Genomic DNA, 144,179 nt, shown 5'->3' with positions numbered 1-144,179 from the left:
TATAAAGTCAGGAAACAACCAGTGCTGGAGAGGATGTGGAGAAATAGGAATGCTTTTACACTGTTGGTGGGACTGTAACTAGTTCAACCATTGTGGAAGACAGTGTGGTGATTCCTCAAGGATCTAGAACTAGAAATACCATTTGACCCAACTATCCCATTACTGGGCATATACCCAAAGGATTATAAATCATGCTATTGTAAAGACACATGCACATGTATGTTTATTGTTGCACTGTTCACAATGGTAAAGACATCGAGCCAATCCAAATGTCCACTAATGATAGACTGGATTAAGAAAATGTGGCACATATACACCATGGAATACTATGCAGTCATAAAAAGGGATGAGTTCACATCCTTTGTAGGGACATGGATGAAGCTGGAAACCATCATTCTAAGCAAACTATCACAAGGACAGAAAACCAAACACATGTTCTCACTCATAGGTGTGAACTGAATAATGAGATCACTTGGACACAGGAAGGGGAACATCACACACCTGGGCCTGTCATGGGGTGAGATGAGTGAGGAGGAATAGCATTAGGAGATATGCCTAATGTAAATGTCGAGTTAACGGGTGCAGCACACCAACATGGCACATGTATACATATGTAACAAACCTGCACATTGTGCACACGTACCCTAGAACTTAAAGTATAATTTTAAAATAGGAAAAAAAAAAAAAAAGAATAGCTATCCCTGATCACTTTTGGTATCCATTTGCATGACATGCTTTTTCCACCCCTTTACTTTAAGTTTATGTGAGTCCCTATGTGTTAGGTGGGTCTCTGAAGGCAGCAGATAATTGGTCAGTTTTTATATGTTCTGCAGTTCTGTATCTCTTAAGTGGAGCATTTAGGCTATTTACATTTAATGTAGTATTGAGGTGTGAGGTATCATTGCACTCATTGTGCTATTTGTTGCCTGTGTATTTTGATTTTTTTGTTTTTGCTTTTCAACTTGTATTTTTGTTTTATAGATCCTGTGTGATTTATGCTTTAAAGAGGTTCTGTTTTGATATGTTTCCAGGATTTGTTTCAAGATTTAGAGCTCCTTTTAGCAGTTCTTATAGTAGTTGCCTGGCAGTGGTGAATTCTCTCAGAATTTGTCTGTCTGAAAAAGGCTATATCTTTCCTTCACGTATGATGATTAGTTTTACTGGATACAAAATTCTTGACTGATAACTGTTTTGCTTGAGGAGGCTGCAGGTAGGGCCCCAACCCCTTCTAGCTTGTAGGGTTTCTGCTGAGAAATCTGCTGTTAATCTGATAGGTTTTCCTCTATAGCTTACCTGGTGTTTCTGTCTCACAGCACTTAAGATTCTTTTCTTCATCTTAACTGGATAACCTAATGATTATGTGTCTGTGGATGATCTTTTGGCGATGAATTTCTCAGGTGTTTTTGTGCCTATTGTATTTGGATGTCTAGGTCTCTAGCAAGGCTGGAGAAGTTTTCCTCGATTATTTCCCCAATGTATTTTCCAAGGTTTTAGAATTCTCTTCGTCCTCAGGAACACCGAATATTCTTAGGTTTGATCGTTTAACATAGTCTCAGACTTACTGGAGGTTTTGTTCATATTTCCTTATTCTTTTTTCTGTCTTTGTTGGATTGGGTTATTTCAAAGACCTTGTCTTCGAGCTCTGACTTTCTTTCTTCTACTTGTTCAGTTTTCTCGATGAGACTTTCCAAAGCATTTTGCATGTCTGTGTGTACAATGTTTCCTGAATTTTTTGTTTTTCCTTTAAGCTATCTATTTCATTGAATATTTCTCCCTTCACTTCTTGTATTGTTTTTTAGATTTCCTTGCATTGGGCTTCACCTTTCTTTGGTGCCTCCCTGACTAGCTTAATAACAACCTCCTGAGTTCTTAGGTAAAGTAGGGATTTCTTCTTGTCTTGGATCCATTGCTGGTGAACTAGTGTGATTTTTTGGGAGTGTTAAAGAGCCTTGTTTTGTCATATGACCAGAGTTGGTTTTCTGGTTCCTTCTCATTTGGGTAGGCCCTCTCAGGGGAAGGTCTAGGGCTGAGGGCTGTTGTTCAGATTCTTTTGTCCCATGGGATGTTCCCTTGATGTAGTACTCTCCCCATTTTCCCACTGATGTGGCTTACTGCAAGCCAAACTGCAGTGATTGTTGTCTCTCTTGTGAGTCTAGCCACCCAACAAGTATACCTGGCTCTGGGCTGGTACTGTGGGTTTTCTGCACAGAATCCTGTGATGTGAACTGTCTATGGGTCTCTCAGTTGTAGATATCAGTGCCTGTTCTGGTGAAGGTGGCGGGGGAGTGCAATGGACTTCTTAGCTTTGGTGATTTAATGCTCTGTTTTGTGTTGATTGACCTCCTGCTTGGAAGTGGTGCTTTCCAGAGAACATCAGCTGTGGTAGTATGGAGAAGAACTGGTAATGTGTGGGGCCCTAGAACTCCCAAGATTATATGCCTCTTATCTTCAGCTACCAATATGGGTAGGGAAGGACCATCAGGTGGGGGCAGGGGTAGTCCTGTTTGAGTTAAGACTCTCCCTGGATGGGTCTTTCTGTGGCTGCTGTCGGGGATGGGGATGAGGTTCCTAGATCAATGGAGCTGTGTGCCTAGGAGGATTATGGTTGCCTCTGCTGAGTCATGCAGGTTGTCAGAGAAGTGAGGGAAAGCTGGCAGTCACAGGCCTCCCCAGCTCCCACGCAAACCAAAGGGCCGGTCTCACTCCCATCGGCCCCGCCTGACCCCCAAAGTCTGTTTCTAGGCAGTGAATGAGCCAGGCTTGAGAACTTTCCCCAGGCTACCCAGCTCCCAGTGGCAAAATAAAAAGGCTTATTTCTTCCCCTGCCTGTGGTGTCTACACACGAGATTCATATCCTCCCCCAAGTTCTGGCCAGGAAGCTTCTCACCCCATTCAAATTGCTACAAAGTTCAGCTGGAGATTTCCTTCTCCCTGTAGTGTTTTCTGCCCCTGCTTCTCTGGTCACTCTCCTGATGGATCCCTGTGGTCCCAGGCAGGAATGGCCTGCTTAAGGATCCAGGGAGCTCTCAAGGCCTTTCTGCTGCTTCCTCTACCCTTGTAATTCACTCAACTCTCTAAATTGACTCAGCTCCAGGTAAGATCAGAAACTTCTCCCACATGCAGACCTTCAGTTTCTCCAGTAAGGGTGTGTGTTCAGGAGAGGAGGCTCTCCCTTTCCCACTTCCAATGTTGGGGCACACAGTATTTGGGGTGTCTCCCAGGTCCTGCAGGAGCAGTCTGCTTCCTTCAGAGTGTCTGTGGATCCTCTTGGGATTGCTGGTTTGTTCTTGCAGTTGATCAGAAGCTGAAATTCACAACGCAAGCCTCCACAGGCTGCTCTGTCCGCCTAAGTCAGAGACTGTAATCCAGTCCTACCTCCTGTCCACCATGATGATTAAGAAGAGAATTTTAAAAGCAGCAACAGAAAATTGTCAAATCATATATAAGGGAATTCCCTTTAGACTATCAAGACTATTTGCATATTTATCAGCAGGCACCTTTCAGGCCAAGAAAGAATGGAATGATATACATATATTTTTTAAATTTTAATTTATATTTTTAAATATACTTTAAGTTCTAGGGTACATGTGCTCAACGTGCAAGTTTGATACGTAGGTATAACTGTGCCATGTTGGCTTGCTGCACCCATCAACTCATCATTTACATAGGTATTTCTCCTAATGCTATCCCTCCCTGAGCCCCCCACCCCTCAATAGGCCCCATTGTGTGATGTTCCCTGCCCTGTGTCCAAGTGGTCTCATTGTTCAATTCCCACCTATGAGTGAGAACATGTGGTGTTTGGTTTTCTATCCTTGTGATAGTTTGCTCAGAATGATGGTTTCCAGCTTCATCTATGTCCCTACAAAGGACATGATCTCATCTTTTCTATGGCTGCATAGTATTCTATGGTGCCTATGTGCACATTTTCTTGATCCAGTCTATCATTGATTGACATTTGGGTTGGTTCCAAGTCTTTGCTATTGTGAATAGTGCTACAATAAACAAACTTATGCATATGTCTTTATAGTAGCATGATCCTTTGGGTATATATCCAGTAATGGGATTTATGGGTCAAATGGTATTTGTAGTTCTAGATCCTTGATGGATTGACACACTGTCTTCTACAATGGTTGAACTAATTTACCCTCCCAGCAACAGTGTGAAAGCATTCCTATTTCTCCACATCCTCTCCAGGATCTGTTGTTTCTTGACTTTTTAATAATTGCCATGGCATGAGATTTTAGCTCATTGTGGTTTTGATTGCATTTCTCTGATGGCCAGTGATGATGAGCATTTTTTCATGTGTCTGTTGGCTGCATGGATGTCTTCTTTTGAGAAGTGTCTGTTCATATCCTTTGCCCACTTTTTGATGGGGTTGTGATTTTTTATTGTAAATATTTTTGAGTTATTTGTAGAGTTTGGGTATTAACCCTTTGTTGGATGGATAGATTGCAAAAATTTTCTCCCATTCTGTAGGTTTACTGTTCACTCTGATGGTAGTTTCTTTTGTTGTACAGAAGCTCTTTAGTTTAATTAGATCCCATTTGTCTATTTTGGCTTTTGTTGCAATTGCTCTTGGTGTTTTAGTCACGAGGTCCTTGCCCAGGCCTACGTCCTGAATGGTATTGTGTAGGTTTTCTTCTAGGGTTTTTATGGTTTTATGTCTAACATTTAAGTCGTTAATCCATCTGGAATTGAGTTTTGTATAAGGTGTTAAGGCAGGGATCCAGTTTCATCTTTCTACATATGGCTAGCCAGTTTTCCCAGCACCATGAATTAAATAGGGAATCCTTTCCCCATTTCTTGTTTTTGTCAGGTTTGTTAAAGACCTGATGGTTGTAGATGTGTGGCATTATTTCTGAGGCTTCTGTTCTGTTCCATTAGTCTATATATTGTTTTGGAACCAGTACCATACTGTTTTAGTTACTGTAGCCTTGTAGTATAGTTTGAAATCAGGTAGCATGATGCCTCCAGCTTTGTTCTTTTTGCTTAGGATTGTTTTGGCAATGTGGGCCTTTTTTGGTTCCATATGAACTTTAAAGTATTTTTTCCAATTCTGTGAAGAAAGTCATTGGTAGCTTGATGGGGATGGCATTGAAAATCTATAAATTACCTTGGGCAGACAGCCATTTTCATGATATTGATTCTTCTTATCCATGAGCATGGAATGTTCTTCCATTTGTTTGTGTCCTCTTTTATTTTGTTGAGCAGTGGTGTGTAGTTCTAGAAGAGGTCCTTCACATCCCTTGTAAGTTGGATTCCTAGGTATTTTATTTTCTTTGTAGCAGTTATGAATGGGAGTTCACTCATATTTGACATGCTGTCTGTTATTGGTGTATAGGAATGCTGTGATTTTTGCACATTGATTTTGTATTCTGAGACTTTGCTGAAAGTGCTTACCAACTAAAGCAGATTTTGGGCTGAGATGATGGGGTTTTCTAAATATACAATCATGTCATCTGCAAACAGGGACAATTTGACTTCTTCTTTTCCTAATTGAATACCCTTTATTTCTTTCTCCTGCCTGATTGCCCTGACCAGGCCTTCCAACACTATGTTGAGTAGGAGTGGTAAGAGAGGGCATCCCTGTCTTGTGCCAGTTTTCAAAGGGAATGCTTCCAGCTTTTGCTCATTCAGTATGATATTGGCTGTGGGTTTGTCATAAATAGCTCTTATTATTTTGTGATACATTCCATCAATACCTAGTTTATCAAGAACTTTTAGCATGAAATGGTGTTGAATTTTGTTGAAGGCCTTTTCTGCATCTATTGAGATAATCATGTGGTTTTTATCTTTGGTTCTGTTTATGTGATGGGCTATGTTTTTTGATTTGCATATGTTAAACCACTCTTGCATCCAAAGTATGAAGCTGACTTGATTGTGGTGGATAAGCTTTTTGATGTGCTGCTGGATTTGGTTTGCCAGTATTTCACTGAGGATTTTTGAATTGATGTTCATCAGGATATTGGTCTAAAATTCTCTTTTTTTGTTGTGTCTCTGCCAGACTTTGTTATCAGGATGATGTTGGCCTCATAAAATGAGTTAGGGAGGATTCCCTCTTTTTCTATTCATTGGAATAGTTTCAAAAGGAATCATACCAGCTCCTCTTTGTACCTCTGGTAGGATTTGGCTGTGAATCCATCTAGTCCTGGCCTTTTTTTGGTTGGTAGGCTGTTAATTTTGTCTCAATTTCAGAGCCTGCTATTGGTCTATTCAAAGATTCAACTTCTTCCTGGTTTAGTCTTGGGATGGTGTATGTATCCAGGAATTTAAGAGTGGGATGATATATTAAATATGCTGAAAGAAAAAAGTATTCCAACCAAGAAGACTTACCTTGTAGAATTAAGTTTCATACAAAAACTACTTTCATCCTTCCCTCCAACAATTTATGTTGTTCATATCCTGAGATTTTTATATTGTGCATTACTTAACAATATATATATTTTTCATAGACTTTTAAACTTCATTGTAGACATATGTATGATTTACACACCACCATTACAATATTGAAGTATTCTGGGTTTGGCTATGAGATTTATACATTCATGAAGTTGGTTTTTTGAAAAAATAAACAAATTGAAATACCCTTAGTTAGTCTGGTTAAGAGAAAAGAGAGAAGACAAACAAAATTAAAAATGAAAGTGAAGACAAGAAATGCCTCAGAAATAAAATGGACAGATAGGGCTCTTGTAAGAAATTATATGCCAATCAATTAGATAACCTAGAGAAAACAGATAAATTCATAGAGAAAGGCAACCCACCAAGACTGAGTCAGGAAGAAACAGAAAGCCTGAACAGACGAATAATAAGTAATAAGATAGAAGAAGTAATTTAAAAAACTCCCAAAAACAACAACATAACTCAGGTCCAGATGAATTCACAGCTGAATGTTAGCAAATATTCAAAGAATTAATACTGGTACTTCTGAAACTCTTTCAAAAAATTGAGCTAACACATTTTATGAAGCCAGCCTCACTTTGATACCTAAGCAAGACAAAAACATCACAAGGAAAGGAAACTGTAGGCCAGTGACTCTGATGAATATTCACGCAAAATTTCTTAAGAAAATATTAGCAAACCATATCTAACAGCATATCAAAAAGATTATATATCACGACCTAGTGGGATTTATACCCAGCAAGCTAGGCTGGTTGAACATATGCAAATTAATTAATATGATACATCACATATGTATCACATCACAATGATATCATAATATGATACATCACATATCATAATATGATATCATTAATAGAATGATAGTAACAAACCATATGATTATCTCATTGACATAGAAAAAGCACTTGACAAAGTCCAACATCCTTTCTTGATTTAAAAACTCTCTCAACAGTGTGGGCATAGAAAAAGTTTTCCAACATAATAAAGGCCATTTATTTTAAAAACTACAGGTAACATTATAATCAATTGGAGACAACAAAGTTTTCCACTAAGATTTGGCACAAGGCAAGGATGTCCACTCTTGCCACTTCTATTCAACATAGTGCTGGAAGTACCAGCAAGAGCAATTAGACTAAAAAGAGGAACAAAATATGTACAAACACAAAAGAAAGAAGTAAAATTATTTCTATTTACAGATGACATAATTCTATGTGTTAATCACCCCCCCCACACACACACAGATTACACAACAAATGTCTGTTAGAAATAATAAATGAGTTCATTGAAGTTTCAGGATATGAAACCAACATATAAAAATCAGTAGCTATGGATTAGACTAGAAAAATCAGTGGTATTTTTCCACACAAATAGTGACCTAACTGATAAATAAATCAAGAAATCATTTCTGGCTGGGTGTGGTGGCTCATGCACGTAATCCCAGCACTTTGGAAGGCCAAGGCGGTTGGATCACTTGAGGTCAGGAGCTCAAGACCAGCCTGGTCAACATGGTGAAACCCCATCTATACTAAAATACAAAAAACTCAGCCGGGTGTGGTGGTGTGTGCCTGTAGTCCCAGCTAATTAAGAGACTGAGACAAAAGAATCCCTTGAATTCAGGAGGTGGAGGTTTCAGTGAGCTGGCATCATGCCACTGCAGCAGTCTAGTATGGACTACAGAGGAAGACCTCATCTCAAAAAAAAAAAAAAAAAAAAAGGAAAAGAAAAAGAAAGCATTCCCATTTATAATAGCACAAAAATACGTAGAAATACATTTATCCAAGGAGGTGAAAGATCTGTATACTAAAACTTATAAAACATTGATGAAGTAAATTGAAAGAGGCACAAATAAATGGAAAGATATCTTACGTTCACAGATTAGAAGAATTAATACTGTTCAAATGTTTATACCAGCCAAAATAATCTACAAATTTAATGTAATTCTTACCAAAACTGCAATATTTTTCAAGGAAATAGGCAAAAAAAATCCCCAAATTTGTGTGGAACTACAAAAAACCCTGAATAGCCAAAGCAATTTTGAGAAAGAAAAATAAAAGTCAGAGGCATCACACTTACTGATTTATAATTATATTACAAAGCTATATTAACCAAAACAGTATGGCTCTGGCATAAAAGCAGACACATAGACCAGTAAAATAGAGTAGAGAGCTCAGAAATCAATCCAACCACTGATGGTCAACCACTTTTTATCAAGGGCATGCAAGAGGACATGATAGAGAAAGGAGAGTCTTTGATAAATGGTGCTAGGAAAACTAAATTTCCACATACAAAAGAATGAAATTAGACTTTTATCTTGCACCATATACAAAAATCAATTCAAAATGGCAAAATCCTCAAATATAAAGTCAGAAACTATAGAATTCCTGAAAGAGAATATAGGGAAAAAGCTCCTGGACATCGGCCTTGGCAATAATATTTTAAATGTCACACCAAAAGCTTAGGCCGTAAAGGCACAAATAAATAAATGGGACTACATAAAACCAAACAGTTTTTGCACAACAAAGGAAACAATCAACAAAATGAAATGGAAGTCTATAGCTTGACACAAATTATTTGAAAACTATATGTCTGTTATGGGGTTAAAATCGAAAATTTATGAAGGGCTCATATAACTGAAGAGTGGAAAAACAAATAACTTTATTTAAAAATGAGCAAAAGACTTGAATAGATATTTCCCCAAAGGAGACATACTAATGGAACAACAGGTATATGAAAATGTGTTCAACATTATTAATAATCAGGGAAATGCAAATCAAAACCACCATAAGATACCATCTCACATCCATTAGGATGGCTACTGTCAAAAAGTTAGAAGTTAAATGTTGGTGAGGGGGTGGAGGCAGAGAAATTTGCTACATTGTTGATGGGAATAGACATTATATTGGTACAGGCATTATGGAAAACAGTATGGAAGTTTCTGAAAAAATAAAAAGTAGAACTGCCATATGGTCCATCAATTCCTCTTCCAAGCTATACCAAAAGGAAGATATCTGCAGTCCCATGTTCATTTCAGCATTATTCATAATAGCCAAGATATAGAAACAACCAAACTGTCTGTTGATAGATGAACAAATAGAGAAACCGTGGTGCAAATACATACTGAAATATTATTCAGCCTTAATAAAGAATGAAATTTTCCATTTTCTACAACATGGATGAGCTTGGAGGAAATTATGCCAAGTGAAATAAGCCAGGCACAGAAAAAGAATATTGCATAATTTCACTTATATGTGGAATCTAAAAAAAAGTCAAATATACAGAAACAGAGAACAAAACAGTGGTTACCAGGAGCTGGGGAGTAGGAGGAGGAAATGAGACACAGATCAGAAGATACAAAGCAGCAAATATGTAGTATAAACAAGTTTAGATATCTAATGTACAATATGGGAATTATAAGTAATAAAATTTTACTGTATGTGAGATTTATGCTAATTGGGTAGATTGTAGCTGCTCTTGTCACAGAAACAAAGAAATTGATAACTGAGATGATGTATATGTTATTTTCATCACTATAGTAACCATTTTACTATCTATATGTGTCCCGTATATCATGTTATATACCATAAATATACATAATAAAATTTATTTTTAAAAAAGCAAAATAACAACAATAAAAAGAAATATATACCAAATACCAGGCCACTAAGATTTTAGAAGTTTTACAATTTTAGTTCTTATAGTTAGTTCCATGCTCTATTTCAAGAAGCAGGTATATGGTATGAGGAAAGAATCAAGGTTCCTTATTTTGCATGTAGATAATAAATTGTTCTAGCACTATATATAAAAAAGACTACTCTTCCTCCGTGAAATTGCTTTGTACCTTTGCTGGAAATCAGTTGACAATATATGTGTGGATATTTTACTGTGTTCTTTATTCTGTTTCACTGATCTATTTGTCTATTTTGACATAAATAGCACACCATCTTAATTATTGTACTTTTAGAATGCCTTAAAATCAGATGCTGCAAGTTTATCAACTCTTATTATTTTCAAAACTAGGCTGTACTCATGCCTTTGAATTTCCATGCATATTTTAGAATAAGCATATCAATTTCTTAAAAAGTTGCTGAAATTTTGAAATTGTAGTTGTGCCAAATCTATAAATCAGACAGCAATCCTATTCCTAGCTATATATCCATAAAAAGAGGTATGCTTATGTGTACAGGGACACATCTGCAGGAATGTTCATGTCAGTATTATCTATGATAATCTCCAATTGGAAACAAAGCAAATTTCTAACAATATTAAAATAGATAGATATATTATATAGAGAAATGGAAATGAACAAACTACAAGTACATGCATTAACATGAATTAATCTCTCAAATTATGTTAAAGTAAAAAAGCAAGTTACAAGTAATACATCCAGTATAAATCTGTGTATAAAAATTTAAAAACAGGCAAAATAAACTATCATTTTAAGGATGCCTATATATCCTATATAATGGTAAAAAAAAAAAAAAAAAAGCCTACAAATCAGGATTATGGCTATCCCTAGGAGGAGCAGAATCTGAATCAGTGTTTTCCTTCTATGGTACTGGCAATTAGCTACAGAATATTTTACAGTTATTTTTAAGATATATATTATATATCTCATATATATATACACATACATATAATACACATATATGTGTGTTCATGTGCATTATATATATTGTTTATGTATGATACCTTTAACCAAAAAAACGAAAATAGTTGTTACTGCAAATTTGTATGCAAGGATTGGTGTTTTTGACCTGTGGGTTTCATTGTAAGGTAGATTGATTGGGCTATTTATTTTGAAACTCCAACTCTCATCACCTGTGAGACTTTCTCTTGGTCTGATCAATTTATTCAGAGAGGAATCCTTAACCTGGTTGACAGTGCTCTCAGAAATAAATGAAAGAAGTGAGCTAAGATGTTTCACTATTTCATATAGAATGTTTCATTTAATTCTCCTCAACTGAGCCTACTCTTCCCAATTCCAGAGTCTTTCTGGTTGAACTTCTCTGGAGCATAAAGCCTCAGTCTTGTGCATGTCTGGGGAGGAATACTCTCTGGGTATTATATTAGTCCATTTTCACACTGCTAATAAACATACCTGAGACTGGCAATTTACAAAAAAAAAGAGGGTTAATGGACTTACAGTTCCATGTGGCTGGAAAGGCCTCACAATCATGGTGGAAGGTGAAAGACATGTCTCACAGGTGGCAGACAAGAGGAAAGAGCTTGCGCGGGGAAACTCCTGTTTTTAAAACCATCAGATCTCATGAGACTTATTCACTATCAGAACAGCACAGGAAAGACCCGCTCCCATGATTCAATCACCTCCCACCAGGTTCCTCCCATGACACCTGAGAATTGTGGGAGTTACAATTCAAGATGAGATTTGAGTGGGAACACAGCCAAACCATATTGGGTATACATCATGTGGGAAGGAAATATGGTATTTCCTTGCATAGACTTTTACCCACTCTCTTTTCGGCCCAGTCATATCCCCACTCTCAGAGGTAGCTCATTCCCTCAGTTCCAAGACTTTCTGGAGTTCTGTGGAACCAGTTGGCTTGCTTCTATATTTTCACCACTGCTGGTTTACCTTTTATTTTTCTCAATCTGTTGAACCAATTTCTAGTTGGCTCACTGCTTTCCAGCTTACATTATTTTATTTGCTGCCATCTCTTCTCTTTTCTTCATCCTTGTGTTTTATCTCAACATATAAATACACAAAAACACATACTCAGTAGTCATATCTTGGTTTCTAATCCTTTTCTCCAATAAAATGAACCAGGAAATAGCTGGTTCTAGAGCTAGTTATGGATGATACAAGATGATCCTGGAGCATCTTGTAGTGTCAAAATGCAAAAAAGTGTTAAAAGGATAAAAACACAGAAGATATTAAAAGAACAGAGGCAGTAAGCTAAAGAGCTCCTGCTGGCCAAAGGTGGAACAATTTGAGCTGCAAAATAAATAATAAAGGTGTGGTCCAATATAAAAAGTATTAGATAAATATACATAAGAACAAATTGATATAAATATATGACTGGATAAACAAATAGGGGAGAAGGGATAAATCTCCCTTACAAAATAATTCTAAAGAATATATGTAGATACTCCCTGACCTGGGAAGTGGAGCTTAATTCTTCTCCCCTTGAGTGTGGGCTGGACTTATTGACTTCTTTCCAAAGGATAGAATTTGGAAAGGAAAAAATAATAACTTTACTGTATCTTTCAGACATTACCTTAACCAAGTGATCAAAGTTAACATCAACAGGGATATGTCATGTTGATATCATGTAGCCCTGTAATATGATTTGGCTCTGTGTCCCTACCCAAATCTCATCTTGTAGCTCCCACAATTCCCACATGTGTGGGAGGGACCTGGTGGAAGATGACTGAATCATGGGGAAGGATCTTTCCTGTGCTGTTCTTGTGATAGTGAATGGGTCTCACAAGATCCGATAGTTTTAAAAAAGGGAGTTTCCCTGCACAAGTTCTTTCTTTGCCTGCTGCCATCCACATAATATGTGATTTGCTCCTTCTTGCCTTCCACTATGATTGTGATGCCTCCCCACTCACGTGGAACTGTAAGTCCAATAAATCTCTTTATTTTGTAAATTACCTTGTCTTTATCAGCAACTTGAAAACAGACTAATACACTCTGATTTGATGCAATGTGAAGGACACTTCTGTGATGTTGTTTCCCAAATCTCATAATTTCAATTTAATTATGAGAAAACCTCAGACAAATCTAAATTGGAGGATGTTTTACAAACTGCCTGCTATGGTCTGAATGTTTGCATCCCCCCAAAATTAATATTATTGAAACATAATCTCTACCTCTTAATAATATTAAGAGGTAGGGCCTTTGGGAGGTGATCAGGTCTTAAGGGCAGAGTCCTCATGAATGAGATTAGTGTTCTTGTAAATGAGGCTCAAGGGAACTTGTTCACTCCTTCTACCAAGTGAGATGCCATCTAAGGGAAAGTAGACTCTCATCAGGCACCAAATCTGCTGGTGCCTTGATCCTGGGCTTCCTAGCCTCAAGAACTTTATTGTTTATAAATTACACAGTCTAAGGCATTTTGTTATAGCAGCTCAAATTGACTAAGACACTGCCTGACCAGCATTCTTCAAAATTATCAGGGTCATGAAAAAAAGAAAAAAACTGAGAAATTGTCAAAGATTAGAAGAGACTAAGGAGAACTGACCACTAAATTCAATGTAGTATCCTGAATTAAATCCTGCAACATTAGTGAGAAAATTGGTGAAATACAAAGAGCGTCTGTTATCTTAATAATAAATGTTAATGTCTGTTTTGACAAATGTACCAAGGTCATGTAAGATGTTGACTTTAAGGGAAACTGGAATCTCTCTGTATTGTTTGTAACTTCTCTTTTGTAGATTTAAAATTAAGAAGTTTATTGAAAAAAATCCCTATTAGTGAAGTTCCAAGAAGAAACTATGTTCTTCCAGGTTTTACCAGAAGTTCATAATCCTGGAGAAGTCCTACTTCTGCTTCAAGGCTCAGTTGGATGGTGATGTCCTTGGGAAGCCTCCTGTAACTTCTCCAGACACAGGGTTTTCACAGAACCTGGTACTTACCTCCTGATACGGTTTGGCTGTGTCCCCACCCAAATCTCATCTTGAATTATAGCTCCCATAATTCCAAAGTGTTGTGGGAGGGACCTGGTGGGAGACAACTAAAAGATGGGGGAGGTCCCCCCATACGGTTCTTGTGGTAGTGAATAAGTCTCATGGGATCTGATGGTTTTATAAGGGGAAACTCCTTTCACTTAGTTCTCATTCTCTCTCTTGCCTGCTGCCATGTAAGATGTGCCTTTCACCTTCCACCATAATTGTGAGACCTCCCCAGCCACGTTGAACTGTGAGTCCATTAATCCTCTTTTTCTTTATAATTTACCCAGTCTTAGGTAAATTATATGTCTTTATGAGTGGTGTGAAGACAAACTAATACATCTCCTTTTAATTGCACTACTCACAGAGTCTCCCCAGTGGACTGGGCAATCTCAAAGGCAGGAGCCAGAATCTGTTTTTATTTTTTGTCCAGTATCTGGCAAAATGCTTCTGGCAAAATGCTTACCCACATTCAATAAATATGTGTGTGTTTGAGCCAAGTTGGTTATGGAGTACGGCACAGCCATTTCAATGTAAAAAACAAAGTGAATAAAAGCCACCAATTACTACTTTAAATAAATCTAGTTTTCATTGGAAATTATTCCTTTCTGATAACTATTTGCTTCAAAGTACCCTGGAGTTTTTGGAAGTAAAATATAGTCGAAGACCATTGCTTCAAATCACAGGGAAGTATGGCAACTATATACTGTGATGAAAAGCAAAGGTTTAATTAGCCTTGTGCTAGTGACGTTTTTCTAAATAGTAAACTAAGCACTGTGAGAACCTTCCCACTCTTAATTATTAGGGAAATTATGCCTTGTAAAAGTAAACCCTACCCAGATGATGTTTAATGGGCCAGACAGGCAGGAAATATTTAACATTTGTAGCCTCCTGGTATCGTGTTTTTCTTTTATTTTTGTTGGTTTCTTTCCCATTAAATGATCAGAAAATTACTGTGACTTTATTCCCATAGGCTGAAAATTAGCCTGCTAAGCTTCAGCCTTAATCAGATTCTGATGACTAAGAATTAATCTATTTTAGCAGAAGCATGTCTAACGGAAATCAGTATAGCACTTCTCTGCCACAGCAGAGCAGTGGCTGCTGTCTCCAGTGATTGATATGCAGTAGCCAAATGTAGAAATCATTCAGGTCTAAACCCCTTTGTTCTCTGGCCAATATTGATTAAATTTTGTTTTTTCAGAGTACATCTGTTCACATGCACAGCTCTCACAATGTTAAAAAAACTTTCATTTTGAAGGCTTAAAAAGAAGTGTTTTAAGATAGTATTTAAACCTCTCTGGCATAACTGCATGTGGCTGTGATCTCCCATCCCTGACATTGTGATTCAGGGTTATTGCAACTATTTCAAAAGATGACAGAAAGTTGTTACAATGTTCAAATTCAAAGTTAAAAAATATAAACATATTAGTTTATATGTTAGTATGTCACAAGAGAAGGTTGCAAAGATAAAACAGTGTGATATAGAATTGTAACTCCAAAGAAACTATACATAGAGAATTTATTCAAAATTAATTCAGCATTTATTTATTGACCACTTACTATTGCCAAGTGGACCCATATGTGGTAGTGGTCCCATAGGATTACAATGGAGCTGAAAAATTCCTATTTCCTAGTGATATTGTAGCTGTAGTAAAGTCATAGCACAGCACATTACTCATGTGTTTGTGGCGATGCTGGTGTACTGTGCTGCCAGCCATATAAAAGTAGAGCACCTATAGTTATGTACAGTACATATTTGATATAGTAATAAATGGCTATGTTATTGGTTTATATATTTACTATACTATACTTTTTATCATCATTTTAGAGTGTATTCATTTTTTTAAAAAAGTGAACTGTAAACAGTCTCAGGCAGGTCCTTCAGGAAGTATTCCAGAAGAAGGCATTTTCACAGGAGATGACAGCTCCATGTATGTTATTGCTCCTGAAGATCTTCTAGTGGGACAAGATGTGGAGGTAGAAGACGGTGACAGTGATGATCCTACCCTGTGTAGGTCAAAGCTGATGTGTCCCTTTGTGTTTTTGTTTTTAACAAAAAAAGTTTAAAAAGTAAAATAATTAAAAAAATAGAAAAAAGCTTATAGAATAAGGAAGTAAAAAACAAAAATATCTTTGTACAGCTGTATGTGTTTGTGTTTTAAGCTAACTATTAATACAAGAGTTAAAAAGTTAAAAACAAGTAAAAGTTTATAAGGCTAGTTTATAAGGTAAAAAACGTTAGAGTAATCTAAAGTTAATTTATTATTAAGGAAAGAAAAATTTAAAAATAAATTTAGTGTAGCCCAAATGTATTGTGTTTGTGTCCAGTTATGTTCTGGGCCTTCACATTCACTCAGCACTCCCTCACTGACTTACCCAGAGCAACTTCCAGTTCTGCAAGCTCCATTCATGGTAAGTGTTCCGTATAAGTGCACCATTTTTTTCTTTTATATTATATTTTTACTGTACCTTTTTATGTTTAGATATGTTTAAATATACAAATACTTACCATTGTGTTAGAATTAGCGATAGCATTCAGTACAGCACATGCAGTAGATTTTTAGCCTCGGAGCAGTCTAGACATACAGACTAGATTGTAGTGTACTTTATTGTCTAGCTTTGTGTATGTACAATCTATGATGTTTACATAACGAAATCTTCTAATGTAGTTTCAGAACCTATACTTGTCTTTAAGTGACACATGACCATGTAAGTCAAGGGTAAACAGACATTGTAGAGTTAGTCAAAGTAGAAATTGATCTAGATGGTAGGATTTGAGTGTTCTGCTACTTTAAAATATCATGTCAATCTAGGTTTGTCATAGTCTAATTTCCCAAGGTTAGTAATCTTCTTTATAAATACGAATACTCCAGAGAGCTTTATAAACTGCTTCTTTCAATAACTTCTCCCTCTGGTCACTTGCCTCACCTGCATGCACCTTCTGCTCAGCCAAGCTAGCCTCATAATTCCACAGTCTGTGCTCTGGAGTCATTTTTTTTCTGTCTCCATATCCTTCCGTTTCATCCTACCTTTTAATAAAGGTCCATATCCAATACTACCTCCTCTGTAAAGCTTGCCCTGGTATCATTCTTGGTATCACTCTTATTGTTTGTATCATTTCTTTGATAACCAATGTTTTGCCTATATCATGGCAAGTAAGCAATTAATATTAATTGTTGTGGTGTGTGTGTGCGTGTGAGTGTGTGTCTGGAAAATCCTAATATATAGTATATTTCTAGGAATTTCTCCACTTTTCTTTAGGTTATCTAATCTGGTGGTGTACAATTATTCATTATAGCCCCTTAAGATCATTTGTGCAATTATCTCCTCTGTCATTTATGATTTTATTTATTTGAGTCTTCTCTCTTTTTCTTCTTAGTCTAGCTAAGGATTTGCTGATTTTGCTATCTTTTCAAAAAACCAATGTGTAATTTTTTTCAATTTTTAGAATTTTTCTCTATTTTCTATTTCATTTATTTCTGATCTGACATTATTTCTTTCCTTCTGTTAATTTTAGGTTTAGCTTCGTGTTCTTTTTCTAGTTCCCTGAGGTCAAAGTTAGGTCATTTATTTGACATCTATTTTCTTTTTCAATGTAGGTATTTATCATTATAAATTTTCCTTCATAGTACTACTTTGGCTGCATTCTGTAATTTTTGGTACGTTGTGTCATCATTTTTATTTGTCTTGAGTTATTTCATAATTTTCTTTTGAGTTATTGTTTGACCCAAGAGTTGTTTAAGAGTGTGTTTATTAATTTCCATATATTTGTGAATTTTCCCATTTTTTAATTACTGATTTTGGTTTCACTCCATTGTTATTGCAAATATACTTGGAATAATTTTGATCTTCTTAAAGTTGTTGAGACTTGTTTTGTGATCTGGCATGTGATGAGCCTGGAGAATGTGCGTTTAAGAAAAGTGAGTATTCTGCTGCTGTTTAGTGGAATGTACTGTATATGCTTGTTGGGTCCACTTGGTCTATAGTATAGTTCAGTTCTTTCAGTTCTGCTATTTCCTTATTAATTTCCAGTCTGAATGGTTTATCCATTATAAATAGTTGGGCATTGAAGCTTCCTACTATTATTATATTGCTGTCTATTTCTCCCTTCATATATACCATTTTTGGCTTTATATATTAGGTGTTTTGATGTTGTGTGCATACATATTTATAACTGTTCTATCTTCCTTTTGAATTGATTTTTATTAAGTAATGCTGTACTTTGTCTCTTGTGACATTGTTTAACCAACAGTCCATTTTGTCTGATAGAAATGTAGTCACTCCCACTTTCTTTTAGCTACCAATTGTTTGGAATACTGGGGAGTTTCCTTTATTTACATTTAAAGTAATTATTGATTTGTAAGCCATTTTGTTAATTTTTTTGTGTTTTTTGTACTTCTCTTGTTCCTCTCTTCTTCTCTTAGTTCCTTTCTTTGTGTTTTGATGAATTTTTTAAAATAGTAGTGTGCTTTGGTTCTTTTCTCTTTATCATTGATGTATCTACTACTTTTTTTGCGGTTACCATGGGACTTTTAGCAAACATTTTATAGTTGTGACTGTCGATTTTAAGCTGATAACTTAATATCAATCTCATACAGAAACTATACTTCTTCCTCCCTGTTATATAATTCATGTTAGATTTTACTTTTTTCTATATGGTGTTCTACTAAAAATTTTCTGTGGTTATAGTTATTACACTTACTTTTGTTTTTGTAATTTAAATACTAGTGTTAAACATGACTTACATGCCACCATTACAGCATTGCGATATTCTGTGTTTGCCTTTATATTTACCTTTAAGAGTAAGATTTGTACTTTCATATGTTTCTGTGTTGCTGTTTAGCATATTTTTATTCTAACTTGAAGTGTTTCCTCTAGTACTTATTGTAAGGCATGTCTAGTCATGATGGATTCCTATAGTTTTTGTTTGAGAATGTCTTTATATCTCCCTCATTTCTAAAGGATATATTTGCTGGGTAAAGTATTCTTAATTAGCAGTTTATTCTTTTAGTATTCTGAATATCAGCTTACCCTCTCCTAGCTTGCAAGGTTTCTGTTGTGGAATTCACTTATAGCCTTAGGAAGCTTCCCTTGTGTGTGATAAGTTGATTTTCTCTTTCTACTTTCAAAATTATCTCTCTCTCTCTTATTTTTCACTTTTGACAATTTAATTACAGTATGTCTCACTGTAAACCTTTTTTGGGTTCCACCTTTTTAGGTGTCTTTAGGCTTCCTGAATTTGAATGTCCATTTTCTGTCTTTAGATTTGGGCCATTTTAAAAGCATTATTTCCTTAAATACACATTCTGTCACATTCTTTCTCTCTTCTCCTTTTTGGATTTTCATAATGTATACATTAGTTTGGTTGATAGTGTCCCATAAGACTTGTAGGCTTACTTCACTCTTTTTTCTTTTGATTTCTCTAACTGGATAATTTCAAATAACCTGTCTTTGATTTTGTTGATTCTTTCTTCTGCTTTATTGAGTCTGCTATTGAGATTCTCTATTGAGTTTTTCAGTTCAGTCATTGTAATCTTTATCCTCAAGATTTCAATTTCTTTCTTTTTTGCTGTTTGTATTTCTTAATGAACTCATTTTGTTCATGTCTTGCTTTCCTGATTTCATTGAATTGTCTACCTATGTTATCTCGTGGTTCATTGAGCTTCTCTAAAATGATTATTTTGAATTCTCTGTCAAGAAGTTTATGGCTCTACATTGATTTAGGGTTGGTTACCAGAGCTTCATTAGTTTCCTTTGGTGATATTATGATAGCCTGAATCTTTGTGATCCTTATAGCATTATGTTTGTGTTTGTGCATTTGAAGGAGCATTCACTTCTTCCAGAATTCATTGACTTGTTCAGATCTTTTACTGAAGTGTCCCCAGATGGACAGGACTACCTCTGAACTGTGGTCAAGTGGGGATAAAGTTGGGTCATGGGTTGCTTCTTGTATCTGCAGTTGGGTCTACTGTCAGCAGGCCTGTTACTAGGAGCATAGATGAATATGGTTCTTGCCAGTCCCCTTCCCAGAAAAGCCTTCCTCTGAGGCCACAAATAAGCAGAGCTGAAGCCACTTCCACAGGGGAATGAATTTGAATGCCCATTTTTTCTCTTTAGATTTGGGCCGTTTTAAACCATTATTTCTTTAAATACACTTTCTGTCATAGTCTGTCTCTTCTCATTTTTGGATTTTCACAATACATACATTAGTTTGATTGATGGTGTCCCATAAGACTTGTAGACTTACTTCACTCTTTTTTCTTTTCATTCCTCTAACTAGATCTGTTTTCAGATCTGTAGTAGGAACTTAACGATAGACCCACTACTGGAGTACAGGCCTGCTTTCTTAAAGCACCTTTTCTCAGTCTTGGGTTCATTGGGGTGTTACAAGCTCCTACCTGTGTCCACAAACTCCTGCATAGGTACTTTTGTCTGTGGATAGTTGCCAAATTATTATTTATATGGAGAACAAGGGCTGGGATGTTTTATTCTGCCATCTTGCTAACATCACTGCTCAGGAAATTTCCTCATGTTTTAAAATTATAGCAATTAAGTTCAAGATCTTATTTATAGTCTACAGTGAATTTTGGTCTGTGTTACATTAACAGAAGTTCACGATTATTTGTAATGGAAACTGCCTCAGAATGTGTTTCTTTTAATATTTTAGAAATAATGTATTTGTTTGGGGATCTGTAATACTTGCATGCTCAGTGAAAATAATGTGGTAAATTAACCACTCTTTAATTTTACAAATATTATACCAACATGATCTGAGATACCACATCAAACCACAGAGAAAGGCCTGCAAAGGCATGATACACATATAGAATATCTAAACTGAGAGAAAATTCCCTTTCCACACTGTTGACCCACTTCTCTTCATATCTGTAGAAAACATGGAGAAATATTATCACAATCCCAGGAGAGAAGAGTCCTGCTTATCCCCCTGTCTCACATCTGCTTGTGATCTCTTAGTTGAGTGCATTTTTTCCATCTTTATAACTTACATGTAGAAAAAATTAAGGTAAAATTAGAGAAGTATTCAAATCCATTAATTTTACTAATTGGAGCTATTAACATTGTGGGTTGCTAATGTTTTTCTCCTTCTGATTCTAGAATCCAGGTTATTCAGGAATAAAGATTGTGGGTGTGGATGTGTGTGTGTGTGTGCGCGCATGTGTGCATGTGTGTGCGCACACATGTGCATTCAGAAAGTAGACACCTTATTGTGAAAGAAAAAGCAAGATGGTCAGCAAGGCACTGTTCCTATTTTCAGAGTTAGGAAACTTCTGTGATTAGATAGAGCCTTTAAACCTTAACTCAGAAGTTAGAACTTCACTGTCCCCTTCTACTTCTTCCCCCAAGAGTGGCTGAGAGAAGTCTTTATCCCCTCTTGAACAACTTTCAAGGAGCCCAGGGATGCCTTGCACATGGTGGACACTTGATAAATATTTGCTAAACAAGTGAATTGTTATATGTATATATAACCAGTTCACTCTTTCCATGTCTCTTCTTACTCATAGGAGGTTTTAAGAATAGGCTCTGTTTCAGAATTATCCAATCAGACCAATTACACATATTTATGATTGGATGCTAAGATTAATTGTTATAAATTCCAATCTTACTGCTTCCTAGAATAGCTTGTCATAAGATCAGAGCGATCATCATGAAGCTGTGATTCAATCCAAACAGCGTGGAGTCAGAGTCTGGCCCTTACTCAATAATCCATGAGGGATATCTACAAAAAACAGGATAAGGAAGCTGAGATAGGCAAGGGGAGGTGTAGTGTTTTAGTAACAGGGTCAGAGAAGGCTTCTTTGTTGGGGAGCAAATGAGTAGAGACCCAAATGAAGTGTGACCTCTGCTGCCTTCTCACACAGTATGCACTATAAAGTCATTAACCTATTATCAGGCTCCATTTTATCTGTTATCTTTCAATTAGACGGCTCTCCTATCTCCCTCAAGATCCTATTCTGGCAAAAAAAAAAACATAGCTCCAGGCGTGGGTACCTGTGGTTTAACCTACTTTCATGTTCTGTCTTCTTACTGATTTGAGTTTGTTGTTCCCTCCCTCAGTCATGGAGGTAGTCATGCTGACCTGTAGACTAGCTCCACAGCACCCTCAGCAGGGATATTAGGAAATAGGTAAGTGAATTTAAAGTATGATCCCAAAAGACTCACATGAGTGTAATGATTACAAGAAAATGTACAAAATGTTTTCTTGATCAAGGTCATTGATAGATGACATAGGAAGAAGGCAAAGTCACATTTCAATGACTTCATGTTTCTGTCCAAAGGCAGCTTGGACCATGTTGATTCCATACATCTTGTGTGGAATGGCATCCTCACTATGGGACTCTGACTGCCCATCCAGAGTTAGAGGCAAGATAAATAGGACAGAAATAAACTGGGTAGCTCAAACAGGCAACAGTTTCCCAAGAAAAAAGTTATTTAAAAACTAAGATGATCAGATTTTAAACTAGCTTGGGTCTAAAGCGGAAGGGAATGTCTATATAGAGCTCCACAGAGGCATGTTATTTCTTTTCTGAAGTGGGCAATTTTCAGATTAGCTAGGACAAGACAAGTAAGCTAATATATTTCAATAGTTCTAACCAATAAATATTTGTTTAGCACCTGCTGTGTTAGGAGACCTTTTATTAGTGAGGGGCTCGCAATCTAGTGAGAGAAGATAAATCTGATGGCAAAATGCAGGAAGAGCTATTACCTTATCTCTTTTCTAGCTTAGGAGTCTGGGAAAACTTCCCAGCTTTGCTTATTATTCCAAACAGCAAGCACAAGTTCCAGGTTTCTTAGCCCACAAGTCTGCTAGTATACATGACATCTAAATGTAGATCTTGAAATTTTCGTGGTCTATTTCTAAGCCTGTTGCCATTATTAGAGGCTCCCTCTGCCCACCTCCTCAAACACTTTCCCAACAAAAACTTCCTCCCCCAATCAAAGCCAAACTACCATACCCTCTCTTTGATTGTAAAATCTCTAGTGAGAAATGAGATTTACTGTTAGTTAAGCTTCTTCTCAACCTATATTCAGGGACTCTACTAATCAATTACCTTTGTTCTACTAGATAATTTTCTTTAAGTTTCCTCTGTAATTTCCAGAACTAGAGGTGCTTAAAAGTGACCAAGTTGTTGGCTCTCTTTGTATCTCCAAACTTAAAGGAGAGTGCTGTATTTGCTTTCCCAAGCAAGTTGACAATTGACATCTTCATGATATTGATTCCGCTAAGAGGAAGATGGTATACCTTTCCAAGTATTCATCCCAGACCATGGTTTCTGACTTGTAGGGTTTCCTTCCAAGCATCAATGATTATGTGTGGCAAGACAATAGGGATATCTACATGATTTATTACTCATATTTTCCAACATTGAAGTCAGTTTGGGAAGCAACAACTTGGCAGGACTCATAAGATCTGTTTCCCTCCCTTTGATGCAGAAGTTCTAGGTAACTCTTATACTTGTCATACCCTCTAACTTTATGATATCATTCTTGTTCTCCATGGCAAACCACCCCCTAAATCCTGCCTAGATCTCACTTACCTCAAAATGGAAGGAACAGATATTTCTGACTCTGTCTCTGATAAATGTTTATTTCGTTTGCATGTGGTTTTCTCATTATGGGGCTATTACAATAAGGAGTTGGTACCAGGGCTGGGGTGACTAAGGGTTGAGTTTGTTTAGTGTGACTTTCACAGATCCTTAACTCGGCTTGGTCTGTTCTTAACTATTGTTATTAAAGTACATGAATGATTCTAGATCCTGCCTGCCTTGTTTTATCTATTTTCCCGAAGTTCTGACTGGTTGGCACAGTGCCTCCTGGTTTTGTTTATTCAACTCTTTCTATTTATACTGTCTGGTGTTAAATTACAATTTCTATCATATAGCTGTCCCCCCTGACATCTTCCCACAAATTGCTGGCCATCTGTGATTCACTCTAGTACATACTCTATGTTGTTACACCCAAATGTAATTGAATTAACAATCTGAGCAAATGCCATATTTTAATATAGCCAAACATAATTACAGTAATAATTTAAGGCTATTCCCTTGAAATTTTTAAATAACGAAACTTATAACATATTCAAATAATTTGATTCTGTTAATAGGTGCATAGTGTAGTAGAAAAAGCCCTACTCAAGGAGTCAGTCAGGCTTGTATTTGACTTTTACCTCTGGCAGTTATTATCTGTTGCTCTGGAAATTTAGGTATATTTCTTAAATGTTTTTGAGCCTTGGTAATATCTTCTGTAATGGAGAAGAATAACAGATACTTTGTGCATTGGAACTGAATGGGAAATATACATGAGAGCACCTTAGTGCCTGACATTGCAGCTAGTATATATAGGCATTTGGGTGCATGGATATTGGCATCACCCTAGGCTTTGATTCCTGGAAGTGCTATTCAATTGTTATGTGACCTTGAGAAAGCTATTTATCTTCTTTATTTCTCAAGTTTTCCTGTCTTATAGGGCTGTTCTATGGATTAATATGATGAAAGTAAAGTGCTTAGCACAATATCTAGCAAATTAGTAAATGTTCAATAAATGTTTGCTCTGTTAATATAAGCTATTTCATAATTATTACTAATAGTTATGCAAGAAGTGAAATTACATATAAATTTGACAAAGGGAAGCTTCTCTCTGTAAAATAAAAAGTAAAAATCCTTTGAAACAAAAACAGTAGACACTGCATTATATAACTATTAAAAAAATAGGCTCAATTAAACAGCCTAATCCATGATCATAAGCCATTGTATAAAGAACTTTCAACAAATCTTAGAAAAATCAGCACTGAAAGAGAATGATTGGAGTTTGTTTACTTTCAGTCTTGCATTAAGATGAAACTAGAGACTTGTACGTAGATGATGTTCAAATAATATTTGTAAAAGGGATTCTTTTGTATAGCATGGGAATATTTGAAAGAGTTTTAAAGGAATTTTTCAAAATATATCTTTATTTATCATGGGGTGCATGTATCAGGATATGATGCTTTTCTTGGCAAAAAAAAAAAAAAAATCCAAACACGTTATCATTCCATAAATGACCTATGGAAAGACTAATAATGACTTTACTTCAAGTGAGATACCATGGTATACAGATAATGTTTTTACAAAATTATCTGAATATAGATAACTTTTTTCCTTTTTGGGAGCATATTATTTTCTGGGAACATTATTTTTCCATGTTTGAACACTAGTGAGATGAATAGATGCTATGTAAAAAACAATCTCAAAACTCTGCTTTATGTAGTCTGAAAACAGGGAAAACCTTTAAAAGACCTCATTATCTCAGCATTCTGTTCATGAAAAAATCACTGTAAAGATTGATACATCTGCTAGTTTTATAAATATTACTTGTTGGTTGCACTTATAGAGAACAAATGTGTCTTGTAGTAGCATACTGATATCTCTATTCAATACCTTTTGTCTTCCTGACTCTAGCCCTAGGGAGAAATGCTCCTATCCAGGAGTTTCTGGTAAGTATTGAACAACCTACTCTCAGGAAAATAAAACATCCCTGGTCTGTAGTGTATGATTTTTTTCTGTTGTGTAAATATTTCCACCATCTGGAGTTGGACAAAAGACACACACAGTCAACTCCAGCAAGCTGGAACTGGCCCGTTACTACTCGTATTCCCTACCAAACATGTGAGTCTTGTGGGGCTGACATTTGCAGTACTTGAGACAGAATGGCAGACACAAGAAAGAGACGTGACCAATGCTGTGCCCAATCCCTTTGCCTCAGGTATTGGTCCAAAGGTGGACATGTGACCCAGTTTGGATTAAGAGCTTTATAAAAAGTTTAATATTTGAAAGCTGAAAGAATTTCCTTCCTTGCACTTGAATAATGAGCCGTGATATCACAACTTCAGAGCTTCTTGGGCCTTTTTATCCATGCATGTTGTAGAAGAGAAGGAGGCCCTGCAGAGTGGAAGACATGAGAGATGGATGGAGAGAGACAAAGGGAAGGCCGAGGGGAGAGAGAGAGCAAGTGAGCACCTTTTAAATATCTTTTACAGCTACATGAGCCAAAATTTCCATTAGTTGCTTAAGTTAACTTGAATTCAGTTTCTCTGACTTGCACTTAGTACATATATGCCATACTCAAACAACAGATGAATAGTAGAATGATGACTTAGAAGAATCATGATTTATATTTGAAGATTTTTATAGCAATTACCATGAATTTTATTTAAGATATTAAAAGGTTTTTTTTTTTTTTTTTTTTCGGAAAGGAGTCTTGCTCTGTCACCCAGGCTGGAGTGCAGTGGTGCAATCTTGGCTCACTGCAATCTCCACCTCCCGGGTTCAAGTGATTCTCCTGCCTCAGCCTCCTGAGTAGCTGGGACTACAGGTGCGTACTGCCATACCTGGCTAATTTTTTGTATTTTTAGTAGAGACGGGGTTTCACCATGTCAGCCAGGATGGTCTCAGTCTCCTGACTTTGTGATCTGCCTGCCTCAGTCTCCCAAAGTGCTGGGCCACCACGGCCGGCCAAAAGTTTTTTTTCAATGCGTATGGATTGACTAAGATCACATGCTTTCTATGGCTTTTGAAGCCCCATTGTCCTATTGTCCCTTAAAAGTTGGTGATTTAGTGGACCAAATGGCTCTCACTCTGTCTTCATCTTTCTATATATAAATGGATTTTTCATCAAAATAAAGATATGCATGTATAAAATCTTTGCAAAACATAATCTCAGGCCCCAATCTGAGTTTGAGACATACTGATTTAGAGCAATAATGGATAGCAATAATAACTACATTTTATTTCAAAAGGCAAAGACAAAAACAGCCCCCCTTCCTACTACTGTACATAGTATCTTAAGACCCATCTGTTCCCAAGGCTGCTCAGATAGCTGTCTGCTTTGCATGGTGCTTGCTATGGTTTGAATGTGTCACCCAAAGTTCATGTGATGGAAACTTAATTTCCCAATACAATAGTATTGAGAGGTGGGACCTTACTGTAAGAGGCTCTGCATTCATGAATGAATTAATATCATTATCTTTGGAGTGGGTTTGTTATCCTGAGAGTGGGTTTCTTATCAAAAGTGAATTTGACCTCCTCTTGCTCTCTCAAACTCTCTTGCTCTTCCACCTCTCACCATGGGATGGCAACACTAAGGCTCTCTCCAGATGGGGACCTCTGGATCTTGGACTCCTCAGCCTCTAGAATAATCATAAATAAGTCTCTGTGTTTTATAAATTACCCAGTCTCAGGTATTCTGTTATAGTAGCCCAAAATAGACTTAGTGCCAGAATCAGTTAGATTTATTATACAATTAGTTAGATTTATCATTCTAAAAGTTTTCATGAATGCCTTGTGTATATTTTTGTTTATGAAAGAAGCTGCCACAAGGGTCTAGTTATTGAGCCGCTGTCGCCTCATGGTTCAGAGCATTGGCTGGGTTTGCATCTGCATTTTGGCTCAGCATTGCCTGACTATGTGATCTTGGGAAAGTATTTAACTTTATAAAAATAATTGTCTCATGTCAAATGGCAATATTTGCATTTTAGAGTGTTTTGCATCTGCCCTACAAGCCATGATAGCAATTTCTTCTGAAATTTTCCTTCCTCTAACCTGTCATCCACTTGGCTACCCTGGAAATTGCCAAGGTGGTTAAAAAAAAAAAAAAGAGTGAGTTTTCCACTCTCCAGCCTACCCAATGACCGGTACTGGGGCTTTCCCTTTCCTACCACTGCTGTCTGTGGTGGGTCAAATGTCCCATGCTCTGTTTGGGGGCATTTATGAGTGTCCTGCCTAATGATAATGACAGTGCCCATGGAGGTTCTGCTAAGTCTTGAAGCACAGACAGATACTAATATGCTGGACAGTTCACTGCTGAGGTGGAGGCCACTGATGGTGGCAGCTATTATCCGCCCAACAATGACAACAGCCACTGAATGGTTTTTCTGCCAAAGTGAGGATGGTTTATTGTCCTAGCTTCCACTCTGCTCCCTAGTGCTGGCCACTTAGTGATGATTGGCCATATTTTCATGGTAACTCTTCCCTTTTATCCCTAACTCCCCTGTGATGTTTTAGGTTCGAGGATTCTGCCCTCTTCTGAGGTTTTGGCCCCTTCATTTCCTTTCTTCTCTCTCAGCCCAGGTAACGTTCAACAATTTTCCTTCTAGGTATAAGAGTTGAGGTTATTGCCTTCCCTTTTTAAATTTTAAATTTTTGTTATGCAATCTCTTTGTCCCACTCCCTTCAGGGATTTTCTTTTGAGTCTCAAGAGACTAGTTAGAAAACATTAGAAACAACAACAACAAACCCAACCAACCAACCAGCCAAATAACCAACAACTAAACCAAACCAACAATGTAAATGTATTTTTCTTCTCACTTCTCTTGTAGAAAAATGGTAATGCTTCTGTGTTCCTCAGACTTATTGGAGAAAAGGTAAGAGTGCGTGAAAGAAAGTACAATCAGAAAGACTGACACTTCAAGATCTTCTTTCCTTAATGTAACAGAATCCATTCATGAACACTGTTGGTCTGGTGTTGGATGTCTGAGTTAACTTTGGCCAACTGTGGTTCTTTTCCAGGAATATTAGAATTGCAACTCATAAAGCATAGCCTTTCGATAGGTGTTAAAAATTTAAGATGTAAAACTTGAGAGTTATTAATGGTCTTGTTTCCTGTCATATACACAGAGAACCAAGGAAATTCAACTACAGACAAAGAAAGAAGAATAAGGGAGACTTGAAAAGAAGAAGAGAGGTGACAGACACAGTAAGGAACTTCATAGCATTTCTTCTAGAACCTGGTGCTAGTGGTTTCTGGATTTTAACTACATTCTTATTACTGGGTTTTGTGAATTGCATTTCTGTCACTTGTGACACAGTGTCCTACAACAAATATACCCACTTCACAGGGTTTCTGTAAAGTTTAGGGACAATAAGACCTTTCAGTCTCTTAGTATAATGTCTGGCACTTAATAAGCATACAGAATGTTGCTGTTATTATCGCAGTTTGCTTTATGATATTTGACTTGTAGTTACTAAGATTTCCTACACTATTCATGTTTGTCCAAGATAAAATTATTTACTCATTTACCATCTGTTTTGTCCACTTTACAGTTAAGGAATCATGCCTATTCTTTACCACCATTACATGCTCTTAGACACCATTACTTAGCGCAGTGTCTCACACATAGTAGGCATTATGATGATTTGTTCAGTGAATGCATTTGGGATATAATGTGATAATAATTGTTTAATTTCAGTGACTTCAGAACAAACAAACAAAAATATCACTCCTAACTATTGCCATATATATTGAAGTTAAAACCGACAAGTAGTGAAAAAATTTAATTTTTTCTTGAAAATGCTTGATAAAACTTCTATTGAATAAAGGGTTCTTTGGTTTTGTATTAATTCTGAAAACTGAGCTACTCTTGCAGGTTTGAAATGCCTTTAATAAAATGCCACATATAAGGCGATCACATTCTGAAATTACATTAACTACCGGAGAAAGAGCAGCTGTACTTGAAATTAGTGTGTTTGGGGCAAAGGTGCAGAATATCATCATTTTACAAAATTTGCTACCTGTCTTTTACTATGCATTCTGTCTTTATATTTTTTAATATAGAGATTTTAAAAGGTAGTTCAAAAATGCCCGCTTTGTTGTATGATTTATGATAGGGAAATGAGCATTTTTCTGGGAAAGCATGTTAATATTAACTTTTACTATTGGAGGGAAATGTTGACTTAACAAAGGTGCTTTCCTAATGACTTACCTGGCTTGACATTCTTTTGTGATTTAGTACTATGAAAGTTACACATTACTAATCAATAAGTTTTGTAGCTTTCTCTGCTTCTCCAGTGTGGGCACAAAATATCTCTGAAGTGACTTCAAACTTGGCCTTTTTCACTTCCTTTAAAACAATTCCTCTCAACTATTATTCTTTCCACTAAAGCTTTGTTTGTCTCTCTTTTGGAAAAAAGATTATCAGGCTGTTACCTAATAAAAGTCTTCAAGAATAAATTGTACAACTGTAAGGAAAAAATCATGTTTGACCTTATCTGAAAACAGATGGAGAAGATCCATAGTTTAAATCATAGAATGGAAGAAAGAGAACTGGCTTTGAAGAAATCAAAGTTTGTTTTGTGCTGTTTTTGTTTGTCATGGATGCTTTAAGAAGTCACTGAAAGCTAGGACTCCTCTCTCTAGAGGAAACTATAAATCAATACACACAAATTCTTCATGACATTTCAGAGAGTTCACAACATGCTGAAAATCTTCTACGAATTCTGTTAAGAACACTTGCTCTCAAGAAAAACATGCGAAGAGTAAAGATTATTTAACAGTAACTCAGTTGCTTTCCATGAAAATCTGTTTAAATGGTCTTTGTTGTTTTACTTCTGAACTGACTTAATATCAGTTTGCTGAAATACTGAGATACTGAGGGCAGTTTCTGCTTTAAGTCTTTAGAAGATATGTTTTCTGTGAAATGCATGTGCATTCATATTACAAATCCTGAAACTGAGGGAAGCATCTGCTCTGTCTGAAATAGTTCTTACTATAATAGAACATGTTTCATAATTTGGGGTGGGGAGAATTGAATTACAAAGAGTTGGCTATATAGGATTAGATGAAAAATTCAGTTTAAGTTCATTAATCATAAGTAAATATACTGAAATGCTCTAAGCATTGTCCTCTAACATCATAAATAAAATTGAGATGACTTACTCTTTATGTAAAACAGTAAGTTAAGAACAAAAAATTGCCTGGGGAAATGTATTACAATTTCTGTCTTAAACATCTCAAAAGTCAAAAGTCTTCTGCTGGTGGCAGTTAGTTCATACATAGTTTGCCAGAGTGTTTAATCCACAGGATCATTTCAGCCCATCTAACACTATTTGTTTTTAAAAATATGAATAGATACCATAATAGATAATGGCTTTTTGATGCTTTCCTTCACTAGAGTAAGGTTAAAGCAAAAATGTATTTTTTATATATTTCCATAAGATACCTCTAGCATGGATACTGGTAATAACTAGTATTCTCTGGTGTTACAACATATCATTTCTGCTGAAGTCACTTCCCTATCTCTGTGTATTATCATAGAATTTCAAAATACTCTGTTTCTGTGGACTTTACAGAAGTATAAACAGTTTTTGTTTTTTTTTTAATTAGAACAGTTTTAGGAAATACACTGAAACTTGCCTGAAGTATTCCTTTGAAATATTATTTCTTATTTTCTTAGAAGGTAGATACGGTGACTTTATGGAGAATTTAAGACTGGCATCCTGAAAAATGTGACCAATGAGTGCTATGTTGATGTCAAGCAGCAATAACTCAGATGCTTATGAATATTTGTATGTCCATCCCAGCCTCCCAGTGGTTTTGGATAAAATTTCTGCATATGATATTAATGGTGACTGATTCTTCAGTATATTTCAATGATCACTCTATGCTGAAATTTAACTGTGGGTTACAGGAAAACAATGAAAATATTTTTTTCACAGTAAAGACTCTCTTATCACTGTTATGGACAACTGGGACTCAGTCTTGCTGGAACCCTCTGAAAAGCCATGTGAATTGCCACTCAGAATTGTCTCTTGTAGAGACCAAGGGGGAGAAGATTTGAAGAATTAGCTACTGACTTCTATTCCCTATTAATGAAGACTCATTCCATGGCTGTTAATCTTTTGAGGTCCAGGTTATATATGCATATGTGAACCATGCCAAGATGCCAGTAATGTACCAGGGAATATGGCACAGCTGAAGTAAGGAGTTACAAGTTTATACCTCTGTAAAGTCCATTGTAGCATCAATGACTAAAGTAAAAATTAGGCAGAGAGGATATAAAGCAGGCACAAGAAATATTCAATCCCATGACAAACATTGCCTCCCACCTACCCAATCCCACCAGTAGTATTATTGTTATTAAGATCACCAATATCTTAATATATAGAAATGGCTTATTGAGAAATTTTCACAAATGTTTATAATGTTCTATGCAGAAACAGTGTAATATCACATTTACTCCTAACTTATGGAGCTCAGCACATAATTTTATTATTTTAAGTTATGTTAGGGGATTGTATATGACCTATATAATCAGAAATGTTATTTTAACTATCAAATCTGCTCATACACTCATGTTAGCAAACATTTATTGAGTTCTCACTTAGTACTAGAGCTATGTAAAGTGCGCAGAAACTCTTTGGAGTTTAAAAACAGCCTTAGAAACAAGAAATGATCTGGTCTTTACTTCTGAGGAGCTCAGATAAAACCTATGAGATTTATTGATTGTGAGCAATAGAAATCTGCTGTAACTTAAGGAAAATGTAATTTATGGGAATAACATAAGAGAATCATAGGCTTGAGAACTAGTATAGAAAGAGGCAGCAATCAAGGAATCTCCAGACAGTAGAAAGGGAAACATGGCCTAGTCTCATAGCAAGAGCTATCAGGTCAGCAGCCGCCAGTGAGATGGATGATGGATCTCCAACTGTTTCTTTTCTCTTTTTATAACTCAATCAAGATTCAAAGTCCCGGAAGAGAGGGCACAACTTCCCAAGCTTGGATTTGTTTCTGACTGGCCACATGGGAGAGGAGGCTAGCTTCCTTTGATTTTTTTTTTTTTTTTTAATAGAAGATGGTCTCTCCCACCCAAGACTATCCACAGCAAAGAAGAAGCAGTTGTGTATTAGTCAGGGTTCTCTAGGACAGAACTAACCGGATAGAGGAATGTATGAAAAGGAGTTTATATATGGAGAGTTGACTCACACAATCACAAGGCGAAGTCCCACGATAGACCATCTGCGAGCTTAGGAGCAAGGAAGCCAGTAGTGGCTCAGTGTGAGTCTCAAAACCTTAAACGTAGGGAAGCTGACAGTGCAGTCTTCAGTCTGTGGCCGAAGCCCTGAGAGCCCCTGAAAAACCACTGGTGTAAGTCCAAGAGTCCAAAGGCCGAAGAACCTGGAATCTGATGTTCAAGGGCAGGAAGCTTCCAGCATGGGAGAAAGATAAAGGCTGGAAGACTCAGTCAGCTCATTTCACCTTCTTCCATCTGCTTTTTCTAGCCAGGCTGGCAGCTGATTGAATGGTGCCCACCCAGATTGAGGGTGGGTCTGCCTCTCCCAGTTCACTGACTTAAATATTAATCTCCTCTGGCAACACCTTCATAGGTACACCCAGGGACAATACCTTGCATCCTTCAATCCAATCAAGTTGACACTTAATATTAACCATCACAAGTCCATCCCTGGTCATCTTGAACCCATACACATCTTCTGAAATTTTAATCTCCAAATAAAGACAGTAATAAAGTCATAATTACACGTAACATAATACAGCTATCTGTACAACCAGAAGCACACTAATCCTGAACCTAAATGCTATTACACCAAGTTAACAACACCTGAATGCTGATATGAAGTTAACAAATCTTACGTCACATGATAAAGGAAAAAGAAAGGAAATAAAATGAAGAATTTGCTTAGTACAACTGTATACATGCACAAACATATTCTTAACAAAATAGGGAGAAAATATTCATGATAATTACAATCCTTATTTCTGCAACTGGTCACATGATTGTAGCTGGTATTGATAACTACTTTTTTCTACTACCCATTCTGCATTCCCTATGCCTTCAGCAAGCACTTTGGCTGGTTATGGTTTTTTACCTGGTGTAGTGACCCAAACCTTCATTCCTGAAGGGTCTGGGCCATTTGTAGTCTTGCCTGAATTGGGTCATTGTAGTTTCCCATTGACCTTAATCACAGAGCATGGTAATACTAAGAGATGTCATCAGGGACCTTCTAGGATGTGTTCTACACATACTCTTCCTTACCTCCATTGTAAAGTAGTAGACTGATTTTATCATGATAGTCTGGGTCAATTACCCCAGAAAACACTGTACTTTTCTTCTTAGCCTGTTGACTCAGAGGTAGGAGGAGCCCAAAGTGACCAGGTGGCAATCTTAATTTCCACTTTAACAGAATCATTGTTGTTTCTCCTGGTGACAGCATTCCTCCCTCTGGAACTAAGACCTCTAGGCCAGCAGAACGTAATGCTGTGGGAAGAGGAAGCAAAAATTTTGCTAGTGGATCACTAGGGGTGATGATGAGTGGAACCACTTCCACTTCCACCCCTTGATTCCTTGACCCATGAATCCTGGCTATGGGAGAAACAGTACAATATATTGGATGCTGATTCAGAGCATGCACAGCCCTTTGGGGAACTTTTCCCCAGCCCTGCAAAGTATTGTCACCTAGTTGGCATTTTAATTGTGACTTTAAAAGGCCATTCCACCGTTTTGTCAATCCAGTTGCTTCAGGATGATGGGGAACATAGTAAGACCACTGAATTCCATGAGCATAAGCCCACTGCTGCACTTCGTTAGCTGTGAAGGGTCAGAGGCAATACCATAACATGTGTGGAATACCATAACAGTGGGTAAGGCATTCCACGAGTCCACGGATGGTAGTATTTGGCAGAAACACTGTGTGCAGGATAGGAAAACCCATACCCAGAGTAAGTATCTATTTCAGTGAGGACAAACCACTGCCCTTTCCATGATGGAAGAGGTCCAGTATAATTAATCTGCCACCAAGTAGCTGGCTGATCACCCCAAGGAATTGTGCCTTAATAAGGGCTCAGCGCTTGTCTCTGCTGCTGGCAAATTGGGCACTCAGCAGTGGCTGTAGCCAGGTCAGCCTTGGTGAGTGGAAGTCCATGTTGTTGAGCCCATGGATAACCTCCATCTCCGCCACCATGGCTACTTTGTAGATGGGCCCACTGGGCAATGACAGGGATGGCTGGGGAAAGAGGCTGAATGGTGTCCACAGAATGAGTAGTCATCCTATCCATTTGATTATTAAAATCCTCCTCTCTTCAGGTCACCCTTTGGTGAGCACTCACAAGAGATACAAATATCTTCACAGCTTTTGACCACTCAGAGAGGTTCATCCACATTCTTCTTCCCCAATTTCTTTGTCACCAATTTTCTAATCATGCTTCTTCCAAGTCCCTGGCCATCCAGCTAAACCATTAGCTACAGTCCATGAATCAGTGTATAATTGCACATCTGGTCACCTCTCCTTCCAAGCAAAATGCACAACCAAGTCCACTGCTCAAAGTTCTGCCTACTGGGAAGATTTCCCTTCATGGCTGCTCTTCAGGGATATCCTAAGGGGCTGTAGTGCTGCAGCTGTCCACTTTCCAGTGGTGCCTGTATGGCATGCAGAACCATGTGTAAACCAGGCCTTAGTCTTCTCTTTCTCTGTCAACTGATTATAGGGAAACTCCCCATGAAGCCATTGGTGCATGCTCAGGGAGAGAAGATAGGCAGACAGACTTGGGGATCATGGGCATTTGAGCAACTTCCTCCCGTAACTTACTTGTGCCTTCAGGACCTGCTTGAGCCTGATCATGTATACACCACTTCAATTTGATGATGAAATACTGCTGTGCACATCCAACTTTATGGCTGAATGGGTCAGAAAGCACCCAATTCATGATAGGAAACTGAGGTCACCTGGTAACTTGGTGACCCATAGCCAAATGTTCAGTTTCTACCAAGACCCAATAACAGGCCAAGAGCTGTCTCTCAAAAGGGGGGTAGTTATCTGCAGGAAATGGCAGGGCTTTGCTCCAAGATCCTAGAGGCCTCTGCTGTTATTCACCTATGGGGGCCTGCCAAAGGCTCCAAACAACACACCTATCTGCCACTGACACCCCAAGCACCATTGGTTCTGCTGGGTCATATGGCCCAAGTGGCAGAGCAGCTTGCACAGCAGCCTGGATCTATTGTAGAGCCTTCTCCTGTTCTGGACTCCACTCAAAACTGGCAGTCTTTCAGGTCACTTGATAAATGGGCTAGAATAACACACCCAAATTAAGAATGTGTTGCTTCCAAAATCCAAATAGGCTCAGGAGGCATTGTGCCTCTTTCTTGGTTGTAGGAGGGGACAAATGCAACAACTTATCCTTCACCTTAGAAGAAATATCTTGACAGGTCCCACACCACTGGACCTCTAGAAATTTCACTGAGGTAGGTTTCTGATTTTCAGTCCAATTATTTCCCATCCCCTGGCATACAAATGTCTCATCATCTTTGCAAACAAGATTATGATACAAAGCTGGACAGTTGATATACACCTGAGGTAGGACAGTGAAAGTATATTGCTGACCTTGCCAGCTGAAGACAAATGGCTTCTGGTGGGCCATACGGACAGGAATGAAGAAAAAGCCATTTGCTAAATCAATGGCTGCATACCAGGTACCAGGAAATGTGTTAATGTGCTCAAGCAATGCAATCACATCTGGTACAGTAGCTGCAATTGGAGTCACCACTTGGTTAAGTCCACTGTCATTCTCTAAGATCCATCTGTCTTCTGCACAGGCCAAATAAGAGAGTTGAATGGGGATGTGGTGAGAATCATCACCCCTTCATCTTTCAAGTTCTTGATTATGGCACTAATCTCCACAATCCATCTAGGGATATAATATTCTTTTGGAATTACTATTTTCCTAGGTAGAAGCAGCTCTAATGGCTTCCATTTGGCCTTTCCCACCATAGTAGCCCTCTCCCTACCAGTCAGGGAGCCAATATGGGGATTCTGCCAGCTGCTAAGTGTGTCTATGTCAATTATGCATTCTAGCAGTGGGGAAACGACCACAGAATGAGTCCAGGGACCCACTGGACCCACTGTAAGTCAGACCTGAGCTAGAATTCCATTAATTACCTGACCTCCATAAGCCCCTACTCTAACTGGAGGACCACAATGATGTTTTGGGTCCTCTGGAATCAATGTCATGTCAGAGCCAGTGTCCAGTAATCCCCTAAAGTGTGATCATTTCCCTTTACTCAGTGAACAATTACCCCGGTAAAAGGCTGGAGGTCTCGTTGGGGAAGGATGGGAGAATGATTCACAGTGTAAATTGTTGGTAGTATAGTGGGGTCCTTCCTCAAGGGGATCCGGCTTCCCCTTCATTCAAGGGGTTCTGGGTCTGTAAACTGGTTCAAGTCTGGAAATTGATTGAGAGGTCATGATTCTCTATTTTTAGAATTCAAATTAGTCTTTTGTCAACTTGACCTGGAAGTTTTCTGCTTTATACTAGTTAAGTGAGAATTCAATAGGCTTCCTATCAATTGCACCATGATTAATTAGCCAATGCCAGAGCTCTACACAAGTCACACTAGTCTGATTGCTGCTTTGCCTCTGCTGTCCATTATGATAACTATGCCTACCTTGCCTTTGACAACTGAGTGTCACCACTTGGCCCCATCCACCTCAGGATCCAAGTTTTCCCATTGCATTTAAATTCTCTAATTGAGTGACTGTGGCTCCCATTGTAAGATCTGACATACAGAAAAGAGCCATCACAGAGCTCTTTAAGGATGCAGGTGCTGCTCCCACAAATCTATTTCTCAAGGTATTGGTGAAGGGTATGTCTTCCAGACCCTCTCAGCTGAGATGAGTAGGTCTCAAGTGACTAATCCATTCTAGTATTCCAATCTCCCTAAGACTTTGGATCCCTTCCTCTACAATAAACCAAAGGAGAACAGGCATTTCCAGCTCACTCACAGTGGGCCATCTTTTAATCCATGTTTCAGCTAACCAAGCAAATAAACTATTAGAACCATTTTGAACTCCCCAAGCTGCAACATAAATGCAGAATCCCTCCTTAGTGGGGCAATATCAATAAATTCAGCCCGATCCAACTTTATGTTCCCTATGTCATTATCCCACACACTTCATACCCATTCCCATACCTGTTCTTCAGATTTCTCCAGATAAATTAGAAAACTCAAGGAATTATTTTGGAGTGTAGTGCACTTCCTTGTGGGTCACACTCTGAACCTCACTTATAGGGACCTGCTGGGACTTGAGTCTAGTTACAGGTCTCAATGCAAACAGGGGTGTTGGGGGTGGGTCTTGAGGAGAATCAGCATTGTCTTGCCTGGCAACTGCTTCAGAGGAGGCCATCACTGTTGCCTCCGGCAGTGTAGGGTTAATCTCCTCAGACAAAGGTGAAAAGGCTGATGGCAGCATGGGTTGGGTAGGGGATGTTGAGACCTTTGAGGGTGAGGAGCCTGTTTCCTCTGGTAAAAATAGTTCATCAGAATTTACAAGCTCAGTATCCCCAGCTTCATCAGGGTCCGCCCACATGTCCTTGTTCCAAGTTGCAGGATCCCATACTTTCCCAATCAATTTCCTCCCTTTAAAAGTAGACACCTGGCAAGACTGAGCATGCACCTTTCCTGTTGCAGGTCACCCACTTGCATGATAAGGGCATGTGTCTAATTATCTGCAATTTCAGTCTTTTGTCTATGGGAGAGCAGACTCTCACTCAGAGCAATCTTAGAAGATTTGAGGCTCAGTATGTGCTTCTGGAGCTGGGAGTTAGAATCCCTGAGCTCAACCTTTTCTTTCATCACTTTTATCAGCGAACTTAGGAGCAACCAACCAACTTCATTATATTCCTTGGTTCTCCATATATGGTCAAAAGTGTTATGTATAGAGTCACTAAATTCCTTGCCTCTCAAGAGTGGTGAATCGGGAGTATCAGATGCATTTATTAAGCATAACTCTCTAAACAGTTCATGCCAAGGGCTATCAGTGTTCTCCATACTATTAGAAATAGAGTCCTTAGCATTTTTGGATCTAATTAGCTTAAGCAGCCAACTCTAGACCAATTAAAGAAATCCAGTCTTAAAATTCTGTTCCTCTAGAACCACTCCTGGTACCAAAATCTGTATTAGTCGGGGTTTTCTAGAGGGACAGAACTATTATAAAAGGATATGTGTATATATGAAAGGGAGTTTAATAAGGAGAACTGATTCACACGATTACAAGGCAAAGTCCCGCGGTAGGCCGTCTGCAAGCTGAGGAGCAAGGATGCCAGTAGGGGTTAGTCCAAGTCCCAAAACATCAAAAGTAGGGAAGCTGACAGTGCAGCCTTCAATCTGTAGTCAAATCTTTGAGAGTCCCTGACAAACCACTGCTGTAAGTCGAAGAGTCCAAAGCCAGAAGAAACTGGAGTCTGATGTTCAAGGGCCGGAAGCATCCAGCATGGGAGAAAAGTGAAAGCTGGAAGACTCAGAAAGTCAGCTCATTCCACCTTCTTCTACCTAGCAGCTGATTGAATGGTGCCCACCCAGACTGAGGGTGAATCTGTGTCTCCCAGTCCACTGACTCAAATGTTAACTTACTCTGGCAACACCCTCACAGACACAACCACAAACAATATTTTTCATCCTTCAATCCAATCAAGTTGACACTTAATATTAACCATCACAAGTGGCAAGTTAGATTTGTCTTCTATTTGCTCCTGAGAGCTAACTGTTAAAATTTTAAAAGTCCTATAAGCTGGTTGTTGTGTAAAGATATTATTTGAAATTTATATTAATTTGCAAATATATAAATTATAATAAAGGTAATAAATACTCAGAGCTTTCACTTCCCAAGTTATTTTACTATTATTTATGTTCTTGAGGTTATTTGCAGTTTTATGGCTGAATAGTGGAAATGCGACACATCGATGTGTTACTGTGCATCTCTTCCCTGTTCTATGTCAGTACTCAGTGACATCATGTTGGTACTTTGAAATCAGCCAAGGTGCGTGCTTTGTACTATAGAAATTTACAAGCACTGCAAAGTATAGCTTGGCTTATTGCTTTGTGGATGGCCTAGACTTGAGAAAGTGATGGAGAAATGTAAATCATGCAAGTTAAACTTAAAAGTATATTATATTTGTAGCCATTACATTGTGACTAGCACAAAAAGTGAGGAAATATTCTTCCAGTGTTAAAATACTATTATCAGATTCAGCAAGGAATCTGTTTGTGTGATGAACAAAAAGTTCTGATATAGGTCTTTGTTGTTTCACTTTGCCTTACTCATTAACATAAATGAGAATATCAACCTGCCTTTGAGTCAGAACTACACCCCTTCATCACCTACAACTCTAGTTTGCAGCAATTTAGCAAAATCAACAAAAACATCCTGTGAGAATTAATTGGTTGCACAGAATTTAAAATGAAAGTTAGATATTTTATTATTATTTATAAATGATCTGTTATATGTTCTTGATATGAGTACATGTACAATAAAATAATACACACACACACACACACACATACATGGAGAATCAGTTGTTGAACATATATCAGCATGAGTATGAGTAATTCCCTCTCAAAAAAAATTAGGTTGCTGAGCAGCCAAAATCAAAAACAAATTATGTCTTCCAAGATAGGTATATAAACAAGCAATTGCAAGATAACACATGTAGTATTTATGGGGCAATAAAGTTCAACAAACAAAAAAGAAAACAATGCAGCATAGAGAAAAGAATGAAAGGAGAGAAATGGGTCAATTTAGGGTAAGTCAAAGTTAGAGGGAGGTACATTGTTGATCCTTGTTTCAACTATTAAATAGAAGGCTAGATTACATCCTTTAAAATTTGGGAGTGAGGCAAGGAAGGGGGATTGTAGAAAGTGGCCAATGTTTGGAAGACATATTAAGGGATATTTTAGAAGGTGCTGTCTTATTCCCTATGATGTCCAGATAATACTTTATACAAAGTGACTTCAGTAAATGTTTAGCCACTGAATGTGGAAATCCACCATTATGTTATATAGTGATTCTGGCTCTGCTATTTACTAGCAGAGTGACATTGGGGAAATTAATCTCTCTGTCCTTCAGTGTTCTCATGTGTAAAACAGAGGTCATGATATTAGACAATTTATTGTATATCCTTGAGAATTAAAAATGTTTGATATATATACAGTCCTTAGAATTGGCAGCAGTTAGCAGATTATTATTATATTATTTTTGAGATGGAGCCTCGCTCTGTCGCCCAGGTTGGAGTGTGGTGGCACAATCTCGGCTCACTGCATTCTCCACCTCCTGGGTTCACACCATTCTCCTGCCTCAGCCTCCTGAGTAGCTGGGACTACAGATGCCCGCCACCATGCCCAGCTAATTTTTTGTATTTTTAGTAGAGACAGGGTTTCACCATGTTAGCCAGGATGGTCTCAATCTCCTGACCTCGTGATCTCCCCGCCTCGGCCTCCCAAAGTGCTGGGATTACAGGCGTGAGTCACCGCACCTGGCCAGATTGTTATATAATTATTTTGGGTCCATGTTTTTTCTTTAATTTTTTGATTCCTTTCTTAATAGCAGGTTGTTGGTGATTACTTCCTGTGTTTGCATTGTGTCTGTATCTTATAATACTACTCATCTCCATCTATCTTTCTGGTGAAGAATTGAAACATGGCCCTGATGACAACCAGATCACAATATTCTCTCCCATCACAACGCTGTGTTCTTAGCATTCACATAAACAATGCGAAGAACAAGGCATAGACAAGACTGTTACCTGACCAGAGAAATGACTACATACCCCCTTCTTCTGACATGAATGATTGCTGCTTCTTTACCAGTGGCAACTCTAGATTTGCTTTATTCTTCTTACCTCTTAGACAAAGTGTTGAGGTTCCCAATCACTGTCTTTTTCCTGCTTCTTGAAAGCTCCCAATTCAGAACTGGTTCTTGTTTCCTTACTTAACTCGTTAGAATCATCCAACATAAGCTCAACTCCCGTGAGAAGCCTTTTTTTAACCCTCTCCTCCTTACTGACATGCTCCTATGTTTCTATGGAGTGCTGTCTCCCTTTCTGCAGCAAGCTAAATAACCTTCACCTTTTATATTTATTTATTTAATTTACTTATTTTACAAGTGTGCCCCTGTTAGTCTTTGGTCTACTTCAACAGTAGTCATGTAATCAGTCATTGGCCAGAAAGATTGAAAACCAAGAATGATTTGTTAAAAATTGTGTGTTAAAGTAAGAACGAATATGATTTTTAGTGAGTTGCTAAGGGAAGCAGTACATTGCCTGGGGTTTGAAGAATGAAAGTTCTCCTGCATTATATTTGAGCTCAAGCTGAGTTCTGGAGAATTGAGCTGACACATATATGGGATTTTATTGTTGGTTTCTTTATTTAGAAGAAGAATCTCAACCTTCAGAAACTGTGGATATAAAGTACAAAGAACCTTTGTTTCTGAATCTATTTTTGAGTAAGTTGCTGATATTATGCTTCATCATCCCTGAATACTTGAATGTGCATTTCCTACAAAAAAGGACATAACCGCAATACAACATTTACAATCAGGAAATTAACACTGATACCTTACTACCATCTCATCCTCAGCTCACGTGTAAATAACATCTTTTGTATCTAAAGAATGCAGTTCAAAATCACAGCTTGCATTTACTTGTCATGTGTGTAGTCTCCTTCAATAGGGAACAGTTACTTCTTCAGTTTCTTCTTAACTAACACTCTGACACTTGAAGATTACAGGTCAATTGTTTTTTTTTTTTTTTTTTTTTTTTGAGACGGAGTCTGGCTCTGCCGCCCAGGCTGGAGTGCAGTGGCCGGATCTCAGCTCACTGCAAGCTCCGCCTCCCGGGTTCACGCCATTCTCCTGCCTCAGCCTCCCGAGTAGCTGGGACTACAGGCGCCCGCCACCTCGCCCGGCTAATATTTTTTTGTATTTTTTAGTAGAGACGGGGTTTCACCGTGTTAGCCAGGATAGTCTCGATCTCCTGACCTTGTGATCCGCCCGTCTCGGCCTCCCAAAGTGCTGGGATTACAGGCTTGAGCCACCGCGCCCGGCCACAGGTCAATTGTTTTAGAGACTATCGCTTTGTTTGGATTTGTCTAACATTTCCTTATCTTTAGGTTCAGGTTATGCATATTTACCATAAATATTTTTAAAATGATACTGTGTTCTGTTTGTATTTTATCAGGTGCACCTGATAAAATACATGTTGTCTTATCACTGGTGTTTAATCACTCGAATGAGGTGGCATCTGCCAAGATTGTTCACTGTGAGGTGACTCTTTTTCCCTTTGCACTTAATAAGCATTTTTTTTCAGGGGCAAGTATTTTGAGACTATGTATAATCCTCTTTCTCAACATAGTTTCAATCTGTTTGTTTGCTTATATAATATGGACTCATGATTTCCTATTTTATTTGATACATTATTGTCTGCCACTTTGTATTCATTTTGACTTCCAAATTATCCCTGATTTGCCCATTGGAAGCCCCTTCAAACCTGACCCTTTTTTTTTTTTTTAAATAAGTCTCTATGATTCTTTGAGCACTTCTTCACTTTTAGACACCATAAGTTGTTCTAGGCTCACACTGTAGTTTTTCTTCCCCAGCCTGGAATCAGCTATTTCTTCACAAAATCCCTAGCTCTCAATGGATAAAGGTCTTTAGAAGTCAAGATCAAGGTGCTAGTTGTGCTTCCTGCCTTTGATTTTATCTCATGCCCTCTCCTTATATACACACATGCACACACCTCTATTTATTTCTATATCTAATATATATTTTGAAAGACCCGAGTTTACACTAATGCCTCCAATGCCAAACAAAACCATAAAGTTCTGTATTTATAGTTCATTCATTAGAAACCTGCACACATTACCCTTAATGTACTTAGTTATGGAGTAAGGAATTAATTACCATTGTATCCAGAGTTGCTTCCTTCTGGTGGGTTCACGGTCTCACTGACTTCCAGAATGAAGCTCCAGACCTTCATGGTGAGTGTTACAGCTCTTAAAGATGGCATGGACCCAAAGAGTGAGCAGTAGAAAGGTTTATTGTGAAGAGTGAAAGAACAAACCTTCCACAGTGTGGAATGGGATGCCAGTGGGTTGCCACTGCTGGCTAGGGTGACTAGCTTTTATTCCCTTATTTGTCCTCTCCTATGTTCTGTTTTTGTCTTATGGGAGTGCCGTTTTTTTCAGTTCTCCCTGTGATTGGCTACTTTTAGCATCCTGCTGATTGGTGCACTTTACAGAATGCTGATTGGTCCATTTTACAGAGCACTGATTGGTGCATTTTACAGAGCGCTGATTGGTATATCTTACAATCCTTTTGCTAGCTACAGAGTGCTGATTGGTGCGTTTTACAGTCCTCTTGTAAAGACAGAAAAGTTCTCCAAGTCCCCATTGACCCAGGAAGTCCAGCTAGCTTCACCTCTCACCCTTACTACTTCTTCCCTCACAGGGATATCCTCCTCACTCCATTCAGGTTTTACATCCTCATTGCAGGCTACTGCCACATCATCGCACCCATGCAGGCACTCTCTTTACTCCCATTGGGCTCTTACACCCCACATTTGGCCACTATCCCAGAAAGAAACCCTCCTCACCACAACTGGGCTTGACACTCTACATTCCCCATACCCAGACATCCTCCTTACCTGGACACCCAGTTCCTTTTCTCATGCCATCCTTCCTACACAGACACCCTCCTCATGCTGCTTGGGCTTTGACACCCTGTGTTGGGCTCGCCCCTTCAGAGGTGTCTTCCTTATCCTGCTTGGTTTTGAGATCCTGCACCTGGGCTATGCCTCTATGGATGTGCTTAGGCTCCAACGCCTGCTGCTAGGCTGCCTGCTCACATGGATGCTCTCCTCATCCTACTGAATCACTGGCAGGCCACCCTGGTCTGCCTCCCTTGGTGGACACTCTCATTACCCTGAGCTTGCTCTCAATTCTCACTCTTGACCACTGTGGCTCTCCCATGCTGAGGTGGACACATGCTCAGCTACACCTGATTGGCTAGGACTGAAGTGTCCAGGAAAGGAAGTGAAGAAAAGAAGAAGAGAGCTGTTGTTTTATTTTAAATGAGGAGCTCCTAACTTTTGTCTTTTATCGTCTGTGTGTTTCAATAAGTCTGGCACTTTTGTTTCTCTTTGGCAGAATTGTATGGACCTAGCATTTTAAGTCACAGAAAGCTACCTGGATTTTTTTTTTTTTTTTTTTTTAACAAATCCACCATTGGTTTTCCCTTGTCCAGATTAGATTTAATGCAAGGCTTTCCCAGTTAGGTCCAAACCTAATTTTGTTGCCTCTGCCAGGTAACTTAGCAATTCACCTCCTATGAACTCTTGGCCCTAAACAAATATGTCATGCCCTTTCCCACATTTATGCATACCTTTTTCTTCCTGGAATGCCCTTATGCGATTTTCTATTTGGAAACCTCTGAGTCATTATTTAAAATTCAGATCAAGTGTCACTTCTCAGTGAAACCTTTTTCAACTCCCTCAGGGTGAGTAGGTTCTTTCTGCCTCTTAAGAGAGTGTTTAGAGCACATGCTATTTAACTTCTATCATCGACTGTGTAAAATTAGGCAAATTGCTTACCTTTTCTGAGTTACAGTTTCCTTATCTGTTAAGTGGAGATAATAATAGATAATAATCAATAATAATCAATGAAGTTGTCCTTAAGGTGAATTGCAAATAATCAACATGCTAATAAGTGCTATTTTTATGTTTATCTGATTATGTTAAAACTGTGTGCTCTAGGCTGACGTGATGGCTTATGCTTGGAAGGCTGAGGCTGGCAGATAACTTGAGATCAGGTGTTGGAGACCAGCCTGGGTAACATAGCAAGACCTCATCTCTTAAAAAGAAAGAAAGAAAGAAAAAGGCTGGGCACAGTGGCTTACGCCTGCAATCATAGCACTTTGGGAGGCCAAGGTGGGTGCATCGCCTGAAGTCAGGAGATCGAGACCAGGCTGGTCAACATGGTGAAATCCTGTCTCTACTAAAAATACAAAAATTAGTAGGGCCTGGTGGTGGGCACCTGTGATCCCAGTTACTCAGGAGGCTGAGGCAAGAGAATCACTTGATCCTGGGAGGTGGAGGTTGCAGTGAGCTGAGATTGTGCCACTGCACTCCAGCCTGAGAGACAGAGTGAGACTGTCTCCAAAAAAAATTGTTCTTAGATATAGTTCCAGAAGTTAATTCAACATCCACAATATGTGATGAACATTTTCTGAAGCAAATTATTCATTCTGTAAATATTTTTAAGTACATACCATGTACCAGGCACATGTTGCGCAATATTATGACCAAAATAGAGATGCTCTTTGATCTCATGGAATTCATAGTCTAGTGAGAAATAATGAATTTAGCAAAGAATTACTCAAGTGAATAAATAAATATATGCAAATTGTGATACATCTTAAGAAGGATAATAATTGTAAGATCAGTGTGGTATCATAGAAAGAAATTTGGATTTTGTCCCTGGCACAGAGTTTCCAAAACTCTTAGAATTTCATGATTGATAATCGTAGGAGCATCTTTTTTTCCAATGAGGCAACTCTTAGTGGGCCCCTAAGATAGTTTCAGGAAAAATACAGGGGGCCAGAAAGACCAAGCTTTGTCTAGAAGCTTGGAAATTTCAGCCCCACTTCTCAACCTTCAGGGAGTACAGAAAGGTTGGACTCTGACCCAATCACCAATGGTTGATGATTTAATCCATTATGTGTATGTAATGAAACCTCCTTAAATAAAACATAAACAATGGGATTTGGAGAGCTTCCAGGCTGATGAACATGCTGAGGTCCCTGGAGGGTGGTGTGCTCAGATGGGGCATGGAAACTTTGTTTTCTCCCCCATACCTTGCCCTGTGCATCTCTCCCATTGGTCTGTTCCTGAGTTTTATCCTTCATAATAAACTGGAAATAGTAAGTAAAGTGCTTTCCTGAGTTCTATGAGTTGTAGCCAGTGATCAGTCCTAAAAACGGGGGTTGTAGGAATCCCTAACTTTGTGGCTATGTTGGGTGGTCTGGGGACTTCATACTGGGACTCGGCCTCTGAAGTAAAGGCAGTCTTGTGGGATTGAGCTCTTAAACCTGTGGAATCTGGTGCTAACTCTGGGTGGCGTCAGAATTCAATTGAATTGAATTGTAGGAGACTCAGATGGTTTCAGGAGGAAAAACAACCCCTCATTTTGGTGTCAGAAGTGTTATGAGTAATCATATGTTTATCACGTCATTATTCGCAATAACACAGTCTTGGAATCAGCCTAAGGGTCTATCAACAGATGATTGGATAAAGAAAATGGAATATATATGCTCCACGGGATACTACTCAGCCACGAAAAAGAATGAAATAATGTCTTTTGCAGCAACACGGATGGAACTAATTATTAAGTGAAATGATGCAGAAACAAAAAGTCAAAGACCACATGTTGTCACTTAAAAGTGGAACTAAACAATGGGTACATATGTACACACCAAGTGAAATAATAGACATTGGAGGTGCCCATAAATGGGAGAGTGGGAGGGGTGTGAGAGATGAAATTCTACCTATTGGGTAGGATGTACACTATTTGGGTATTGGGTACACTAAAAGTCCAGACTTCACCACTACACAATATACCCATGTGACACAACTGCACTTGTGCCCTAAATTTATTTTTAAAAATCAAAACAAAACAAAAACAACAACAAAAAATGTAAAGAAAGAATTGCTTGCCAAAAATTTTCAAAAAGTGTTGTGAGTGAAAACAGCTCCATCAGGAAGCAAATGAAGGAGTTGCTAATTTAGATAGGAAGGAGAAAAAGTATTTCTGAAAAATTGATATTTGCCTGAGATCTTAAAGGCTGAGCAGAAATTAAACAAGTGAGGTGTGCGTGGAAGAGGAATAGTATGTGTGAATGAATGGGGCAAGAAAGAACTTGGTTCCATTAAGTCGGGTTTTGGATACAATTAATGATAATATGAGGGATGTGTTATGAAATGAGATTTAAGTGGCAATCTGGGGCCGTGTTCTGCCCACCTTGAAAGACTTTGTGGATTATAAAACCTGCAGTGGAAAGCAATTAGATGTTTTAGTCAGAGCTGTGACCTGACTTTAGTTTTTCCTACAAAATATTCAGGCTACTCTGGGAAGAACATATAGCGGGGGTACAATTGAGTGGCTATCACGATCCCAGGGAGATGTAAACCATGTGTTGGCATTGGAGTAGAGAGAGGGCACAGAGACTGAAAGTGCATTTGGGAGACCAATAGACAAGTCTGGTGATGATTGGGATGCAGCTGGCAGGTGTGGGGGAGTTGTTCAGGATGAGCAAGGCTCAGACATGAATAGGAGAAGGGACAAAAGCAGAGGGACAGTTCACTAAGACAGTAGTAACTGGAGGAGGAGAAGTTTTCCAAGAGAAGATAAAGAGTTCCGTTTTGGACACATTAAGTCCATTTGAGATGACTGCAGGAAGGCCAAGTGGAAATGTCAAGTGTGTGCTTGATTATATGAGTCTGGAGTCCAGAAGAAGAATCTGAGCTCAACACGTACATTTAGGAGTTGTCAACATAGAGATAAAAACATCTATTCCCTCTCTCTCTGTGCTACCATTATTGACAAAACCTTTCATCTTATTTACTATAATCTTTCTGAATAATTGTCATCCTAACTATATGTATAGATGACTTGCATTTGCAGAAAGGTAGTGGCCATCTCTGAAGAGTAACACTGTTAGCTTTGCTGTAACATGATATATGTGTTCCTCAGAATGGAAGTGCTATGGAAAATTGCACAATAAAAACCACCAGGCTTTTACGGGAAAAATTAGGCAAAACCCTCAAAACGTCATTGTGACATATTTTTTAAAAAAGACAGAAACCTAATAAAAATAGTAGCACAGTCTTACACATGTTAAATGGTCAAGACATACACAAGTACTACAATAAATATGGTACTTTATCTTGAAAAGGACATAAAGTTTGCTTGTGGAAGGGGACATTGAAGGATTGTGACTTGTGAGTTATTGTTAAATGGCAGAACCATTTTCTGAAGAATGGAAAGTTGTAATACCAGATACGGATAACTGTAGATCCTTGTGCTTGAGTCAGCCAGCATCAGTTGTATACAATTCACAGCCTTGAATGCTGGGATATGTTTTCCTGCCTTTGAGAGGTAGGTTTTTTTAGGCGTACAATGATAATAACACTCCACTCTTCAAAATAGAGAATTTGATCTAATGTGTAGCCTTCAACTGCCTTCTGTATCACTGCTAAGAATTTTTTTTTTTTTTTTTGGCTATCTAATTTGTTCTTACAGCTCCATCCAACAGCTGAAGGCTTTGGAAGTTTTTGCCATGTTTGAAGCCACTGTTATCACTGAAACAAAACAAAACAAAACAAAAACCATTTCTGCAAGATTTGGTAATTTCTATTTAGGGTAATTGAATATAGATAGTGCTATCTCTGTGATTATGGAAAAGATTGTTTCCAATTTTCTTACCATTTGGTCTTCAGTCCATATACTTTACAATCTTTCTATTTTTTTTATTCTTCTTTAGGCCTTGCTCTTATTGACTTCCAGCACCTAAATTGTCCTGTCCATAGAATTTTCTTTTATTTCCCAGCCTTACTGCTAGTGCAGCAGTCTGAAATAGACCAGTTAGGTTGCAGCCTGGCAGCAGGAGGGGTGTCCACCACTGCTGAGGCTTGACTAGGTAAACAAGGTGGCTGGGAAGCTCAAACTGAGTGGAGCCTACTGCAGCTCAGCAAGTCCTGCTGCCTCTATAGACTCCACCTCTGTAGGCAGGGCATAGCTGAAGAAAAGCCAGCAGAAACTTCTGCAGACTTAAACCTCCCTGCCTGACAGCTCTGAAGAGCATAGTGGCTCTCCCAGCATGGCGTTTGAGATCTGAGAATGGACAGACTGTCTCCTCAAATGGATTTCTGACCCCCATGTAGCCTAACTGGGAGACACCTCCCAGCAGGGAACCAACAGACACCCCATAAAGGCAGGTGCCCCTCTGGGACAAAGCTTTCACTGGAAGGATCAGGAAGCAATATTTGCTGTTCTGCAATATTTGCAGTTCTGCAGCCTCTGCTGGTGGCACCTGGGCAAATGGACTGGAGTGGACCTCCAGCAAACTCCAACAGACCTGCAGTTGAGGGACCTGACTGTGAGAAGGAAAACTAACAAACAGAAAAGAATAGCATCAACATCAACAAAAAGGACACCCACAATAAAACCCCATCTGTAGGTCACTAACATCAAAGACCAAAGGTAGATAAAACCACAAAGATGGGATAGAAACAAGAGCAGAAAAGCTGAAAATTCTAAAAACCAGAGCACCTCTTCTGCTCCAAGTGATCACAGCTCCTTGCCAGCAATGGAACAAAGCTGGATGAAGAATAATGTTGAAGAGTAGACAGAAGTAGGCTTCAGAAGGTCGGTAATAATAAACTTCTCTGAGCTAAAGGAGCATGTTCTAACCCATCAGAAGGAAGCTAAAAGCCTTGAAAAAGGTTAGATGAATGGCTAACTAGAATAAAAAGTATAGAGAAGACCTTAAATGACTTAATGGAGCTCAAAACCATGGAACAAGAACTTCGTGACACATGCACAAGCTTCCATAGCTGATTCAATCAAGTGGAAGAAAGGATATCAGTGATTGAAGATCAAATTAATGAAATAAAGCAAGAAGACAAATGTAGAGAAAAAAGAGTAAAAAGAACCTAACAAAGTCTCCAAGAAATATGGGACTATGTGAAAAGACCAAATCTACATTTGATTTGTCTACCTGAAAGTGATGGGGAGATGGAACCAAGTTGGAAAACACTCTTCAGGATATGATCCAGGAGAGCTTCCATAACCTAGGAAGGTAGGCCAACATTCAAATTCAGGAAATACAGAGAACACCACAGCAATATTCCTTGAGAAGAGCAACCCCAAGACACGGAATTGTCAGATGCACCAAAGTTGAAATGAAGGAAAAAATGTTAAGGGGATCCAGAGAGAAAGGTGAGGTTACTGACAAAGGAAAACCCATCAGACTAATAGCAGATCCCTTGCAAGAAGCCCTACAAGCCAGAAGAGAGTGGGAACTAACATTTGACATTCTTAAAGAAACTAATTTTCAACCCGGAATCTCATATCCAACCAAACTAAGCTTCATAAGTGAAGGAGAAATAAAATCCCTTACAGACAAGCAAATGCTGAGAGATTTTGTCACCACCAGGCCTGCCTTACAAGAGCTCCTGAAGGAAGCACTAAACATGGAAAGAAACAACCGGTACCAGCCATTGCAAAAACATGTCAAATTCTAAAGACCATCAAAGCTATGAAGAAACTGCATTGCTTAATGTGCAAAATAACCAGCTAACATCGTAATGAAGGGATCAAATTCACACATAACAATATTAATCTTAAATGTAAATGGGCTAAATGCCCTAAGTAAAAGACACAGACTGGCAAGTTAGATAAAGGGTCAAGATCCCTCAGTGTGCTGTATTTAGGAGACCCATCTCACATGCAGAGACACACATAGGATCAAAAGAAAGGGATGGAGGAAGATCTACCAAGCAGATGGAAAGAAAAAACAATGAAAACAAAGAAGGGCCAGGCACGGTGGCTCACGCCTGTAATCCCAGCACTTTGGGAGGCCGAGGTGGGTGGATCATGAGGTCAGGAGATAGAGACCATCCTGGCTAACACAGTGAAACCCCGTCTCTATTAAAAATACAAAAAATTAGCCAGGGGTGGTGGTGGGCGCCTGTAGTCCCAAATACTCGGGAGGCTGAGCCAGGAGAATGGTGTGAATCCAGGAGGCAGAGCTTGCAGTGAGCTGAGACCATGCCACTGCACTCCAGCCTGGGCAACAGAGCGAGACGCTGTCTCAAAAAAAAGAAAAAGAAAAAGAAAAAGAAAACAAAAGCAGTAGTGGTTGCAATGCTAGTCTCTGATGAAACAGACTTTAAACCAACAAAGATCAAAAGAGACAAAGGACACCATGACATAATGGTAAAGGGATCAATTAAACAAGAAGAGCTAACTATACTAAATACATATGCACCTATTACAGGAGCACCCAGATTGATAAAGCAAGTCCTTAGAGACCTACAAAGAGACTTAGACTCCCAAATAATAATAATGGGAGAATTTAACACCCCACTATCAATATTGGACAATCATTGAGAGAGAAGGCTAACAAGGATATTCAGGACTTGAACTCAGTTCTGAACCAAGCAGAACTAATAGACATTTACAGAACTCTCCACCCCAAATCATCAGAACATACATTCTTCTGAGTACCACATCACACTAATTCTAAAATTGACCACATAATTGGAAGTAAGGCACTCCTCAGCAAATGTAAAAGAACAGAAATCACAGCAAACTGTCTCTCAGACCACAGTGCAATCAAATTAGAACTCAGGATTAAGAAACTCACTCAAAACCACACAACTACATGGAAACTGAACAACCTACTCCTGAATGACTACTGGTACATAACGAAATGAAGGCAGAAATAAAGATGTTCTTTGAAACCAGTGAGAACAAAGACACAATGTGCCAGAATCTCGGGGACACAATTAAAGCAGTATGTGCTAAATGCCCACGAGAGAAAGCACAAAAGATCTAAAATTGACACTCTAACATCACAATTAAAAGAACTAGAGAAGCAAGAAAAAACAAATTCAAAAGCTAGAAGAAGGCAAGAAATAACTAAAATCAGAACAGTACTGAAGGAGATAGAGACACAAAAAACCCTCCAAAAAATCAATGAATCCAGGAGCTGGTTTTTTCAAAAGCTCAACACACTTGATAGACCACTAGCAAGACTAATGAAGAAGAAATGAGAAAAGAATCAAATAGGTGCAATAACAAATGATAAAGGTGATATCACTACTGAACCCACAGAAATACAAACTACCATTAGAGAATACTACAAACATCTCTACGCACATAAACTAGGAAATATAGAAGAAATTGATAAATTCCTGGACACATACACCCTCCCAAGACTAAATCAGAAAGAAGGTGAATCTCTGAATAGACAAGTAACAGGCTCTGAAATTGAGGCAATAATTAATAACCTACCAACCAAGAAAAGTCCAGGATCAGATGGATTCATAGCTGAATTCTACCAGAGGTACAAAGAGGAACTGGTACCATTCCTTCTGAAACTATTCCAAACAATACAAAAAGAGGGAATCCTCCCTAACTCATTTTATGAGGCCAGCATCATCCTGATACCAAAGCCTGTCAGAGAAACAACAAAAAGAGAGAATTTTAGACCAATATCCCTGATGAACATCCATGCAAAATCCTCAATAAAATACCGGCAAACCGAATCCAACAGCACATCAGAAAGCTTATCCACCATGATCAGGTGGGCTTCATCCCTGGGATTCAAGGCTTGTTCAACAAATGTAAATCAATAAACGTAATCCATCACATAAACAGGTCAATGACAAAAACCAAATGATTACCTCAATAGATGCAGAAAAAGCCTTCAACAAAATTCAAGAGCCCTTCATGCTAAAAACGCACAATAAACTAGGTATTGATGGAACGTATCTCATAATAATGAGAGCTATTTATGACAAATCCACAGCCAATGTCATACTGAATGGGCAAAACTGGAAGCATACCCTTTGAAAACCGGCACAAGACAAGGACACCCTCTCTCATCCCTCCTATTCAACATAGTGTTGGAAGTTCTGCCCAGGTCAATCAGGCAAGAGAAAGCAATAAAGGATATTCAATTAGGAAAAGAGGAAGCCACACTGTTTCTGTTTGTAGATGACATGATTGTACATTTAGAAAACCCCATTGTCTCAGACCAGAATCTCCTTAAGCTGATAAGCAACTTCAGCAAATCTCAGGATACAAAATCAACGTGCAAAAAATCATAAACATTCCTATACACCAATAACAGACAAACAGAGAGTCAAATCATGAGTGAATTCCCATTCACAATTGCTACAAAGACAATAAAATACCTAGGAATCCAACTTACAAAGGATGTGAAGGACTTCTTCAAGGAGAACTACAAACCACTGCTCAACAAAATAAGAGAGGACACAAACAAATGGAAGTACATTCAATGCTCATGGATAAGAAGAATCAATATCTTGAAAATGGCCATACTGCCAAGGTAATTTATATATTCAATGCCATCCCCATCAAGCTACCAACGACTTTCTTCACAGAATTGGAAAAAACTACTTTAAAGTTCATATGGAACCAAAAAAGAGCCCACATTGCCAAGACAATCCTAAGGAAAAAGAACAAACCTGGATACATCAGGCTACCTGACTTCAAACTATACTACAAAACAGCATGGTACTGGTTCGAAAACAGAGATATAGACCAATGGAACAGAACAGAGCCCTTATAATAACACCATGCATCTACAACCTTCTGATCTTTGATAAACCTGAAAAAAACAAGAAATGGGGAAAGGATATCCCATTTAATAAATGATGCTGGGAAAACTGGCTAGCCATATGTAGAAAGCTAAAACTGGATTCCTTCCTTACAACATATACAGAAATTAATTCAAGATGGATTAGAGACTTAAATGTTAGACCTACAACCATAAAAATCCTAGAAGAAAACCTAGGCAATACCATTCAGGACATAGGAATGGGCATGGATTTCATGACTAAAACACCGAAAGCAATGGCAACAAAAGTCAAAATAATAAATGGGATCAAATTAAACTAAAGAGCTTTTGCATGGCAAAAGAAACTACCATCAGAGTGAACAGGCAAATTAGAGAATGGGAAAAAATTTTTGAAATCTACCCATCTGACAAAGGGCTAATATCCAGAATCTACAAGGCACTTAAACAAATTTACAAGAAAAAAAAAAAATTCCATCAAAAAGTGGGCAAAGGTTATGAACAGATGCTTCTCAAAAGAAGACATCTATGCCACTACCAGGCACATGAAAAAATGCTCATCATCACTGGTCATCTGAGAAATACAAATCAAAACCACAATGAGATACCATCTCATACCAGTTAGAATGGTGATCATTAAAAAGTCAGGAAACAACAGATGTTAGAGAGGATGTGGAGAAATAGGAATGCTTTTACATGGTTGGTGGGAGTGTAAATTAGTTCAACCATTGTGGAAAACAGTGTGGTGATTCCACAAGGATCTAGAACTAGAAATACCATTGACCCAGTGATTCCATTACTGGTTATATAACCAAAGGATTATAAATCCTACTACTATAAAGACACATGCACACATATGTTTATTGTGGCACTATTCACAATAGCAATGGCTTGGTACCAACCCAAATGTCCATCAATGATAGACTGGATTAAGAAAATGGGGCACATATACATCATGAAATACTATGTAGCCATAAAAAGGATGAGTTAATGTCCTTTGCAGGGACATGGATGAAGCTGGAAACCATCGTTCTGAGCAAAGTATCACAAGGACAGAGAGCCAAACACCACATGTTCTCACTCATAGGTGGAAATTATATAATGAGTACATTTGGACACAGGGCAGAGAACATCACACACCATGGCCTGTCTTGGGGTGTGAAGCTGGGGGAGGGATAGCATTAGGGGAAATACCTAATATAAATGACTAGTTGATAGGTACAGCAAACCAACATGGCACATCTAGACCCATGTAACAAACCTGCACATTGTGCACATGTACCCTAGAACTTAAAGTATAATTAAAAAAAAAAAAAAAAGAATGCATGAGTACTTGCTATTTGTGCATGTGCAACTTAGGATGTGTGTATTTTTTTTTTCTGCTTTTTGTTGTTGTCATTGTTGTTGTTGTTTTTGTTGTTGTGGAGATGGAGTTTTGCTCTGTTGCCTAGGCTGGAATGCAGTGGCATAATCTCAGCTCACTGCAACCTCCACCTCTTGGGTTCAAGCAGTTCTTCTGCCTCAGCCACCGAAGTAGCTGGGACTACAGGCACACACCACCATGCCCAGTTAATTTTTGTATTTTTAGTAGAGATGGAGTTTCACCATATTTGCCAGGTTGGTCTCAAACTCCTGACTTCATGATCCATCTGCCTCTGCCTCCCAAAGTGCTGGGATTACAGGCATGAGCCACCAAACCCGACCTTTCTCTGCTTTTGTAAGGTTAGACTTTGGAATTAAAAGAGGATGTCTGAGATGACAGTGACAGAATTTGCTCCTTTACAGAGATAATTGAAAATCCTTCTTTTCCTCTCTCTTTCTAATGCTTTGCATTTCTTGACACCTGATGTAGAATTGATAAGAAGTTAAAAGAGTCTTTTCCATTTTTTTGACTAGAGCAAAATGAAGCCATAAAAATATCTACCAACCCTGGGAAGCTCTTGCATAAATGACTGGTATTTATTGCTTATGTAAAATGTTTTTGATTATGAATATGCTGCTATGTGATCTTCTGAATAAAGATAATTTTGTATTGTGAAAAAAAAAAGAACCTCAGAGCTCGAAGACAAAGATTTTGAATTAACCCAATCTGTTAATATTGAATTTGTTCATTTTCATGCTGCTGATAAAGACATACCCAAGACTGGATAATTTACAAAGAAAAAGAGGTTTAATGGACTCACAGTTCTGCACGGTTGGGGAGGCCTCACAATCATGGCAGAAAGTGAAAGTCACATCTTACATGGTGACAGACAAGAGTCAATGAGAGCCACGTGAAAAGGGAAACCCCTTATAAAGTCATCAGATCTCATGAGACTTATTCACTACCAGAACAGTATGAGGGAAACTGCCCCCATAATTCAGTTATCTTCCACTGGGTCCCTCCCACAACAAGTGGGGATTAAGGGAACTACAATTCAATGAGATTTAGGTGGGGACACAGCCTAACTGTAATATTCCACCCTTTGCCCTCACGAATCTCTTGTCCTCACATTTCAAAACCAATCATGCATTCTCAACTTTCCTCCAAGGTATTAACTCATTTCAGCATTAACCCAAAAGTCCCCAGTCTAAAGTTTCATCTGGGACAAGTCAAATCCCTTCTGCCTATGAGCCTGTAAAATCAAAAGCAAGTTAGTTACTTCCTATATACAGTAAGTGTACAGGTATTGGGTAAATACACCCACTCCAAATGGGAGAATTTGACCAAAACAAAGTGGCTACAGATCCCATGCAAGTTTGAAATCCAGCAGGGGCACTCAAATCTTTTTTTTTTTTTTTTTTTTTTTGTCAGAGTCTCATTCTGTAGCCCTGGCTGGAGTGCTGTGGTGCAATCTCAGATCACTGCAACCTACGCTCCCTGGGTCCCAGTTTAAGCAATTCTCCTGACTCAGGCACCAGAGTAGCTGGGATTACAGGTGCACCACCACACCCAGCTAATTTTTGTATTTTTAATAGTGATGGGATTTCACCACATTGGTCAGGCTGGTCTGGAACTCCTGACATTTTAATCCACTCTCCTCGACCTCCCAAAGTGCTGGGATTACAGGCATGAGCCACCATGCTCAGCCAAGGGCAGTCAAATCTTAAAGCTCCACAATGATCTTCTTTGACCCCATGTCTCACATCTGGTTCATGCTGATGCAAGAAATGGGTTTCTGTGGTCTTGGGCAGTTCTGACACTGTGGCTTTGCAGGGCATAGCCTCTCTCCTGGCATTGAGTGTCTGTGGCTTTTCCAGTCACACAATGCAAGCTGTCAGTGTATGTACTATTCTGGGGTCTGGAAGGCAGTGGTGCTCTTCTCAGAGCTCCACCAGGCGTTGTCCCAATGGGTACTCTGTGTGGAGTCATCAACCCCACATTTCCCTTCCACACTGCCCTAGCAATGGTTGTCCATGAGGGCCCTGCCCCTTCAGCAAACTTCTGCCTGGACATCCAGGCATTTCCATACATCCTCTAAATTTTAGGCCAAGGTTCCCAAACCTCAATTATTGACTTCTGTGCACCTGCAGGTTCAACACCGCATGGAAGCTGCCAAGGCTAAGGGTTTCCACCTTCCAATGCCACAGCCTGAGTTGTACCTTGCCCCTTTAAGCCACAACTGGAGTTGCTAGGACAAAGGGCACCAAGTCCCTGGGCTGCACACAGTAGGGGGGCCTGGGCCTGGCCCATGAAACCATTTTTCCCTCCAAGGCCTCTGGGCCTGAGATGGGAGGGGATGCCACAAAGATCTCTGATATCCTGGAGACATTTTTTCCATCGTCTTGGTGATTAACATTTGGCTGCTGTTACTTACACAAATATATGCAGTAGGCTTGAATTTCTCCCCAGAAAATGGGTTTTTCTTTTCTATTGCATCATTAGGCTGCAAATTTTTCCAAACTTCTATGCTGTGCTTCCTTTTGAACACTTTGTCACTTAGAAATTTCTTCTACCAGATACCCTAAATCATCTCCTTCAAGTTCAAAGTTTCACAAATCCCTAGGGCAGGGGCCAAATGTCACCAGTCTTTGCTAAAACATAGCAAGAGTCACCTTTACTTCCATTCCCAACAAGGTCCTCATCTTCATCTGAGTCCAGCTCAGCCTGGATTTTATTGTCGATGTCATTATCAGCATTTTGGTCAAAGTCATTCAACAAGTCTCTAGGAAGTTCCAAACTTTCCAACATTTTCCTATCTTCTTTTGAGCCCTCCAAACTGTTTCAACTTCTGCCTGTTACCCAGCTCCAAAGTCACTTCCACATTTTTTAGTATCTTTACAGCAGTACCATACTTTACCAGTATCAATTTAACATATTAGTCCATCTTTCTGCTGCTGATAAAGACATCCCCAAGACTGGGTAATTTACAAAGAAGAAGAGTTTTAATGGAATCACAGTTCTACATGGCAGTGGAGGCCTCACAATCATGGTGGAATGTGAAAGTCACATCTTACATACTGACAGACAAGAAAGAATGAGCACCAAGTGAAAAGGGAAACCCCTTATAAAATCATCAAATCTTGTGAACCTTATTCACTACCATGAGAACAGTATGGGATAAACTGTTCCCATAATTAAATTACCTCTCACCAGCTTCCTCCCACAACATGTGGGGATTAATGGAACTACAGTTCAAGATGAGATTTGGGTGGAGACACAGCCAAACTATATCAAAGACAAAGAAAAAAAGAAAAAAAAAAAAGAACAAAGCCTCTAAGAAGTTTGGGACTATGATAAACATCTAAACCTAAGAATCACTGGTGTTTCCAAGGAATAAGAGAAATCTAAAAGTGTGGAGAAAACATATTTGAGGGAATAATCAAGGAAAACTTCCGTGGCCTTGCTAGAGATCTAGACATCCAAATACAAGAAGCTCAAGGAACACTTGGGAAAATTATTGCAAAAAGATCACCACCTAGGCACATAGTCATCAGGTTATCTAATGTCAAGACGAAGGAAACAATCTTAAGAGCTGTGAGGCAAAAGCATCAGGTAACCTAGAAAGGAAAATCTGTCAGATTAATAGCAGATTTCTCAGGTGAAACCGTACAAACTAGAAAACATTGGGGTTCTATTTTTAGCCTCCTTAAGCAAAACAATTATCAGCCAAGAATTTCGTATCCAGTGAAACTTAGCTTCATAAATGAAGGAGAGATAGTCTTTCCCAGATAAACAAATGCTGAAAGAATTCACCACAACCAAGCCAGCACTAAAAAAACTGCTAAAAGGACCTCTAAATCTCAAAACAAATCCTAAAATACACCAAAATAGAACCTCCTTAAAGCATCTCACAAGACCTATATAACAAGAACACAATGAAAAACCCCAAGGTATTCAGGCAACAAATAGCACAATGAATAGAATAGTATCTCACATCTCAATACTAACATTGAATGTAAATGGCCTAAACACTCCACTTAAAAGACACACATGGCAGAATGGATAAGAATTTACTAACCAAATTTCTGCTGTCTTCGGGAGACTTACCTAACACATAAAGAATCACATAAACATAAGGGGGTAGAAAAAGATACTCCATGCAAACAGACACTAAAAGCAAGCAGGAGTAATTATTTTTATATCAGACAATAAATAAAGTAATAGCAGTTAAAAAAGACAAAGAGGGACATTATATAATAATAAAAGGACTAGTCTAACAGGAAAATATCACAATTGTAAATGTATGTGCACCTAACACTGGAACTCTCAAATTATAAAATAATTACTACCAGACCTAAGAAACAAGATAGATGGCAATATAATAATAGGGGGGCACTTTAACACTCCAGTGACATCATTAGATAGGTCATCAAGACAGAAAGTCAACAAGAACAGACTTAATTTATACAGTACAACAAATGGACTTAACAGATATTTACTGAACATTCTACCCAACAACTGCAGAATATACATTCATCAGCACATGGAACATTCTCCAAGATAGATCATATGATAGGTCACAAAACAAATCTCAGTAAATTTAAGAAAAAGGAAATTATATCAAGCACTTTCTCAGACCACAGTAGAATAAAATTGGAAATCAACTCTAAAAAGGAACCCTCAAAACCACGCAAATTTACAAAAATTAAATAATCTTCTCCTGAATGATCGTTGGGTTAACAATTAAATCAAGATGGAAATTAAAAAATTATTTGAACTGAACAACAATAGTGGCACAACTTATCAAAACCTCTGGGATACAGCTGATGCAGTGCTAAGAGTAAAGTTCATAGCATCAAATGCCTACATCAAAACGTCTGAAAGGGCACAAACAGACAATGTACAATCACACCTCATGGAACTGGAGAAACAAGAACAATAGAATAATCAAGATCCAAAACCAGCAGAAGAAAATAACTAGGATCAAGGCAGAACTAAATGACATTGAAACAAGCAAACCAAAACAATACAAAAGATAAATGAAACAAAAACCTGTTTATTTGAAAAAATAAATAAAATTAATAGACCATTAGTGAGTTTAACCAAAAAAGAAAAGAGGAGATCCAAATAAGCTCAATTAGAAACAAAATGAGAGATACTACAACTAATACCACAGAAATACAAATGATTATTCAAGGCTACTATGAGCACCTTTACATGCATAAACCAGAAAATCTAGAGCAAACGGATAAATTCCTGGAAATATAAAACCCTCCTAGATTAAACCAGGAAGATATAGACTCTGAACAGTCAAATAATAAACCACAAGATTGAAACAGTGATAAAAACACAGCCAAGAGGCTGAGCATGGTGGTTCACACCTGTAATCCCAGCACTTTGGGAGGCTATGGTGGGTAAATCACTTGAGGTCAGGAGTTTGAGACCTGCCTGGCCAACTTGGCGAAACCTCATCTCTACTAAAAACACAAAAGTTAGCTAGGTGTGGTGGCATGAACCTGTAGTCTCATCTACTCAGGAGACTGAGGCAGGAGAATCACTTGAACCTAAGAAGCAAAGATTACAATGAACTGAGATGGTGCCACTGCACTCCAGCCTGGGTGACAGAGTAAGACTCTGCCTAAAAATAAATAAATAAATAAATACATACATACATACATAAACAAAGCCAACAACAAAAAAAAGTCTAGGACCAGGCGGATTCACAGCTGAATTATATCGGACATTCAAATAAGAATTGGTACCAATCCTATTGACACTATTCCAAAAGATAGAGAGAGAGAGTGGGGGCATCTTCCCTAAATCATTCTATGAGGCCAGTATCACCCTAATACCAAAACCAGGAAAGGACATAACCAAAAAAGAAAACTACAAACCAATATCCCTGATGAACATAGATGTCAAAATCCTTAATAAAATACTAGCAAACTGAATTTGTAATCAATCACATATCAAAAAGATAATCCACCATGATCAAGTGGATTTTAAACCAGGAATGCAGCAATGGTTTAACATACACAAGTCAATAAATGTGATACACCACAAAAACAGAATTAAAAACAATAATTACATGATCATCTCAATAGACACAGAAAAAGCATTAGACAAAATCCAGCATTGCTTTATAATTAAAATCCTTGGCAAAATAGGTATAGAAGGGGAAACATTAAGGTAATAAAAGCCATCTATGACAAACCCACAGCCAACATTATACTGAATGGGGAAAAGTTGAAAGCATTGCCCCTAGGAACTGGAACAAGACAAGGATGCCCACTCTCACCACTCTTCTTCAACATGGTGCTAGAAGTGCTAGCCAGAGCAATCAGACAAGAGAAAGAAATAAAGGGCAGCCAAGCCAGTAAAGAGGAAGACAAACTGTCACTGTTTGTTGATGACATGATCATTTACCTAGAAAACCCTAAAGACTCATCCAGAGATCTCCTAGAACTGGTAAATGGATTCAGCAAAGTTTCAGGATACAAAGTTAGTGTACATAAATCAGTAGCCCTGCTAAACACCAAAAGTGACTAAGCTGAGAATCAAATAAAAAACTTAACCTTTTTCACAGTAGCTGGAAAAAAAAAAGAAAGAAAAAAAACCTTAGGAACATACCTAACCAAGGATATGAAAGACCTCTACAAGGAAAACTACAAAACACTGCTGAAAGAAATCATAAATGACACAAGCAAATGGAAACACATTCAATGCTCATGGATGGGTAGAATCTGTATTGTTAAAATGACCATACTGCCAAAAACAATCTACAAATTCAATGCAATTCCAGCATTGTACTGAATGGGGAAAAGTTGAAAGCATTGCCCCCTAAGAACTGGAACAAGACAAGGATGCCCACTCTCACCATTTCTCTTCAACATGGTGCTAGAAGTGCTACCCAGAGCAATCGGAGCATCAAAATACCACCATCATTCTTCACAAAACTAGAAAAAACAATCCTAAAATTCATATGGAACCAATAAACAGCACATAGCCAAAGCAAGACTAAGCAAAAAGAACAAATCTGGAAGCATAATATTACCTGACATCAAACTTATACTATAAGGTCATAGTCACCAAAACAGCATGATACTAGTATGAAAATAGGGACATAGAACAATGGAACAGAATAGAGAATCCAGAAATGAATCCAAATACTTACCGCCAACCAATCTTTGACAAAGCAAACAAAAACATAAAGTGGGGAAAGGACACCCTATTCAACAAATGGTGCTGGGATATTTGGCAAGCCACATGTAGAAGAATAAAACTGGATCCTCATCTCTCACTTCATACAAAAATCAGCTCAAGATAGATCAAAGACTTTAATCTGAGACCTGAAGCCATTAAGATTCTAGAAAATAACACTGGTAAAGCCCTTCTAGATGTTGGCTTAGGCAAAGAGTTTATGACCAAGAACCCAAAAACAAATGCAACAAAAACAAAGATAAATAGATGTGACTTAGTTAAATTAAAAAGCTTCTGCACAGCAAAAGAAATAATCAACAGAGTTAACAGACAACCCACAGAATGGAAGAAGGTCTTCACAATCTATATATCCAATGAAGGACTAGTATCCAGAATCTACAAAGAACTCAAACAAATCAGCAAGAAAAGCACAAACAATACAATGAAAAAGTGGGTTAAGGACAAGAATGGACAATTGTCAAAAGAAGATATACAAATGGCCAAAAAGCATATGAAAAAATGCTCAACATCACTAATGATCAGGGAAATGCAATTCAGAACAACAGTATAATACCACCTCACTCCTGCAAGAATAGCCATAATCAAAAAATTTAAAAAAAGATATTGTCATGGATGCAGTGAAAAGGGAACACTTTTAAACTGTTGATGGGAATATAAACTAGTACAACCACTATGGAAAACAGTGTGGAGTTTCCTTAAAGAAGTAAAAGTCGATCTACCATTTGATCCAGCAATCCCACTACTAGGTATCTACCCAGAGGGAAAGAAGTCATTATATGAAAAAGATACTTGCACATGCATGTTTAGAGCAGCACAATTTGCAATTGCAAAAATATGGAATCAGCCCAAATGCCCATCAATCAATGAGTGGATAAAGAAAATCTGTTATGTATATATCATGGGATATTGATAAGCCATAAAAAGAAACAAAGTAATGGCATTTGCAGCAAACTGGATGGAATTGGAGACTATTATTCTAAGTGAAGTATCTCAGGAATGGAAAACCAAATATCAAATGCTCACACTCATATGTGGGAGCTAAGTTATGAGGATGCAAAGGCAAAAGAATGATACACTGGACTTTGGGGATTCAGGAGAAAAGGTTGTGGGTGGCAAGGGATAAAAGACTACACATTGGCTACAGTGTGCACTGCTCAGGTGTTGGGTGTAGTAAGATCTCAGAAATCACCACTAAGGAACTTATTCATGTAACCAAACACCATCTGCTCCCCCCAAAGTTAATGTTTGTCTCTCTTTTTAAAACTATATAGTTTTAAATTTTAAATATTTACTAAGGCAATAAATTTTAAAAAACCTTAATTGTTTTGAATTCAGTAAATGTGTTACGCAATATATTTTTTAGAGTTTAGAATTAAGAAACCTTTTATCTGCCAATTTCTTGATTATTTTGCTGCCTGTTTTTTCTGCTGACTAAAGTATTGTAGTCACCTGAAGAGGTCTTTCTGCCCACTACACAGACAAATTCACTGAGACCACACTATTGCAGTAAAGAAAGAGCTTAATTAACAGGAGACTGGTGACATGGGAGAACTAAAGTTATCACTCAAATCAGTTCCCTGAAGTCTTGGAGGCTAGGGATTTTCAAGGATAGTTTCGTCGGTAGGCAGGTAGGAAATTGGGAATATTGATTTGTTGGGAATAAAATCATAGAGGTGTGGAAAGTACCCCCTGTGCACTGAGTCAGCCCGGGGTGGGCTAAAGGACGGGCTAAAGGACGGGCTGAGTCACGAGTCTTAGGTCCAGGTAGAGTCAGTCAGTTGCCAGAAATGCAGAAGTCTGAAAAACATCTCAAAAGGCCAATCTTAAGTTCTACAATAGTTATGTTATCTACAGGAGTAATTACAGAAGTTACAAATTTTGTGACCTCTGGGACAATGGCTGTGTATCATTCAGCTATGCCTACATCTTAGCAGAATTCAGGACCCTCTCATAATCCTAAACTTGTGGGCTTTCATTAGTTTTACAAAGGTGGTTTAGTTTTGGGAAGGGCTATTATCATCCTTGCTTTAAACTATAAACTAAATTCCTCCCAAAGAGACATGGCCTATGCTCAGGAGTGACCAAATACAGCTTGGAAATTAGAAGCAATGTAGAGTCAACTACAGCAGTTTTTTCTTACTGTCATAATTTGCAAAGTCAGTTTCAGTTTTTCACAGAGTGATATAGAATGAATTTCAGAGTTTTCTTTTAAGGAGAAGGACTAGTATCCAGACTCTACAAAGTCCTGGTCCTTTTAAAACCATGATTACATTATCTTACACAACTTGGTGTTTCCAGTGCCTAAGAATGGCAAGTACTTCTGATGAATATGCTGGATAGGTCTGCATGAAAAATCTTTTGTTCCAGGGCTCAACAAATATGTTTTACCATTAAAAGTATTTTAGAAATTCTCAGCCACTCACAGTGGCTCATGCCTGTGATCCCAGCATTTTGAGAGGCTGAGGAGGGAGGATTGCTTGAGCCCAGGAGTTCAAGACCAGCCGGGGCAACATGGCAAAACCATCTCTACAAAAAAATACAAAAATTAGCCAGGCATGGTGGTGCATGTCTGTAGTCCCAGCTACTCTGGAAGGCTAAGGTGGGAGAATTGCTTGAACTGGGGAGGTCCAGACTTCAGTAAGCTCTGACTTCACTCCAGCCTGCATTCCAGCTTGGGTGACAGAGCTAGGCCCTGTCTCCAAAATATTAAGGAGAGTTCAAAAAGAATAACAACTGAAAGACTGTTTTATAGTCACATCAATAATGTTAGAAAGCATAATGAAAAACAAGATTATATACACAACAACAGAAATAATGAATTCTTAATAATATTATCAAATAGAAATTGCATTTTATACAGAAAACTACAAAAGTGAGAAATAAACATATTTAAATAAAAGAAGAAATATGTTTCTCTGTGTGAAAAACAAATATAGAAATGTGAATTATTTACCAATTTGTTGATAGGTTTAATAAAAATGTCACTTCTTTTTAGATTTTGATGATGGGATTCTGTAATTCACATGGAAAAGTAAATGGGTAAGAATTGCTTTAAAAGTTAGACAAAATATAAGTTATGTAAAATTTATTAAATATCTAAAAAAATTGTAAGGCTTACATAATCATTAAAGTGATAGTGACAAAGAAAACAGTCCAGAAGGAGCTACAGGAGAATAAAAATTTAATGTATGCTAAGTTAGAAACTGTGATGGGTCTGTTTCTCTATTAGCATAATTATATATTTAGATAGGTAGATAATTTAGATAGGAAGATAGATAGTAGAATCCTTAATAGAAACACCTGCAGACAATCAGAGATCAGAGGTTCATTTTACTCAAAGCTAAAACAGCCCTTAGAGATGATGAGAGGTGTATGGATAAATACTAAAATATGCTGTGGGATTGCATTGTAGGCTAGCGACCCAGAGCTTTACATTTCTCCTTTTATCTAGAAGGGGAGAAAATCTGTCCCTCTTTCTGTTAGAAGAAGAATCCTGGGTTCTTAAGTTTGTTGTGGAAATGAATATCTTCAGGGGCAAAATAAGACTAGTTCTCCAAGTTTGCAACCCAGAATTGTCTCTCTTGAAATATAAATACAAGGACAGACAACACTCTAAACCCTTCCAGGAGTCTAAGCGTTATTCAGTCACCCTTTCCTTTAACTCAGGTTCCCATTCTGGAATGCAACCATTTGGCTCCTGGGGATAAGAGGTTTATTATCCTTTGAATGGAAGCAATTAGTTCCACAATTAAGGGGGCAAATGGCTGAAGATGTAATACTCAGGCATATGAAAAGGAATTTTTTTCTGACGAAAGTAAAACCAAATATTTTATAATTCACAATGTATGGCTCAGGAGGCTGACATTTTGCAGGAAAACCTAGAAATCCAGGGAAGATTTATTTTTCCATAATACACATGAACCATATATTAACATATAGTGAAGGTTTTCAATAAATAGGACTAGAAAAACTGAAGCTATAATTTCGGGAACTTCATCTAAACTGCTTAAAGTGCAAAATGTAAAAAAACCAGTTTATAAAAAGTTTACAAGAAAATAAAAATGAATATACTATCAAATGTTTGCATGAGTAAGGATTTTCCAGACTTAAAATTAATACAAGAGGTCAGAAGGAAAAAGATAATAGATTTAATTGTGTTAAGTTATAAATTGTCTATAAGCCAAACACATAAATTAAAAGTCAAAAAAATTATCCCCAAAACTATGACAGACAAGGGATAAATGTTTCTGAAAGATATGATTGTTGTATTAAAGTATTCCTATAGCTTTTGTGAGTATAAATATAGATATTACCTTTTGGAAATTAATTAGTAATACTATGTCTTTAGCCTTAAAAATGTTTGTATTCTAACAGAGAGCCAAATCATGAATGAACTCCCATTCACAATAGCTTCAAAGAGAATAAAATACCTAGGAATCCAACTTACAAGGGATGTGAAGGACCTCTTCAAGGAGAACTACAAACCACTGCTCAGTGAAATAAGAGTACACAAACAAATGGAAGAACATACCATGCTCATGGATAGGAAGAATCAATATCGTGAAAATGGCCATACTGCTCAAGGTAATTTATAGATTCAATGCCATCCCCGTTAAGCTACCAATGACTTTCTTCACAGAATTGGAAAAAACTGCTTTAAAGTTCATATGGAACCAAAAAAGACCTCACACTGCCAAGACAATCTTAAGCCAAAAGAACAAAGCTGGAGGCCTCATGCTACCTGACTTCAAACTATACTACAAGGCTACAGTAACCAAAACAGCATGCTACTGGTACCAAAACAGAGATATAGACCGATGGAACAGAACAGAGCCCTCAGAAATAATACCACACATCTACAGCCATCTGATCTTTGGCAAACCTGAGAGAAACAAGAAATGGGGAAAGGATTCCCTATTTAATAAATGGTGCTGGGAAAATTGGCTAGCCATAAGTAGAAAGCTGAAACTGGATCCTTTCCTTACTCCTTATACAAAAATTAATTCAAGATAGATTACAGACTTAAATGTCAGACCTAAAACCATAAAAATCCTAGAAGAAAACCTAGGTAATACCATTCAGGACATAGGCATGGGCAAGGGACCTCATGTCTAAAACACCAAAAGCAATGGCAACAAAAGCCAAAATTGACAAATGGGATCTAATTAAACTAAAGAGGTTCTGCACACACAAGAAAAGAAACTACCATCAGAGTGAACAGGCAACCTACAGAATGGGAGAAAAGTTTTGCAATCTACTCATCTGACAGAGGGCTAATATCCAGAACCTACAAAGAACTCAAACAAATTTACAAGAAAAAAACAAACAAACCCATCAAAAAGTGGGCAAAGGATATGAACAGACACTTCTCAAAAGAAGACATTCATACAGCCAACAGACACATGAGAAAATGCTCATCATCACTCACCATCAGAGAAATGCAAATCAAAACCACAATGAGATACCATCTCACACCAGTTAGAATGGCAATCATTAAAAAATTAGGAAACAACAGGTGCTGGAGAGGATGTGGAGGAATAGGAACACTTTTACAGTGTTGGTGGGACTGTAAACTAGTACAACCATTGTGGAAAACAGTGTGGCGATTCCTCAAGGATCTAGAACTAGAAATACCATTTGACCCAGCCATCCCATTACTGGGCATATACCCAAAGGATTATAAATCATGCTGCTATACAGACACATGCACACGTATGTTTATTGCGGCACTATTCACAATAGCAAAGACTTGGAATCAACCCAAATGTCCATCAGTGACAGACTGGATTAAGAAAATGTGGCACATATACACCATGGAATACTATGCAACCATGAAAAATGGTGAGTTCGTGTCCTTTGTAGGGATACGGATGCAACTGGAAACCATCATTCTCAGCAAACTATCACAAGAACAGAAAACCAAATACCGCATGTTCTCACTCATAGGTGAGAATTGAACGATGAGATCACTTGGACACAGGAAAGGGAACATATCACACCGGGGCCCATTGTGGGGAGGGAGGAGGGAGGAGGGATAGCATTAGGAGATATACCTAATGTAAATGACAAGTTAATGGGTACAGCACAAAAACATGGCACATGTATACTTATGTAACAAACCTGCACATTGTGCACATGTATCCTAGAACTTAATATATATATATATATATATATATATAAAATCCACTTGTAACAGCTGCTAATCAGAGGATGTATTCAGGGCAACTTGAATCTGTACTCCTGAGTTGCAGTCCTCAAGCTTGGCCCAAATAAACTCTCTACTTATATTAAAAAAAAAAATTTTTTTTGTATTCTATGGCATGGTCAATCTCATCTTAGAAATCTATCCTAAGGATATGGATTAAATATGATAAACAGCTTTATGCACAATACAGTTTCATAACTGCTTATTTTTAAAGAAGAAAAACAAAAATAAATGGAATTTTCAACAATACAATCTTTTTTTGTAATAATGGGATATCCATTGATTAAACAATATATAGTCAGGAAAATGATATTTACTATGAGTAATGCTAATGTTATTAAGGTCACCTGAAGAAAATCGAATTACAAAACAATTATGACACATGATCTCAAGAAAACAGAGAGGAAATCTATGGGAAAAATTAAGAATGATTATTTCTTGATTTTAAAATTGTTAGTAACTTTAATTTATTTGTTCCTTAGAAATTTTGTGTAGTCTCCAAGCTTTTTGACAAGCACATAATAATTTATAATTATAAAAAGGTGATTATTTTTAAAGGTGATTATTAAAAGGATTGTTTGTATAGCTTTCACATGAACAATGGCAATCAAACAGGCTTTATTTGCTAAAGAACATTCTCACGACCCAAAGTGGAAGTATTTTCATATCTCGTTTTACAAGAAAAGGATACAACATAGCAACAGCATTAAAGTAAGAATATGTGTCATAGCCCAAAACAATATTCTTGTTGTGAAACTAAAACCAATAGCAGAGATCTTCTAGGATTTTACCAAGATTGGCTATGTTATATATAAAGTTTTGATGTCACAAAAGAAATAGAACTCAAATATAAAATTTTCTTTTAATTCTCAACAATGAAAGTTACTTCTATAAAAGGGTGTGCCCTTACAGATGGAGCAATGGTGAGCACACACTTGGACAAGGAAGGGGAAGGTGTCCTTATCCCTGACGCATGTGGCCCTTGCTGCTGTGTCATTCCCCTATTGGCTAGTGTTAGACTGCACAGGTTAAACTAATTACGATTGGCTAATTTAAAAAGAGTGACAGGGGTGAGTGCTTGGTGGGAAAAAAAATGGTTATTCAGGGTGGAGAATGAGTCAGGGTGGAGCAGGTAGCAGGTAATCTGAATGAGTCAGGGTGGAGTAGGTAATTGAAAAAGGTTGCTTAACAAGGAAGTTAAGTTTAAAAGTAGAAGGCAAAGAATTGAACAGACTGACATATTGATTATTTGAAGAGAAATTTAGAACTTATATCTAACAGGTACAAATCATCAGTCTCACTTATTTATCAATAAACAACACTAACAAGCTGGTACAAACTTCCCTGAAACTCCTTGGACTCTTGGTTACACAACAAACTTATTAATTACAATAATTATTTCATGACTTGACCAGAGACCACAGATTTTTGGTAGATATTTTATTCAGTAATATAACACAGGCCCATTCTAGGCTTGCTAAAATTAATCCTTGAGCAGCTTGAAATATTAGGAGATGGCCTGACATGAAGATCAGACATTAGATTTGGGATAATTATTTTTTCAGGAGGGTGACGAGTGCAGCAGCAGCCCTTCACAGTGTGACTGATCCTTAATATGCAGCTTTTAGATTGTATTTTTGTCTGTATATCCATCTTGGAGCTACTACTGCATATGTACATAGAGCATACATTCAGAGCATCCTGGGACTTGAAGGACACTGTTGTGAATTGTCCATTTAAATGCAAATTAGATTCACCAGCTGTTGTTGCTACTAGTCTTGGCAACCTTAAGGAGACATTTTATCCTAGCAACCAGAGACGATACAGATAACAAATTTCACTTTCATGAGAAAAAACAAATGGTCAGAAAGCATAGCAGCAATATTTCATGCAAATTCATCTGTTTCACAACAGAAATCCCTTTAAATAGAGCTTAAGAAGGCCACAATCAATTGCTTCAAAAGACTTTAGCAGAATAACTATCATCATCAAGATGCATGAGGTCAGCAGTTTACAACAATATTTGGTAAGTTCTATTCTAGGCAGTGATTTTGTTCCATAAGTTAATAGAAATTGTATGAATGGAGTCAATAATTTAATCCTCCCACTTAAACTCATCAATGTAGAGTAAGCCAAGTTTGCATGAATTGTGTCTAATTCAACCAGAATTATTTTTAACTTATTAACTTTATCTTCAATTCTACATGAGAAATATTTACTTCATGGTCTACACTTCTTTGGAAAATTAACATCAGAAAATTTTCAAATACTTAAGTCTCTGACAGAATTGAACCCTGGACATATAAGATTCTTTTCTCACTTGGCAAGCACAAGGCCTCTCTTGAAGCATGTTTTTAGTAGAAACTTAGTGAATTAAATTAAAATATTTAGTTTAGCATCAAGTTTTAGCATTCATGCAGGTTGTTCTTGAAACCTCATTTTCTGGAGTGCAAGGCTTAATAATTACAATTTCTATAAATAATAGTTCTGGCAATTTTCTAAAGAGACCAAATATGTGAAAAAAATCTCTTTTTATAAAATGTTTAGAAATATTTTTATGTGGCCGGGCGCGGTGGCTCAAGCCTGTAATCCCAGCACTTTGGGAGGCCGAGACGGGCGGATCACGAGGTCAGGAGATCGAGACCATCCTGGCTAACACGGTGAAACCCCGTCTCTACTAAAAATACAAAAACTAGCCGGGCGAGATGGCGGGCGCCTGTAGTCCCAGCTACTCGGGAGGCTGAGGCAGGAGAATGGCGTGAACCCGGGAGGCGGAGCTTGCAGTGAGCTGAGATCCGGCCACTGCACTCCAGTCCGGGCAACAGAGCGAGACTCCGCCTCAAAAAAAAAAAAAAAAAAAAAAAAAAAAGAAATATTTTTATGTGTATGTAGATAAATTATAGATATTCTGTGACATAAGAATAGAGGAAAAGGTTTCAGGACTCATGGAGAGCTAAAATGTTCGTGTCAGGGAGAACAGGAATTAACTGCATGGACTGAAATAATCTTTTTGACTTTTTGCTTAAAATGTTTGCTGATCCTTTTGTTTTGTATTTCAGAGTCTGTTTTTCTTTCTTTCTTTTTTTCTTTTTTTGAGATAGAGTCTTACTCTGTCAACCCAGGCTGGAGTGCAGTGGTGAGATCTTGCCTCACTGCAACCTCCGCCTCCTTGGTTCAAGCGAATCTCCTGTCTCAGCCTCTTGAGTATCTGGGATTACAGGCACGTGCCACCACGCCTGGCTAATTTTTGTGTTTTTAGTAGAGATGGGGTTTCATCATGTTGACCAAGCTGGTTTCAAACCCCTGACCTCTGGTGATCTGCCTGCCTCGCCTCCCAAAGTGCTAGAATTACAGGCATGTGCCACCAAGCCTGGCTAATTTTTGTGTTATGGTAATACAATTATTTGCATAAGTGCAATAAAAGTCTGTTTTCATTTGTAATAGGATGTGATTGGAGGACCTGGTTGTCAGACCTCTGATCCCAAGCCTGCAGGTATACATCCAGATGGCCTGAAGCAAGTGAAGAATCACAAAAGAAGAGAAAATGTCCAGTTCCTGTCTTAACTGCTGACATTCCACCATTGTGATTTGTTCCTGCCCCAGCTTAACTGAACACTTAACCTTGTGAAATTTCTTCTCCTGGCTCAGAATCTCCCCCACTGAGTACCTTGTGAACCCCACCCCTGCACGTAAGAGAAAAAGCCCCTTTGACTGTAATTTTCCACTACCTACCCAAATCCTATAAAACAGCCCAAACCCTATCTCCCTTTGCTGACTCCTTTTTTGGACTCAACCTGCCTGCACCCAGGTGAAATAAACAGCCTTGTTGCTCTCACAAAGCCTGCTTGGTAGTCTCTTCACACGGACGCACGTGACACTGGTTATTTTACCAAGGCTTTGACTGGAATGGTGTGCTTTCCTTTAAGGAATCAAACTTGACTTATGGAGCCTGTCAGGCCTCTGAACCCAAGCCAAGCCATCACATCCCCTGTGACTTGAACGTATATGCCAGGATGGCCTGAAGTAACTGAAGAATCACAAAAGAAATGAAAAAGCCCTGCCCCTCCTTAACTGATGACATTCCACCACAAAAGAAGTGAAAATGGCTGGTTCTTGCCTGAAGTGGTGACATTACCTTGTGAAATTCCTTTTCCTGGCTCATCCTGGCTCAAAAGCTCCCCCACTGAGCACCTTGTGACCCACCCACTCCTGCCCGCCAGAGAACAACCCCCCTTTGACTGTAATTTTCCTTTACCTACCCAAATCCTATAAAACGACCCCACCCTTATCTCCCTTTGCTGACTCTCTTTTTGGACTCAGCCTACCTGCACCCAGGTGATGAAAAAGCTTTATTGTTCACAGAAAGCCTGTTTGGTGGTTGTTTGGACAAATGGAGGCAAGATGGTGCACTTCCAGCTTCTTCTTCACCAACCGGGAAAATGCAGCCGGCTACCCAGGAAGGTGCAGACCAACTAGGCATGCGCCAGGTGATGTCAATCCGAAGAGACCAAGATTTACCTGGTTGCACCTGTGGAACGCCCCCTGACACACCAGTGCCCCGCCTATTGCCCTCCCACTCCTAGAAAAGCCGCTCCGGAGGGACGCCACGCGCGGCCTTCACACGGCCCCACTCCTGTCGGGATGTTGGGACTGTGGGAACTCCGTCTGAGAGCCCCACCGGGGGACTCTGTCGGCCTTCTTTGCCGGAGGCCGACAGACCTCTTCCCCACACCTTAGGTGACCAAAATAAACTTGCAGTTTTGCTCCTACACTTGCCTACTCGCTGGTTCTTTTGTGCCTGCTCTGGTGGTCTTAGAAAAACAAATCAGTGGTCTCTTCACAGGGACACACATGACAGAGCCAATAAAGCCCCTTGGGGAAACTGGCCTTATATCTTTGTCCATACACCCCTGTACAGGGTTCCTGACCTGTGGTAAGTAAAGAATGTCACTTTCTGACAGGTCTAGGGTCGCCAAGTTTATCTTGGAACCTTGAGAGGATCACCCAACTCACAGATAATTGATGGCACAAATCCGTGACTTGGCTAAGCTTTTAAAAAGTCTTATCTGAGATTCCTTCTATGGAACAAAGTTCCATGAAAGCCAATTTAAAAGCCTATGTAAAACATAATTATTCTTGCTGCACTGTATACAAATAATTAGGCCAAGTGTAATAAAGCAAAACAGTTCTACCATGATTTGACTTTAACAAAAATAGGAAACTGGGGAGAGAAAAATTATGTTTAAAAAATTATAGTACACCTATTGTTAGATTCTTGTCTTGCCTAAGGTTTGGGCTGAATTCTAATTTTTTTCTTGGGTACAAGTCTTCAAAATATGTTTTCAATTTTTTTCCTTTTTTCCATTTCTCCTAATTGGGAGTCACTGAAAACTAAGCTGTGCTTTCTTAAATCCCTGTGAACTGAAACTAGGTAACTTAAACTTCAGAAGAAAATAATAGCAACCTATTTACATACATGTACCACTTTCATAACTGCCTACTGATGTATAGACTTCAGAGTAATGTGGCCGATTGATTTGCCAGGATGTTTGTGTGTTGGTTTTTTTTCCCTTTCTCTCCCCATTTTCTCTTAATAGGATATGAGACTCCACAACCTGGTACAAATGGGCTTTCTGGACACATTCATCTAGGAGTAAGTCGTCCTAGCCATGAGAGATCAGATGAATCCTGGGACCAGAGACTCATTTTCTTTGAAAATGCTTTCTCCAAAACATTTTAAAAAAGAAAAGGGGGGAAATGTGAAAGGAAATATCTTGGACCCCTTTAAGCTGGGAACTGCTCAGGGCAAATCTGCCTCCCATTCTATTCAAAGTCATTGAGCAGAGGCTCACTGAGATAGATGCATATCTGATCGCCTCCTTTGGAAAGGCTAATCAGAAACTCCAAAGAACGCAACTGTTTGTCTCTCACCTGTCTGTGACCTGCAAGCCCCCTTCCCGCTTCAGGTCTTCCTGCCTTTGCTTCAAGTTGTTCACCCTTTCCAGACCAAACCAATGTACTTCTTATATATATCGATAAGCCATGCCCCGACCACCTTAGGCACACGTCATCAGGACTTCCTGAGGCTGTGTCATGGGTGTACACCCTCAACCTTGGTAAAATAAACTTTCTAAATTAACTGAGACCCATCTGAAATTTGAGGAATTCACAATATATACCTTTTAGAGCCTTGATCCCAATGCAAAACTCAGGGACACACACAGACAGACACAAACACAAACATACATATTTGTTAACAGAAAAATAAAACTGTAAAATAGTTAGAGAGATTTACTCTGAGCCAGTATGAGTGACCATGGCCCAGGAACAGTCTCAAGAGGTCCTGAGAAAGTATGCCTGAGGTGGTCAGGTTACAGTTTGGTTTTACTCATTTTAGGGAGATAGGAGTTACAGGCGAAGACATAAATCAATACATGGAAGGTTTACATTGGTTCAACCTTATGAGGTGAATTATCTTGAAGCAGGGAAGTGAGGGTGGTTACAGGTCATAGGTAGATTCAAAGATTTTTCTGATTGGCAATTGGTTGTAAAAGTGAAACTTTGTCTAAAGACTTTAAGTCATCAGGAAGAAATGCTAGAGTTAAGAGGCATTGTGCACGCCAAAGTTCTTATGTAGATGAAGCCTCGTAGGTAATAGCCATCAGAGAGAATAGATGATAAATACCTCTTTTCAAACCTTAAATGTGTCACACTCTCATTTTATCTTTCCTAGACCTGGGAAAAGGCTAGCAAGGGAGGCCTGACTGCTTTAATGGAGATTCTCTACAGATGCAAATCTACCCATTCAAAGATGGCTTTGCAGGGCCATATCAAAACAAGTCCAATAAATATATTTTGGGGTAAAATATTTTTATTTCTTCCAGGGTTACTATCTGTCATATGATGCTATAGCAGAGTAAGGCTGGAATTCAGTATCTTATCATGCAAGGAGTCTGTTTTGTCAGTCTTATAATCTGTATTTCATTGTTAATGCTGGCCAGTTGTGCCTAAACTCCGAAAGGTGTCCGGAGCCGTGAGGCCTGGAAATTGCCGCGGCCTCTGTTGCTTAAGCTCTGCATTGCGGAGACAAGATGGCGCACTTCCTGGTTCTTCATCATCAACTTTTCCCACGCGCGGGTAGATAACTTCCCGTGCCCGGGAAAGACTAAGTCTACTGAGCATGCACCTGGTGAGGTCTCTCATTATTCTCCTCCCTGCCTGCTCTGCTGCACTTCCTCTTTCTTACCAGCCTATATAAGCTGTACCAACGCCCTCAATAAATGAGACTTGATCAGGATACTGTCTTGTCTCCATTTCTTGTGTCTCTTGCCTCTCTAAATTCCCACCCCCTCCTCCAAGGTCTGTGTTAAGGATCCCGCTGGACAGGACAGAAAGGGAGGGAACATAAAAGGTTTATCTGACCTCCTGTTCCTTGAAGACTGGGAATTCAGTTTTTCAGGTTTCTCTGGGGTGCCCTTGTCCAAAAGGGGGTCCTTTCAGTCGGGAGATTAGGATTTTATTTGTAGTTTACATAGTTTATATATAATAAATGTTATTTATAATACATAAAAAGGTAATATATATTATATATAACATGTATACTATACTTCCACCACTTTAGACTTTTCCTAAAACTTCAAGGGAAAACTTCATTATTTGTTATGTCATGGTGTTTCTGAATCACATACATTTTAAACCTGCAATATGAAATCATTACTGAATATTTTCTAATTTAGTTCATTGTTTTGAATCTCAGTTTTTTAACTATCAAGTAAGAAAATTAATGTTCAAATATCTTCACAATTTTGTCTGTTATAAAGGTGTAAGTCATTTATCAAAATTTCTCAGTTATCTGTGCTGTTCTGAAAAAAAAAAAAAAAAAAAAGACTAGATTATTGATCCAGTCATAATTTAAACCAATATTTCCAAAGGCTTTCTCAGTTGTGTTGTTTTGGTCAAGTTGTTACTATATAAAATAGTAGGTTTAGTTTTGTTATTGGAAAGGAGTCCCAATCCAGACCCAAGAGAGGGTTCTTGGATCTCGTGCAAGAAAGAATTCAGGGCAAGTCTTTAAAGTGAAAGAGAGTTTACTAGGAAAGTAAAGGAATAAAACAATGGCTACTCCATATAGCAGCCCTGAGTGCTGCTGGTTGCCCATTTTTATGGTTATTTCTTGATTATATGCTAAACAAGGGATGGATTATTCATGCCTCTTGTTTTTAGGGAGGGTATAGGGTATATTAGAAGTTACCATATAGGGTAACTTCCTGATGTTGCCATAGCATTTGTAAACTGTCATGGTGCTGGTGGGAGTGTAGCTGTGAGGATGACCAGAGGCCACTCTCATCGCCATCTTGGTTTTTGGTGAGTTTTGGCTGGCTTTTTTACTGCAACGTGTTTTATCAGCAAGGTCTTTATGATCTGTATCTTGTGCCAACCTCCTGTCTCATCCTGTGACTAAGAATGCCTTAACCTCCTGGAAACGCAGCTCAGTAGGTTTATTTTACCTCAGTAGCCTTATTTTACCCGCCCCTATTCAATATGGAGTTACTCTGGTTCCAATGCTTCTGATAGTTTTACTTCCTCCGCCCCCGCACCCCCCATCAGTCAGCCTTACCTGGATGAACAAGGAAGAATTCAGACAAAGAAAATAAAGGATTTATGTAGTTCACAAAAACAAGATAAAATCTGACCATTTCCTAATGTGTTAGAAATAGATAAGGTATACCTGGCTTTCCAGTCATACAAATTCTGAGATTATTACATTTAAGTTCTTCACAGTCAGACGCACCAACTTTCCAACTCTCCAGGAGCTGATTATGAGTTTAAGGATTATGAAGGCTGGCAAGCTGGTCTGTGGCCAAATCTCCTGGAGAAACACTAGGTAAATAATTTTAGGTTTTTAACCATATGACTCTTTGTTGAACTAAAGTGTTTAAAAAACCTCTAAGAGAATGATACAGTATACAATAAAGGTATGGAGTGTTTCTCAAAACTTATATTTCTACATAATTCAACCACCCTCTTTTTCTGAAAGCCTCACTGTACCAGTGTTCCAGAGGAGTGCTGAAGCTGGTTCCTATCAGCTCGTGAAGGCCAACTGTGTTGCATCATTTCCCAGCTTCCCAGGGATGCCATGTCAGTGGCTTGAAATTGGCCACAGTGGGAGTATTTAAACTATGGAAACCAGCGAACTCTAGAAACCAGAAAAACTGGTTATTACATAATTACTACTGTGATGTTCATAGAATTTACTTTGCCTGTCTTATTCATTGCTATATCCCCCACATTTAGAGAAAGTACCTGTTACATATAAAATAGGCATTTCATAAATACTTGTTGAATGAATAAAGGCTGGAATAAATCACTGAGTGTTTTTACTTTTCTAGAAGATCTAGGATTTATATTTTACCATTACCCCTAAAAGTTCAGTAAGTCTTCTCATACTAAATCTACCCCCTTTTTCTTTTGCTAAGGATATTTTTAAACTTCTCAGTCATTAGGAAGCTGGCAAAAATGGAGCATCTTTTTGTTAAAAATTATTTGTTACAAGAAATCTGCATGCGAACTTGGAAGACATACAGTCTTCTGTCGACTGTGGCATTAAATCAGTCCCTCAGGTGGAAAGAATGTGTTACAGCTGGTTTGTTTTAGTAGCATGGCAACCAGGTAGTAACATATTGTGAGCTTAATATGGGTCAATTAATACGTTTGAATGCCCAATTATAAATTCATCTTGCATAATTCTGGAGCTGCCTCAATTGATATTCATTCAGTGCTTACTGGAAACAGAATAGGAGGTATTGATATTTTGGCACTTGGATTAGAATTTTGCAATTCTTCTCTCAGTTTACCTTCTTTTCCTGAAAAGTTTTTCCTGCTAAGAATGGTGTCTGACAATGATTAACATATCATTTGACTTTTTGCCAAGACAGTTACTGGAAGTCTGATAGATGTATAGTTAAACTTCTTGGTTCCTGCTAATATGACATTACTACAAATATCCATAAAAAACTTTGAACACCTAAAATAGATGATATTCTGGGAATTGTTACCTATGGGCCAATTAATGACGCTCAAATCTTTTGAGAAGGATTTCCAGTAGTATCATATAAAACAGAGGTTCTTAAATTTTGGAAAGTATCTAAATCACCTGTGGCATTAGTTTAAACTTCAGTGTGAAGGATTTCTACTAGATGTTTCTGACGACATCAATAATTTCTCTCCACTTGATTGCTGTTAAGTATTTAACTTGCATATCTAAAAGAAGGGAAATATATTAATTATATTTTTAATTCCTTCACTCCTCTAATCCTCATTTTCTGTCAATTAGTCCTATAAATTTCATTCATTAATGTCTTTCAAAACTGTCACTCTCTCCATTCTACCCACAGTTACTGCCTTAGTTAGTGCTATGGATATTACAGTAGTCTCCCATCAGGTTTCCCTACATACAATCTTTCTTCCTTTAAATTCATCATCTTATTTGCACAGTTATTTTATATATTACTCATACATAATAGTTCTTTAGTGTTTGCTCATCACATCTTTTACCAATCTGTAGAATCCATAGAACTGATAGAACAAAATGTTTTTAGGTGGAACTTGGATAAAATCATATAAAAAAGAATCACTTATAGGTTTGTTTTTATGTGGACTTAAAAATATAACTGATACCTTCTATTTGAGACAGGAGAGTTAGGTTCTTGGTATATAGTAGAGTAACAGATGCTGTCAATACCCTGTCCACATTTTCTTGGCCCACCTGGATTTGTCTTAGAGTTTCCATGGACCATACAAACCAATTATTTCTGATTAACTGGCTGAGGGAGGATGCTTGGTCTGTGCCTGGGTTAAACCTGACTAGGGGAAAGAGCGTTAATTGCTCTCAGAGCAACCAACAATGAGGGTCAGTTTGTTGATAAATTATCTCAACTTTCTTGCCCCTTGATGGGACAATTCCATGCTGAATTCTACAGTTTCTTAGAGGATATCTGTTGCCTGCTGTGATGACTTGCTCCTTAACATTCAGTTTATTGGCTTTCCTCCATTTCCTTTCACTATTTCCCAATCCCTTAACATGCTTCCTGGAATTGCTTCCTAAGGAAATTTGTTGCATCCAAATCTTTGATTCAGGAAACCTAGTCTAAAGCAGTTGGTGCCAGAAGTGGTCATAGAAAGCAAGTCTTTAGAATGAGAGTCTGAAATCTGATCGTTCTCTGGCCAGACAAAATAAAGATCCCATTGCTGCTGCTAACTGGGGTGGTAATAATATCAACATGTTGTAGCATTGCTATTACCAGGTTTCTGGAAACCCTCAAGGTTTTCAGAAACAACCTTCTCTCTCTGGCTAGCAGCTTCCATTGCCTAGAAGCTTCTTCATTTGAGGCCCTTCAAGATGATGCTTGCCCTCCTTAAGATGTGCCTACACATTTTCTCATTATTTCTAGGATAATAACCAGGGTCAAGTTTTAGCATGAAACAAACAAACAAAAAACAAAACAGGGATGTACAGTCTCTGCTATTGGTGGGAGTGGATTACTAGTTAAAGAGCTGTAACTCATGGTTAATACTAACAGGAATGGAAAGAGCATGTATGGGAATAGTGTAGAATAGGGGCAGGGTAAAATACATGATTAGACAGGGAAGAGTTTATTGCTATGTAGGTATTTTCTCATAACTCAGGGTTTAACATACTGGCAATAATACTGGGATCTGGTCTTAATATACTACTGGTGTAACTCCTTGAAATGATGGTGATAACAATGACATAGTAAATGAGGTAGAGATGGCTGGAACCACCATAGTAGATAATGAAGTAAAAGATCAGAAGCCCCAGAGGAATCATCATGCTGGAATAAACATATTACAGAAAACAGCTGACTATATCCTCTTGTAGGGCATAGAGGACAATGCCTGCACTAAAGCAGTGAAGAGTGCACTGGTGAGAGGGCCACTGGCATCCCTGAGAAGCTCAGCGATTGCTGTGTGTTGTAAGCAAGTTGATGATAAAAGTTGCTGAAATGGTACTAACTGCCTAATATCAGTGATGATAATAGGATTTTAGAATAGAAGAGGCCCAATGGTGATACTTAACCACTCGAGGCAGGGTGATTATAATTAATTGTCAACACTGTTGGATAGGCACCAGGGTGCCTATACTTATAAGGATCTGTAGCAATGGCTTATGAACTATGATTTCTTAGGGATGAGAGAGATGGGCAGCCAATGAAAGCATTGCTTGAATTACACAACCAAATAACACTAAGAGCTTGCAAGTAGAGGGTTGAAATCATAGAAAGCATTCACTCTTACTCATTTTCCAGACATGAAGCCTATTGACTGAAGAGGAGGCTGGTCCCCTTGAAGAAGGACCATAAAATACTACAACATGCGTTTCCAGAAGGCGTTTACCAAGTCATCACTCAAGGGCTCTATAGCCATTTACCAATACTCTGTACCCTGGGGCTGGGTATGCTCAGATCTTGTGAGGATTACTTTGTATGAGGGTAAGCCAATAGTGATACCAGAGGCTATAAAATGCTCTCATGGCATCCTTGTTAGGATTGCTAAATATAAAGGCCATGAAACACATGGAGTCCTGGCCCAAGTTTAACTCATAGCAGGTCTAGAGTAGATCCAACCCACAACCCATTCTTGGTCATGTCTTCAGTTCCTCGGTACAGAAACATGGGAGTGACGTCAGCAACTAGCAGAATCATCATTTTGGTTCCGCATTTGTGGAGTAAGAGCCATCATGTTAGAAAAAGCCAAATGGAAACCTCTGAAATTGCCTTCCCCTGCTACTCTCTTATATTTTAGTCAGCATGGTAAATAAGTAGTAATACAGTACTCTATCCCAGGAGGAATTGCAGGAACTCTATTAAAGACTAAAAAGATGCAGGGGTAGTAGTCTTCATCATATTAAAGTTAAATTGAACTATATAGCCATTATGAAAAACCAGGTGAATGATGCTAGATGCAGGTGAACTACAAAATGAAACTGTACTAGTTTGTATTGGTCATTATTATTTTTATTATTACAATTATCCTGGAAGTCAATGGAAGAAACTGTTTCCATGAAGAGGAAGTGATCATCTATGTAACTTGCTGCTGATATGTTGACTAAAATGAGAACTAAGACTTGACTATTGGATTTAGCAGCATTGTTGACCTTAACAAGAGCATTTAGGTAAAATAGTGGTGGCAAAAGCTTGACTGGGTAGAGTTCAAGACAAAATGGAAGAGAATAATTGCATATAGAATATACAAGCAACTCTTTTAAAAAATGTTTCTGCTAAGTAAAAGAGAAGCAGTAGCTAAAGGGGATTAGAGTTCAAGAGGAATTTATTTTTCCATGCAAGAAAGTAGAACATTTTAAAAAAGTAAATGGGACATATTCAAACAAAAGGAAGTATTTATGTGGACTAGGGAAGAATTGCTATAGCAATTTCCTTGAGCAGGTAAAAAGGGTTGGAACCCAGTGTACAAGTGGAGGAACTCAATTTTTTAAAAATTGCATTTAAATAGATGAGGCAGTATATAAATAAATGAAATCAGTAGTGAATGTTCCCTTCAGATAACTGTAGTTGGGTTAGTAGCAGGCAAATATGGCTTCAGAGAATACCATGCTCAGGAGATGAAAAGTGTTTAGGATATCTCAGATATCTTATCATTTATTATGTTCATTTTTTGAAAGTTGAAGGTGTAGTGCTGTAATTTTGTCTATAATCAACCCTAATGATTGGCTTAGCATTTTCCATTCACCACATGCAAAAAGTAATTACTCTTGCCTTTTATATTCCTTTTACTTCTCTCTGACACATTTTGAGGGAAAATGCTATGACATTCTAACAATTCAGATGAGCTAAGAGGTAGTATAACTCCACATATGAGGAAGCTTCAAAGAGTTTGTGGAAAACAATGGAATAAAAAGACAAATAAAAAACATAAGCTTTATTTCTTAACATAAACTTCATCAAGTTCAAGACACTTTAAAAAGTGATGATACTGTAGCAGGATGAGCTGCAGACAAAACTCCTCAGACACCAAGTTAAAGGAGGAAGAGGTTTATTCAGCCAGTAGCATCAGCAAGACTCCTGTCTGAAGAGCCAAGCTCCCCAAGTGAGCAATTTCTGTCCCTTTTAAGGGCTCACAACTCTAAGGGTGTTTGCATGACAGGGTCGTGATTGATTGAGCAAGCAGGGGATACATGACAGGGGCTGCATGCACCAGTGGTCAGGGTGAAACAGAACATACTGGGAAGTTTCACAATGTCTTTCTATAATCTATAGATAACATCAGTTGCTAGGTCTGGGGTCTATTTTTAACTGCCAGGCTTAGGTCAGGCAGGTCCAGCCTGGTTTCAGGTCTGGTTCTTTGGTTTCAGGTCTGGTTCCTAGGCACTGGGCTACCTGCCTTTTGTTTTGCTTTTCTTTCCTTTTCTGAGTATAAAACAATATAAAACAATATGAGAGGGTCTGTCTCTCTTCTCTCAATACCAGCCATTTGTTCTATTTCTAAAGAACTGAGACCATGATAATTTAACCATGTCAGTGTTTAATGTTTTATTTTTTTACTGAAGAAAAATGGGAGTCCTCTACAGATATTTTAAGAACAGAAAACAAAAAGAACTTCAGAAGAAGCCAAATTAGGACTGTAAGGTGGATGCTTAACAATTTCCCATCAAAATTCTTGCAAAATTGTCCCTCCTTGATGAGAGAAATGAAAAGGAGAATTGCCATGGTGGAGAAGGACTCACTGGTGAGGCTTTCTTGGGTATTTTTCTGCTAAAGCTTCAGCTAACTTTCTGAAAATACTCTCATAATAAGCAGCTGTTATCATTCTTTAGACCTCCAGAAAGTAAATAAGCAAAATGCCTTGAGCATCCCAAAAACCTGTTGCCATGACCTTGCTTTTTACAAGTCCACTTTTGCTTTGACTAAAGCACTTCCACTACTTGGTAGCCATTGCTTTGATTGTGCTTTGTTTTCAGGATCATATTGGTAAAAGCATGTACCATTTCCTGCTACAATTCTTTGAAGAAATGCTTCAGAATCTTGAACCCAGTTACTTAAAAATTTCATTGAAAACTCTGCTCTTGTCTGCAACTGATCTGAGTGCAATGGTTTTGTCACCGATGAAGTGTGAAAAGTTTGCTCCTTTAAATTTTCAGTCAGAATTGTGTGAGTTGAACCAATCGAGATGTCTCTGATGTTGGGTATTGTTTCTGCTGCTGATCATTGGTTTTGTTTAATTAGGGTGCAAACAAGATGAATTTTTTCCTCAAAATTGATGTGAATAGTCTGCCACTGCAGGCTTCATCTTCAACACCGTCTCCTCTCTTCCTAAACCAAGATATCTATTTGTAAACTGCTGATTTCTTTGGGGGCATTGTCCTCATAAACTTTTTGTAAAGCATCAGTGATATCACCATTCTTCCACCCAAGCTTCACCATAAATTTGGTATTTGTTCTGGTTTCAATATTAGCAGAATTAATGTTGTTCTGATAGGGTCTGTTTTCAAACTGATGTCTTATCCTTCTTATTGCCTCAAACTAGATCCTGTTCAAACATGTTACAACAAGTTAGTACAAGTTTATTTTGGTGCAAAAATTTGAAATTTATGCATAGTTTTTTCATAATATGCATTTTCCATGAACTTTTTGAAGATCCCTCTTATATCTGAGCATTTGTGTAACCCTAACTCAAATCATTTCAAACTCTTTTATGATTCATTTTTAGGCTATGTCTCCCATTTCCAAGAGCAAATATCGGTGAACTGGTAAGATCCTTGGTGGCTTTGAGTAAATTAAAAATATGTGAGATAGGAGAAAATCTCAGGAAGGCTGAGCATCTGTAAAAGCATCAAAAAAAGACTTCCCTGGGCTGAAGGATCAGAAATCACCTGCCTCTGCCCCTTGAGTTTACAGATGAAGAAAAGGAGAGTCAGGGAGATTAGGTGATTTACCCTAAAAGATATAATTGAATAATGGCAGAACCAGAGTTAGAGGCAAGGTTTCCTGACTCCTACTCTAGTGCACTCTCTATAATACCTTCCTTTCTGATTATAATACATTTGTAACAAAATTAATGTGTTAAATTTTAGGATATATATAAATAATTATTTTTCAGTATGATATACAGTCACAAAGTAAGGTTTTACATAAATGACCCACTCAATATTGAGAGGTGACAATATGCTAGCAGCCCTCATTCTCGGTGCCTCCTCGGCCTCGTTGTCCACTCTGGCAGTGCTTGAGGAGGCCTTCAGGTCGGCACGGCACTGTGGGAGCCCCTCTTTGGGCTGGCCGAGGCCAAAGCCACCTCCCTCTGCTTGCTGGGAGGTGTGGAGGGAGAGGTGCGGGCGGGAACCGGGGCTGCGGGTGACGCTCATGGGCCAGCACGAGTTCTGGCAGGCAGGGGCTGGGAAAGCCCCACACATGTAACGGCCGGCTGGCACGGCCGGCCCAGGGCAGTGAGGGGCTTAGCACCCAGGCCAGCAACTGCGGAGGTTGTGCCGGGTCCCCTAGCACTGCACTCGAATTCTCCTGGGGCCTCAGCCGCCTCCCTGCAGGGCAGGGCTCAGGTCCTGCAGCCCGCGGTGTCCAAGCCCCCTTCCTGCTGCAGTGGACTCCCGCATGGCCCGAGCCTCCCGGATAGGTGCTGTCCCCTGCTCTGTGGTGCCCAGTCCCATCCACCACCCAAGGGCTGAGGAGTGCAGGTGCGGCTGGGGACTGGCAGGCAGCTCCACTTGCAGCCCTCCTCGTGCAGGATCCACTGGGTGAAGCCAGCTGTGCTCCTGAGTCTGATGGGAACTTGGGGAACTTTTACGTCTAGCTAAGGGATCATAAAGGCACCAATCAGCACTCTGTGTCTAGCTCAGGGTTTGTAAATATACCAGTTGGTACTCTGTATCTAGATAGCCTAGTGGGGACTTGGAGAACTTTTCCATCTAGCACTCTGTGTCTAGCTCAAGGATTGTAAATGCACCAATCAGCACTCTGGGTCTAGCTCAGGGTTTATAAATACACCAATAGGTACTCTGTATCTAGCTAACCTAGTGGCAACTTGGAGAACTTTTATGTCTAGCTGGAGGATTGTAAATGCACCAATCAGCACCCTGTCAAAACGGTCCTATCAGCTCTCTGTAAAATAGACCAATCAGCTCTCTGTAAAATGGACCAATCAGCAGGATGTGGGTGGGGTCAGATGAGGGAATAAAAGCAGGCTGCCAGAGCCAGCAGTGGCAACCCACTGGAGTCGTCTTCTACTCTGTGGAAGGTTTGTTCTTTCTCTCTTTGCAATAAATCTTGTTGCTGCTCACACTTTGGGTCCATGCTGCCTTTATGAGCTGTAACAGTCACCCCAAAGGTCTGCAGCTTCACTCCTGAAGCCAGTGAGACCATGCACCCACCGGGAAGAAGGAACAAACTCCGGACACATCATCTTTAAGAACTGTATGTTAACTCACTGCTAGGGTCCACAGCTTCATTCTTGAAGTCAGCGAGACGAAGAACCCACCAATTCCGGATACAATATATTTGTTATTTATATTATGTATAATATGTTTTTGCATATTTAAAATATTTATAATTACAAAATAACTTCAAAAGCTTTTTTAAAGATGGTGTAATTTAGTTTTGCAAAGAATAAGTTAGGTTGAGTGTTGGGATTTACTTAGGAGGGTGGCATAAATATTAAAGGGAAATATTAGGGAAAAATATTAGTTATGATAGCCACAAAACCCTTTTGGAAGGCCTGAGGGTTTTCACATAACTTTGATAATGGACCAGGCTGAAGGCGGGATGGTGGCATTACCTTTAGTTAAATACATTAGAGTAGTAAGCAAAGGGAGGTGGGGAAGTTACCTAGTTAACCTTGTTTACTCATGTGGTCTTAAGATGAGCCTTTGATGTGTGCTTTTCACTTGGGAAGTCCACAATGTCAATTACCCTCTAATGGTGTTGACTCAAGCTTTTGTTAACTATTCCTAATGAATAAATGCAAGCCTGCAGAGCTGATGGCCGACATCAGTGACAAACCTCTCTTGGTGTGTATGTGGCTGGACACTCAGCAAGAGTGGCAAAACAGAGTATCTGTGTCAGTGTGTGTTTTAATCATCCGTCTTTTGGGCCAGGGTCTATGGGCAGATCCCCGCAGCTAATGCCCTCTTGTGTGGAGCAATACCTCAGCTGAGAAATATTTTTTGCTGCTTTGATATAACAGGTTGTTACAGACTGGGAAACCATATTGTCTTAAGAAAGCAAGGAGGAAAAAATGTTTTTCATCAGCTATGGTTTGGCCACTAGACAAGGACTCACATCCACAGCTTTATAAATAAGCATTATTTTCAATATGCAATATGATAACAAGCTCACAGAAGTTAAGTGATGGTTCCAAGGTAACGGATCCAAAAAGTGGGGAACTGATATTTCACTGAAGAAAGGAAAACATTACTGACCTCATAGTTTTATGCAGGTTGGACTCTTCCATGTGACTCTGTTCAAATTTATCCTACCATAAATACTTGTATAAATGATAAGAACAAAAGGTATGTGCAGTTAATAAATAACTGATAGTTGAGTCTGGTGTCTTTTCTTTCACCAACTTCCTTGTGACATTAAGAAAGTCACTTAAACTTCCTCTGTCCTCATCTAATTGAAGCCAATTTTGAGTTCTAATATCTGATTAGTGTATGGGCTCATATAAGTCCTGAGAATTTCAGATTTTCATGGAATAGATACCATCTTCATATCATTTAATAATTTTGGTGAATATTCTGATTCTATTTCTGTTGAGGAGATATTTGGACTCTACACAAACTAATAATTTGCCAGACACATTGCCTGAATCATGCACTACTTAGACACTGATAAGTAATTTAGAAACAAAATAGAGGTGTGTGTTTTTGTGTGTGTTTGTGAAAAGGAGGAGGAACACAAACACGTACAATTTTTTAAATGATACATTTCTCAAAAGCTTGTATTACAAGAAAGTAGCTGGTACATGAGAATACAAATGTAAATTGGATTAGAAATTAATATGAAACAGTGAAATAATTCTTTTAAAATTCAGTGATATGTGTTCCAAATATGCCAAATCTTTATTAGTGTTTTAACCAGCTTAAGGTATAATTGATTATAACATTAAAAATTATAGAAAAAGAAAAGAAATTGAGAAGCTCTTCAAAATTGATGCATCACTTTATTCATCTATTTTAAGAATAAGAACTCTTCCTTGGACAAATTCATGGAAAATGACAATATACCTTCACAATCTCTTTCCTTTCTTTCTTCAATACGTATTTCTTTAAGCATCTATCATAAAAGGCATTGTGTTAGGTGATCTGAGGAATTTAGAAAATGGAAAAGAGATTGCTCTACTCCTAATGATGGATAAGTAATCATTAGGAGGATAGGAATGGGAGGTTTAGGAGGGGGAATAAATACCCATATAATTGTGAGGCAAGAGGAATAATTTGAAAAATCTCAGAAGAGTGATAAAAATTTTGATTGGAGTTTCAGTTGAGATGACATTAAAATTATAGATGTTAAGTTATCTAACAATGAACATGAAATACCTGCTTCATAAGGTTCTTGGGCATTCCATATAAAGTTAGTTCCAGTTCATATTGATATTGTGAATGGATCTTTATTTTGTAGTTGATTTTGCCAGTGTAGAGGAATATTTTAGATTTTTCAAACTGATTTGTTAACACTGTCTGATTTGTTTTAATAGCACCAACAGATAGTTGTTTATGTTGGTATAGAATTTTGGCATACAAACCTTATGTAATGGAATTTCAAGTTTTCTATTCCTAGGCTCAGGAAATGCTTCACTTTGTTTTAGCTTTTAAATAACAAAAAGGCATTAAACTTTGTCAAATATTTTTCTGTATCATTGGAGAAATCACATGACTCTTCTGTTAGCATTCATTGATTTTCTGTTATTAAATTATTTTTGCAATACTGGAAAAAGCCTTAGTCAATCATTTTAAAATGCCCTGCTGGATTTGGTAAGGCTAATATTCTACTTAGAATGTTGGCATCTATGTTTATAAGTGAAATGGCCCTATAATTTTCTTTTCTTGGACAAGCCTTAACAAATTTTGGGGTCAAGGTTATCTTAGCATCCTAAAATCTATTAGGCAACCTCCTCCACAACCATGTTCAAAATTATGGAACAGCTAGTATAATATAGAGTTACCTGTTCCTCGAGAGTTTTGTAAACCTTACCTGAAACTCTCTGGGTCTAAAGTTTCCAATTCTTTATTACTTGTCTATTTAAGATATTTATATTTACTTGTACTAATTTTGGCATTTTACATTTTGTCAATAAACATATCCCTTTAATCTAGGTTATTATTATTTTTAGCATAGAGTTGTTCAGATTATATGTTTATTTAAAATTTTTTAAAATCTTGCTGTTTCTATGCCTTTTTGCCTCTTTCACTATTTTGGTGTTTGCTTCTTTCTGCTCAAAAGAGAGAAAAGACAGAGGTCAAGGAGACTAACAGAGGCTTCCAAGGATCAGTTGACTTATGTGGAAGGCAAGGTTGGAAGAATAATGAAGTATAACTGGAGAGAAGTGTATGAAAAAAGTTATTGAGACTAGAAAGCTTTTTTTGAAAGCAGTAGATACAAAGTTATTGATTTGCTTGGAGCATAGAATACATATATTATAAGGAAGGGGCCTAGAAGATAATGCCTTAAAGCCTAAGTTTGGCACTCGAGCTGGAGCAAATAAGCAAGTCTAAGGCAAGTTTAAGAGGTAATGACCAAGGAAAGTTTTTGAGAACGTAACATGATTAGGGGCAGAGATTTTGCTGACATAGATTGTGAAATAAGTAAAGAGGGACCAACCAAAGAATAATATTGTCATTTGTATGCAATTATGAGTTACTTTAATTCAGTAATTAAGAATCTCTAGAATGACTGTATTGTTTTTCCTTTTCCAATTTCTTTTTTTTTTTTTTTTGAGACGGAGTCTGGCTCTGTCGCCCAGGCTGGAGTGCAGTGGCCGGATCTCAGCTCACTGCAAGCTCCGCCTCCCAGGTTTACGCCATTCTCCTGCCTCAGCCTCCCGAGTAGCTGGGACTACAGGCACCCGCCTCGTCGCCCGGCTAGTCTTTTGTATTCTTTAGTAGAGACGGGGTTTCATCGTATTAGCCAGGATGGTCTCGATCTCCTGACCTTGTGATCCGCCCGTCTCGGCCTCCCAAAGTGCTGGGATTACAGGCTTGAGCCACCGCGCCCGGCCTCCTTTTCCAATTTCTATCACCCTTTTAAAAAAGTTTATACTGCATTCATTGCTTTCACTCCTACGGCACCTCCAGTTTTCTCAAGTTCTTGCTATATGGTTTCTGCCCTGTTTAACTCCTAAAAAGCATCATAGACCTGATGTTGCAAATCAAATTACTTGTTTGTATTTTCATCCTATTTGAAATTCGGATACTCTATGTCATTTACCTCTATGACATTAGGGAAATTTTCTCTTACCTTGGTTTCTATGAAATGTGGTTACTTTGTTTTCTTTCTTTTCTATAATTATTTATTCTATGGCTCCCCTTTTTCTTCTTCCCCCGACCCCATTTGCTCTTTTTTTTTTTTTTTTTTTGAGATGGAGTCTTGCTCTGTCATCTGGGCTGGAATTTAGTGGTGGGATCTCAGCTCACTGCAACCTCTGCATCCCGGGTTCAAGCGAGTCTCCTGTCTCAGCCTCCTGAGTAGCTGGCAATGAAGGCTCCTGCCACCACGCCCGGCTAATTTATATTTTTTGTAGAGGTGGGGTTTCACCGTGTTGGCCGGACTGGTCTCAAACTCCTGACCTTGTGATCCGCCCGCTTTGGCCTCCCAAAGTGCTGGGATTACAGGCATGAGCCACCACGCCTGGTCCATTTGTTTTTATTTACTATGATTTTGTTTTGTTTTGGGGGAAAAGTTAGTGGTTGGCAAAGAAATCTAGGCATTTGTGTTTTTTCTTATAGCTTTAGTCATAACTTCTACCATGATAACTCTCAAATTTAGACTGAACTTACTGAGGCATGGTCTGTATCTCCTTCACCATTGTAAGCCCACTGCCTAGCATTCATTCAATAAGTCTGTACCAAGAGGCTGCTGTAAATCAGGAATCTGCTAGATGCTAGACATACAGTGGCGACAAGATGATCATGATTCCTGGAGAAGTTAGTAATAAATCATTCTTGAGTAGATGAGTCAGTATCTGTCTTCAGCTTTGGTCCCACTTGCAAGCTCCCTACTCGTCAGATATGTTCATGCTGAGGGATAAAAAACAACCTAAAACTAGCTAATCATGTTCTCTACATTTTTTCTTCTTCCCATGTTGTGGTTGCTGCTGATCGTACTACTCTTTTCCAAATTTATTAAGCTAAATAAAATCCCAAACATCTTTGATGCTTTTCTCTATTTAACTCTTCACAGCCAACAAATTGCCAAGTTCAAACAATTGTCATGTCTTTACAAACTTTCTAAGAATTTTCTCATGGTTTTCCCTCCATGTGATCTCTTTCCCTCCAATGCATACCACGCACTGCTGCCAAATTGGTAGATCCAAAGCCCAACCTTGATCACGTTACATTCAAACTATTACCAGCTAGCCACTGCCAAATAAAATCATTATGAGTTTTCTCTCTATTGCATTGTAGGTGCTATGTGTTCTAAACATGCAACTATTTAAATATGTTACATGCATTCCTATCTCAAGGCCTTTGCTTTTGCACTTTCATGCACTTGAGATATCAAGGTACCTCTGTCACTACATGTTCACTCCTTTCATTTTTCAAAGCCTAGTTTAATGCCTACTTTACTTTCATAAAGATCCTTTCTGATGTCCCAGCATTCTTTATCTCCACTGAATTACACTGGCTTTTATTAATATACCATCTTAATTTCTAACAGTTTCTAAATGCATAAAATGGGGGTTCATTCAGCTGATTGCAGGGTTTAGGATTTTATTTTCAGTTTACAGAGTTAAGGAAATAGACGGCATGTCCATTAGAAATGGAGAGGGTGGCGGGAAATTTTCTGGCTATGGAGCAAAAGTTCCAGAAGACAGAAGATTCTGTCTCTACTAAAATTTCAGCCAATTGAGGCAAGGGAGGGCATAATTAGAAGATGTCTGTAAATATAAATTAGAAGGAAAATCACCAAAGTTACATTAGGACACATTATTTTCATCTCGTTTACCATAATACCTCATGAGATAATTAAAAGAAAGTTTGGACAGAATTTGACTATAGCTTTCAATGCCTTTAGAAAGAATAAGCAGCATATTGTCAACTTTGCCATACAGCAACAACAGCAACAAAAAGTCAGAATTAAGAGAGTATTTTGTATTTTCCCTAAATTTAAACTTAAAGACATTTAATTATACTTTAGTTACTTAAAAGAGAAGTCAGAATACAATTTGGGAGTAAAGTTAGTTTGTATTTATGGAAAAATTTCCCTCCAAAAATGGCAGCAAACACTTACCTGATATTTTCAGAAAATTCCTGGGGACTCATTTGATATTTAGATACATTTCCTTTTCAGACAAAGCCCAATACAAAAATATGTGACTAATTTATTGACGGTCCTTCCCACTGTGCAGGCCAATATTATATGAACCCTGCTTCCAAAAAAAAAAGAAAAAGAAAAAATGATAATCACGATTAAACTTAATTTTAAAAACAGGAAAGTCAATGACAGGACTGAAGGGTGCTTCTTCACTTTGTGAATGTTTGGTGCTTCTTTTGACTAGGATTTGACTGTGCTGTGTCCACATTCCTAGAGATGTTAGAGAGCAAGCTAATTCTAAAAGGGAGCTTGATTGTTCTTCCTTTTTCCCTTTCCCAGATTCATGATTTATTCTCTTTCCTTCTCTGCTCTGCTTTTTGTGAGTACTTTTGGTGGGGTGACCCTATTAATTACAATTCCTGGGTCCACTACCCTTCTGGCTTCTCAGTGGGTTCAGAGAGTCAGAGGACCTAAGGAAAAATGGGCTGGAGTTTTTCTTCACCCGCTCCTTTCCTGTCTTTGTGTCTTAAAACTATAGATCCTACTGGGCTACTGTCACTGGACTGCAACACCATCAGTTCCTCTCCTTATCCCTTCAGGCTGAGGTGGTAATGGTTTCCTCCTGTTTCTAAACCCTGAGTGCATCCACATTTTCTATAGGTTCCCTTAATCTACTCACCCCTCCAGAAATAGTCCCTTCACTAAATTCTCTTAAGCCTTTGGGCTGTCAACTGAAGAATGATGAGGTTCTTAAATTTAGACAGGAGAGTTTTATTTCTCATACAGGGCTGCAAGCTTGCTGGGTGGCCAATCTCACAGGCCAGAAAGCATAGCCTCTGGCCAAAAGCTGGAAACATACGCTTCAACATAGGAACATAGGGAACAGGAATTTATGCTGAACAAGGTGGCCAAAGATGCACATTTAATAAGCTATAGGAAGAGTCGTAAATATTTATGAGAGGAGAAATGTGTGCATGTGCAATTGAGATTCATGCCTCTCCTTAGGACCCATGTTCAAAAAAAGGCAGCATGTTAGCATGATGTGAGGGTAGAGTTTTCTGTCCTCTGGCGTCAAAAGGTGAAGCAGAGGACATGAAACGTCTCACTATGCATCCACTGTGGACTTGCCAGGAACACTCCACGGCCAGCAATCTCTTATGAGGAAGAACCCCTGGTAGTTTTTTGTTGTTGTTGTTGTTGAGATGAAGTCTCACTCTGTCGCCCAGCCTGCAGTGAAGGGCTCACTGCAATCTCCGCTTCCAGGTTCAAGCAATTCTCCTGCCTCAGGCTCTCAAGTAGCTGGGACTAAAGGAGAGTGCCACCATGCCCGGCTAAGTTTTTAAATTTTTAATAGAGATGGGATTTTGCCATGTTGGCCAGGCTCTTCTCTAACTCCTGACCTCAGGTGATCCCCTGCCTTGGCCTCTGAAGGTGCTGGGATTACAGGTGTGAGCCACCACGCCCAACAATTTTTTCTTTCTTTCTTTTTTTTATGAGACAGAGTCTCGCTCTGTCGCCCAGACTGGAGTGCGGTGTTGCGATCTCTGCCCACTGCAACCTCCGCCTCCCAGGTTCAAGCAAGTTTCCTACCTCAGCTGGGACTACAGACGCACACCACCAAGCCCCGCTAAATTTTAGTATTTTTAGGAGAGATGGGGTTTCGCCATGTTGGACAGGCTGCTCTGGAACTCCTGATCTCAGGTGATCCACCCTTCTTGGCCTCCCAAGGTGCTGAGATTACAGGCGTGAGCCACCGCGTCCAGACGCTGGTAGTTGTTTTGTTGAAACTGTAAAATGGAGGGGCAGCATCAGGCAATTACTGGTATCAGTGTGTAGTCTTTTCAAAGAGCTGGTTTTGATTTAGCCCTTAGTGAAGAAAGTGTCTTGGAAATTAGTGAGGGAGGGGGCTATAAGGAGACATGTCTGATGTCCCATCTCTTCATGGTCGAGAACTCAGTTTTCAAACTTACTCTGGTGTCCTCTTGGCCAAGAGGGGCTCTGTTCAGTCAACTGTGAAGCTTAAAATTTCACTTTTATTTCTCAGGGCTGAATGTGCCTTCCTTTTGCTTTCCACTGGGGCTCAGACTGATCCAGAGAACTGAACTGTTATCTTTGTTTACAGAAAAATATATAATTGAAAGATGGGCAACTGAAGCTTTAAGATGTGGTGTTGGAAATTATGACTGTGATGCTTTATGGTTTGATGGTGAATTCTGTATATGGTTAGGAAGTAACTTTGCTCTTTCTCACTTCTGAGTGAGAAGAGCAGGAGCTTGAGTCCTGTGTGTTAGGAGACCCCACTCTGGCCCTCCTCTAGCTGTGGTCCCTCCCTGAGATTAAGGAGCCTGTGAGGCCAACAGGATGTGCTGAGTAAAACCCCTGTCTCCATCCATTACACTTCACCCCAACCTCTCATACCCTTGCCTTCCAGCACCTGACATCTAAACTGTGTTTTGGATATCTTGGCCCTGGAATTCTCTACCCAAACACAACTGAGCCCACGAGCCCACTTCCAGGCCCTGATTGTGCCTTTTTTTTTTTTTTAAAAAAAGAAAAGAAAGAAAAGAATCATGTTGCTGCCCTGGAGATTTAGATGGAGCTAAGGATGGGAAGGGAGAGGTGGTATTCAGACCAGGAATTGGAGCTCAAGGTTCAATTTCACCACCATCTTCAGGTGCAAAACCTCAAGAAATCCACTCAGTCCAAATTTAAACCTGCCTTTCTTGTTTCAGTTTCCTTTGAGAAAACTAAAAGGATGATGCCAATCAGGGAGGAGGCTGGAACACTGTGTGGGCAAAAATTACTTAGCCTGGACTGGATGGCATGAGGGAAAGCCTCTGGGCATGGAGTAGGAGGGTCTGTGTGCAGGGCTGGACCTCTACCTTTGTGTTTTCCTTTTCCCTTTTCACTAAAACAAAAATATATTTGATCCCTCTAATGTGTTCACTATTAAGCACTAAAATTGAGAGGTGACAATGTGCTATCAGCCATCACTCTCAGAGCCGCCTCGGCCTCAGCATCCACTCTGGAGGCTCTTGAGGAGCTCTTCAGCCCGCCACTGCACTGTGGAAGCCCCTCTCTGGGCTGGTCTAGGTGGAGCCGCCTCCCTCTGCTTGAGGAGAGGTGTGGAGGGAGAAGGGGAGGTGTGGAGGGAGAGGCGCCTGCGGAACCGAGGCTGTGAGCCGCGCTCACAGGCCAGCGTGAGTTCGGTGGGCATGGGCGCAGGCTCAGCGGTCCACACTTGGAGCTGCAGACCGGCTCCACTGGCCCAGGGCAGTAAGGGGCTTAGCACCGGGGCCAGCAGCTGCAGAGGTTGCGCTGGGTCCCCCAGTAGTGCTGGCCCACTGCCACTGCACTCAAATTCTCACCAGGCCTTAGCTGCCTCCCTGCAGGGCAGGGCTCTGGACCTGCAGCCCGCCATGTCTGAGCTCCGCCAAAGCAGTGGGCTCCCTGGGAGGCCCCAGCCTCTGTGGTACCTGGTCCCAGCCACAGCCCAAGGGCTGAGGAGTGCAGGTGTGGCTCAGGACTGGAGGGCAGCCCCTTGCAGGATCCACTAGGTGAAGCCAGCTGGGCTCCTGAGCTGGATGGGGACTTGGAGAATTTTTATATCTAGCTGGAGGATTGTATGTGCACCAAACAGCACTCTGTATCTAGCTAATCTGGTGGTGACTTGGAGAACTTTTATGCCTAGCTAAGGGATCCTAAATACACTAATCAGTACACTGTGTCTACCACAAGGTTTGTAAATACACCAAACAGCACCCTGTCAAAAGGTCCAATCAGCTCTCTGTAAAATGGACCAATCAGCAGGATATGGGTGGGTTCAGATAAGGGAATAAAAGCAGGCTACCTGGGCTAGCCAGCACAACCCACTGGGGTCCCCTTCCACCCCGCGGAAGCTTTGTTCTTTCGCTCTTTGCAATAAATCATGCCGCTGCTCAGTCTTTGGGTCCACACTGCCTTTATGAGCTGTAACACTCACTGAAAGGTCTGCAGCTTCACTCCTGAAGCCAACAAGACCACGAACTCACCAGGAAGAACGAACAACTCCAGACCTGCTGCCTTTGAGAGCTGTAACACTCACCAGGAAGGCCTGCAGCTTCACTGCTGACAGTGAGACTAGAACCCACCAGAAGGAAGAAGCTCCAGACACATCTGAACGTCTGAAGCTGAACGTCTGAAGGAACAAACTCAGGATACACCATTTTTAAGAGCTGTAACACTCACCGTGAAGGTCTGCAGCTTCACTCCTGAAGTCAGTGAGACCAGGAACCCACCAATTCCAGACACAAAATGACACAAATACAAGTTTTTTGATAATTTTCTGAAGCAAATAATTTATCCTAAAGACCATTTTTTGCCTACTGTAGGGGCAGAAAAGTGGAATATGTTTCTTCATGCATCACAAGGAACACTTTTGTAAAAAAACAACAAGAGAAAAGCATAGTCAATTTAATCCAAGTTTTATATGACATGGAAGCCTTCATACATGAAGACCCAAAGACCCAGGGAAAACTGTGTTTTTATACGTTGGCTCAATGAAGAATGAACAGCCGTGTAAAAATGTGATTGGACAAAAGGTATGGTCTAATGGTAAGAGACCGAGTGGGGAACCCAGGGGGACTGTCTGATCAGATTCTTCGTGGCCACTGTGTGGGGCATTCCTTACCTCTGTGTTTAGGACTGGGCACTTGCCACATAAGGGTTAGTAAGGAGAAGGGAGAAGGTCAGACAGTGACCTTTCTAGGTTTTACGGCCTGCCTTGGGGAAGAGGAGTTCTACTATCTATGACCTGCATTAGGGGAGAGGAATTCTGGTTTCTGTGAATCACTTCGGGGGAAAAAAAGGGGCAAGAGACAAGAGGGTGGGAGAAGGTCAGAAAGACGTTGTTACTAAGGTCCTTCAGTTCAAAATACTCAGCATGCCGAGGTGTTGTACTTCGGGGTATTGTGTTCTGAGCCCCAATATTACCTACTTTAATCAAAGAGCGAATCATATTTTGTGAACTCCTTTTGATGTTCTAGGAATACATTATGAAGTAAAAAAAAAATTTCATGGTCAAGTACGTTAGATTAACAAGACTATATCACACACTGCAAGCATTAGAGGTTGACCACATCAAGCCCATGTCCCTGTTCAAGACTTCCAGATAACCTGGCTTTATTTGAATGCTAATTTCCAAATTGCTCTGTATCTCTCTCAACCTGATCCATCAAGCAGCTCATCTGATCTTTCAGAACTTCCCCTTGTGCCCTTGAAAACTCATAGGCTATCACCAACAAGTTACCTTACATCTTCACTATCTTGTATGAACATTCCTTCCACCTTACTCCAACTAAAAACTGCTCTGAGATTAGTACTTTCCTGGTGATTTTTCTCCCCATACACTAAATATCTCAGAGCTGGAAGCTGGAGGAGGTATCCTTGGTAACACTTAGTTGTGAAGATCTTGTTACTTACTATCTTTTAAATTCTTCCCCTCCTCCTTGTTTTCACAGCAACCACCCTAATTTGAACTCATTAAAGGCTCTAGATTCCTGCAATCGCCCCTTAACTATGTCTTCTCCTCCTACTATGGGCCCATTCCAATCTGTACTTCACACTGCTGTGATATTGATCTTTTAAATCATGCCATTTTCTTGTTTAAAGTCCTTCAATAGCTCCCCACAGCTTTCAAGGATAAAGTTCAAACTCTTTCATTTAGTACATACAGCCTTTCATGACCCCATTTCTTCCTATAATTTCAGATTTATTTTCTGATACCCCTTCACATTCACCCTTTGCTCCAGCCATACTGAGCTATTTGTAGTTCTTTGCAGTTTCCAAGAGAACCAGACCACTTTTCAGGATAATCCCCTTCTGGGATGACTTAATGCACTTTATCTGTGCTCCTAACACTCTCTGACCACTCTGTCCATCTGTCACTGCACTTATACTGTGCCACAGGCTCTTTGATTTGCACCTTCTTGAGAGCAAACACCATGTCTCAGTCAGATTCGCATCCCTAGTACCTGGTAGGTGTTTGCTGAATAAATTAATAAAGAAAGGGATAACCAAAGTTACTCTACCGATAGATAATGCGGCACAATTTTGAGTTGTTTGGAAAGTTGTTTGATGTTGACTAGTTAATTTCTCTTCTATTGCTTCCTATGAAGTTAAATGTTGTATGTGTATGTTGGGTGATGTTGGTAATGGGAGAAGGTATGGCTAGGTGTGTTGTGTGTATTTGGGAACGGAGAGGCTGCAGAAAACAAATTACCTTCCTTAGGATGCCCCCAAAAATCTTGCTCTCAGGATCTGTGGAGAATAAATTGCTATAATTAGCTGTTGAATAAATTCCTAAAACTACCTGTCTTGGAATGCCCTTATGGGCTAGGATTAAAGTATTCTAGGGTTCTTTACCCTAGCTTCTCTGTGCACATTCTTTTGGTAAGCCATCAAATTAGCACAAGGTTCTCATTAACATCAAAATCTAATCAACCAAATTTACTGTTAACAGAAATAACTCTCAGAGATTTGACATGGACTAACCAGTTAATGAGGATAATGTGCTTTAAAATCAGGCTGGCTGGGGGAAAAATTAGACAGTGAAGGTGTCTTTCATGCTCCTTCTTCTTTTTGTCTGGAATGTTCGCTCCTTGCTTTTCTGCTCAAATTTGTTCCTCAGGACTTCCTTAAGTTACTGACATAGGCATTGTCCCTGAATTTCCATAGCATGTCATGGTACCTCACTAATAGCACAGGTTGAACAGTAATGTTTTAATGAATATCTGTCTCTCCTAGACCGTAAGTTCTTTAAGAACAGGAGCTACGTTATTTTTGTTTGTTTGTTTATTTCATCCTAGTTCCTAGGATTATATCTAAAACACAGTAAAAACCAATTAATATTGTTTAACTTTCTGGGTCATGGGAAGCAACAAAATCTGATGATGGCTGTAGGCTTGGCCAGAGAAACTACTTGTATATAAAATAACTATATACTTGTTTATATGAAAATAACATATACTACTTACAGAGAATTTGGAATGCATAGAAGTATACAAAAAAGAAAATTCAAAATTTCTGTAATCTTTACAACTACCCAAGATTAATTACTTTTAATAGCTTGAACACTTTACTTTTGTGTACATACAATATTTGAGGGTTGAACTTAAATATTTATGTCAAGTTTAAATATTTAACTTAAGTTCATATCGAATCAAGAATCAAAATGTGGAGCACTCCTAAGGAATCAAATACTCCCTTGAGGCAAAGCAGTTTCAAGGACAGGAGAGACATGTGAGATTTTGAAAAGTTAGTTCAATTTAGGGAACCATTTAACCTTGAAGGAGCTATTTACCTTGTATGAGTAAGCGTCTTTTTCTGAAACCAGATTGTATTTGTATAGAATTAGTCTTTTGACTGTTTTCCACTTTTTAAAAACCTGTTTTATAAAGATTGAAGAATCCGTGATTCAAATCTACAGAATTTTGTTTATCCAGATTAATACCTGAGGAGTAGCTAGCAGTTGGAATGTGCAGAAATGGCTCTGAAACTTTGAGTAGATGCTCTGAAATGTTGTTTTCTCTGGGTAATGTCGTTAATATTCCTGGATCTGTGATCTCCTCCCTGAGGGCTATGGTGACAAGGAACAGCCTCTTTACATCCCTCTCTCCACCCCTCACCATTCTAGCCCTGGAATTATAGTAATAAGGTAAAAGGGACAATCACTCCTCTTAAAGAGAATAAAACCCTAGTCTTTCAAGGTTGGTCTTGGAGGAAAATCTTGCACATCTCAGAAAAACTCTCAGTCATTATTTCCCTTGTTCTATAGTGAGCTTAGAGCACCATTTTCCTTTTAACATTCTAGGCCCAAAGTAAACCCAAGGTCTTTCTGTTTAACTTTTGGTAACATAGCTGAGATGAGGCTAAAACATTTTTTTAAAAGGCTTTGTAGAGAAGAAAAAAAAAGGCTGCTCTTTACCCTCCTGAGTTCTTGCTAGTCTATGAATTAAATTGACATAAAAAAGATTTACAGGAGAAAAACCATATATAATTACATACATTGATACAGGAGACCCACAAAAATATGAGACTTGAAGAAGGGTCAGATGATTGAAGCTTCCATAGCATCTTGAGCCATAGAAAGGAATAAGGGCTTGGAGCTTTTGGCAGGTGGTAAAGACAAGTTATAGGAGGGTGAGGGGAGGAAATATATGGTATAAAAAATATGGAAATAAAAGTCTTTCGGGTGATAGAAGGAGAAGCTCTCTTTCTGATACAGATATCTTTACTAAAAAGAGGTATTTCAAAGATGTAAATTGATTTTACAAAGGGCAGCTCTTCAGAGCTATTTTTATATCTGCAGTTTCTCAGAATAATCTGCTCGAAATAATCAATATGCCAAAGAGAAATATTTTGAGGTGGTATTTCCTGAGCCCAAACAGGAAATACCACCTAAAAATATTTCTTTTTGAGATAGGGGCTTGTTAGCACTATCACGGCTCACTGCAGCCTTGATCTCCTCAGGCTCAGGTGATCTTCCCACCTCAGCCTCCCGACCAGCTGGGACTATAGGCACATGCCACCACAAGTGGCTGCTACTTGTATTTTTTGTGGAGACGGAGTTTTGCCATGATGCCCAGGCTGGTCTCAAACTCTGGGGCTCAAGTGATCTGGCCACCCACACTGCAGGGATGACACATATGAGCCACCGTGCCCAGCCTTATGATTCTGCATTTCTAAAAGTGCCCAGGTGATGTTTCTGCTACTGGTCTGCACATCAAACTTTGAGGAACCAGGACATATGCCTGGTGATATTAGAAATGATTGGAGCATCACCACAGGGGCTGGAAGCCATGAACTGCCTGGGAAAAAGGAGGAGAAGACCGTTTGTGAAACACTCCAGGAAACTCTCGTCTAACCAAATTTTAGGACCTTTCTCAAATCATGTGACCCTGAGAATGCACACCTCCTTAAATCTTGCATCCCAGATGCTTCACTTTACTCACTGTAGATCCTCTCTGTCTGGAATCAAGATACAATCATAAAATTGATGGAAAAGTATATATGTCGGCCGGGCGCGGTGGCTCAAGCCTGTAATCCCAGCACTTTGGGAGGCCGAGAGGGGCGGATCACGAGGTCAGGAGATCGAGACCATCCTGCCTAACACGGTGAAACCCTGTCTCTACTAAAAAATACAAAAAACTACCCAGGCGAGGTGGCGGGTGTCTGTAGTCCCAGCTACTCGGGAGGCTGAGGCAGGAGAATGGCATGAACGGGGGAGGCAGAGCTTGCAGTGAGCCGAGATCTGGCCACTGCACTCCAGCCTGGGCGACAGAGCGAGACTCCATCTCAAAAAAAAAAAAAAAGAGAAGAAAAAAGAAAAGTATATATGTCAAATTTTAGAAAAACCCCAAATCTTAAAATCATAAATCTTAAAAGAAACTAACTACACAAGAGAAACCAACATTTAGTGAATGTCTACCATATGCCACATTCTTTGGAGAATTTTGCCCTAAAATCCTTTGGGTGTAAGTCATTAGGAAGTTCATTTTGGAGATGAGAAAATTAAGGTTTAGAAGATTTTAATGCCTTTTAAAATTCCCAATGGAATTAGGGAGAGAGTTTGATTCCAAAGTTGTACTGTTCTCCACCACTCCTGACTATCCTTGGAGGGTTAGGTGTCTAGCTCTATGAAAACTAACTCTGTGAATGGTAACATTTCATTACAGTGAATAATGAGAATATCTATGAGGACAAGAAATAGTATAGTTAATCAAAAACAAAAACGTATACTTGATTTTGGGACAAACCATTGTTTTTGGTAATCCTAGATTCTTAACTTTATTTTCCTTCCAATGATATAAAAATTTAATATTTATTGTATCTGTTAAGTGACAGGAGTTGTTAATAAAAATATGTTGTTGCATAGGTAGAGAAAAGACTTGGCAATAAATATTGTTTCAAATAAATGCTGGCATAAACAAGCGATGAATGAGTAATCTGAAGCTATCTTTACAAACTCTTTTAAGACTCCTAAGTTTGAAATAGTTTATCTAAAACATTGAATAAACTTAAAAAATCGCAGTGTTAATTGGGATTAAATTAATTTTGAGCCCTGATATTGAAAGGTGAAGCCAGCTGGGCTTCTGGGTTGGTGGGGACTTGGAGAACTTTTCTGTCTAGCTAAAGGTTTGTAAATGCACCAATCAGCACTCTGTAAAAACAGACCAATCAGCAGAACATGGGTGGGGCCAAATAAGGGGATAAAAGATGGCCTTCCTAGCCAGCAGTAGCAGCCTGCTGGGGTCCCCTTTCACACTGTGGAAGGTTTGTTCTTTTGCTCTTCACAATAAATCTTGATGCTGCTCACTCTGGGTCTACACTACCTTTATGAGCTGTAACACTGTGAAGGTCTGCGGCTTCACTCCTGAAGTCAACAGAGGTCACGAACTCACCTGGAGGAACAAACAATTCTGGATGAACCACCTTTAAGAACTGTAACACTTACTGCGAAGGTCTGCGGCTTCACTCCTGAAGTCAAGCGAGACCACAAACCCACCAGAAGAAACTCTGGACCCACCTGAACATCTGAAGGAACAAACTCCGGACACACCATCTTTAAAAACTATAACACTCACCTCAAGGGTCTGTGGCTTCATTCTTGAAGTCAGATAGACCAAGAATCCACCGGAAGGAACTAATTCTGGACACACTGTGACCAAATTAGATAATTAATGAGAATGTGCTACCATATAATTCTTTTAAAATAAGCAGCTTTATCAATAGAACTTGCACCTACATATGCAAATTAAATTTAAAGAACAGTTGATCTCTAACCAGTAATATACAGACCATCGAGTCACTGCATTTCTTTTTTTTCTTTGTTTGTTGGAGATGGAGTCTTGCTCTGTCACCCAGACTGGAATGTAGTGGCGCAATCTCGGCTCACTGCAACCTCTGCCTCCCAGCCTCAATTGCTCTCCTGCCTCAGCCTCCCCAGTAGCTGGGACTACAGGTGTGTGCCACCATGTCCATCTAATTTTTGTATTTTTAGTAGAAGAGAGATGAGGTTTCACTCTGCTGGCCAGTCTGGTCTCAAACTGCTGACCTCAAGTAATCCACCGGCCTCGGCCTCCCAAAGTGTTGGGATTACAGGTGTGAGTCACCGCACCTGCCAAGTCATTGAATTTCATTTGTAACCATCACAGGACTAAATATTTAATCTTAGCATTTTAAAATCACTTCACACATTACTTGTATTTATTGACACTACATCCTAGTTAGTAGACAAAATGAATTTCTTCCCTTAAAAGAACTGGGCTAAATTTGATCCTTTGAACTAAAATTGCTTTAAAATTCATTTTGTTGGCCAGGCACGGTGGCTCATGCCTGTAATCAGAACACTTTGGGAGGCCGAGGTGGGCAGATCATGAGGTCAGGAGATCGAGACCATCCTGACTAACATGGTGAAACCCTGTCTCTACTAAAAAAAATACAGAAAAAAAAAAAAATTAGCTGGGCGTGGTGGCAGGCGCCTGTGGTCCCAGCTACTTGGAGGCTGAAGCAGGAGAATGGCATGAACCTGTGAGGCGGAGCTTGCAGTGAGCCGAGATCATGCCACTGCACTCCAGTCTGGGCGATAGAGCGAGACTCTGTCTCAAAAAAAAAAAAAAAAAAAAAAAGGCACACCAAGTAAATGTATTGGACACTTAACAATATATTATTTTTTGTTATTAGTTTCTGTTTCATGTAATATTGTAATCTCCCAGCAAGAAAGGACTCTACTTCTTTTATTTGCCATAGTTACAACACATTATTAAATATAAAACATAATAAATAGCCTTAGTGATCACTACAGAGAAAAAAATCCATGAAACCTGTAAATGGGTATCAAACTATGCTGGATGCTGTACATGGCAAATTGCCTAATGATGCAATTCCGTATTTTCTATCCTGAGAAACAGGATTAAAACCAGGACAATCTAATTACTGTTTGGTCATAAGATAATTCTGGAAATTTTCTAAGTAAAATATGCATATTTTTCTTCTTCTGGGTTCTCATTGATGTTTGAGGTGATTACATTCACAAGGGAGAGGATGCCTGATCCAAGAATAGTTTTAAGGGGAGGTAAAGTAGCACATGAAAAAGATTAAAAGCAGAGATAACTAGAAAGATTGTTTTAACCAAGAAAAAACTTATTTTCTAATTCTCAATTTCCTTTCAAGGCCTTCTTTTGCTCAGAAAATGTAATATCCCTCATCCCACAGTTAAGACAAAAATCAATAGAAACCTTAGGCAGTTATTTGTCATCTTATAAAGTTCAATGTCATTAAGTTTTCACCCAGAGCCTTCTGTAGCCAATTCTGGTATATGGAGTCATTTAAGGGTAAGATAAGTATTCCAGGAATTTGTAGGAAGATAGCAATACATGAAATAATATCAGTATTCATTCACCGATTTATTTATTCAACATACATTTATTGCTACATATGCTAAGAACATAGTAGTGAACAAAACAGACCTTCACTCCATCCATCAAATTCACGTCCTCCTTGAGCTTATTCTATAGAGGGGAGAAACATAATAAATAATTAAAAGACAAAGGATATCAAATATTGATATGAAGAAAAATAAAGCAGAGAGAGGTGATAAGGATTGTCAGGTGGTGGGAAACTTTGTTGTTTGCTATTTTAAGTAGAGTGGACTGGATGGCCTCAGTGAGAAGCTATTATTGAGTGGAGATCTGAAGAAAAGGAGAGAGGGACACATGTGAATGAACATGGGAAGAAGGGTTCAGCCAGAAGGAACTGCACGGGCAAAGACTCAGGAGAAGCCTGGAGGCCCAGGTTGTTACAGTGCAGGTAGTGAAGGGGAGAGAAATTCAGATACATGTTGGGTATCTGCATAAATGCAAGGAAGTGAAGTCAGACAAATGAACAGGGCCAGGACTTGGAGTCCATTGTGAGTACTATGGTTTTCCCCAACAGAGAGATGAGTTTTGAGCAGAAGAAAAGCAAAATCTACTTTATGTTTTAGCATAGTCATTTGATGTTTTGACAAGAGAGTATGGGGTCATGGAAGAAGTAGAAAGATCATTAAGGAGACGATTGCAAAATCTAGGTGAGAGATAATGAATGGTGGTTTTGACTAGGGTGGTAGCATGGAGGTGCTGGAAAGCATTCAGATTTTGAATATACTTTGCAGGTATCTCTAAAAGGATTTCCTGTGGAATTGGACACAAGGTGTAGTAGAAGACGTCAAAGGTAATTTTTCACTTACCATTGACACTGAGTGACAGTTGGCCCACAGCTCTTCTGCCCCTGCTCAATCTCTTCCTTCACTTCTTCCAGTTCTTGCCCAGATGGATAAGTACAGCTCTGGCAAAGGCTACCAGCTTTTTCTGCAGGTAACCAGTGTCATTGAAGTTAGATGCAATGAGAGACAGATGAGTGTTTCCATTCATCTGTGTGCTTCCTAGCTGTCCTTGATCATCCCTGCTTTCAGTCTTTCTTTCAGATTCCAGTCCTGCTGACCTACAACAGTGCAGTCAGGTCCATCAACAGATGCAGAGGCAAAAGCCTTCCATTAAAGCCTTTACCTGCAATGACAATTGCATAATGTTTAATCCCTATAATAAAGAGCTTCTTCCATATAATTCATGATTTTCTGGATGCAATGATCTCCTGCATTTGTCATTCTTTTTTGTCCAGATTCTTGGTCCTGCTTAATTGGACTACAGGCCTTGGTCTTCCTGTTGATATAATATTTCATCATTTTGGACATTCATGATACTTTCTATAAATGTTATATTTTATTATAGAATCAATTATCATATTTTATTAATGTTAAGAGTATCTGTATGAATGTTTAGCCATTCTGGCTTAGATTGTAGAATTCTGACATTAAAACTTGATAAAAACTTTGTCAATTAGCTGAGCGTAGAAGATTTTTGTGAAGCAGTTAAAATTTTATTGAGCTGAAAATTGACATCACGAACTACCATGTGATCCAGCAATCTCACTTCTGGATATATATCTAAAAGAATTCAAAGTGAAGTCTCAAAGATATATTTGCACACCCATATTCACCATAGCACTATTCTCAACATCCAAGAGGTGGAAGCAAACCAATTACTCATCAATGGAAGAATGGTGAAAAATGTGGTATGTTCATATAATGGAATCTTATTCAGCCTCAAAAAGGAAGGAAATCCTGTCACATGCTATAACATGGATTAATCTTGAAAACATTACGCTAACTGAAATTAGTCAGTTACAAAAAGGCCAGTATTATATGACTCCATTTATATGCGATATCTAAAGTAATCAAATTTCAGCCTGACCAACATGGTGAAACCCTATCTCTACTAAAAATACAAAAAAATAGCCAGGTGTGGTGGTGTGCACCTGTAACCCCAGCTACTTGGGAGGCTGAGGCAGGAGAATCACTTGAACCCAGGAGGTGGAAGTTGTAGTGAGCTGAGATTGCGCCATTGCACTCCAGCCTGGGCAATAGAGTGAGTCTCGGTCTCAAAAAATAAATAAATAAATATAAAATAAGGTAGTCAAATTTATAAAAACAAAAAATAGATTTGTCGTTACCAGGGCTTATGGGGAGAAGAGAAAGGGAAATTATCATTTAATGAGAATAGAGTTTTAGTTCTACAAGATGAATAATTCTGGAGATACGTTTCACAACAATGTGAATTTACTTAACACTATTGAACAGTACGCTTAAACATGGTTAAAATGTAAATTTTATGCTGTGGGTTCTTTGTTACAATGAAAAATAAAATAAGTAAAGTTAAAATAAAAAATTTAAAAAGGGAAGAAAAATCTGACACATGCTACAACATAGATGAACCTTGAATCTATTATGCTAAGTACAATAAGTCATTCACAAAAGAACAAATACAGTCATGTGTTGACAACGGGGGATACATTTTGCAAAATGCAGCATTATGCACATTTCATCACGTGTACTTACACAAACCTAGATGGTATAGCCTACTATACACCTAGACTATATGGTATAGCCTATTGCCTCTAGGCTACAAACCTGCACAGCTTGTTACCACTGAATACAGTAAGGAATTGTAACACAATGGTAATTATTTGTCTATTTGCACATATCTAAACATAGAAAAGATACAATAGAAATATGGTATTATAATCTTATGGGACCACTGTAGTATACACTATTAGTCATCTATTAGTCATTGACTGAAATGTCATTATATGGCATATGACTGTACTCTATGATTCCAGTTATATGAAGTAACTAGAGTAATCAAATTCATAAAGACAGAAAGTAGAGTGGTACTTGTCAGGGAGTAGGGGGAAAGGGGTGTGGGAGTTATCATTTAATGAGTTTAGAGTTTCAGTGTGGGATAATGAAAAGTTCTGGAGATGGATGGTAGTGATGTTTGCACAACAATGTGAATGTACTTAACGTCACTAATTGTACACATGAAAATGGTTAAAATGGCACAAAACATTAATGCAGAATATCCAAAAGTCAGTCCTAGACCATAGTGTCCAGAGGGGAATCTTAGTGCAGGAAATGCTATGAAAGATGAAGGAACCAGTAGAGAAATCATAACACCCACTGCTATAGCTTGGGCCTGATGACATGAAAAAAGATGTACAAGACTAAGGTTGATCTATTGAGACATCATCATAAAATATTAAGAATGTAGCAAATGGGCCAGAAGTACAGTATAGCCTATTCTTAAATAATTTCTATAGTTTAGTCTGTAAAAATTTGGAATATTATTTAAGTATTAACACGTTAATGTTACTTAGAAAGGTTAGAGCCATAGACTACTCCTTTTAGATTACTTTTTATAGATCTTTCAGTCAAAGTTTCACAGTTGAAGAAATCAAGGTATAGGAGAAGTAAAATAAGTGGCCCAGGACCACATTACTTGTTAATATCAAAGCAACCTACACCTGGGTTTCTGATTTCTTGGCTGGTGTTTTTCTACTATAGCCATTGCTGCTCTCTTTTATTTTTAATATATAAATTTATCACTGCTAGTCTTATGCTTCTACCTACAGATAGACTGACTCTAGAGCTATAATTGTTTCTAAAAGGTCATTGTCCCTTTACTCCATAGTGAAAGAGTTCTGGCTGTACCAATGACCATCTTGTTGGAGGGTACGCTTCCTAACTTTCCTTGCATCTAAGCATGGCCACATGATTAAGCTTTGGCCAATGGGGCATGCAGATATGACTCTTGTGTCACATCTAGGACTAGGTCTACCAAGGATTGAGCACCTGCTTCCTTCATCCCAGTTACTCCTTCCTGGCTGTCTAGTTTAGTCTGGACTAGATGGTGGACTTGGTGGTGGATCAGCTTGCCCCCATAGAGGATCTTACCAAGTGCTGGAGCAATAAGATAAAAGAAACTGAAGTTTCCTAGGCAACTTGGTTGAGCAGAGTTTCCTGACTTTTATCAATTTGAATGTTTATACAAAATAAAAATAAGTTTTCTATCTCATTTAGGCCAGTGTTGTTTTGGTCTTTGATAAAGTAGCCAAGACAATATCCTACTTAATGCAGTGGATTTAATTTTCCAGGGCAGTTGCAACTTCAAAAAATAGTATTCTCTTCTTCCCACAAACTTGGATATGTTAAAAAAATTTCAGCTAGATCGACTATTTAAATTTCATCTCTTTGATGCCACTTTTACCCTGAGATAATTAAGAAACAACACAAAACAGGACACTCTATTGGATAACATTTTCTTAATATTTGGGGAAAATATGCTCAGATAGTCACAAATTCATGCCCAAACTCATATTTAATTATAAGGCTAGACTTGGGAAACAACAAACCAACCCAAAACACGCAGACAAAACAAACAATAAGCTAATCACCAAGATTATCTTGGCAACTTGTGTGTCCCTCTAGGGTGATCATTCTCTCCGTTTTATTTCCTCTTGACCCTCCAGGACATATCCTACATCCCTCATGGAGATGCATACATAATCAAAGACCACCTTGTATGAGCTCTGCCAGGGAGAATCAAGTCAATCCAAGTTTAATCTAAAGGGTTTAAGGATCAGCAATGGAATTTTTGGAATTTGTAAAGTAGGAAGGGATATTATGAGTTGCCTACAAAATCCACTACTTGAACTTGCCTCTTTTGCCAGTATTGTATGTTTTCCTCACCACACCAGCTTGGTGGCAAGGATAGAGTTATAATAAATAAAAGTCACACAGAATTTCTCTAGCTCTTGGCATTTACCTGAGATTGTGGAACTTGTAACTTGTAACTCCTTTCACTGTCTCCTGTGGTTCTTTCTTTTTCTTTTTTACTTTTTTTTGAGACTGAGTCTTGCTCTGTTGCCCAGGCTGGAGTGCAATGGCATGATCTCAGCTCACTGCAACCTTCGCCTCCCAGGTTCAAGCAATTCTCCTGCCTCAGCCTCCTGAGTAGCTGGGACTACAGGTGCATGCCACCTTGCCTGGCTAATTTTTGTATTTTTAGTAGAGGTGGGGTTTCACCATGTTGGCCAGGATGATCTTTATCTCCTGACCTTGTGATCCACCCACACTGGCCTCCCAAAGTGTTGGGATTACAGGTGTGAGCCACCACACCCAGCATCCTGTGATTATTTTTAATGGAACTCTTCATGCCTGAATCCAGTTGTGACATACGAAAGAGTTTTCTCATCTTCTGACAATTAAGATAGGTATATGACTGCCATTTGTGTTGGTAGAAACTCCAGGGGGTGACTTGTGTTTGAATTTTGGCTCTTTCCTTTATCCACTGGGTGACGTTTGTGAGTTTTTTAATCTCACTGAGTCTTAGTTTCCTCATCTATAAAACAGAGCTTGGGAAAGTGTCAAATGAGATAATTTTGTCAATTTGTTAGTATAAAGACTTGCCACATACTAGGCACTCATTAAATGATCTTATGATTGTTGTCACCCTTGTGACCTGTTATACTAAGAGTCCTTGATGCACCCTGAAGCTCTGGTCTGGCTTCCCACTTCTTTTCAAGGTGTTGCAGCCTGTAATACTATAGTGTTTGCTATGGAAAACAGTGCTGCCTCTGGTGGTTCCAGGTGCTGAATGAGCACTGCTCTCTCCTGACCCCTCACAAAGTCAGATAGTGATGGCACGGCACTGTACTGAAACCCCAGCCCAAGAAAAAAGGAGCAGCTTTGCGCTGTGCATCTCAGTTTCCTTTTTAATCTACAGTCTCTTACTAGGTGGACTTAGGAAAAAGAAAAGACGTTACTTTGCAACATTTTCTATCCATCCTCTCTAACTAACTATACTAGCTAAACTAAATGAAAAGGAAATTGTCTAGACCAATGCTTCATAAACTTTTTCACATCATGACAGATAGAAAACAATGGTATTTGTATAGGCAATTTGGGTAAATGGCCATGCCCCTCTATGGCTAGAAATGATCCAGGAACTTCAACTGTCACAAGTTCTGTTCTTCAGCCATCCCCAGAGCTGAAGGTATCAGTATCTTGACCAATCCACAGTATAGCAGTCGGGTTTACCCAGAACTGAAGGCTTCTCTGAGATGTGGAATCGTCATTGCTAAAACTAGGGAAATCCTAGGTAAACCAGGACAAGTTGGTCACCCTATGTGCCAGTTGGAAAGCTCTGGACTAGACTATAGCCTGTACTTTGCTGAGTCAATGGAATAAATAAGTGGATAATGAAACATGGATAATCTAGACAGGATGGCTGCATTCACACTGGAAAGGGAAGAGAGTTGCTGGTGGAAGCAATCTGGAAGGGGAGAGAAAATGGGCCAAGAAGTTTCAGATGCCTTTGGGAATGCATTTTAGAGACACTGCCTTTTGTGGGGAGATTAGAATGGAGCAAAAAGAGACCTTGAGAACAGATGTTTTCTAGTTATTTTGGGGTCTTAGCCCCTGTTAACATGACTGGGTCTTATGGTGACTTAGTTTAGTACAGGTAACTCCGGGAATTAGACATCAGGCCCCGAGAACTAGGTCAGGGGTTGTCTGAGGATAGGCTGTGTGAGTTTCTTGATACTGCTTTTCTTTCTAACATTGAAAGGTTTTCTTTCTTTTCTTTTCTTTTTTTTCCCCAGATACTTCCCTGGGAAAGAACCATTTTCTTTAAATCAAGTTTGTATCATTGATTCTCACTTTCCTGGCAATAGAGCATTCTTTCTCAAGATAGTCCTCCGGCCGATAAGCAAATGAATTCCTGTAACATCTGCTTTACTCATCTGTTATCAGAGTCCCAGCTGTGTTACAGCTTAGGTGCATAGTGGACAGTGTGGATTCACGTGGTCAGCCACTTTTCTGACACTTACTACTCTGCCAAAGCTCAGTCTTTGCTTCACAAATTAAAATGCGGCATTGAGACTTTAAAAGGTCTTATTAACTTCCTGTAAGTTTAAAGTATTTCAGTATTCTTTATAGTTTTTCCCTTTTCCTAACTATAGTATTCCTCCCTTCATCAAAGAAAGGAATTATTGAACAATCAATCAATGATTGTGATTAAAATTGTGTTGTGATTAAAAATACATTCTGCCTTGTTTCTCTTTACTTATGATTTTAGTGATGTTAGTCAGGGGTACTGCAGGAAGGGTGGGCTAACAAGCTTTCAGTAGGCCTAATATTCTGCCAGGCCATTTCTTCCCTGCAGTTCACTCCTGGGTTATTCAAGAAAAAGTTGCCCATGGTCAACACTAAATAGTAAACTTGGCAGTGGCAGCTGTCAAAATGATTTGTAAAGACTTAGGTCCTGGAAATTAGGTTGTTCTTACTGTGGTTTTCTTTGTGGCACTGTAAGATTTATTGAATGTAGTTAATGCACTCAAATTTTTCTTCCTTCAGGAGTTGGTTGTTGACATTAAGTTGAACGGAGAGGTCATAATTTAGGAGACAACAATAGAATTTAAGCATCCTTGACAAAAATCTATGTTATTGTCAAGCTGAGGTGAAAAGACAAAGAGGAAAATTTAAAGCAGAGAGCAAAGGAATGTGAACACACTTCAGAAGGAAGGAGTAACATATCTCACATTCAAGGAGAAGGGGTAGAAAGCAGCTCTTTGAGAGTGCGACAGAAAAGATCTTGGCGCGTTGGTTGACAGTAAGGGGAAGGGAAGTCAGGACCTATACTGCCTCTGTTCCTTAATGTGCTAGTTTCTCTCTCAATGTGTGAGTTTAAGTTAACAAGGCCAGTGCTGAATCTCCAGTAGAACATTGAAGATGGCTCCTTAGCCTCTGCTGAAATGGCTCTGAATATTTTCATGGTGGCTGGGAATGTTTCCCCATCAGCTTTGCGTTCTCCAATTCTTCCATAAAGGAAGTAATAAGTAATAACTCCCTCTCCCACCTGGTTTGCTTATTCCAGAAAAAGTTTTTTTGGGGGGGTGTAATTTGACAAAGTGGAGTTGGAAAAACCTTTGTCCTCTGATGAAAGGCAAATCCTCAGGAAAGGAAATTCATCCATTCTCATTACTCATTTAAGTAGTGTTTTAATGTGAAGAAATAGTAGATCATTTCCTGGGAGCTGGCTGAGAGGGTGGGGAGAGAGATGGCAGCATGAGGAGAGGGCATCGGGACAGGAAAGGAGAAAACAAACTCTTCCAGGAGGCAAGCTCTGCCTGATGTTCACTTTTGCCAGCCTCCTCTGCCTGAATTAAAACAAGAACTTTGGGAATTCTCCCAAGTGTTTTCCTGCCTTCATTTTAGCTTTGTCATATCTTTTGCATAGCTCTCTATAGATTAGACTTGGTTTCAAAAAGGTATTTTAAAATGGTTAAATGTTTAAAATAATGTAGCACAAATGTATTTGTCTCCAGATACCACAAGGAAACTAGTTTTTGTGGGGTTCCCAAACTTTTCTATGTGGAAGAGTTAGGCCAGTGTGTTATCAGGAATCTCCGAAATGTTAGCAAAGGAACATGCACTCACCCAAACTTGCAGGTCAAGGAAAATGCCGGAGAATCAATTTCTAGAAAGGGCAGAACTAATTATTGAGGGTGGGGAGGTAGGTATGCTATTAATACTTCATGTGAATGATGGAGAAGAAGCAGGCAGATTTCCCTTGGCTGGGCAGAGTTTCTGGCATTGGGTTCTTTATTCAACTGTTATAAATATTTTCATTTGTCTAGTAGGTAAGAGAGAGTAAAAGACGGGGGGAAATTTGAAGACGGAGTTAGGGTGAGGCCATAGATGACATATGACTTACAAATTCTCTTTTGGACTTATTATGGGAAACTAGAAATAGTTTGTGGGGCCTGTGGTCACACATAATTTCCTCAGAGCTGCTTTAGATTAGAAGCAATGCCAGAATGAAAAGGGAGCCAGAATAAAAATGTTTAATAATTCTTCCTGTTATGAAAAGTCCTTTTTCATATTTATCTTAACTAACTTTAGAGAAGGTATCCTATTCTTCTGTAAAATTCATTCTGTTTGAGTGTTTCATTTTTGGAGGACTCCAGTTCTCTTTCATCCAGTCAGTCAATCAGACAATGATTCGTTCAAAAAATATTTGAGTGCCCACTCTGTGGTGCTAACCCTGGAGAAACCAAAATGAATGAATGAAACAGTCATTGCCCTTAACGTAGAGCCTAAAAACAAGCCCACAGTCTTTCTTGGGGAGATATTCAAAATCAAATGAATTATGACAATATTGGATGAAAACAGGTAACATGGATCATTGTAGGCTTAAAAGAGGCAGTGATGAAATCTTTGGTACATTAGAAATGTCTTCATGGAGCAGAGTCAAAGTTGAATCTTGGATAAAATGGAGTTCACCAGGGGGATAAAGGTGGACATTTCAGTCAGAGAGCATTGTAGAAAGCAGCAGTCCATAGCCAGGCGTGGTGGCAGGTGCCTGTAGTCTCAGCTACTCAGGAGGCTGAGGCAGAAGACTAGCTTGAACCTGGGAGGCGGAGCTTGCAGTAAGCAGAGATTGCACCATTGCACTCCAGCCTGGGTGACAGAGCCAGACTCTGTCTCAAAAACAAAACAAAACAAACCAAAACAAACAGACAAACAAACAAAACAAGCAGCAGTCTGGCTCAGATCTCAGATCATGTAGGGCTTTGTATGCTGCTCTCAGGAGTTTAGACTTTATCCTATAAGCTCTGGGGAACCATAAACGAGTTTTTTGTAGATGGATTGCATGATCAAATTTGCAATTTAGAAAGATCACTCTGGTGACTTTTTTTTTTTTTTTTTTTTTCTGAGACGGAGTCTTGCTCTGTCCCCCGGGCTGGAGTGCAGTGGCCGGATCTCAGCTCACCGCAAGCTCTGCCTCCCGGGTTTACGCCATTCTCCTGCCTCAGCCTCCGGAGTAGCTGGGACTACAGGCGCCCGCCACCTCGCCCGGCTAGTCTTTTTTTTTATTTTATTATTTTTTTTTTATTTTTATTTTTTTTTTTTTATTTTTTATTTTTATTATTTATTTATTTTTTTATTATACTTTAAGTTCTAGGGTACATGTGCATGACGTTTATATCATGTATAACTCCCCCATGCAATCCCTCCCTCCTCCCCCCTCCCCATGATAGGCCCCAGTGTGTGATGTTCCCCTTCCCGAGTCCAAGTGATCTCATTGTTCAGTTCCCACCTATGAGTGAGAACATGCGGTGTTTGGTTTTCTCTTCTTGTGATAGTTTGCTAAGAATGATGGTTTCCAGCTGCATCCATGTCCCTACAAAGGATGCAAACTCATCCTTTTTTATGGCTGCATAGTATTCCATGGTGTATATGTGCCACATTTTCTTAATCCAGTCTGTCACAGATGGACATTTGGGTTGATTCCAAGTCTTTGCTATTGTGAATAGTGCCGCAATAAACATACGTGTGCATGTGTCTTTGTAGTAGAGTAATTTATAATCCTTTGGGTATATACCCAGTAGTGGGATGGCTGGGTCATATGGTACATCTAGTTCTAGATCCTTGAGGAAACGCCATACTGTTTTCCATAATGGTTGAACTAGTTTACAATCCCACCAACAGTGTAAAAGTGTTCCTATTTCTCCACATCCTCTCCAACACCTGTTGTTTCCTGACTTCTTAATGATTGCCATTCTAACTGGTGTGAGATGGTATCTCATTGTAGTTTTGATTTGCATTTCTCTGATGGCGAGTGATGACGAGCATTTTTTCATGTGTCTGTTGGCTGTATGGATGTCTTCTTTTGAGAAATGTCTGTTCATATCCTTTCCCCACTTTTTGATGGGGTTGTTTGTTTTTTTCTTGTATATTTGTTTGAGTTCTTTGTAGATTCTGGATATTAGCCCTTTGTCAGATGAGTAGGTTGCAAAAATTTTTTCCCATTCTGTAGGTTGCCTGTTCACTCTGATGGTAGTTTCTTTAGCTGTGCAAAAGCTCTTTAGTTTAATTAGATCCCATGTGTCAATTTTTGCTTTTGCTGCCGTTGCTTTTGGTGTTTTAGACATGAAGTCCAGCTACCAATGACTTTCTTCACAGAATTGGAAAAAACTGCTTTAAAGTTCATATGGAGGCCGGGCGCGGTGGCTCAAGCCTGTAATCCCAGCACTTTGGGAGGCCGAGACGGGCGGATCACGAGGTCAGGAGATCGAGACCATCCTGGCTAACACGGTGAAACCCCGTCTCTACTAAAAATACAAAAAACTAGCCGGGCGAGGTGGCGGGCGCCTGTAGTCCCAGCTACTCGGGAGGCTGAGGCAGGAGAATGGCGTGAACCCGGAGGTGGAGCTTGCAGTGAGCTGAGATCCGGCCACTGCACTCCAGTCCGGGCGACAGAGCGAGACTCCGCCTCAAAAAAAAAAAAAAAAAAAAGTTCATATGGAACCAAAAAAGAGCCCGCATTGCCAAGACAATCCTAAGTCAAAAGGACAAAGCTGGAGGCGTCACGCTACCTGACTTCAAACTATACTACAAGGCTACAGTAACCAAAACAGCATGGTACTGGTACCACAACAGAGATATAGACCAATGGAACAGAACAGAGTCCTCAGAAATAATACCACACATCTACAGCCATCTGATCTTTGACAAACCTGAGAGAAACAAGAAATGGGGAAAGGATTCCCTATTTAATAAATGGTGCTGGGAAAATTGGCTAGCCATAAGTAGAAAGCTGAAACTGGATCCTTTCCTTACCCCTTATACGAAAATTAATTCAAGATGGATTAGAGACTTAAATGTTAGACCTAATACCATAAAAACCCTAGAAGAAAATCTAGGTAGTACCATTCAGGACATAGGCATGGGCAAGGACTTCATGCCGGCTAGTCTTTTGTATTTTTAGTAGAGACGGGGTTTCACCGTGTTAGCCAGGATGGTCTCGATCTCCTGACCTCGTGATCCGCCCGTCTCGGCCTCCCAAAGTGCTGGGATTACAGGCTTGAGCCACCGCGCCCGGCCACTCTGGTGACTTTTAAGAGGACAGAACAATTACAACATTCTAGATTAATTTGGGCAGAATTATGTGTTATCTAAATACTGTTGAGTTTTCTAATTTACAAGCATGGTATATGTCTCGGTTTCTTTTGGTCTTCTTTAATTTCTTTTAGTAATGTTTTTCTGTTTTCATTAAACAGGTCTTGCACATATTTGTTAAATTTATTCCTCAGTTTTTCATGTTTCTGGTTCTACTATAAGTGGAATTGTTCTTAAATTACAATTTCCAATTGCTGTTGCTAGTATATAGAAATGCAATTGATTTCTGTGTATTAACCTTGCTAAACTAGAATATTAGTTCCATGTTAGCTTTAAAAAAAAAAAGATTTCTAAGGAATCTAGAAAATTGACATGATTATGTTGTCCTAAAAAAGAGTTTTATCTTTCTTTGAATTGTAAGCCTTTTTTTCTCCCTGCCTTTTGCACTGGTTAAAACTTCCATACAAGTTTACAAGTTTCAGTAGAAGTAGCAAGTGGACATTCATTGTCACCTTCCTCCTGATCTTAGTGGCAAAGCATTTGGTCATTTATCATTAAGTATAATTTAAGCTGTTGCTTTTTCACAGATATTTTCATGCTGAAAAATGTTCCCTTCTATTCCTAGTTTGCTGAAAGTTAAAAAAACAAGAATATTAAAATTTATCAGTGACTTCTCTGTATCTATTGAAATGATTATATTGTTTTTTTAAAATTCTGTTAATATGGATTACATCAAATGATTTTTAATGTTAAATCAACCTTGCTTTCTTGGAATAAACCCTACTTGGTCCTGATGTCTTATTGTCATTGTGTATTTCCACATTTTGGTTGTTAAAGATTTCTGCTTGTAAGTTTCTGAGTTCTGAGGGATATTGACATGTATTGTCCTTTTTTGGGAATGTGTTAGTCTGGTTTTGGTATTAGGGTTATTCTGGGTTATTATGGTGAGTTGGAAGTTCATCTTTACCCTTCTCCTTTCTGAAAAAACACGTGTGAGAGTGGTATTTTTTTTTCTGTAAATGATTAAAAAAATTTACCAGTAATGCCATTGGTCCTAGAGTTTTCTTTGTGGGAAGATTGTGAATGACGTACTCAATTTCTTTAATAGATTTAGGGCTATTGAGTTTTTAAAAATTGCTTCACAGTTAGTTTTTGGTAGTTCATGAATTTTAAGAAATTTGCCCCTTTCATCTAAGCTGTCTTTTTTTTTTTTTTTTGCAATATTTTCTATCTTTTTAATATCTGGAGAATTTATAGTAACGTATTCATTTAATTCTTGGTATTGGTCATTTATTTCTCTCTTCCTTTCTTCCTCTCTTTCTCTCTTACTCTCTCTCTCTCGCTCTTACTCTTTCTTTCCCTCTTTCTTTCCTTCTTTCTTTCTTTGTTTCTCTTTAAGATCTTGTGCTGTTGCCCAGGCTGGAGTGCAGTGATACAATCATGGCTCACTGAAGCTCCAAACCCCCAGGCTCAAGTGAATCTCCTGCTTCAGTCTTCTGAGTAGCTGGGAATATAGGCGTACACCACCATGCCCAGCTAATTTTTGTATTTTTTGTCGAGACAGGGTTTTGTCATGCTGCCCGTCTGTCTGGAACTCTTGGGCTCAAGCAATCTTCCCATGTCAGCCTCCCAAAGTGTTAAGATTACAGTTGTGAGTCACTGTGCCTGGTCTCTTTTTTTTCTTGATAAATCTAGCCAGAAGTTTATCAGTTTCATTAATTTTTGTTTTCCAACAATTACCTTTGGGTTCTTAAAAAATTTCTATATTAGTTTTGTAATTTCCTAATTTCTTGATTTCCATTCTTTATTATTTTCTTTCTTCTACTTGCTTTGGTTTTAATTTGTTCTTATTTTTATCAGCTTGTTAAAAGGTAATGGTTAGGTACTTTATCTAAAATCTTCCTGATATAAACATTTAAAGCAGTATATTCCTCTATAAGCACTGCTTTAACTGCTTCCCACAGGTTTCAGTATGTTATGCTTTTAATCTTCAATTCATTTAAAATATTTTCTAATCTTTTTGTGATTTCTTCTTTGACCAAACTTAAAAGTTTAACTTCCAAATATTTGGAGATTTTGTAGACGTTTTTCTTTTTCTTTTCTTTCTTTTTTGAGACGGAGCCTAGCACTGTCTCCCAGGCTGGAGTGCAGTGGCCCAATCTCGGCTCACTGCAAGCTCTGCCTCCTGGGTTCACGCCATTCTCCTACCTCAGCCTCCCGAGTGCCTGGGACTACAGGCGCCCGCCACCATGCCTGGTTGATTTTTTTTTTTTGTATTTTTAGTAGAGACAGGGTTTCACCATGTTAGCCAGGATGGTCTCTATCTCCTGACCTGGTGATCTGCCCACCTCGGCCTCCCGAAGTGCTGGGATACAGGCATGAGCCACTACACCTGGCCTGTAGACGTTTTTCTACTGTCGATTTCTAATTTAATTTGATTGTGATAAGGTAATATATGTGGTATGATTTTGATTCTTTTAAATTTGTTGAAGTTAGTTTTTAATGGCATGGCATTTGGCCTATTTTGATGTAAATTCCATATGTACTTGAAAAAAATGCATTTCTTGATGCTATTATGTGGAGGGATCTGTGAAGATCACTTAGCTCTGATTGGTTGATATTGTGTTGCTCAAGTATTCCATATCCTAATTGATTTCTGTTAAATTATTTGAGTATTGAGAGTATTGTCTCCAGCTACAATTTTGGATTTGTCTTGCTTCAGTGTGTCAAGTGCTTTTTTAAAAATTTTGAAACTCTAGGTTTTAGCTTTATTATATCATTTTTGTGAATTGACCTCTTTATAATTATGAAATGTCCAACTTCAATCTGAAAATATTCCTTTTTATAATGTTTACTTTGTTTGATGTTAATATAGCCACTCCAGCTTTCTTATGATAAATATCTTCCTGCTTTGTCATTCTTCTATCTTTTGAGTTTTAACCTATCTGAGTCTTTATCTTGAAAATAGGTTTCTTGTAAACAATATACAGTTGAGTTTTAGCTGGGTCTCGTTGTATCTGGAATTGGTGGGTTCTTGGTCTCTCTGACCTCAAGAATGAAGCTGCGACCCTTGTGGTGAGTGTTACAGTCCTTAAAGATGGTGTGTCCGGAGTTTGTTCCTTCAGACGTCCAGATGTGTCTGGAGCTTCTTCCTTCTGGTGGGTTCGTGGTCTCACTGACAGGAGTGAAGGTGCAGACCTTTGTGGTGAGTGTTACAGCTCTTAAAGGCGGCGCCTCTGGAGTTGTTCGTTCTTCCCGGTGGGTTGGTGGTCTGGCTGGCTTCAGAAGTGAAGCTGCGGACCTTCGTGGTGAGTGTTACAGCTCATAAAGGCAGCGTGGATCCAAAGAGTGAGCAGCAGCAAGATTTATTGCAAAGAGCGAAAGAACAAAGCTTCCACAGTGTGGAAGGGGACTCTAGTGGGTTGCCACTGCTGGCTTTGGGCAGCCTGCTTTTATTCCCTTATCTGACCCCCACCGGCATCCTGCTGATTGGTCCATTTTACAGAGAGCTGATTGGTCTATTTTGACAGAGTGCTGATTGGTGCATTTACAATCCTTGAGCTAGACACAGAGTGCTAGACAGAAAAGTTCTCCAAGTCCCCACTAGGTTAGCTAGATACAGAGTACCAATTGGTGTATTTACAAACCCTGAGCTAGACACAGAGTGCTGATTAGTGTATTTACAAACCCTGAGCTAGACACAGTGTGCTGATTGGTGTATTTACAATCCCGTAGCTAGACGTAAAGGTTCTCCAAGTCCCCACTAGACTCAGGAGCCTAGCTGGCTTGGATCCTGCACAGAGGCTGCAGGTGGAGCTGCCTGCCAGTCCTGCTCAGTGCACCCGCACTCCTCAGCCCCTGGGCAGTTGATGGGACTGAGCGCTCAGAGCAGGAGGCGGTGCTCATCGGGGAGCCCACCTCCGGGATTTCCCAAACAGCAGGCTGGAGGTCCTGAGCCCTGCCCTGTGGGGAGGCAGCTGAGGCCTGGCAAGAACTTGAGCACAGTGCCAGGGGGCTGGCACTGCTGGGCGACCCAGCACACCCTCTGCAGCTGCTGGCCTGGATGCTAAGCCCCTCACTGCCCTAGAGCCCGTGCTGGCGTTTCTCTCCCACGCCTCTCCCTCCACACCTCCCTGCAAGCAAAGGGAGGCGGCTCTGGCCTTGGCCAGCCCAGAGAGGGGCTCCCACCATGTCATGGTGGACTGAAAGGCTCCTCAAGCGCTGCTAGAGTGGACCCGAGGCCGAGGAGGCGCTGAGAGCGAGGGCTGCTAGCACACTGTCACTTCTCATTGTTATAATCCAGTCTGATGATCTCTGCCTTTTAATTAAACTATTTAGACTATTGACATATAATACGATATGGCTGAATTTAAATCTATCATTTTACTATTTGCTTTCTCTGTTTTCATTTTTCCTGCTTTAATATTTACACATATTTAATATTAATAATGCTTAATAATTTTATGGTTCTTTTTTACTTTCAGGAATAATTTATTTAATGGATTATCTCTACTTTTTACTTTCCTGATAAAATTCTTATTTTTCTTTTTTATTCCTCAAGAATATTTTCATTGGATACATACTCGATGTCAATAGCATATGTCCTCTAGCTTGCATAGTTTCTGACAGGAAGTCTATGGACATTCTGCTTTATTCTTTTGTGTGTGTGTGTGTGTGTGTGCGTGTGTGTGTGTGTATGTAAAATGTCTTTTTTCCTCTAATTGCTTTAAAATTATTCCCTTTAATGCTTGTGTGCTATAATTTGATCATACTACATCTTCATGTGACTTTTTTTTATATTTACCTTGTTTGCCATTAAATTTTTTGGATCTGTTTGTTGAAAGAGCTCAGAAAATTTAGAATATATCTGACCCCATTTATTCTTCAAATAATTTTTCTGCCCCCTCACTGCTTCCTGCAGACTCCTGTTATGTCTGTGTTAAACTATTCAGTTATTCTACAGGCCATTGAGTTTCTGTCAATTTTTAAGTTTTTTTATATTTGTGCTTAATTTGGATAAGTCTTTGGCCCCAAGTTCACTGATTTTTCTTTCTACAGTGTTTAAACTAATGTTACTTGCTTCTAGTCACTTTTTCATTTTCATGATTATAATTTTCATTTTTAGATATTGCATTTGTTTTATTGTATACCTTTCATTTCTTTTATTATTATGTACATTTTCCTCCCCTGTACATCCTTGAATATATGGAGGAAATGTATATCATCTTAAGCTTTCAATCTCCTAATTAAATCTCTATTATTTTGGGGTATGTTTTTGATTAACTGATTCTTCTTCTGGCCATTTGTCATATTTTTCTGCTTCTCTGTATATCTAAAAAATTTTTTAACTGTTTGCTAGGCTTCTGAATTTTATATTGTTGAGTGGTGGATGTTTTTGTGTTAATTTAATAATTTTTGAATTTTGCTTGAAGACAGTTAAGTCACTTGTTGGTTAGTTTGATCATCACAAAGCTTGCTTTTAAGGTCTTTTATCTTAGATAGGTATAGAGTATATTTTATTCTCAAGATAAATTTTTCCCACTTTCAAGGTCTGAGCCTTCTACCGTCTACTGAATACCTTGTGTATTCAGAGAAATCTCTCCATTCTGGCTGGAAGGAATTCAAACTGTTCTTGGCCCAGTCTTAGCTCCAGAAACTGTTGATCTTTCAGTTTCATGGTAATTGCTTTTTCTGCAGAAATTATTCTTGTCTGTCCTCCTAGGATTTTACCTTATAAATGGGCAGATACCTCCTTAGCCAAAACTCAAGGTGACTCTTACACAGATTTCTCAAGTTCTTTCTCTATGTAGTTTTGTACTGTCAGATACATTGCCTTAAAAATTCTAGCAACTCTGATCTTCCTGAACTTTAACTGTGTCTGTTCAACACAGTGAGATTGCTGGACATTCTTTAGGTTCTTCCTTCCCTCATCACTTGGACATGGGTAAGGTTCATCTAGTTCCTTCCTCCCCTTCCCCAATTATTGAGGAACATTTTGATTTTACTACCTGTTATCCAATATCTGAAAATAGTTGTTTCTTGTATTTTTTTCAGTTTTATAGTGGTTTGGAGGATAATTCAGACTGCCTTACTCTCTCATGGACAGAAACAGATATCTATTTTGTCTCTTAATTTTCAATCTGTCCCCATTGCCTTGCTTTTTCCCCCCACTACCTAGCACCCCAGCATTTGTTTCAATCTTACCTTTCGGATAGTAGGGTGGAAAGAGCTCAAACCTTGTGCATAGGTGAAGGGGGATAATAAAAAGGAAATAAAGAAAAGGTAAACAATTCTTTCTACTTCTAAGATGGGCTCCTTCATTAACAAGATTCCTAATCATTGTTGTGCTACAAGGATTCCCTTTCCCCTTTTTCAGCCTTACCTAACATTGCTAAGATTGTCCCAATCATACAGTCTGATTATTACAATGCTAAAGGAATTCCTAACTTTTCTTCTATTTTAATAAAATCTTCTTGTTATATTGTTAGTTTTCCATGGTTCACTGTCCCAGAAGGTAAAGAGTGGAGAAAACAATAAGATGTCATAAAAGTGGGAGAAAAACTGGGCTTCAGGCACTATGGTTATGAGAACATTCTTCTTGAAGTTAATGTTTGCTTCTCGTGGAAGCATACTTTAAATGTCTGCCCACAATCATTTATCATTCATATTTCTACCTGGGAGAGTATTTATTTAAGAGCTAGGGAGGCCAGCACAAATACCGTGGGGGAACAAACTCAGAAGATAAAGTGGATTTTTGCCACATGACCTGTGTTTTGTTTTTTTTAATTTTATGATTTTTACATAACTGGTTCTTCCTTTATTCATCTCGAAAGAGATTGAGGTTATTTTTCATAAGCACTATCTTCTTTAAGTGGAATGAGGTCACCTTAACATAGTAGGTAAACACAGTATTTATAAACTTCTTTTCACCCCTGAATTTTAAGAAAATGATAGCTAATATTGAAAAATCTTTTCTTTCTTTTTTTTTTTTGAGATGGAGTCTTGCTCTGTCACCAGACTGGAGTGCAGTGGCATGCTCTTGGCTCACTGCAACCTCTGCCTCCTGGGTTCAAGTGATTCTCCTGCTTCAACCTCCCGAGTAGCTGGGACTACAGGTGGTGCCACCAGGCCCAGCTATTTTTTTTTTTTTTTTCGTATTTTAGTAGAGACAGAGTTTCACCATGTTGGCCAGGATGGTCTCTATCTCCTGACCTCATGATCCACCTGCCTTGGCCTTCCGGTGTGGGATTACAGGCATGAGACAGCGAGGCCAGCCTGGAAAATCTTTTTTATATTATACTGTAAGTTTATTTTTCACTTATTATCATGCTGTGTTCTAAATTGTTTCTCACAGATTTACTCTTGCTCCTCTAAATCTCACAGATTTACTCCGTTCTGTTTTAATCTGATTTAATCTGTTCTCTTTGCTTCCTTTCTCACCTTCCGTATTCATTCCCTATCCTTTTTTGCCCTATTTTGACCATTTGGTAGCTGACCATTATGAAAGGAGTTACCTGGGTTCACTTGCCTGACTCTCTTGCCTTGATGGTTGAGAGTTCCAGTAGAAGGTTGAAGGTCCAGAAAGTTGAGTCCCAGTAGAAGGTAGGAGGGTAAAAGAAGGGAAAGGGGTATTTCTTTTGCCCCATCTTCGCTTCCAGAGTCTGGCAGTGGTTGTATGTCTCCATAGATAACAGCTCTTGAGGGATAGTCTTCTCTTGTTTCAGCTCTCCCAAGGCTTACATACTCCTTTTTCTTCCATTTGTCCCTTCAGGCTTTGGGGTAAAAGCTCTTCTCTGTTGCTCTGGGTACTTCACTAACCCTTGTTGGGTTCCTTAATCCTACTCATGCCTCCACATGTCATCCCTTCATTGATCTCTCTTTAGTTAAGTGCTTTTTGAGTGTGGCTCTTTTTCTTGCTGGGACCTTGACTGATTTTATATTTTATTTTTTTCTATATATTGCCTAGAGAACTCTTTATAACACTGAAGTTAAAGAACATTGCTACTCTATTCCAAACCCTTCAGTGATCTTCCTTTACAATTAGAATCAAATTCAAGCTCTCTGGTAGAAACTCATGATCCTAACTCTCCATTTTTTTTTTCTCCTTTCAATCTCTCCTCCTTCTGTTCCAGCCATACTGGTCCTTTTCTCTTGAACATGCTAAGTTCACTCACATCTTTGGGCCTGTACATTTGCTGTTTTCTCAGCATGGGAAGGTCTTCTAGACTTTTACATGATGGACTTTTTTTCAACATTCATGTTCCTGCTCAATTTTCATCTACTCTAAGAGAACATCATTGATCAATGTATTTAAATTGATCACTTCCCCCAGTATTATGTGTGGGGAAAAGAACGAGAGATCAGTTGGTTACCATGTCTATATAGAAGGAAGTAGACATAAAAAACTCCATTTAGTTCTGTATTTGAGATGCTGTTAATCCGTGACCTTACCTTCAACTTTGTCCTTGCAAGAGACATGTGCAAAGGTGACTTAGGTTAAAAGGATTTTGGGCGGTGCAGAATGTGCCTTGTTAAACAAGTGCCTAAAGGCTGCTTATGGTTAAAGGTCATCAACATTCTCTTAAATCTCAAGAAAGAGAAAAACATTTGTCTCCTGCCCCTCCCTGGGCAATGGAACATCTCCGGGTAACACCCATTGTGCGTTCTGTTTACTGAGCAAGGAGAAAACCACCTTTAGGAATAAGGTGGGGCTTGCTGGAGCAATACTGCTAAAAGGTTTATGGAGATGTTCGCATATGCATCTCAAGGCACAGCATTTTCCTTTAAACTTATTCATGTCACAGGGATTTTTGTTCATATGTCTTACTGCTGATTTCCTCCCTACCATAGTCCTATTGTCCAGTCACTCCCTTATCTTTTTGATGGTAAAGATAATTGTCAATAAATACTAAGGGAACTCAGAGGCCGGTGCCGGCGTGGGTCCTCTGTAAGCTGAGCGCCGGTCCCCTGGGCCCCGCTTTTCTTTCTCTACACTTTGTCTCTGTGTTTTATTCCTTTTCTCAAGTCTTTCGTTTCCACCTAACGAGAAACACCCACAAGTGTGGAGGGGCAGGCCACCCCTTCAATTATGTATCTCATTACTCCACCTTATTTTCAAATAACAATTGCTACTGTTGGAAAGAATTCAATTTACTTTTCTCTTTGTGTGTGATCTATCTTTCCCCACTACAACATAAGCAGCTATATTCAAGACATTTGTCTGTCTTGTTCTCTGCTGTATCTCCAGGGCTAAACCAGTGTCTGGATGCATCATGTACCCTCAGTAAATGTTTACTGAATGATTGAATGAATCAATGCATGGTTAATTTAATGAAAGATTAACATAACAAATGAAGCTGAGGAAGCCAAAGAATTATTAATCAATCCTCTGGAAGGTAAACTGTATATATTGATCATTCTTGGAAAATGTATCCTGTCCCATCCATAATTCTGGATTGAGAGGCAGAACTTATTGGTACCAGTGTGAGCAAGTCTGACTTGGTAGAAAAAAGAAAGTAGATCAGCCTGGAGCTGAGAATATGGAGAAGAGTGTGAGTAGGAGAAAGACAATCACAGCCAAGGCATTAGTGGGCAGAGATGCCCTGTTTTAAAGGGAGACAATGCAGCAGGAAATAAACCTAAGCCGAATCAGGAATGAACTTAGTAAAGGCCAAGAAATGCAACAGGAACCATGGAATCAAACTGATTTGAAGTACATGGAATTATCGAAGTCATGGGAGTATGACGAAAGTACCAATATAAGACCCATAGAAACATAGTCTTAGATATTCTAAGTGCAGTTCTGTGGCTCTCTGTTCTGTCCAGCATCTCTTCTATGTGGTGTGCTCTCTCAGTCATCTCACCCACTGCTCTCCCTGATCACCTAGATATTGGCAGGAAAGCCTTGGAGTTTCTTAGTTGGGTTTGTCAGTGACTGCATTTTTTTCCCCAGCAGAATCAACAATTCTGGCAGAAAGATACCCTTCTACTGAGATGCTAATTTTCTGTTGTAAGCTCAACAGCATTTGCACACCTAAACTCAGACCAGGGTGTCTCTAAAGAGTAGGCTAGGCCTCCTTTTCACTCCTCACTTGAAGCTCAGTTTCTTCCTCTAGCTACAGGAGTCTTTCAAGCCGTGGTTCTTCTAAGACAGAATAAACTATGCTGATTCCCATTTCCATGTGGTTTTCCAAATAGGGTTGGTTCATCCCTTTGCCAGCCCATTGCCTGGAGTTTCCATTGTCCTAAATCTTAATCTCATTAAGCAATGCATGGGAAAAGAATTAAATAAACTAAAGATTTCAATGAAATTTATTGGTTACTCATCATTATCCCAGAAGAAACTGAGACTTCCTCAGTGGCTTCTAAAAACTGTGGCACAGTCTTTATGCGTCTTTAGTAGATGTGAGAAGGAGCTGTGCTGTAACAGTGACCCTATACTCTCTCCTCACACCAGAGGTGACAGAATCACTTTAAGAAGTCAGATTACGGCCAGGCGCGGTGGCTCAAGCCTGTAATCCCAGCACTTTGGGAGGCCGAGACGGGCGGATCACGAGGTCAGGAGATCGTGACCATCCTGGCTAACACTGTGAAACCCCGTCTCTACTAAAAAATACAAAAAACTAGCCGGGCGAGGTGGCGGGCACCTGTAGTCCCAGCTACTCGGGAGCCTGAGGCAGGAGAATGGCGTAAACCCGGGAGGCGGAGCTTGCAGTGAGCTGAGATCCGGCCACTGCACTCCAGCCCGAGAGACAGAGCGAGAATCCGTATCAAAAAAAAAAAAAAAAAAAAAGAAGTCAGATTACTATTCTGCCCCAAAAGACTTCCTCCAGAACAGGACTGTTTAAAATAATTTTTGGTGGGGGGGGGGGGGGCAGGCGCAGTGGTTCACACCTGTAATCCCAGCACTTTGGGAGGTCAAGGAGGGCGGATCACAAGGTCAGAAGTTTGAGACCAGCCTGACCAACATGGTGAAACCTCGTCTCTACTAAAAATACAAAAATTAGCCTGGTGTGGTGGCATGCACCTGTAATCCCAGCTACTCAGGAGGCTGAGGCTGAAGAATCGCTTGAACCCGGGAGGCAGAAGTTGCAGCTGCAGTGAGCTGAGATCACGCCACTGCACTCCAGCCTGGGTGACAGAGCGAGACTGTCACAAAAAATATATATATTTTTTGATGATGAAAATATTCTATATTTGTGCTGTCTAATGCAGAAACCACTAGTCATATATGACTGTTTAGCATTTAAAATGTGGACAGTGCAGTGAGGAACTGCATTTTAAATTTTGCTCAAATTTTAATAATTTAAATTTCTTTTCTTTTCTTTCTTTCTTTTTTTTTTTTTGAGACAGAGTCTCACTCTGTTGCCCAGGCCGTAGTATAGTGGCGTGATCTCAGTGATCTCAGTTCACTGCAGTCTCTGCCTCCCAGATTCAAGCGATTCTCCTATTTTAGCCTCCTGAGTAGGTGGGATTACAGCCGCCGACCACCACACCTGGCTAATTTTTGTACTTTTAGTAGAGATGGGGTTTCGCCATGTTGGCCAGGATGGTCTCAAACTCTTGGCCCCAGGTGATCTGCCCAGATCAGCCTCCTGAAGTGCTGGAATTACAGACCTCAGCCACCGCATCTGGCCTATAATTTAAATTTAAATAGCTACATGTAGCTAGTGGCTATGGTATTGGACAGCACAGCTCTAGAGTCTGCTTACCAATGCCCCACAGAGCAGGTGCAAAATTCTGCACTTCCACTTGTCTCTGAGGTATGATGTAATGGAGGGGATTGGCAAGGCTCAGATTTATTTTGGAAAAGTACCACATATAAACAAGAATATATCTTGTTGAGGCACCAATCTGTAAGAGGTGTTATTTCTTGTTCTACACACTTGGAAACCCACTGAATAAAGCTAAATCATGCATTTCTAGTGCTAATCACCAATCACTTCTTTTTTTTTTTTTTTTTTTTTAGACGGAGTCTCGCTCTGTCGCCCAGGCTGGAGTGCAGTGGCCGGATCTCAGCTCACTGCAAGCTCCGCCTCCCGGGTTTACGCCATTCTCTCGCCTCAGCCTCCCGAGTAGCTGGGACTACAGGCGCCCGCCATCTCGCCCGGCTAATTTTTTGTATTTTTTTAGTAGAGACGGGGTTTCACCGTGTTAGCCAGGATGGTCTCGATCTCCTGACCTCGTGATCCGCCCGTCTCGGCCTCCCAAAGTGCTGGGATTACAGGCTTGAGCCACCGCGCCCGGCCACCAATCACTTCTTTAAGTGGTGCTGATAAAACTCATGGTCGGTGTGACTAGGAAAGTCTCTGTGTTTTTTCTTTGTTTTGGGTCTGCACCTACAATTCATTCTCAACTAAACCCCATGCTAACCCTTCTCCCATACCCATGCTTGCTACACCGAGTCAGTAACAGTTCTGACAAATCCAAGTGCTATTATTTCTTTCTGACATTACACAAAATCTTTCCTTTAAAGTATAGGCCCACCCTGCATTGGCTATAAAGCTGTATTAACTATCTTCTAAAGCTTTTGCTACTGTTCTTTTATTATTTTATAAAGTTGTATAAATGCTGGTCGCTCTGGCTCTTTTCCAATACAAATGAATTCTATTTGTGCTATCTATAAAACTTTCCCTCAGGGTCCTCCAAGAAGCAGATACTAGGATGAGATTAGACATATAAACTCTATTAGGGGAACATGCTTGTGTGAAGAAAATAGGAGAACCACCTGACCACTATGCACATCTAACCCAGAGTGAAAGAGAGAGAGAGCACGAGTGAATGTTGCGTGGAGTGAATGTTGCATGGAGTGCCACACAGTTTTGGCAAAGCCACCAGGAAATCCTCAATACAAAGTTGCCCAAAGAAAAGCTCAGTGTCTCTGAGCTTGGTAGAAAAGAAAATGAAAGATAAAAGACGGGATGGCTAGAAGATAAAATATCTGAACAATACCTAGAAGACTTTCTTCTGTTAGTCAGAATTGTCCCCCCTTATTGCCTCAATGTTAATTCGAATTCTCTTCTATCAAATGTTTGCATTGGCTGCAGAATTAGGGCTAGAGACTCTTGTTGTCACCTCTCTGGGCTTTTGTAAGTCCCCTCTATTCACTTCTAGTTGTTTACTTCAGGAATATGCCAAGGGGAAACACTTGCTTTTGCATTCTATTTGCCAGGTATTGTTATGTATTTATGTATAGTTTTGGATCCTTTGAAAAGGTCTGATAAATAATCAATAAATTTTTAAATAAATTATTTGTTTATTAATCTGATTATTTATCAGATAAATAATCTGATAAATAAATAAATAACACTGCTTCCACATTCAGTTTCAGAATAAGTGAAGAACAGAAAGAAAAGGATCAGTATATAGAGGCCTCAAAAATGACCTTAATTACTAATAAAACTAGATAATTTGACTATGTCTCTGGACAAGTTGGCCCCCTGATGCTGTATCTAGAATTTGAAGGGCATCTATCTATTCAGCTTCATTTGCACTAGAATAGGGCAGGAATTTCCCGCTCCAGGTGTAATTTCTTCCCAAGCTGCAGAGGGCAGCCTGTTTCCTGGAAGCTTCCATTCAGTTACTCTCCCAAATTCACTGATCAGGTTAAGTCTTTCTATGTATCTGGAACTAAATGAGTGAGGGAGGCAGAGAGATGCCAGGAGTATTAAATTCACAGAAGTAAAGATCAACGGCGGGGAAGAGACCTGACAGATAAAATACCAAAATGACACATGTCAGGGATGCACAGGCTCAGCGGCCAATTGTTCTCCACAGTCGTTCTGCAATCACTTCCATAATCCTGAGTTCAACTAATAGTTACATTTGTATACTATCTTCTCTTTGCATTCTTGAAAAATGTTTTTTCCCCACTTTTACCTCATAATTTTGGGTCAAAATCTTTTTAGAGAACTCAGGAAAGCTTTGGATTCTCCCTTGCCAAGAAATGTATGCGGACTCAATTTTTTTTTTTTTTTTGCTTTAGTGACTAAAAACCAGAAATAATTTATGTATTGACTTACAACTCCAGCTCTCTTTTTTATACTATTTTGATTTTGCATGCACATACACACACTTGTATACACACACACAGAACTTGAAGTTCTGAAGGCCCTTTCTTTCAATTCCGTTTTTTTTAGTCACTTGAGTCAAGCCAAAATTACTATAATCCTGACTTTTGAACTTGGAGAGCTTATGTGAAATGGTCCATAAACTCATTCTAAGAAAGATTACTTAATGCTATTTCTGTATTACCGTGGAATTAAATCCCCTTTCTCAAACCCACTTTTACATTATCTTTCTTAGGTCAAAATCCCAACTTGAATTTTATGGATTTGGGGAAAGAATTTTAGTAACTGAGCCATGCTATATTGTGAAGCAGTACAATTGAAGTAGTATTGGATGAGAACTTGGGCAATGGAGTAAAACAGAGCTGTATTTAAATCCTAGCTCTACAACCTTGTAAAAATTACAAGGTCAATTTTATAAAAAATCTCAGACCTCTCTGCGATTTACATTCCCCATAAAATAAAGACAATAATAGTACTTTTGTCACAAGGCTATGGTGAGGATGAAAGGAGATGATGTATTTAAAGCATTTAGTGTAGTGCCTGGCACATAATGAACCAGTGATAAAAATCAGTGATTCTTGCTGTTACTGTTACTTTTACTCAACTTGCATTAACAGCATTTGCAGCAGCATTTGCTGCTGTTGTATAGCTGACATGGAATAAATGCCTACGAAATATTTACTAAATGAAGACTAGGGCAAATTTAGTCACCTTGTGGTCTTCTTGTACCCAAGAGTAGTAGACTTTACCATATTGTATGCGACTGTATGATGGAAATCAAAATGAACTTGCCACCCTTTGTTCTTCTGTGACCAGCAGAACCTGTCTGAAAACATAATAAGTAATGTAGTATATCCAGCTATTATCCTCTTAGGGAAATATTTGTCACATTTACATTTATTCAGATTTTTTTCTCTAGGATAAATCAAAATGTTTCTACTCAGTGAACACACTCACCAAAAGCTTCTTGATAGAAATGCTTCTGAGTCTGTCTGTTTAAACAGACTCTTTTAACAAATTCGTGCAATTCCTCAAGAATAAAAAATCAGACTAAGTTAAAATTAACCAGACAGGTACAAATAACCTATCCCAGAGCATTTGTTCTTTTTGTCTTTTTACAAATATACATAGATAGGCAGGCATATGGATAGATACAGATATTGATGTCTTGAGATTAACTTTTACTATTCTATAGATTCTAGATAGTTTTCACCAAACCCCTCACTTCAGTACCTCATCAGAAGTTTTCATATCAGGAAACACAGGTTAAACAAATGTTTGTTTTTATAAAAAGTGCTTCATTCCTTTAGTGTTCTATCTCACATTTCTCTCATATGTCTTGCTGGGCAGATAGAATCTTATGAGGATGTCAGCTTGCCAAATAATTAAGATTCTTTTCAGTAATATAGAACTCAAATCAAAAATATTCCTAGAGACTAGTACATTTACAAATATTATTGCTTATACAGATGTGTGGTGGAATGGAATAAAATGTTAGGTATGACAATAACGAATTATAGAAATATGAGGCTGCCTTCAGGCACATGAATATATACATGAGGGTAGAAATATTTTGGTGGGAATTATTACTAAGGATGTGAGATCTTTGAAACAATATTTGGAAACAGAGGCATCCAAGTTAAAATGAAGGAAGCCAGTCAATGAATGTTTCTTGAGCACAAATTATGTGCCAGCTGCTGATCTAGGCACAGAGAACATAGACATGAATAAGCCAGACACAGTCCCAGCCTAGGTTTACAGTCAAATGCAGGAGATAGACATTAAGTCAATAATGAAATAGTTCAGAAGAAACCAGGGTTTTGAAGAAGTGCGAGGTCCTGTAAAAGTTGGGGTAAATGTAGTGTGGAGAGAAGATAGATCTTACCTAGTATGGGAAGTTAAAGAAGGTCTCCCTCTAGAAAAAATGTTGTTTAAAGCAACACTCAAGGCTGTCTTAGCCAGGAAAAGATGAGGGAAGTTGCTCTATTAGATAAAGGGAACATCATGGGCAAAGGTCCATACAAAGAGTGGAGAGAATTCCATTGCATTATTTTCCTAGGGCTATTATAACAAAGTACAGCAAACTGGGTGATTTAAAACAACGGAAACTTATTGCCTCACAGTTTTGAAGGCTAAAGGTCCAAGATCAAGGTGTCAGCTGAGTTTATTCCTTCTGAGGGCTATGAGGAAGAATGTTTCATGCCTCTCCCCCAGCTTCTGGTGATTTGCTGGCAATCCTTGGTCCCTTTGACTTGTAGAAACATCATCGCCATCTCTGCCTGCATTCTCACATGGCATCCTCCTTGTATGAGCCTAGGTCCAAGTTTCCCCCGTTCATAACGACACTGTTGAAGGCCCACTATACTCTAGAAGGACCTCATCTTAACAAATGACATCTGCCACAGCTCTATTTCCATATAAGTCACATTCTGAGGAGTCAGAGCTTCAACATATGACATTTTGGGCAGACATGCCTAGCCTCGAGAGAGGAATGGGGATAATGGTTTGATGTGATCTCAGAAAGGTAATTAGGGTTTGAGCACATAACACACTTTTAGGTGAACTTAGCATTTTGTACTTTTTTTCTAAGGGCCATGGCAAACTATTTATGAATTTTAAGCAGGGGAGTGGAAATGATCTTACGTGTGATTTTAAATGATTGCCCTGGATTCAATGTGAGAGATGAATTAGTAGGTGGCACAACATATTGGATGCCTCCACTTTCCTTTTTGGCATCTCTTTAGTTCTCCCCGTAGATATCAGCTCTCCCTACCCCATGTTCATAGAGGTCATTTAGCTGGCCTTTGAGAGGTCCAGATCTTTTTCTTGTACAAAATGCTCTCTTGGGAAATTTTCTATGCTTCTGAATCCATCTGTCATCCATAATGTATTTTTCTCCTTTAGACATCAAAGTTTAAATTTGCACAAAGAATTCAATTTAGTCAAATAACTCTTAATCTTTTCAGATTATTGAGATTTTACATTAAGCTTCAATTGAAAAAATTGCTAATAAAACGTTGAATAATTAATAAAAAACAACTTGTGCATGACTAAAATTTCTGTAAACTCAAGTATTTACGTTTGGGCTTCTACAAAATGATGAGAACAACTTTTGTTATTGTTGTTAGGTTTTTATTTTTGAGACAGGGTCTCACTCTGTCACCCAGGCTGGAGTGCAGAGGTGTGATCTTGGTTTACTGCAGCCAGGACCTCCCTGGCTCAAACAATCCTCCTGCTTTAGCCTCTTGAGAGACTGGGACTGTGCACACCACTACACTTGGCCAATTTCTTTTTTTTTGTAAAGATGGGGTTTCACCATGTTGCCCAGGCTGGCCTCCTAGGCTCAAGCAATCTGCCTAACTCAGCCTCCCAAAGTGCTGGGATTGCAAGCGTAAGCCACTGTGCTTGGCCGATGACAGCATTATTTACGTTTATGTTGAGAAATGACTTGCATAAGCAAAAGCAGTGTTGCGTCAACTTAAGTTGATTCTCCCAGAGGTCCTTCTGGCTCTCTCATGTGAGCTGCAGAATTTCAGCTTTCAAACCTCACATCAACTGCAAGCCCTCCCTGGCTGCTTTACGCTGATAGGCAGAAAACTACTTTAAGTGATCTAATCTTCTCATAGGATTATGTCTGAGGATAATGAAACTTTACTAAATGCCTGTGGGAATTTGAAGATAGCCTTCATAATGAAGGTAATCTATTGTCATACTGCATGATAGTGAAGTAGAGGTATACTGAAAGTGATTAACAGAGCAATTAAAAGATATAACGGTGGGGTCTGTAAGTCTGAGATGCTGAGAAAAAGAAGAAAAGGCTGTCATTTAAAAATTGATCTTAAGCCTTAACATGGGCTTCTGTAATCATCATTGGCAGAATAGCAAGGTTTACTCTTTTTGTTTTAGTCCTAAGGCAAAACTTCTGTTTCTTCCATTACATTTACGAACAGTCAGAACTGGAATATACTTCAGAGGTGGTTTGTGTAGGACCTTCTGTGTAGGGTTCGTGCTAAGCTAATGTAACTAAAGCAGTTTGAATTAGAAAGAAGCATTTTTTCTTCTCTTCATGTAAAAGTCCAGAATTAAGTAGTGGAGGGCTGATGGGCATCTCTGTCCAGCGTTGTCTGTCAGGATCCTGTGCTTTTGGGGGGCTCTGCTGTCTCATTCCTGGGTATAGGTGGTGGCTCCAGTTATGGCCATTTCCCAGCCAGTGGGACAGGGAAGAGTCCAAGCCAAGTGGCTTTGTCTTTAAGGAAATGAAATAAAAATTACAGTATCATTCTTGCTAGCCCATGGCCTCTCTTAGCTATGAGGAAGGCTGGAAAGATAGTCTCTAGCTGGGCATTCTTGTGCCTAAGTAAGATTTGAAGGTTTTGTTACCAAAATAAATACTGGGGCAATTAACTGTTTGTATCACACTCTCATTCTCTGAGGAAGAAATTAAGACCCAGAGAGGGTAAATGACTAGTCAAAAGTCCCACCGCTGTTCAAACTCTGATCTCCAGACTCCCAGAAGGAGACAAACTTTACTAAGTAGCTGTGGGAACTCCCCTTGTCCTGTTACTTCCACACCACTGGTATTAAAAAGAACTGTGCCAAAGGTCAAGAGTTTGTCTTTGAAATGGCAAGTTTGTCAGTTGGTTTCCAGGGATTTTTCAGGAGTTAATTAATTGTAAGCATTTGTCCAAAACCGCCCCAAAATCTAAGTTGCTTGTCAGATTAACAAGCTATTGGTAGGCTTCCCATTACTTGTTCCAGAATAGTTTTCTCCATTTTAATATGCTGCTTTCAACTCCAAATTCATATCAACCCATGTTGGCTTCTTTTACAAATTTTCAAATTGAAAGTCCAGCTTCCTGAGTAAACCTGTCACTGTTTCCCCTTGTTAGCATTTTCACATGTTGTCTCCCATTCTGAGATTATCACAGTTTGCTGAGATACACAGAGTAGCACATTAGACGACATATGATGTGACCATTCTATTTCTATTTTTTAAAAAGCCTTAATTTCTACTTCTATAAATATCTTCCTCACCATTTTATTGAGAGAAAAATGGATCAAAAAACTGAAAAGGCAAGTAGATTTTGTTTAAGTGTGGAAACAAAGAATTAGATTTCATTGGTTTTTTTTTTTTTACGTGTTTTAAAAGTAGTAGTTTTCAGAAGACCTAATTGATTATTGTTTTATTTTTAGCATCATATTGCCTTTGAGGAGTGCTTGACCAAACTTAAAAATCTGTAAGCGGTGGCACTTCAAGCTTTCTGGGACCTTTTCAGGTAATAGGATCTCAGTATTCTGTTTCCTCTTGATCATTTCAGGGCAAGATTGCTTCTTCTTTTCAGCATAGCAATGTTTTAGTTCCAAAGAGTATATCTGTCTCACTTATGTACTGGTGAATCCCTGGGGTTGTATTTTTCTGAGACGAAGATAGTTTAATACAATCCCCTTATACAACTATTCTAGATATGTTTGTGTCTAAACGTTAAGTCTTTTAAAAAGCCTTCAGGAAAAATATGTGTTTGTTAGTAGGACATTTGTTTTCTTTAAATATAGGAAAGGTAGTTTTTCTTACCTTTCTCTTAAGTTTGTTAAAAATACTTAAATACATTCATAGTCTGTTAGGTCTAAGAATAATGTACAATAGAGAAATGGGGACGGTGGGACTCACAATAATACTCAGACTATTCCATCCACAAATTCAAACACTGGACATTTTAGTTTTTTATCTTGGTCCTTTTTTATTTAACAGAACTTTGTCTTGTATATCTGCCCTTCTTCCAAAACTTTAATTTTCTACTTTCTCTTTTCTCATCTGTATACTTATGATTACATATTTCCTTCTTCAGACCTAGACTTATCACGCCGGTTGCTCTCTATTTCAATAGGAATCACATAGACACCCACAGGGTGTCAGGAAGCTGGCAAATAGACAGACTCTGCTAGCTGAGTTTACCCAGCACCTGTATCCAAATTCTGTCCATGTTTTTAACCTCTGATTCATAGACTCTCCTGTTTTCTATGACCCCTCACATGCTCTGAACTGAGTTTTGACCTCCTGTAGGTCTCTGACGATTAGAATTAATGCATGCTTCCACTGCCAATGGCTCGCAGGGTTCTCCTTCCCAAGTCTGACCCATTTCTCTGTCCACTCCCCATCCTTAGTGTGGCCTCAGTTATCCTAAAGATCTTATGTCCATGACCAATATTACTTCCTCTTTTGAAGGTTATGAACAAGAGCTATGCCATATCAGGGATTTATACAATTCAGATAATGTATAATAATGTTGTTTGTTTCAATTAAAATGACAAAAAATTCAGTCAATATAGCTAATTATATGCATGATGTTTATTGTGCTAAGATTTATTGGACTATGAATTATATTTTAATAGTAAACTACCCATTTAAATGAAAATAATAAAATCTCTATATAGTAAAGCTAAGTAGGTTAATTGGGAAAGTGGTTCTGAGATGGCAGAAACTAAGTCGGTATGTACCTTTAGGCTTCTTTTCTCCTGATAATTTCCTCTTCCTTGAATCCCAAAGTATGACTTAAATAGAGTTTTTGCCCAAACTTAAGTCTTTACTTTGAAAATTCCTTAAGACAAGACAAAAAAACATTATGGATCTGTTCTAAATTTCCAAAAGCTGAGGTGGGCAAGCAAATTATTTGAGGTTTAGAACATCTAGATTTCAACTGTGCTCAATTTAGTTTTCCAAGAAATAGAGAATAGTCACTACAGGGAAACTCATTCAGATCATTAGAAGGCTAAAGTGGCAGCCGATAGCAAAGGAGATAAAGGAAGCTACTCCTTGCTTATTGGAACAGCTTTTTAAAAAATCTATTTTTAAAAACAGTATTTATCTTTTTGTTATATTCCAATTTGTTATAGAAAAATTGGAAAATGCAAAACAAAAAAGAAAAATGTCAGCTGTGACCACTACTCTCATGGGGGACTTTAGCCTTAAGGAGTAACTAAAGAGGAGGTGACAATCACAAGGAAAACAAGATGCAACCCAAAGTGGCAGGGCACAAAAATAGCAACATTTCCACAACATTATAATATTATCACTTAATCAGTTGAGGAAAGTGTGGTGTGGCTGAGTGAAGAGGAAATTTTGGTTTTTAAACAGGGTGTGGGGTTAGGGTTTTCTTATTTAGTCGTGTTGAGACAGTCTCCCTCTATCGCCCAGCCTGGAGCACAGTGGTGCCATCACAGCTCACTGTCACCTCAACCTCCCTGGTTCCAAGCAATCCTCCCACCTCAGTCTCCCCAGTAGCTGGGACTATAGATGTGTGACACCATACCCGGCTAATTTTTAAAATGGTTTTGTTATGTTGGCTAGGTTGGTCTCAAACTCCTGGGCTCAAGCAACCCTCCTGTCTCGGCCTCCCAAAGTGCTGGGATTACAGGCATAAGCCACTGTCCCTGGTGGATTAGGGGTTTTTATGGCGAGAACCATGAGGGCACCAAAGGAGGGGAACTCAGAGACTGGAAACAGTGAAAACAAACTCCCTCTACAGTGAAACAAACGCACTCTACTTAGAAATGTTGCTTGTTGCAGCCTTGCCCACTCTCCTTTGACTCATTTCAAGTTTGTTCTCATACTTCCTTCTCTTTCCAGTACTCTCTTATCGACTATCCCACACCCCCTGGCTCTCACTGGAATAATAATAATAATGATGACAATACCAAAAGCAACTCACATTTAGATAGCACATTACAGCTTACAAATGCTTTCAAACATATCATCTCATTTAATATTTGTATCAGCATTTATTCATTTAACCAAAATTTAATGATCACTGGCTAAGTTTTAAGTGAACAGAACAAGTTTAGTGAATCAGGTATTAATGGTCCTCCTTCTACAAATGAGGACACAGTGTTTAGGAAGTTCAGGAAACTTTCCCAAGAGGACACAGCTTTTATTTGAATCCAGTATTCAGCTCCAGGATTGCTTATTCTAAGTAACATTTTTTTCTTTTTCATGGTTCCTTAAATAGTGAGCTAAAGGGTCAGTGAACTGAGTGAGTTTGTGTGACCTGAATCCTTAGTACTCTATAATAATAATTTGTTTCTAATGGAATTTTAAGCCCTGGAGTTTGTTTGGACCTAATTTTTAGAGGATACCATGTCCTCAATTCTTTCATGTAAATATCTTATGCTGAGAGACAAACACTGGAGGATGTCTTTGATTCAGGCATAATATTTCGCTGTATAAAATCCAAGTGGCTTTCCTAAGATTCATGGAAAATAGTAAGATATTCTGTACCAACTAGCACACCTTAATTCTTTACTTTTTATTTTTCGACATACTAAATCTAAACTTCATTAGAGTAAGACATTTGTATGTTTACTTCAGGACTGAATTCCAAGCATCTAGCTAGTGCCTGATCCATAATATATGTTTGAAATATGTTTAATTCTTGAGCGAATTAAAGCACATTGTTGGTATGAATGTAAAGTTGAATGTAAAGTGTTTTATATACATCATTCATTCAATAAATTCAGTATATGTCCAGGCACTGTGCTAGGAACTGAGGGTAAAAGGTAGATTATGTCCTAGTCAAATAATTTTATAAGTCAGGACTTACAAATTGAAAGTTATGGAAATCCAGTAAACTTTAAAAATCAAAACCAAAAATGAAATGCAGTGGCTCAGATAACTGGAAATTTCCAGGGAGAAATGTGGCTTCAGGCATGGCTTACCCAGGGGGTTCATGTGCTGTAGGAGGCATCTGCTTCCTTTTTACTTCTCTGTTCTGCTTTCCTTTGTGTCACCTTTATTTTTAGGCAGGCTACCCTTAAGGGGAAGCAAGGCAGGTATATCCCTGGCATACTTTTAGCTGGTGTTTGCAGCTTCTTTCTAGAGAGTTGTTCTCATATATAGATGAGAAATGATAATGAATTGAATTAGGGTAGCTCAATGGGAATGATAAGAAGTGAACAAATTTGAGCAATGTTTACAAAGTAGAACTGATTCAATATAGAGGAAGAGGGAGAAGAAAGAGTCAAAGATTACTCCCAGTTTTTTGGACAGGGAAACTAGTGATTATTCTCACCATTTACTGGTATTGAGTACTACACTGAAGTTGGGACAGATATTTTGAAAAAGATCAGTTTTGGATGTGTTGAGTTTGAGGTTTTCATAATATTTAAAAAGATGTGGGCATTTTGATCTAAAAACTATGAAAGAAATCTAGCTGGAGACATATAGTTGAAAGCCATTAGTATGACAATAGTAATTGATGCCATGTGAGTAGAAGAGATTATGTAGGAAGGGTTCGTAAATTGTGAACATAAAAGGTCTTACCGCAGAGCCTTGAAGAATACTTATGATAAGGGATGGATAAAAGAGGAGAAGTTCTCAAAGGACATTGAATAATAACCAGAAACTTAGAATGAGGTATCATGAGGGTTATGGGAGAAAGTATTGAGAAGGGCAGCAATACCAATATTATCTAACGTAGTTGAGAATTAAGAAAGATAAGGACTAAGATATATTGGAAATGGGGTGGAGGCCACTTGTGATGTTATCAAGGCCACTTTAGTTGAATGGTGGGGGTGGAAACCAGATGGCAGTGGTTAGAGGTGTAGTCAGAATTGAAGAAACAAGTAGAAAACTTCCAGTAGATCTTTCTATAAAAGAGAGGCAAAAAACAGGGTAATAATTGATATGACACATGGGGTTGAGGAGGGACTTTTGCTTTTAACTGGGAGAGGTTGAAGAATACCTGAAGCTGTCTTTTTCAGCTTTTAGAGGACATTCACATTCCTTTGCTCATGGTCCCTTTTCTCCATCTTCAAAGCCAGTAGCATTGCCTCTCCCCTGCTTCTTCCACTTTTAAGGACAATATATTTACAAGTTTTCTATTTGTTTCCTCAATTCTGACTATACCTCTAACCACTACCATCTGGTTCTACCCCCACCATTCTACTAAAGTGGTCTTGATAACATCAGAAGTGGCCTCCATCCCATTTCCAATATATCTGAGTCCTTATCTTTCTTAAATTCTCAACTACATTGGATAATCATATTGTAATCATATTGGACCCACCCAGATAAATCAAAATAATTTCTCTATTTTAAGGTCAGCTGATTCACAACTTTAATTCCTTTTGCCATGTAGCTCAATATATTTACAAGTTTCTGTGATTAGAATGTGGACATCTTTAGGAGGCCGTTTGCATGACTGCCATAGCAGACCATACTAACTGATGAATTTTAGGAATCTGACACAGAACAGAAAAAGGTACTGGAGTTGTGTAAGGCAAAGTTGAAACTAAGGAGAAGTTTTACACATAAGCAAAAGAAAACATTTATATACGACTTAAAGTTGAAATGGTTTTATTTTGTTTTTATAAGTTCTACATATCTCATTAATATTAGCCAGATGCCTATAACTTATGTTTTAGGTCAAAAACTTCATAAGTATTAGGTTTGCTTAAAAGTTCATTTGATAGCCTGTGTGGTTAGAAAACTGAATAAGTGCATTACATATGATTAAATGTAAGCCTAAACTGAATTTGGAAGTGCGTCTTAACATGATAAATGTAATCAGGAAATACAGAAAAGCAATAATTATTGATTTATATGGAATAAAATGAACATAATTTCATTATTGGAGAAAACTTTAGAAATAAAATAAAATAATGGATGGAAAAGTACCATGTTAACCAAAATTATTCTTACATAATTTTAGTGTTTCAAGAATAGTTACATGATTAATCATATAGCTATGATCAAATAGGGTAGATTGAAGAACTATTTACAAAGGGGTGCCCTTGTTTTGAAAATAAAAACATCTCTATCTGGCTATAGCTAAAGATAAATATAATCTAGGATTGTGTCAGATAGAGGATATCTATGTTGCTTTTCAATAAATTACACTGAAATATCACTGTTGTTCCATGTTAGTTTTCCTGGTATTCCTGGTCAACAGAGGTACCAGTGAGTCTCAACCTGTTGTCCACAGTAAGCACTCATGATAAATGATGGCATTCATGTATGCAATACACATAAGTGAAATTTAAGCCCAATTCCCTTAGCAGTATTTCTGATGCTATCTTCTTGTCTCTCACTCTAGGTAATATAGCTGATAGTTTGTGAATTAAATTCATGTTATTATAGACATGATACAGAGGCCTACTAGCTTCTTAGATTTGGCCTCCTTTCAATGCCCAAATAATTATCATCTGGGTCCTTATCATAAGTGAAGTCACACAGTGCAGACTCCTTCACAAGTCCTGGGAATCCACAGGTAGAACTTACCTTCGCCTGGTTGTGGCTTTGCCCATCTTGCCCACTATTTTTCCCACTCCTGCTATCTCATAACTACTCTCCATGCAGAGCAATATTGCTTGGCACATAGTACAAGTTCATTAAAAACCTGTTGAATAAACAGAAAGTTTATGGAAACATAAGGTAATTGCAATGCAGAGAAGTAGGAAATCCTATTCCTAAAATCTATCAGTCATTGCTCAACCCTCCACTAAATTTCTAGGATTTATTCACTTTACTTACTGAGAAAAACTCATTTTAACTTTATTCTTTCTGTCCAAGAGAAACCAAAACAGTTAACCCCATGATAGTCTTTCAGAAATGCTGCCGTGACCACAGAAAATAGCCTTTTACATTGCCTTTTGGAGTAGTTAGATTTATTACAAATTCAGCATTTCAGAACAGAACCTTCTATTACCTTCGTATAAGCAAAGGCTCATGAAAATGTTTACTCTAAAAGCCCTACTCCTTCTATCCAAAAGGTGATAGAAAATTTATTTTTAGCAACACAAAATACTAATAAAGCTTTGATGTTCCAGGTAGCTTTTTTTCTTAAACACTTCAAAGAATCCAGATCAATATTCCCCCTTTCTCTCCTTGCATATACCCAGCAATTTGAAAGTGGTGAAAGTGGTAAGCGTTTTCCAGTCATTGATAAATCTGGCATTAGGAGAAGGCAAGGAGGAAATTTGTCTTGGGTTTTAGACTTATAGGGATCATGCCTTCCTCCCATTGTACACATGTAAAGATGATTTTGAATCTTCTCTAATTCTTTTTTTGCATAAGCCATATGCAAACTGCCCTGTGATAATTATTATTAGTAACATGTTACTAGTAACCTTTCCTCAGACCAATGTGTTATAATAATCCAGCTGAGAGCACAAAGCAATCATTTATACCCAAGGGTCTTCATTCTCTTAGCTTTGTTTTCAAATTTGCACATGGTATGAAAGAAGTCTTTTCCAAAAGTGTAATTTACAGATTTGGAATATAAAGATGTATGTGTATAATTGAAGCAATGGCAACTCTATATGACAAATGTAGAAAGTATAGACAATACAGCATGGTAGTCAAGAAGACAGGTAGCACTTCAAACTACCGAAAACCCCCATAGGCCCCATGGCAATAAAGTGTAGTGATTAAGTACACACATCTCGGAATCAGAAAGACCTGGTTTTGAATCCAAGATCTACCTCTTATCACTGTGTCCTTGAACAAGCTATAAGACCTCTCTGAGTCAACTTCCTTACTTGTAAATAGGCACATTATTGCAGGTCTTAGAGGGTTACTGTACAGTGGCAGATATACAATGGTGCCTTTAAACACTCGAAGTCCCGAATCCCTTGGGCCTTTAATGCAGCCTTATATCCTCTTTTACTGTGGTCAGCTTGCTCTCCTGTTCTCCACAGCCACTATGTCATACCTTTTCACATTCCTGAAATCTGTGTCCACATCCCACCTCCAGTGCTACTGAGGAAAAACAAAAAGCCACTCCAAGTTGGGTGACCATATAATTTCTCATCCAGACTGAGACAGCGTTGAGAGTCAAAGGGGACGCTCTTATAACTTGATACCAAGACAATAAATATTGACCAAGATTGTTCCAGACAAGCTAGGACATGTAGTTACTTTAATCATTACAAAATTCCCTCAATTTCTAATCACCATGATAAAACAATCCTACCTATATCTGTGCTCATCCTTTCCTCCTCATCTCTCATCAGTGTGAAAAAGGCATGGTCACCTTTCTCTCACTGAAAATCTCTCTGCTTATACTCTGGACCCAACCTTCAGTGGCATAGGGCTGCAAACTTGAGTATCTGCAAACAGAATTCTACCTCCATTGGCCCATTTTTCCAGTCAGTTGTCTGCTTGATTGTTTAATCTGTCAACTTTTGCTAATTTCATCATTATTTCACGTGACATCTGTAGTAAACTTAAAGACCATTGCATATAAGGTTTATTGGATGAAGCATAAAATTCTTATATTTTATAGCTTCACTTAAAGTTATTTTAAGTTTGTTTCTTAGGCTGCTAGCTAACCAATTCAGAGTGTGTTGAAATGGCAAGAGTTTACTCCTGCCCTAAAGTACACAAAAAGATGATTACATGTAATTTGGTGGAATAC

Source organism: Trachypithecus francoisi, unplaced genomic scaffold (assembly GCF_009764315.1).
Source record: "Trachypithecus francoisi isolate TF-2019V2 unplaced genomic scaffold, Tfra_2.0 Lachesis_group1, whole genome shotgun sequence".
In the NCBI taxonomy this organism is placed as follows: domain Eukaryota; kingdom Metazoa; phylum Chordata; class Mammalia; order Primates; family Cercopithecidae; genus Trachypithecus; species Trachypithecus francoisi.
The sequence above is the reverse complement of the archived record's forward strand: the minus strand, read 5'-3'. Positions refer to the sequence as shown.